Source organism: Chiloscyllium plagiosum, unplaced genomic scaffold (genome assembly GCF_037043375.1).
Source record: "Chiloscyllium plagiosum isolate Xiang-an unplaced genomic scaffold, Cpla_swu_hap1 HiC_scaffold_11, whole genome shotgun sequence".
Classification (NCBI taxonomy): Eukaryota; Metazoa; Chordata; class Chondrichthyes; order Orectolobiformes; family Hemiscylliidae; genus Chiloscyllium; species Chiloscyllium plagiosum.
Window position 1 is genome coordinate 75,688,498 of NW_028270149.1, and position 133,874 is coordinate 75,822,371.

General features: G+C 42.8%; 1 protein-coding gene across 1 annotated transcript; it reads left to right on the top strand.

The window, feature by feature from the left end:
• Positions 1-29,286: 29,286 nt before the first annotated feature.
• On the top strand, positions 29,287-110,921 carry LOC122557109 (adapter SH3BGRL). The gene is made up of 4 exons (XM_043704427.2): positions 29,287-29,446; positions 79,508-79,693; positions 89,733-89,813; positions 107,739-110,921. The coding sequence occupies exons 1-4, from the start codon at positions 29,402-29,404 to the stop codon at positions 107,769-107,771; spliced, it is 345 nt and encodes a 114-aa protein (XP_043560362.1). The 5' UTR covers positions 29,287-29,401; the 3' UTR covers positions 107,772-110,921.
• Positions 110,922-133,874: the final 22,953 nt, after the last annotated feature.

A 133,874-nucleotide genomic window follows, 5' to 3' on the forward strand; every position in this document is an offset into this window, starting at 1 on the left:
GGGGGTTGAAACTTTATTGCTGGAACAGCACAGCAGGTCAGGCAGCATCCAGGGAACAGGAGATTCGACGTTTCGGGCACAGGCCCTTCTTCAGGGCCTGTGCCCGAAACGTCGAATCTCCTGTTCCCTGGATGCTGCCTGACCTGCTGTGCTGTTCCAGCAATAAAGTTTCAACTTTGATCTCCAGCATCTGCAGACCTCACTTTCTCCTGATGGGGATGGGGGTCAGGGCAGCCAGGTCGGATGAGGAATGGGGGTGCGGTCAGGTCAGGTGGATGGTAGGTAGGACAAGTCGTGGGGACAGTGCTGAGCTGGAAGTTGGAACTAGGGTGAGGTGGGGGAAGGGGAAATGAGGAAACTGTTGAAGTCCACATTGATGCCCTGGGGTTGAAGTGTTCCGAGGCGGAAGATGAGGCGTTCTTCCTCCAGGCGTCGGGTGGTAAGGGAGCGGCGGTGAAGGAGGCCCAGGACATCCATGTCCTCGGCAGAGTGGGAGGGGGAGTTGAAATGTTGGGCCACAGGGCGGTGTGGTTGATTTGTGCGGGTGTCCCGGAGATGTTCCCTAAAGCGCTCTGCTAGGAGGTGTCCAGTCTCCCCAATGTAGAGGAAACCGCAGCGGGAGCAACGGATACAATAAATGATATTGGTGGATGTGCAGGTAAAACTTTGATGGATGTGGAAGGCTCCTTTAGGGCCTTGGATGGAGGTGAGGGAGGAAGTGTGGGCGCAGGTTTTGCAATTCCTGCGGTGGCAGGGGAAGGTGCCAGTATGGGAGGGTGAGTTATTGGGGGGCGTGGACTTGACCAGGTAGTCACGGAGGGAATGGTCGTTGTGGAAGGCGGAAAAGGGTGGGTTGGGAAATATATCCCTAGTGGTGGGGTCCGTTTGGAGGTGGCGGAAATGTCGACGGATGATTTGGTTTATGCGATGGTTGGTAGGGTGGAAGGTGAGCACCAGGGGGGTTCTGTCCTTGTTACGGTTGGAGGGGTGGGGTCTGAGGGCGGAGGTGCAGTATGTGGATGAGATACATTGGAGGGCATCTTTAACCACGTGAGAAGGGAAATTGCAGTCTCTAACGAAGGAGGCCATCTGGTGTGTTCTGTGGTGGAACTGGTCCTCCTGGGAGCAGATATGGCGGAGGCGGAGGAATTGGGAATACGGGATGGCATTTTTGCAGGAGGTAGGGTGGGAAGAGGTGTAATCAGGTAGCTGTGGGAGTCCGTGAGTTTGTAAAAAATGTCTGTGTCAAGTCGGTCGTCATTAATGGAGATGGAGAGGTCCAGGAAGGGGAGGGAGGCGTCGGAGATGGTCCAGGTAAATTTAAGGTCAGGGTGGAATGTGTTGGTGAAGTTGATGAATTGCTCAACCTCCTCGCGGGAGCATGAGGTGGCGCCAATGCAGTCATCAATGTAGAGGAGGAAGATGTGGGGAGTGGTGCCGGTGTAATTACGGAAGACGGACTGTTCTACATAGCCAACAAAGAGACAGGCATAGCTGGGGCCCATGCGGGTGCCCATGGCTACCCCTTTGGTCTGGAGGAAGTGGGAGGATTCGAAGGAGAAATTGTTAAGGGTGAGGACCAGTTCCACCAAACGAATGAGAGTGTCGGTGGAAGAGTACTGGTGGGAACGTTGGGAGAGGGAAAATGGGGGGGGGGGGCTTGGAGGCCCTGATCATGGCAGATGAAGGTGTAGAGGGATTGGATATCCATGGTGAAGATGAGGATTTGGGGGCCGGGGAAATAGAAGTCTTGGACGAGGTGGAGAGCATGGGTGGTGTTTCGAACATATGTGGGGAGTTCCTGGACTAGGTGGGATAGGACAGTGTTGAGGTAGGTGGAGATGAGTTCAGTGGGGCAGGAGCATGCTGAGACAATGGGTCGGCCAGGGTGGTCAGGCTTGTGGATCTTGGGAAGGAGGTAGAACCAGTCAGTGCGGGGTTCCCGGACTATGAAGTTGGAAGCTGTGGGTGGGAGATCTCCTGAGGTGATGAGGTTCTGTATGGTCTGGGAGATGATGGTTTGGTGGTGGGGGTTGGGGTCATGGTCGAGGGGGCAGTAGGAAGAGGTGTCCTCAAGTTGGTGTTTGGCTTCAGCAGTGTAGAGGTCAGTGCGCCAGACTACCACGGCACACCCTTTATCTGCTGGCTTGATGGTGAGGTCGGGATTGGAGCAACGGGAGTGGAGGGCAGCGCGTTGTGAGGGTGACAGGTTGGAGTGGGGGAGGGGGTTAGACAGGTTGAGGCGGTTAATGTCCCGGCGGCAGTTGGAAATGAAGAGGTTGAGGGCAGGTAATAGGCCAGGGCGGGGTGTCCAGATGGATGGAGTGTGTTGGAGACGGGCGACTCCACCTTCCTCTCTGACCTATCACCTTCATCCCACCCCCATCCACCATTGTCCTCTTTGCTACCTTCCCCCACCTTCCTCCCTGACCTATCACCTCCATCCCCTCCCCCACTCAACTATTGTACTCTATGCTACTTTCTCCCCACTCCCACCTTCCTCTCATTTATCTCTCCACCCTTCAGGCACTCTGCCTGTATTCCTGATGAAGGGCTTTTGCCCAAAACGTTGATTTTACTGCTCCTCGGATGCTGCCTGAACTGCTGTGCTTTTCCAGCACCACTAATCCAGAACACAAGTACCTGAGCTGTTGCCTGTGCACGTGAGATCAGGTGACAGTGTTTGCTCTTCCTCAGTCTGTTTTTTTCTCTGGGTGTTCATTTTTAGGCACTGCTGGGTGCCCAGGGAGCAGTTTCCGGGCTTCTAAAAGCATAAAGACACAGACAGAGAGAGAGAGAGAGAAAGAGAGAGAATTGGATTAAGGAAATTGGAGGAAATTGGGAAAAGCACATGATGCAAAGTCATCTGCAGCTTGCAGATTGGTGGATGAAGGTAATGGGAGAAGCACAAATCTATACAGGGTGGCTTCAGTGATGAAAAGTGTGGTGCTGGAAAAGCACAGCCAGTCAGGCAGCTTCCGAGGAGCAGGAGAGTCGATGTTTCAAGCATCAGCTCTTCATCAGAAATGAGGGGGTGGCCCAAGGGAGCTGAGAGATTACTTGGGCACAGGAGGGCTGGGCCTGAGGTAAGGTAGCTGGGAATGCAATAGGTAGATGGAGGTGGAGGGTGACGGAGTGGAGGGTGGAGCAGATAGGTGGGAAGGAAGATGAACAGGTAGGATAGTTCAAGAGGGCGGTGCCAAGTTAGAAGGTTGGATCTATGATGAGGTGGGGGAAGGGAGATGAGGAAACTGGTGAAATCAACGTTGATCCCGTGTAGTCAGAGGGTCCCAAGGCGGATGATGAGGCATTCTTCCTCCAGGCGTCGGGTGACTAGAGTTTGGTGGTGGAGGAGGCCCAGGACTTGCATGTCCTTGGTGGAGTGGGAGGGGAAGTTAAAGTATTCAGCCACAGGGTGGTGGGGTAGTTTAGCGCGTGTGTCCCAGAGATATTCTCTGAAATTGACATCCTATCTCCCCAACGTAGAGGAGACAACATCGAGAGCAACGGACACAGTAGATGACATGTCTGGATGTACAGGCAAATATCTATCGTACGTGGAAGGATATTTTGGGGCCTTGGACGTAGGTGATGGGGGGAGGTGTGAGCATAGATTTTGCACTTCTTATGGTGGCAAGGGAAGGTGCCGAGAGTGGAGGGCGCGTTGTTGGGGGGCATGGACCTAACAAGGGAGTCGCGGAGGGAATGGTCACCACAGATAGGGGTGGGGAGGGAAACATATGCCTGGTGGTGGCATCTGTTTGTAGGTGGTGGAAATGGTGGAAGATGATGCAATTATCTAGAGGTTGATGGGGTGGAAGGTTGTGTTTGGAAGGGTAGGGTTCAAGGGCAGAGGTGCGGGAAGTGGAAGAGATGCACTGGAGGGCATCGTCAACCACATGGGAGGGGAAATTGTGGTCCTTGCAGAAAAAGGCCATCTGGGATGTTTTATGATGGAATTAGTCCTCCTGGGAGCAGATGCAGTGGAGGCGAAGGAATTGGGAATAAGGGATAGCATTTTTACAGGAGGCAGCATGAGAGAAGGTGTAGTCTAAGTAGCTGTGGAAGTTGGTGGGTTTGAAGTAGATGTCCGTTTTGAGTCGATCGCTGGAAATGGAGATGGAGAGGTCCAGGAAGGGGATGCAGCTGTCCAAGATGGACTTGAGGTCAGCTGGAAGATGTTCATGAAGTTAACGAACTGTTCAACCACCTCATGGGAGCATGAGGTGGCGCCGACACAGTCATCGATGTAGTGAAGGAAAAAGTGGGGAATAGTGCTGGTGTAGCTCAGGAAGATGGACTGTTTCACGTACCCAACAAAGAGGCAAGCATAGCTGGGGCCCATACAGGTGCCCATACAGGTACCCCTTTGGTCTGGAGGAAGTGGGAGGATTCGACGAAGAAATTGTTGAGGGTGAGGACCAGTTCAGCCAATCGAATGAGTGTGTCAGTGAAGGGGTACTGGTTGGGTCACCAGGAGAGGAAGAAACGGAGGACTTGGAGGCTTTTGTCATGGTGGATGGATGTGTACAGGGACTGGATGTCAATGGTGAAGATGAGACATCAGGGGCCGGGGAAACGAAAGTCATGGAGGTGGTGGAAGGCGTGGGTGCTGTCCTGAATGTATGTGGGGAGATTCTGGATGCCAGTTGCCACAGTCTGAATGTCAGCTGCACCAAGAGTGTTGTGTACCGCCTTCTTCAAAATGGTGAGGCGATGCCTATGAGTTTGTCACTGCTCCTTCCTGCTTTCTGCCAGCTAGTCCTGCTAGATGGAAGAAAGAGTATCAGTGAACATTTTGCGAAGTGTTTGAGTGATATACCTTTCATAGTTATAGAGCTGGAAGTATGTGGAAGATGAGATGTAGCTGTGAGGCTTGCAGCAGTGGTAAGTGGACTGCAGCAATTCAAAATGGCAGCTCACTGCCATCTTTTCAAAGGAAAGGAGGGATGGGCAATAAATGCTGGCCCAGCTAGAGATGCCGACATCTCTAAAGTGAATAAACTAAAGTGTGTAAGGGTATAGTTGAGAGTATTAATGTTAGGATTATTAGAGATTATAGAATCCCTACAGTGTGGAATCAAGCCCTTCAGTCCAACAGGTCCACACTGACCCTCTGAAGAGTAACACACCCTACCCTATATTTACCTCCTATGGACCCTACATGTCCCTGAACAGTCTGGGCAATTTAGCATGGCCAATCCACCTGACCTGCACATCTTTGGATTGTGGGAAAAAACCGGAGCACCCGGAGGAAACCCACGCAGACATGGGGAGAATGCGCAATCTCCTCAGACAGTCGCCCGAGGTTGGAATTGAACCTGGGCCCCTGCTGCGAGACAGTAGTGCTAACCATCGAGTCACCATGCCACCCCAATTATTAATGAGTTAATGATTGGATGTGTCACATGGAGCAGCCTGTGAGGTTTGGTCGTGCAGATACTGAGCTAGGATATGGTTGTTGGTGTTCCATTCATTGACATGACTGTTTCCGTAGGCTCATTGGATTTCTTCTGCTTCAAGATCCTCAGACCTAGACTACTGGTACTGAGTTCCAGGGTGGCCTGTTGCCATTCCTTCCCCTTGTCTGTCTGAAGGGCTGACTGACTCCAACTGGGCACTCCAAAATCCAAGTTAAGTCCCGTGTTCCAACTTCCAATGAGAAAATTGTGACAAGTTTTTGATTTTCAATATCGCTTGATTAAAACGTCCACTATGTGGTACCTTCCCATTAGAAGTGAAAGTTAAAGTCAGGCAACAGTGTGCTGTGCTGCAAAAGAAAGCCTTTAAAGGTACAAAGTCATTTGTTTAAATAAAGCATTTTTTTTGTAGATGTGAAATTGTTGTCCAATTATCATATGTTTAAGGAGAAGGTTTATAAAGCAACGTGGAACAGTGGGAACCAGCCATCACATCACCGACTATATACACAAGGCCCAGTTCCTACTTAACAATGTTTAGGGGGATCTCGCTACCCGTGGTCTAAGTTAGCACAGAGGCACTTACTCTAAGCAATCTTGGAGGCAGCTGCAGAGTGTTAGTCAAGTGTTTATGACTGGCACAATTCCAGTGAGTTGAATGGTTTCCATCTGTACTGTAAAATTCTATGACTTTATGGAAACTGTTTTTGAATTAAGACCACCTCTTCTCTCTGCTGCTATGGTCTTGCCTCTTTCCAGGCTAGTATATGAGTCATCTGCATTATCAACAGCATTGTTTGTGAATGTTTTATCAAATCACACTGACTTTCATTCACATGTAACTGCTCATATACTATGAAGGTGATTTTTTTTTAATGGGTAGACCACGACCCTGTTCCCAAAATCACAATAAGCCTTGGTACAACAAATGTTGCAATCCAGTATGTAATGTACCACATGATAAGAATATCAGAAGTATGAGTTTGAACAATACAAGTAGAGTAACTGGGGTTCACACAGGCAAAACTTTAGAACAAGAAAGTGCCTTTTGACAGGTGCTGCGATGTCAGTAAGGGTTGAATCAGGTCTCAGGCACAGCAATGGGACTCACCTATTTTGGAGTCAGAGTTCAGTTCTTCAGAGGGACAACACCGACAAACTGTACTCTACAGGCACACAACGTGTATTTGTATTGCATCTTTAACATAGTAAAATGTTCCAAGATTGTTCACATTGACCCATACCAGGTGATGTTAGCACAGATGACCAAACACGTGTCAAGGATGCGGGTTTAGAGGAACATATTAAAGGCAGAAAAGTAGAATTGAAGTTTGCAAGAGGAATTCTAAGAGTTGACAGTAGAGATACAGATGATGGAGTAATTAAAATTAAAAATTGTACAAGAGGCCAGAATTAACAGTCAAGTATTTTGGAGGGCTGGGTGCCTGGAAAAGATTGTAAGGAGTGATCAAACGACTGAGAGGTCTGAAATCAAAAGTGAGAATTTTCAAGTTGTGGTGTTCCGGATCAGGAGTTTATACTGTTCAGTGAACACAGGGCTATTGGGTGAATGAGATTTGCCAGAGTTAGAAAACAGATAGCAGTTTTGAAGTGATTGAGGATGGTAGTTGCTGGGAATAAATTGGAATAGTCAAAGCTAGAGATGACCACAGCATGAGTTAGGATTTCAACAATCAATGGACTAGGGCAGATAATGATGATGGAGTGGATTAGTGGTAGGTATGTCTTCTAAGGGTCAGGGTTATGGCTAGGCTGGTTCAGTCTCTCTCAGACATTTGTAACTGATATGGACCAGGCAGAAACCCAAAGGCAGGCTGGGGCGGTTCTGGGAGCAACTATATTCCGGCATTCCCTGCCTGCATTGGTACAGATGGTAGGTGTTACTGGAAGTTGTCCTGTAAGGGATTTCTACCAACCCGGTGACCTGGCTGCTCTTCCTGATTTTAATTTAAAAATTCTAAAAGGTTGATGAAGGAGTACCTCAAATCACATTAAAGTATCAATATGTCAGTTCCTCACCCTGTACCACCATCTGCTGTTCCAGAGGCTTCTAAGGGAACAGTCTCTATGTTCAAGGACATAATTCCAAAGGATGACAATCCAGGGCTTGGGTTTATGACATGTGAACCATCCTGACTCCTACCTCCAGGCCCCAAAGTGAGAGTTCAGATTTAGGGGTCCCAGCAGTGTTGGGTACAGGAACAGAAAGACACACACATGCATACTCACACCCAGACACATGGGTAAAAATACCCACACAGAAACATACACACATGTTCTCCACACTTGTGTACATTCACTAAAACTCCTCTCACCCAGAAAATACAAGCTTGATACAACCACACACACACATACTCACTCTCATGTTGGACTGATTGACGCACATTTATAGAGACAAGGCCCTTTAAAGAACACACACATACAAACTCCATTACGCATGTATCACACAACCCTGAATGCAAACATGCATCAGGTTCACATGTTCATTCCCACATGCATTGTTGCTCATACACTCATTCACATGTACATGTGCCATCATAAACACAATCCTACACACACATATATACACAGCCCACATAAATATGCAGCTGTTACACACACTCACATGTAAGCAGCACTTATATACATGCACATGTTTTTTGGTTTCACCTTTTCCAAGGATCAAGAGACGAAGCTATGCTCATTAATTTTATTACTAACTCCAGTCAGCAGAGGGTGATAGAGTGCCTGATCTTAAATTAAGTGCCAGACTAAGAACTGGGTGGCAACAAAAGACAGTGAACTTTGCTTGAATCGATCAACCAAGCATTTAACAGGAGAGTTTTGCAGGGCACTCTTTGACTTACTTTCTTGCTTTTGTAATTATCACTGTATGTTGGCCCCTGCACAACAGCAAGTGACAAGTAGACTTGCAGCTGTCTAAGCTGGAGCAAGAGTAACAATTTTTTTTAAGTGCTTCTTTCAGCTTTGAATACTCTTTGTCTCCTTCCTCTTCAGACATTGTTGAAGTTGCAAGCTGTGCAGGGTTCTGATTTTAGGACCCTGTATTCAATGTGATTTAGGTGCATAATACAATGCATTCAGTGACTGAGCCATTGGGTAAAATGCTGACTGTTCAGGGGAGGAAAGGACAGATGCCCAGTGTCAGCCACAGTCTGTGATTCAATCTGGGCACTGAATCTAGACCTTGTGGGTTATTTGTTGTTTTCTCTCCCCTATTGCTCAAAGGCTGCTGTTGGTTTACCATTCTTTTGCAGACTCTGGTGTCTGTTGCACTCTAAGCTGCTGGTAACTCTTGTCTCCTACTTGCAAAGTTACCATGCAAGTGTGAGGAAAACATTTTGAGGATTCGCTGAATTTTAGGGCCTTTGTTAAAATGGCCATTTCAAAGCAATTTGTTTTAGAGAATCCATGTTAGTTGTTTGGGCTTGTCAGGTGATCACGGCAGCCATTTTAGGTCAGCAATGTCCATGTTTTTTAAAACCACTTTTAGTCCTTGAAAGTCTCAGGTCTGAAAGTCAAATGATCAAAGTTGAACATTATCTAAGTGTACCAAAAAGTGAAGTTTACTCATAGGCCCTGAAAAGACCCAGACAAACCTGAATGGACCTAGAATGGTCCATTGACCTAGGGTAGAGGGGGTGGGGTGGCCATGTTGGTAAGGGATGATATTCAGTCCCTTGCGTGGGGGGACCTAGAATCAGGGGATATAGAGTCAGTATGGATAGAGCTGAGAAATTCTAAGGCTAAAAAGACCCTCTTGGAGTTATCTACAGGCCCCCAAACAGTAGTCTGGATGTCGGATGTAAGTTGAATCAGGAGCTGAAATTGGCCTGTCGCAAAGATGTTACTACAGTTGTTATGGGGGATTTCAGCATGCAGGTAGACTGGAAGAATCAGGATGGTATTGGACCTCAAGAAAGAGACTTTGTGGAGTGTTTCCGAGATGGATTCTTAGAACAGCTGGTGCTGGAGTCTACTAGGGAGAAGGCAATTCTGGATCTGGTATTGTGCAACGAACCAGAATTGATCAGGGACCTCGAAGTGAAGGAGCCATTGGGAAGTAGTGACCACAATACAATAAGCTTCAATCTGCAATTTGAGAGGGAGAGGGTACAATCGGAAGTGACAATATTTCTGTTGAATAAAGGGAACTATGGAGCTATGAGGGAGGAGCTGGCCAAAGTTCAGTAGTGCAATACCTTAGCAGGGATGACAGTGGAGGAACAATGGCAGATATTTCTGTGTATAATGCAGAAGATGCAGGATCAGTTCATTCCAAAAAGGAAGAAAGATCCTAGGAGGAGGCAGGGGTGGCCATGGCTGACGAGAGAAGTTTAGATTAGATTAGATTACTTACAGTGCGGAAACAGGCCCTTCGGCCCAACAAGTCCACACCGCCCCGCCGAAGCGCAACCCACCCATACCCCTACATTTACCCGTTACCTAACACTACAGGCAATTTAGCATGGCCAATTCACCTGACCCTGCACATCTTTGGACTGTGGGAGGAAACTGGAGCACCCGGAGGAAACCCACGCAGACACGGGGAGAACGTGCAAACTCCACACAGTCAGTCGCCTGAGGCGGGAATTGAACCCGGGTCTCTGGCACTGTGAGGCAGCAGTGCTAACCACTGTGCCACCGTGCCGCCCACAAAGTTAAGAAACATATAAAGTTAAAAGAGAAAAAGTATAACATAGCAAAGATAAGTGGGAAAATGGAGGACGAGGAAGCTTTTAAAGAACAACAGAGGATTACTAAGGAGGAAATACGCAGAGAAAAAATGAGTTACGAAGGTAAACTGGCCAAAAATATAAAGGAGGATAGTAAAAGCTTTTTTAGGTATGTGAAAGGCAAAAAAATGGTTAAGACTAAAATTGGGCCCTTGAAGACAGAAACAGGGGAATATATTACGGGGAACAAAGAAATGGCAGAAGAATTGAATTGGTACTTCAGATCTGTATTCACTGGGGAAGACACAAGCAATCTCCCTGAGGTAACAGTGGCTGAAGGACCTGAACTTAAGGGAATTTATATTTGCCAGGAATTGGTGTTGGAGAGACTGTTAGGTCTGAAGGTTGATAAGTCCCCGGGGCGTGATGGTCTACATCCCAGGGTACTGAAGGAGGTGGCTCGAGAAATCGTGGATGCGTTGGTGATTATTTTCCAGAGTTCGATAGATTTGGGATCAGTCCCTGCGGATTGGAGGGTGGCTAATGTTGTACCACTTTTTAAGACAGGTGGGAGAGAGAAAGCAGGAAATTATAGACCAGTTAGTCTGACCTCAGTGGTGGGAAAGATGCTGGAGTCTATTATAAAGGATGAAATTACGACCCATCTGGATAGTAGTAACAGGATAGGTCAGAGTCAGCATGGATTTATGAAGGGAAAATCATGCTTGACTAATCTTCTGGAATTTTTTGAGGATGTAACTCTGAAGATGGACGAGGGAGATCCAGTAGATGTAGTATACCTGGACTTTCAGAAAGCTTTTGATAAAGGCCCACATAGGAGGTTAGTGAGCAAAATTAGGGCGCATGGCATTGGGGGTAAAGTACTAACTTGGATTGAAAGTTGGTTGGCTGACAGGAAACAGAGTAGTAATAAACGGCTCCATTTCGGAATGGCAGGCAGTGACTGGTGGGGTACCTGGTCTTCATAACAAGAGGGATTGAGTATAGAAGCAAAGAGGTTCTTCTGCAGCTGTACAGGGAGCTGGTAAGTGGAGCTGAAATGCGCATCAGCCATGATTGAATGGCGGAGTGGACTCGATGGGCCAAATGGCCTTACTTCCACTCCTATGTCTTATGGTCTTATGGTCTTAGGGCCCTGGTGAGACCACACCTGGAGTATTGTGTACAGCTCTGGTCTCCAAATTTGAGGAAAGACATTCTGGCTATTGAGGGAGTGCAGCGTAGGTTCACGAGGTCAATTCCTGGAATGGTGGGCCTACCTTACACTGAAAGACTGGAGCGACTGGGCTTGTATACCCTTGAGTTTAGAAGACTGAGAGGGGATCTGATTGAGACATATAAGATTATTAAAGGATTGGACACTCTCGAGGCAGGAAACATGTTTCCGCTGATGGGTGAGTGCCGAACCAGAGGACACAGCTTAAAAACTTCTTCACCCAGAGAGTGGTGGCTGTGTGGAATGCTCTGCCCTTGAGGGCAGTGGAGCACCAGTCTCTGGATTCATTTAAGAAAGGGTTGGATAGAGCTCTCAAGAATAGTGGAATCAAGGGTTGTGGAGATAAGGCAGGAACAGGATACTGATTAAGGATGATCAGCCATGATCATATTGAATGGTGGTGCAGGCTTGAAGGGCAGAATGGCCTACTCCTGCACCTATTGTCTATTGTCTATTGATCCTCACAACAGTGGGGTTTTTGTAGAATGACAGGGCTTTTGGGAGCACCTCTCCCTCTCCACAGTGGGTAAAAACCTGACGATCAGGTGTGAGGCTCTGTCTGTTGTTGTACGTGGTGCAGGACTGGCCAATCCCCCAAATTTACGCTGTTTCAATCACCCGAGCCATCTTCCACTTCAACTGGAAGCCTAAGATAGACAAGTCTGCAAGGACAGCACGTACAAAACTCTAGATAAGAGGGGGAAGAATGTACGCAACGTCGCTCTCGCCCTGATGGCTACCTTTGCATCAAGCTGTGTACCCTCGGTACACAAACACCAAATGTCACTACGTACTGAGGTTCTACCTGTCATTAATGTTGCGAAAAATGGCTCTGGCCTCACTGCCATGGAACACCCCTCAAGTAGTTGGAACGTTCTGTGTCACCTGTCCTTCGAGGAATTTGCAAAGAGAAGCACCTTTAACCACCAGTCCATCAGGAAGTGGTCAGTACACAGCGTCTTCGAGATCCTGCGGGGAAAAGGGAGAGTGGATCCTATTGGGTTGTTCCCTGAGCAGACCGTCAAAGTCATTTGGCAGAATACCTCAATACTAGAACTTTTCAACAAGCACCAAGACATCACTTGGCCAGTGGTAAGAAGGGCCTGTGAGATCCTTCATGTACACCTGGTCAGTCTGCGCCACAGCACACTGCCCACGATGTGGCTCCAGAAGGTGGAGACTGTCACAAATCTCCTGCAGGAATGTGCCTTTGCAAAAGACATTTGGAGGAAAATGCAATGGTTTGTGTTGAGGGTTGTCCCGAGCAACTCCGTGACGCAGGACTCTGTGCTCTTTGGTCTGTTCTCCAGGACACACACCAAGACAAACATCAATTTGGAGGACCATCAACTCGGTGATAGGCACTCTTTGGTCTACCCAAAACTTGTTGGTCTTCCAGAACAAGCGGTTAACCCCAAACAAGTGTTGCAGACTGGCACATTCCAAGGTCTAGGACTACGTGCTGAGAGATGCACTAAAGCTTGGGGCAGCTGCCACCAAGGCACAATGGGGAAAGACCACTGTCTGAGGTCTTCCTGTTGAAGGTAAATGGGGGTCCATTCAGTTATTGGACCTTCCTAGTGCCTCAAACAAATGTAAATATTGGTATTGTATATGTAAGGGGGTATTTGGTTTTTTTGGATAGAGTCAAAGTCCAATGTCTTGTTTATTAACTTGATATGCAACTGTACAGAAACAAGCTGCTTTTGTGACAATGTATATATACAAAGAGACTTTTTATGAATAAAGTATATTTTTGAAATAAAAAAAGAGGTATTTGTCGAATGACCCTGGAATTGGCATCTTGAACGGTTGGCCTCAGATTGTACAATCACAGAATGGACCAGGCTGCCTGAAAGAACATGGAGGTCTGGCAGTGGTGACAGAATAAATACTGTTATCCTGAGGGAGGATAGCAGGGCTGATGCTCTACAGTCACTGCCACTTCCCCCAGGCAGTGTGATTGCAATGTGTTGGTGCACAGGTTGTTGTGGGGAGAGGCTGCAAGCCTGATTGAGCATCGCTATCTGTGGACGGAATGGTGGTAGGAATCTGAGCTCCAGTGACTGCACTATCTGAGCTCCCACTGCAGCTTTGAGATGTTGTATGGCTTCTATTTGTGTTGCATTGTCATCAGCATGATCAGGTCTGCAAGCCTGTTGATGAGACTTGCACGACTTTCACTCAAACCAAGGATGTACTCCTTGCTTGGCTGAAAACCCTTGTGCCTACTTGATGCTAGACTTTTCCCTATTCCTTGTTGTTGACCACAGTCTTTCACACAGACTTTTAATGCAGCAACTAACTTCTGTGCACACCTGTCAACCCTCTTTTGAACATCACTCTTTTAAATTCCTCATCTGCGTCTGTGGTAGCAGAAATCCTGGATGGCTTCATCCTCTGAGAGGCTGGTAGCCACCTTATCCTTCCCCTCTTCTTTGCCTGCACGTCACTGCAGAGCTGGTGACTCAGAGCATGTGGGTCCTGCTGCCTCCAGGCTGTGTGTGGTGTATGTGAGCTGGTGGTTGGGAATGGGAAAGCAACAGCGATTCTCCACCCCCTGCATGAGCTTCCCACTGCCTGGCCAGATTGCAGTTCTCAGGTGCCTGGAGAGAGAAAGGAAGAGGGCTAAATCGGTGTGAGGGACGTGAAGTTCCGGAGAAGGGTGAGGGAGCAGCGACAGTACGAAGTGCGACCCTCATTAGCTGCAGTGTATAAGATGAAATTGTGAGGCGATAGGCAAGTGAGAAGGATCTTGGATGAACAGATTGCAATGTTCAATGGTTTCAGCCTCACCTTGGGCACGGCCTCAACCACAGGCATGCTGATGATGGCAAGCTTCCTCCCTGGGGTATATGAGAGGCAGCCATGCCTGCCCCCTGCAAGTCAGCTCCTGCTGCCAATGGAAGACAGACATGTGTCAGTGAGTGTGGTGCAATGTGTTGGTTCGATATGGCTATCACAACAGGCCTGTGTGAGAGATTTGGCTGGGAAGCTTAGAGCAGTGTTAGGTGTGTGTGAAGGTGAGATGGAGTTCTGAAAGTTCTGGATAAGCCATAATTGCATGCCATACATGATGCTGAAGGCACAGTTCATAGAATCGTAGAATCACTACAGGAAGCAGACAACTTGGCCCACTGAGTCCACACTGACCCTCCAAAGAGCATTCCACTCTGGCCCACTTCTCTAGTCTACCTCTGTGACCCTACAATGCCCATGGCCAATTCACCTGACCTTCACATCTTTGGATTGTGGGAGGAAACCGGAGCACCCGGAGGAAACCCACACAGACACGGGGAGAATGTGCAAACTCCACACAATCACCTGAGGTTGGAATTGAACCTGGGTCCTAACCACTGAGCCAACATGCTACCTTCTATTGGTGGCACAGGGTGTTTGAAGATGCATTCACTTACCTTGACTACCTGTGTGTGGACTTTGAACTTTCAACAACACCATCCAGCACCTCAGCCTGTATTCTGGCACAGTACATGACAGTTATCTATACCCGCTGTCTTTTGATTGCCTGGATGGTTTCTTCAAGTCTTACAGGAAGATAACCTCTCTTCTCCTTGGCACCTTCAAATCCAAGGCTTCCAAAGCAACATTGGAATATCCTGGGAGCCTACTGTTAACACTGGTTCCATAATTCAGTTTACTAAGTTCCAACATCTGCTGCAGCCACAATGCACATCCCCTTTAAGAGGTGCAGGATGACTTTAAGCAGTGGAAGTTAGTTTTATCACTTACTAACCTGTGCAGAAATGCACTTTTAGAGCTGGGTGTGCTTTATGATAATTTAAGTGAACATTCCACACAAAGCTGCCTCCATCAGATGTAGTGAGTGTGAATTAATCAGCATTACCAACCCCACGGCTGAATTGGGATCTCATTGAATTTCACAGTGGTGTGGTTCTGTAATCCTATACTACAATGACCTCCATTCCTTTGCTTCCCAAATTGCACAAAATGTTTGCTGTTTAATCATGCATGATAATATCGAGGAATGTTTCCACTCAGCAAATGTTTACAATGCCCCATGGAGTTCTAGTGGCTGGCACAAAAGGTGCAGTGTCAGGCGATATAGCTGTAGCCTGCAGTGAAAGGTTTCAGAATACCACATTCACAAAGCAGTGCGCAATTCCAGGACAGCCTGACTCACGTCTCAACATCTTGGTGCTACTTCCAACTGACTGATCTCGATGTTTTCATTTGGGTGTAACTTACAATAAGTACTTTTTTTCCCTCATCAATCCACCTCCTATTTTGCAGGCGCACTGACATGATCAATCCCTTGTTAGTTCAATTTTCTCTCCCTGCTAGGCTGAATTTTGTTTAATAATCTTTTGGACGTGTCAGCTAGCAGCCAGTAATGGAGGACCCGACACTAGTGGGAACCCATGCAAAGGATTGTTCAAAATACTTGGTTCTTTCTGTTTCCGAAGAAGAGTCACAGGACTCAGAAGGTTCATAAAACCATAAGACAGAGGAGCAGAAATGAGGCCATTTGGCCCATCGAGTCTGCTCCACCTGTTGATCATGGCTGATTGGTTTTTCAACCCCATTTTCCCACTTTGTCCTTGTAACCTTTGATCCCCTTGGCAATCAAAAACCTATCTATTTCTGGTTTAAGTATATTCAATGACCTGGCCTCCACAATCTTCTGTAGCAATGAATTCCACAGATTCACCACTCTCTAGCTAAGGAAGTTTCTCCTTATCTCCGTTCTAAATGGTCTTCCCTTTACTCTAAGGCTGTGCCCTCGGGTTCTCATCTGTCCTGCCAATGGAATCATCTTACCAACGCCCACTGTGTCCAGGCCATTCAGTATTCTGTGAGTTTCAATCAGATTCATTCTGTTTCTCTATCTGTCAAACATGCTGAGTTTCTCCAGTAATTTCTGTTTTTGTTTGCTTCAGACCTCCTGCATCTGCGGCTCTTTGTTAGAATTTAGAATTTTACAGTACCAGAAACAGACCATTCGATCCATCTTGACTGTACCATCTCCTGAAAGAATTACCCAGCTTGTCCCATTCTCCAGCCCTATCTTTGTAGCCCTCTAACTGCACCACTTCCAAACGTATATCCATCTGTCTTGAAACCTGCTATGGAATCCACCACCCTCCTGGCAGCACATTCCAAATCCCAATAACTCTAAGAGAAACGGCATTTCTTCTCATCTTACTCCTAGCTCTCTCGCTGACAAGCCTGAAATTCTGATGCCCTGCTACTGACATAAGAACTAGTAGAAACAGAATATTTTTCTTTACTCTGTCAAAATTGTTCACACCTCAATACAGTCACACTTTAATCTTCCCTACTCCAAAGAGAATAAACCCAATCTCTCTAATCTTTCCTTGTGTCTAAAATCCATCATTCCTGATACCATTCTAACAAATCTCCTTTGTACTCTCTCGAAGGTTTTAACATCCTTCCTTAAATAAGGTGCCCAGTATGCTCCAAATGTCATTTGACCAATGATGTACAGAGGTGTAGCATCACTACCCTGCTTTTAGACTCTATGCCTTTACTCATAAACTTAAGGATCCTATTAGCCTTTTAGTGAGTTGTGAAGCATGTGAACTCTCAGGTCTCCTTGCTCTTCTACGTCCCTAAAGTTGTACTAAAGAGCTTGGATTGTCTCTCATGTTTTCTCTAACAAAATGCATCACTCTGTGCGGAAGCTCATTTGCCATTTGGGAACAAATAAAACAAAGACAAAACAAATTCATTTATTTTATTTGAATCTTTGATGCTGAGATGGTATAATAGTCATTCTCTCAGCAAGGTGCAAAATGGCTAGAGACAAAAAAACTGCAGATGCTGGAATCCAAGGTAGACAAGCAGGAGGCTGGAAGAGCACAGCAAGCCAAGCAGCATCAGGAGGTGGAGAAATCGACGTTAATACATAAGGTGCAAAATGGCAGCTCAATTTAGCTTAGGATGCACTTCGAACTGATCTATTCTACATGAAACATTTAAGAATATCCCAACAATAGGGTGTCAAATGAACCAAAAAGCCCTCTGGTAAGGATTGGGATTGTAAGCCTCTATCTGTCTCAAGTTTCAATTGGAATAAAGGAGATAAGGGTTGTGAAAGCTTGATATTGGCGTCTTCAGACAGATAGACTGGTTAGAGTCTACTAAAGTATGGCTACAGATCTCTATCCAATTTTACAGAATTGGTTGAAAGGTGATGGAATTTCCATTCAGGTTCTCTAATCATTTGGCACTCCACCTTAGTGTGCAAGATTGGTGGGAACTATTTTGCTGCTTCACTGATATTTCAGACAAACTTGTGCTGAAATTGAGACAACTCCTATTGAATTTCCAGTACCACTTTGAAATGATATGGTACCTGTTCACTTTAGCAAACTATACTGCAATGCTCAATAAGCATATTTGTAAATACCTCATCCAAAAGAAATTAGTTGAAACAGCTAGTGTTTGGAAAGTGGCAAAGTGACAGCCCAAATTTCCAAGGCTTTGCAAGGCTGGTTCTGAGTGTCATTATTTATGATGGACTCTGATTTTTTTTACACTTAGAGTCATAGAGTCATACAGATGTACAGCATGGAAACAAACCCTTCGGTCCAACTCATCCATGCCGACCAGATATCCCAACCCAATCTAGTCCCACTTGCCAGCACCCGGCCCATATCCCTCCAAACCCTTCCTATTCATATACCAATCCAGATGCCTTTTAAATGTTGCAATTGTACCAGCCTCCACCACTTCCTCTGACAGCTCATTCCAAAACACGTACCACCCTCTGCGTGAAACAGTTGCCCCTTAGGTCTCTTTTATATCTTTCCCCTCTCACCCTAAACCTATACCCTCTAGTTCTGCACTCTCCCACCCCAGGGAAAAGACTTAATTAGCTTTCTAATTAATATATCTATCTACTTGTCAACGGTACATTTATTTTGAGACAAATCACTATTTTATTTCAACCAACTACCATTTTTGACTCAGTGATGCCAAGTATCTCAGACTTTCATTTGCTGGTACAGAGCCATTTATCCCAATCTTGCTCATGGGGTAATAAATCAATAAGGATGTTTATGCTACCACCTACTTTGAGAACATCTGGAACATGCCATTATTAATCCTTTTAATATTTACAGTAACTGGGTTGTTTCTTATTAGACAGAAGATAAGGCATCTTAATGGACCGTTGCTTCAAAATGCAAATGCATCACTGCGACAGCTATAAATGCCAACTCACTTTAGCACAGATGCAGAGAAAACTTTGGGCACTTCACAAAAATTGAGATTATTTCGGGCATCCTTAATCATTATAAAATTCTAGGTTTGCGTTTAAAGGACCGCACATTAAACTTTGGACAGTGCAATCTGTTAATAAATGTACAGGTTTTCACAAATTTTATGACTTATGGGAGCACTGTGCTGCATCCTGGTTTGCTCACAACATTACAGTTAAGCTTAAAAATACAAACAAGTGGAAGGAGAGCCTTCAAGCATTTTTGACACATTGTCCGGTCAATCACTTAACGTCAAAAAATACCAAGAAAAGAAAAATTAGGATACATTTCTGAGGAAGTTAAAGGAAATGAATCAGCTCCTTTTTACGACAGCTCCTAAACAAGGCACCTGTCTTCCAATTTAACTTTTCATTACAGAGTAAAAAGTCTCTATATAAAGAACCTCAAGGGGACAATTAAAAGAAATGATAATTGCTATCTTAAGATTCTTCAGGAAATAAAGATATTCTGTTGGAGGTTTGAAGCTGAGTGTGCTTAAATATCTTTTTGCTGGTCTCTACTAACCAAAGGTAACATGCTGAGGCTTTGATGTGGCTATTTGTTTCTCCCAGATCAGAAAATATATGCATGAGTTAGTCACAATCAGGTAAACAATGGCCCATTTTTGTGCCAGAGTAGATGGGGGTATCGCATGGGGATCCTGTTTAATTTTCATCACAGGATTGACTGGGAAAGTGAAGATTCTGCTGAGCGTTTCCCCTGCATCCAAATGTCTCCACTTCAATTGGGGAGTTTGGAGGTACCAATGAAATTAAGTAAATAGTTACTCAGGAAACGTTGACTATTAAATACGTAGTCTAACTCTGAGTAACTATCTAACTGACCGCATACTAACCTCTCACATCCCCATCTACTCATTCCCAAACCATATATACATCACAGACTTTGACCTTACATTCCTGGAACTCGACAAGTCTACCTTGCTGTGGACCTGCTCCCCCACTTCACCCACTCTTGGGCACTTCCCCCTTCACATGCTCTGGACCCAAATGCCAGCCTCCCCCCCCACCTCCCCATCACCACTACCACCAGTGATGTCCACATCCTTTTGAGTGAATTAATAAAAACAAAATGCCGAGTCAAGCTTATGAATTTGAATATGCCATTAATATTGCAGCAGTCACTTTCACTCTAAGATACACGAAAGAATTCTCCATCAATATTAACTCAGAAAAGCATACCCTGCTGAACATTTGGTATCACTGTTATGGTTCCTAAATTCTTCATAAATTAGTTGAGTGACACTAAACTCACCTTCCATCTTATGAGCTAACCTTTCGATAGCATAAGATAAAATCCCTACAGCATGGAAAGAGGCCATTTGGCCCATTGAGTCCACACTGACCGTCCAAAGAGCATCTGACACAAACCCACCACCTACCCTAATAATCGTGTATTTCCCATGGCTAACCCACCTAGCCTGCACATCCCTGAGTACTACAGGACAATTTCACATGGCCAATCCTCCTGGCCTGCACCTCTTTGGAATTTGTGGGAGGAAACCAGAACACTCAGAGGAAACCCATCCAGGCACAGGAAGAATGCGCAAACTCCACACAGACAGTCACCTAAGGGTAGAATTGAACCTGGGTCCCTGGCGCTGTGAGGCAGCAGTGCTATCCACTGAGTCCTGTGTTTTTTTTACAGATGGTGCTGAAAATGTACAAATTGAAGATGAATGAAAATGAAAAAGAAAGAGATTCTAAGGCCTGTGGTAAAAATGGTGAGAGATTACTTCCAAAGGTCTTTTAATGAGTCCCTCTTTCTTGGGTGATTGTGTCAAAGGCAGTGGCACTACAGTTGATATTATCTTTCGCAACGAGGCACTGTTTATCATCTGGAGCTGGTAAACATATTGTTCAGGAGATTGATACTTCAATCCACCAAATCATTTCTCAAAAAGATGTTTTGCAACATTGTAGCTCCTATATATAGTACTATACATGTGTGTCTTTTTTTTTGTATTGCTATAGTTCTGGTAGTGTTCAGAGTTCTGGATGAAGATTGAAATTCTGTGCCTTGATTGTCAATAGTAACATTTTGTTAAAGATGTGAATAATTGCAATGTTTTTGTCACTGCAGATATGACTCCACAGTGACATACGTACATTTCCTCAGACAGATGATATGAAAAGAGTGTAACAATTTATGTAATCGAGTCTATTTCAAGAATATGGTTGCTAATATACTACAACTTACTGTCACCGAGATTTAAGGAAATGAAAAAGGCCATTTGGCCCATTGTGTTCATGTTGGTCAGAAACAACCACCTAACTATTGTAGTCCCATTTTCCAGGATCCGGCCCATACACTTGTGTGTCTTGGGATTGCAAGTGTACATCCAAATACTTGTTAAACATTATGAGGTTGTCTGTTTCTATCTTCCTTACCAGGCAGATGGTTCCAGATTCTCACCACTCTCTAGGGGAAAGAGATTTTCTTCCCTCGGTGATAGAAATAACTTTTCATATATTATCAATTCTGATAGATTTCCAATATCTAATTCTTCCAGATATTCATGTTGGCTTCATATTTATTGTTGAAACGAACTTCCTCCAAAACTGTGAACCAATCAACCTATTCTCACTGGAGTAAGATTTGGAAATTATGAATCCAAAATTGAAGTATTCCTGTATGGATTTGGAAATGAAGTGTGGAAATTGTCCAATGGAAGGGTTTTAGGAAATTGAGGTAGGAAAAAGTTTGCTTGTTTACATTTTGTTGCTGTGTGAATTCTCCAGCATATGCAGCAATGCAGACTATAGTCAGATCTAATGGATTTCACTAATGTGACGTTTTTGTTAACCGAGCATAGCAATAGACCAGGTTGTCAAGACCTCAGTAGATAGCTGTTAAGCCTGCAAGGATCAATGCATGTTAATGCATTTCCTAGATAACTCATTTAAGAAAACTGAGTGAGCAAGACTACAGCAAATGGAATGCAATATGAGCAAGTGTCAGCTGGGTCTAGCTTGCACCCAAGAAAAATAAATCAGAAATTTGTAAATGGTGAAAAACTAAGAATAGTGGATGAACAAAGAGATTTGGACAAAATAAAAGCCGGAATTGCTGGAGAAACTCAGCATCTGGTGGAAGAGCTACTGTTTTGAGTCCAGTGACCCTTCTTCAGAACAGTGCTACCAGACCTGCTGGAGCTTCTTTGTTAATATTACAGGTTTGGGAGTCTGCATTTACCAATAATCAGACTCATAGCAGACCTCAATTGGTGCAACTGCCAAGAAAGTTTAAATAAACCCAGGCAGCAGAAAAACAGTGAGAAGGACCTCATTTAGAGTCATAGTGTCATGGAGATGTACAGCACGGAACAGACCCTTCGGTCCAACTCGTCCATGCCGACCAGATATCCCAACCCAATCTAGTCCCACCTGCCAGCATCCAGCCCATATCTGTCCAAACCCTTCCTGTTCATATACCCATCCAAATGCCTTTTAAACATTGCAATTGTACTAACCTCCACCACTTCCTCTGGCAGCCCATTCCATTACACATACCGCCCTCTGCCCCTTAGGTCTCATTTATATCTTTCCCCTCTCACCCTAAACCTATGCCCTTTAGTTCTGGACTCCCCTATCCCAGGGAAAAGACTTTGTCTATTTATCCTATCTATGCCCCTCATGATTTTATAAACCTCCATAAGGTCACCCCTCAGCCTCTGATGCTCCAGGGAAAACAGCCCTAGCCTATTCAATCTCTCCCTATAGCTCAAATCTTCCAACCCTGGCAACTACCTTGTAAATCTTTTCTGAACCCTTTCAAGTTTCACAACATTTTTCTGATAGGAAGGAGACTAGAATTGCATGCAATATTCCAACAGTGGTCTAACCAATGTCCTGTACAGCTGCAACATGACCTCCCAACTCCTGTACTCAATACTCTGACCAATAAAAGAAAGCATACCAAATGCCTTCTTCACTATCCTATCTACCTGCGACTCCACTTTCAAGGAGCAATGAACCTGCACTCTAAGGTCTTTAGATAGATCTTTAAAACTGCTAAGGGCTTGGAGGATTCAATTTGAGACCAGGTTGCACAAACTTGTTTTATATTCTCTTGAAGATAAATGACTGAGTGGCGATATGTTTAGGAAGTTTAACATATTCAGCCGTTTTAATAGGGTAGACATGTTGATATTATTCTATTGATAGGACAATCAAGAACAAGGAAGAATTGAGATAGGACATTCAGCAGTGGAATCGGGCAACATGTTGACACGGAAAGAATATGAGAAATCTATAAGTCTCTCTTGCAAAAGGCTGTGGATGTTGGGCCAATTGCATTGATTTTTCTACGGTAAGGGTTTCATGGTTAAGGAGGAAATGGGGTGATTTGGGTTGGAATACATAACCGTTATGATCTAATTGAATAGCAGAAGAGGTTTGAGGGATAGAATGGCCTACTCATGTTTTTATGTTCTTCAACACATCACCTGGTCCAAAAGCGATAGAAAACTTAGTGCATTATCCAAGGACACATGTCATCGATTGTGCTGCATGACCACCAGGCATGTTTCCGGTCTGGTCAGTGAACTTTGAATCGATATAACTTCAAAGAATCCCTACAGTGTGGAAACAGGCTCTTTGGCCCAACAAGCCACACTGATCCTCTGAACAGTAACCCACCCAGACCCATTCCTGTATCCCACTATCTTATATTTGAACAGTGCACCTAGCCTACATACACCTGATCACTATGGGCAATTTCGCATGGCCAATTCACATAACCTGCACATCTTTGGATCTTGACAGGAAACCACAGCACCTGGAGGAAACCCACGCAGACAGAGGGAGAATGTGCAAACTCCACACAGACAGTCGCCCAAGGCTGGAATCAAACCCGGGTCCCTGGCGCTGTGAGGTATCAGTGCTAACCACTGAGCCACTGTGTCACCCAACTTATTTGGGCCCTTCCTTTAATTCGCATGATTCAGTTAAAGTAGCCATCAAGTTTTTGTTTGAACTGGACAAAGGTTAGTTCATTACAAACTGTTGGTGGAAGCTTTTGAGAATAAAGAGATAAAGTTTTAAAACTAAAAGGTTCTACAGACCAAGATTAAGACAAATACAGATAAGACAAAAGAATGCTTTAAAGAAAGCCTCAATTGGCTCCTACTGTTGGGGTTCATTGCTTGAGTTCCTTTCACCGAAGTGAAAAGCTTAGCACTTGAAATCACAGCTAGCAACTGTGAAGTCTTCTGCATTTAAAATGTTGGTGCGTCTTGTACGGGTGGATTCAGCAGGTCAGGTTTTGTGGGGGTGAGGACGTTTTTGGTTCTTCACGAATTACGGATAGGAGAGGATTATCTGCAAGATTCTAAGATTTGATGATTTGAGGTTTCTAAGATTAGAAGGATGAACCCCCCGCGCCCCCCCTCACCTTCCCGGTCTCCACCCCGATTAAGTCCTTGGCCTGTGGATGTCCTTCCAGTCCTGCCACCAGTAGAGGATCATCAGTGATATCAACCCAGCAGCCTTCCATGTGAGCAAGATGATGAATAAAGCAGTCTGGGGTTGCTTGCAGACCTCCAGGTAGAGGTAGGGTAGTCTGGGTCACTCCATCAAAGAAACTCAGAGCCTGACTGAGGAAACCAGCATTGGAAGGTGGATCATTCCTTGCTGTGCCAAACCCTACCACCCTTCTCCTCATGGATTTCCTTCTACCATCACTCAGCTGTGACCTGGGAATGATGATCTCAGCACCGGGGATTGGTTGTCTCACTGGCAGCAGCCACTGTCTCCCTGGTGATGCTGCCATTCAATAGCCCTGCCAGCCTCTAATTAGCTGGAAACTCTGTGCAAGTTTTGTGACCCTTGATCTGAGGGAAGACAATTACTCTTCAGTTACAAACCCCAGTGGCACATAGTTTGGTGGGCCTTCCTTAAAGGAGGTGGCAATGTACTCCCATCATCACTCTCATGCTGGAGTGAGTGACTCTTGTCACCTCCATTAAATACAGCCCTTTTTTGCAGTCTTCTCAGGCTGCGGAAGATACCATTTCAGTCAGGTAACAGTAGTACAAATAGAGTAGGTACATTTACACTGACATTTAGCCTATAACACTGATTTGATTCTAACACTGCCATTTCGAACCCAAACACTCACTCTTACATGTCTATACATGAGTTTAACCAGAGGAAGAACCCTTTCCCAAGCTGCACTCTGTAAAGGAACACGAGGCCATGTAAAGGAATGCAGATGGTCAACACCAATGGGAATGCACAGGGCTGATTCATTTGCTTTTTGGTGAGAAATTGGATGGTTTTGATTGAGAAAGTTGATTTGGAATGTTTCTTTTATAATGGCCTCTATTTCAGAATTGTGGCCGTGAGGGCTAACCAGTGATGGAGCTGTAGGACTGGTCGTGACAGAGGAATCAGTGTTCCATGTACTGACCAGTTGAGCTAATCATGAACAGTCCAGCGGACAATGTGATATGTTGATCACCTCCTCATTTTCCACTAGATTCTGTCCTTCTTCCTCAGCTGTTTGCCATGTGCCTGGCGTTAAGAATTAGGGACTCTTTAAACCTATGTGAACTCTGCATTCCATACTTGGTATTTCCTGTGTAACAGGAGGCATCATCTAACTGTGTCACATTAATAACTAACTTGCTGCATACAGAAATAAATCTCAATTTGGAAACAAAGGAGTGGCCATCAGAATCATCAAGGCCATTGGCCAAGCGGGGTTAGACTGGTGATTGTCACATCATCAATGGTCAGATCCCAAAATAAGGAACATTAAAAGGCATAGGGGGAGAGGAAGAAGCAAGAATCCAGGGAGATGAGCCACATCATTCCCTTGGGTGAAGACCAGGAGTTCCCTTCCATCAGCCTGAGGGAAGAGCAAAAACTGTTGTCACCAAGACCACTGCAGAATATCAAAAACCAGCACAAAATGGTATAAGACTAGTGGGACATGGGAGTATGCTGCCTCTACTCCATTCTACAGAGTGGCTCTGGGACTGGTAGAGCATTCGCATCCTTCATGAGTTGCGTACTTCCTTTTTTCATCTAATTAACTAATGTACCTTATCTAAACTGCTGCTGCTCAATAAAGTATCAGAAAATTGATATACATTATTGGCTGCCCATCGTTGATCACAAATTCCTGACCCTTAAAGGTTTTTAACAAATATTTTTAACTTTTACTCCAGAATTTGTTTTTTCAGGAAGACACCTACATAAAAAAACAAAAATGGATTCATTTGCTGGTCTGGTCAAGTCCTGTGTGGGACCCATGGAATGCCACACCTGCAGAATGTCAGGGAAACATCAAACAGTAACACAGACATAATGAGAAGAGGTAACAATGGGCCTGGCTATCTTGCCTCCTTCAGTAAGAGCCATGTTTTGCAGACCCTTTTTGTCCTGCCCTTCCAGAGAAAAAGATTAAAAGCTGACTGCGACCCTGTTCTAGTGGAAATAGGTGTGCTTATGGGAAGAGGTGTGTTAGTGAACACAGGCAGCTGTGTGCACTAGCCTGGGTCTGCCTGCTAGTATGTTGTGAAGGTCACAGCTGAAGAACCACCTATGAGAAGCCTCTCTATCTCAGGTGAAAGGACTCCCTCACTCTGAGTGCTAGAGCAAAATAGCTCGCAAACCAGTCAGAAGGAAACAGTACAACAAGGGCTGTCTCATTCTGAGAACGATTTGCCAACCATTGACAAAGTAAAACAAGACAAAAAGATTTCAATCTCCAAAAGTCAAGATACCACAAATCACTTGTTCCTTTATCGACTTGTTCACAAACTATTCAGAGAGTTGGATTGGTATATATTTTAGCTTTTTCTGGACCAATTACTTACTTGCACTCACTATTTATATGAATGATTCATTTAAATTGTCTGTGCCTGGGTCCTCCCTCCATGTTTAGAGTCATAGAGTCATAGAGATGTACAGCATGGAAACAGACCGTTCGGTCCAACCCGTCCATGCCGACCAGATATCCAAACCCAATCTAGTCCCACCTGCCAGCACCCGGCCCATATCCCTCCAAACCCTTCCTATTCATATACCCATCCAAATGCCTCTTAAATGTTGCAATTGTACCAGCCTCCACCACATCCTTTGGCAGCTCACTCCATACACATACCATCCTCTGTGTGAAAAAGTTGCCCTTTAGGTCTCTTTTATACCTTTCCCCTCTCACCCTAAACCTATGCCCTCTAGTTCTGGACTTCCTGATCCCAGGGAAAAGACTTTGTCTATTTATCCTAACCATGCCCCTCATAATTTGTAAACCTCTATAAGGTCATCCCTCAGCCTCCGACGCTCCAGGGAAAACAGCCCCAGCCTGTTCAGCCTCTCCCTGTAGCTCAGATCCTCCAACCCTGGCAACATCCTTGTAAATCTTTTCTGAACCATTTCAAGTTTCACAACATCTTTCCGATAGGAAGGAGACCAGAATTGCACGCAATATTCCAACAGTGGCCTGTACAGCCGCAACATGACCTCCCAACTCCTGTACTCAATACTCTGACCAATGAAGGAAAGCATACTAAATGCCTTCTTCACTATCCTATCTACCTGCGACTCCACTTTCAAGGAGCTATGAACGTGCACTCCAAGGTCTCTTTGTTCAGCAACACTCCCTAGGACCTTACCATTAAGTGTAAAAGTCCTGCTAAAATTTGCTTTCCCAAAATGCAGCATCTCACATTTATCTGAATTAAACTCCATCCGCCACTTCTCAGCTCATTGGCCCATCTGGTCCAGATCCTGTTGTAATCTGAGGTAACCCTCTTCACTGTCCACTACACCTCCAATTTTGGTGTCATCTGCAAACTTACTAACTGTACCTCTTATGCTCGCATCCAAATCATTTATGTAAATGTCAAAAAGTAGAGGACCCAGCCCCGATCCTTGTGGCACTCCACTGGTCACAAGCCTCCAGTCTGAAAAACAACCCTCCACCACCACCCTCTGTCTTCTACCTTTGAGCCAGTTCTGTATCCAAATGGCTAGTTCTCCCTGTATTCTATGAGATCTAACCTTGCTAATCAGTCTCCCATGGGGAACCTTGTCGAACGCCTTACTGAAGTCCATACAGATCACATCTACTGCTCTGCCCTCATCAATCTTCTTTGTTACTTCTTCAAAAAACTCAATCAAGTTTGTGAGACATGATTTCCCACGCACAAAGCCATGTTGACTATTCCTAATCAGTCCTTGCCTTTCCGAATACATGTACATCCTGTCCCTCAGGATTCCCTCCAACAACTTGCCCACCACCAAGGTCAGGCTCACCGGTCTATAGTTCCCTGGCTTGTCTTTACCGCCCTTCTTAAACAGTGGCACCATGTTTGCCAACCTCCAGTCTTCCGGCACCTCACCTGTGACTATCAATGATACAAGTAAGTTTAGCTCTGTATGTTTGATACAGAACATTAGCTCTGGACTGGAGCTCAAAAATGACAATGTAGATTTTGTGCTGCTTGGTGTCATGATCTGCTATTCTCTATCCATCTGGTGCCCATCATCTATGTGAGCATTAATACCTGAACGAAGGTGACATTGCTTGTATCAGAAGTATGCATACAATATGGAAATGTCAATTTTAAAAGTGCACAGTGTATGGGTGCTATGGAATTGAATTTTACAACTTATAATTGTTAGTCTATGATTAGGGTAGCACGGTGGCTTAGTGATGGGAATCCGAGTTCAATTCCAGCCTTGGGCAACTGTCTGTGTGATGTTTGCACATTCTCCCCGCGTCTACATGGGTTTTCTCTGGGTGCTTCAGTTTTCCCCTACAGTCCAAAGATGTGCAGGTCAGGGTGGATTAGCAATGCCAAATTGCCCATAGTGTCCAGGGATGTGCAGGCTAGGTGTATTAGTGATGGGAAGTGCAACGTGACAGGGTAGGAAGGTTGGTCTGTGTGGGATGGTCTGAGAGTCGGTGTGAACTCAATGGGTCGAATGCCCTGCTCCAACATTGTAGAGATTCTGCGATTGTTTAATTCTAAGTACTATAATTTTAAGATTTTTAGAATTATGAAACAAGCTGACTCTCAGATTCCATAATGTCAGAGCTATGATTCTAAGCTTCTACATGTCCTTAAATCTGAACCTCTATGATTGTATCATTCCCCAAAGCTAAAAGTATGTGATTATGAAGTGCTAGCAGATATAGGTTCAAGTCCCATCTACTCCAGAGTGTTTAAGATTTTGAGATTTTACTGTCACATGTACTCAAGTGCAGAAGTACAGTGAAAAGTGTACAATGTCATCACACTTGGTGCCATTTTAGATAAGGGACCTAGGCTCAAAAAAAGCTTAGGTACAACGTAGTAACAGAAACAAGAGTTTAAAAGTTAAGCATTACTTCATAGACTATTAGAAAAATGAAGAAATAGGTAATACTTTATACTAAAGTCATAATTTAAACTTGGAAAACAAGAATAAAAAGTTAAAAAATAACAACGCCCAACAAGTTGATTAGAAAACACCTATATTTGAAGATAATGATTCTAAGGCTGCTAATATTCTATCATTTTCCACAAAGCGTAATTCTAAAACTCTACAATCCAAAATTCTGAACGAATACTTCTAAGATTGTCGGCGCTGTTTCCCCCCCTATGATCTCGCGTGGTTACCCGGGATTTGAGTATTTAATGCTGGGGGAAATATTGCTTGAACGTTCGCTTTTCTGCACACTGAGCAGCCGTGTTCAGACTGTGTACTCTCTGCCTGGCAGCTGCTACATACCTGGCGTTCCACCGTCACACATACAGCTTACAGCATGGTGATTAAAGTGTTCATCGCATCCTCCTCCGGTTCCAAAGTGGTAAGAATATACTCCTGAGTCAGAATTTACACAATATTCTTTATATGATGCAGGAAGACGAAAACAGAAACGTGTAAGAGTTAAAAGAAATTGTTTTCCCCAAGAAGTTGTTAAACATTTGCAAGTGATTTATTCAGTGATTGTTAAAGCATTGGGGCATTGTTAAATATTTCGGGATTTGAGATTGTTGTGACTACTTCTCTGTTAAAACATTTCCTTTTAAGATGGCAGTTTCTTGAACACACTCTAATTTCCCTGAATGGCTTCGATTTTTCGCAAAAGCGACATTACATTTGCAAGTCATGGAATTTAACTCTGTAGCTGAAAATGTGTTGCTGGAAAAGCGCAGCAGGTCAGGCAGCATCCAGGGAGCAGGAGAATCGACGTTTCGGGCATGAGCCTTTCTTCAGGAATTTAAATCTGTATACAGGTACAGTATGTAGAGAGAGAGAGAGAGAGTTCATTGCAGCGTCTGGCAGTCTGAGGGTTACATCAGCTGGCCGGAGGAATGGGGAATTTCAATGAGCCTGATGGGGGTTTGCTCTGCTGTTATTTCAAAACGGGCTGAACAGGATGCAGCGCGTCGTGGAAGATCTCCCAAAAATCCAGTGTTTAAGCAACCTGGTGGAAATGGACTTCGCAAAATGCAACAGGAGCCTTAAGACAAGACAGAAACTGACTCCGAACCATCAATCCTCTGGAGAAAATGGTCTGAATTAAGTCTTTGTTTATACATTTTGTTTTTCTTGATGTATCCAGTCATTGCCTGATTTGGAATGCCCACTGAGGAGTTGAACACATGAGAAGTTCTAAGGTTTTGCAGACTTGAGCAGTTTAGTGGGGAGTCATGAGTTTTTTTTAATGCAGGTTAGTTTAGTCAGGCAGTGGAGTCCTTGCCCTGAGCAGATCAAATGGCTTTGTTGCCCGAGTTTTCTTGATATGCCTGTTTGGAGCTCCTGTCTTGCTTCCACTGTTTTGAGCTGTCAGCTTGATTTTCAATAAAGTTGATGTAAAGCACCAGCAACTAATTAAAAAAAGACCTAATCTCTGGTTGAAGGAAAACATATAACTTCTCACGGTCTGCGAAAGCATAAATTTGATGAATTAATCAATTGAGTGTTCTACAAAAAACATGGAACAGCCAGTTACCAAAGCGTTACCTTCAGATCAGATAGATAGATATATAGCTAGTAAGGGGTAAAGGTAATGTCACCTAGTCTTCACATAGGGCAGAGTCTAGATTAGAGTGATGCTAGAAAAGCACAGCATGTCAGGCAGCATCCGAGGAGCATGAAAATTGACGTTTCAGGCAAAAGCCCTTCACCAGGAATTAAGGCAAGGAGCCTCCGGCGTGGAGAGATAAATGGGAGGGTGGGGAGAAGGCAGCCAAGAGTACAATAGGTGGATGGAGGTAGGGATGATAGGTCAAAGAGGAGGGTGGAGTGGATAGGTGGGAAGGAAAATTGGCAGGTAGGACAGGTCATGAGGATAGTGCTGAGCTGGCAGGTTGGAACTGGGGTAAGATGGGGGGAGGAGAAATGAGGAAACTGGTGAAGTCCACATTGATGCCCTGGGGTTGAAGTGTTCTGAGGTGGAAGATGAGGCATTCTTCCTCCAGGCGTCCGGCAGTGTGGGAGTGGCGGTGGAGGAGGCCCAGGACCTGAATGTCCTCGGCAGAGTGGGAGGGGGAGCTGATGCTGATTTCCAGCATCTGCAGTACCCACTTCTGTCTAGTTCACATAGGGCAGCCCTGTCATTCGAGAGAGATGATTGGTAATGGTTACCACACCTCAGGCGAGGGAAGAGGCTGAACACGAGAATCCTTCATGGTAACCTCAGCTGGTTTGGGAATAGAACTCACTCTCTTGGGTCAACAGACTGAGCTTTCCATAACCCCTTGCATAACCAGGATGTGAGCTGCAATAAAGGTACACTCCCTTCCTCTTGTATTTTTACAGGTCTCTCGGTTTCAGTCTTTCACCAGTCACAGCTCAGACACTTCTATGTATAGTACTGTAGTACCTTTTAATATCTCTTTGAGATTGCAGGGTTTGCGTGCTATTCACCAGTACTAGTTGCAGGTAGTTTGACAGTCCACATAGGAGGCTTTTGCTCATTGGGATTTTGCAATTGTCCATTTATGGAGGTTAGGAATTCTGCATCTATTCATCCTTATATGTAATTCTTCGCCCCCGTGATTTAACCATCAAGCATTCTGTGGCAGGCTTACAGGTAACCTGTTCATTTCATGTTATCCTGATTTAAACTTCCCTGTTGAGTTTTAAAGCAGCATTTTAGTTTTGTCACAATGGAAAAGAAAACAACCTGCATTTATATAGCATTTCTCACAACCTCATAAAAATGTATTGCAGCCACTGAAGCACTTTTGAAGGGTAGTCGCTATTGCAATGCAGGGAAACACCAATTTGCAGGTGGTCTTCATCCATAAGGTGAATAAGTGAAACCAGAAATCGCTGGAAAAGCTCAGCAGGTCTGGCAACATTTGTAGAGCGAAATCAATGTTTCCGGTTCAGTTAACTCTGATTTCTCTCCACAGGTTCATAATTCCAAGAAAGTGGAGTCACAGGTAGATGGGATAGTCAGGAAGGCATTTGGCAGGCTTTCCTTTATTGTCAGAGCATTGAGTATAGGAGTTGGGAGGTCATGTTGTGGCTGTACAGGACATTGGTTAGGCCGCTTTTGGAATACTCGTGCAATTCTGGTCTCCTGCTCTTGGAAGGATGATTGTGAAACTTGAAAGGGTTCAGAAAAGATTTACAAGGATGTTGCCAGGGTTTGAAGGTTTGAGCTATAGGGAGAGGCTGAATAGACTGGAGCTGTTTCCCTGGAGCATCGGAGGCTGAGGGGTGACCTTATAGATGTTTATGAAATCATGAGGGGTATGGATAGAATAAATAGACAAAGTCTTTTCCCTGGGATGGGAAAATCCAGTACTAGAAGGCATAGGTTTAGGGTGAGAGGGGAAAGATTTAAAAGGGACCTAACGGGCAACCTTTTCACACCGAGAGTGGTTCGTGTATAGAATGAGGTGCCAGAGGAAATGGTGGAGGCTGGTACAATTACAGCATTTAAAAGGCATTTTGTTGGGTATATGAATAGGAAGGGCATAGAGCGATATGCGCCAAGCGCTGGCAAATGGGACTAGATTAGTTTAGGATATCTGGTCAGCATGGACGAGTTGGACCAAAGGGTCTTTTTCCATGCTGTACATCTCTGAGTCTATGCTGCCAGACCTGCTGAGCTTTTCCAGCAATTTCTATTTTTGTTTCTGATTTCCAGCATGTGCAGTTCTTCTGTTTTTTTTATGATGGTGAATAACTAGGTAATCTGTTTTAATGATGTTAGTTCAAGAATGGCTATTGGTCAGATCTTCTCTGCCCTTCTTTGAATCTATAGAATCTTTCATCAATCGACTGAAAGGTCTGACAGCACTTTGGCTGAAGATCTCATCAGAACATTAATATTTCCTAACAATATAGCGCTGCTTCGTCCTGCTTGAGGGTGTCAGCGTTTAATTATGTGCTCAGGTTTTTTGGATTGGGGCTTCTACCTGTCATTTTTGACTGTCAAAAGCCAACTAATACTGGTAAATATTAGTAATCCCTGCAATCTCCGATCCATTTTAAAAGATGCCACAGCACCATCCAAAGAAGGACAGGATCAATACTTTTGACATCCTGACCAATAGTTATTCTATTACAGTGATGTTATTCAAGAGTATCTGGGTATTCAGTTCAATGTTGTTTGTAAAACCTAACTGTGTTTAAGTTGTTTCCATGCTCTACAATGGTGACCATACATGAAAAGTACCAATAGCTATATAATTCCTCTTTCACCCCTATCACTTTGATACCCCCCCTCCCAACTGTGGTCTGGTGTTCTATTGTATTATTTTACTTAAAGATCGAAGTAAGTTGGAGAGGGTCCATTCATGTCGAGGTACCCTCTCTGTTTCTTAACTTGCTTCAACGACTGCTGCTGTTCCCAACTGGTAGGCCTCTGTTTGGCCCTCCAGCTTTGAGAGTCTTCCCATCATCTTTACTTGAACAGGAGCCTGTTACCATGCCAACTAAGGGCCACTCCCAGCCAAAATCAATTACGCAAGTGATTGTTTCTTCCTGGGCATGGGTTTGAGATTGGGCACCAGATGATTCCTGTTTCCCATTCCCCAGGTGAAAATACAGCCTGTGAAGCAGTGATAGTGTCTCTATCTTTGGACCATGAGACTTGAGTTCAAGTTCCACACACACAGGGGGTGTGTAATAACATCTGCGAACGGGTTAGTTAAAAAAAAATGAAAATCCAGTCTGTAGAGGGACATAGGCAAGTAAATGGGGAAAACCTGCCTGATAGAGTACAATATATGTTGCTGAGAGGTTGTCCAGTTTGTAATAAGGACAGAAAAACGCAATATTATTTAAACGGTGAGAGATGCCAAAATGCTGCAATACAGAAGGATACAAGTGTCCTTGTACATGAATCACAAAATGTCAGCTTACAAGTACAGCAAGTAACTAGGAAGGCAAATAGGATGTTGCCTTTTATTGCAAATGGAATGGAATGTAAACGTACCAATGTCTTGCTGTAATTATATAGGGCACTATTGAGACTACATCTGCAGCACTGTGTGCGGCTTTGGTCTCCTTACTGAAGGAGAAAGTGAGGTCTGCAGATGCTGGAGATCAGAGCTGGAAATGTGTTGCTGGAAAAGCGCAGCAGGTCAGGCAGCATCCAGGGAACAGGAGAATCGACGTTTCGGGCATAAGCCCTTCTTCAGGAAGGCTTCTTCCTGAAGAAGGGCTTATGCCCGAAACGTCGATTCTCCTGTTCCCTGGATGCTGCCTGACCTGCTGCGCTTTTCCAGCAACACATTTCCAGCTCTCCTTACTGAAGGCAGGATTCAACTGCATTGGAAGCAGTTCAGAGAAGGTTCGCTGGGTTGATTCCTGCAGCAAAGGGATTATCTTCTGAAGGAAGGTTGAACAAAAATGAGAGGTGATCATATGTTTCCAGGTGGACTTGACAAGGTAGATGTTGAGAGGATTGTTTTCTCTCAAGGGGGAATCTAGAACTCGGAGGCAGATGGTCAGGATAAGGGGTTGCTCACATGATAGAGATGAGGACAAATTCTGTTTTTGCCAATGTTATGAATCTTTGGTGTACTCTATCCCAGAGAGTTAGGTGGAGAATGGGAAGCTTAATATGTTCACACTTAGGATAGAGTGAGAGGGAGACAGAGAGAGAGAGAGAGAGAGAGAGAGAGAGAGAGGAGGAGAGATTCCTGAGGGGAGTCCAGGATTATAGGGAACAAACAGGCATATAGAATTGAAACCAGCTCTGGTGAAGTGTCAACTAGACTTGAAACATTAGCTTGTTCTCTCTCGACAGATGCTGCCTGATCCATTGTGATTTTCAGCAGGTTGAAAATTGAAATCACGATCATATTGAAAGGCAGAGCAGGTTTGATCGGCTGCATGGCCCATTCTTGCTTCTATTTCTTTTGTTCTTATGTTCTTGTGAAGAAAATATTTCAATGTGCCTCCCATTGGAGGAACTTAGAGGAATAGGAGATGATCAGGGTGTGTTATGAGTATGAGCTTTCTCACAATTTGTTTCAAAATACATTCCCAACAAGTGAAATCACTTAGTTTGGGATGAAGTAGCAGATTGTGGTGCTGTTAACTAATGCAAATTTCTTCTGTGCAAACAATATGGTTAATGTGCTGATATAATTGCACGTTACGTGTCAGTTGTTTCCAAACATGAATCACTCATGGGCCACTTATTCACCCAAATGACATGGAACTTTTCAAGGATGAATGCAGTTGAAAGATTCTGGTGTTTTCAGACCATGAGGATTAAAACACCAATGGAGTATAATGCTAAGCTAAATGAACAATGAATTAACTGTCATTTAAGCAATATCTTCATGTCTAAAGTATGGAACAAACTGTCATTGAGTTTGGCGATTATTAGAAAGGAACTTTACAGAGAGGAGCCAAATTAAAGCAAGAGAGAAGAATTAAAAATTAGGAAGCAAGTGTAAAAGGTTTACGATAAGAGTTCCAGAGTCAGGGGCAAGGTAACTAGGAATATAAAATTACGTAAAAATGGCAAACAGGAAAGGATTAGCCACTTTGAGACAGTCCTATACTGTTGTAATTCTGTACCCCAAACCCCAAAACCTCCACTCTTTAGCTACCTTGAAATAGCCTGGAAAAGGCAAACAAATGCTTACATCAAGAATTTGGGAAGTTCATCTCTAACCCCTTGTAATGCATTAAATCAAGTGGCAGAAGATAACGATGACTCACTAGTTTTTGTGCCATAATGTGGAAAAAGGAGAAAGGATGAACATAACAGACAAATAGCAATGTTGGAATATGATCTTGACACAAAAATAGAAGAGAAGCAAAGATTCTTGTAGATCCTGAAATAAAAAATTAAGGATTGAAATATGCTGGTTGATGTTGATGAGAAATGAGACACGATGTTAAAGCTTTTCACCTTGAATTCATCATCACAGCCACACAAATGCCAAATTTCAAATGGTCACAGCAACTTATAATGCACAAGAAAATGTGCTGATCAGTTGAGGCACTGCAATGGACAATGCACCAAGAAGTTATAGATTCCTCCACACCAGGGTTTTGTGTAATTAAGAAAAGGTGCAATGCCCAGACATGTTCCTTTTACTTGCAGAGGGCCGGAATCTGGATGTGAAGCTTACTTATGAACAAGACAATCAGTGGCTGAAGTAGACCATTTGGCTCCATCATTCATTAAGATCATGAGTGGCCTGATTACATCATATTCTTACTGACTCCTGATAATCTTTCACCCCCCTTTCTTATCAATAATTTATTCACCTCTGCCTTAAATATTTTAAAGATTCTGCTTCCATTGCCTTTCAAGGAAAAGAGTTCCAAAACCCCTCAGCCTTTCCTGAGGAACTGTTTCTCCTCATCTCTATCCTGAGTGGGTGACCTCTGATTTTTAAACTGTGGCATTCAATTTTAAATTCTCCATAAATGGAAACATACTTTCCATATCTACTCTGTCAAGATCGCTCAGGATCTTGCATGTTTCAATCAAATGACAATAAAGCTACTTCAATTCGACATGTTGCTGTTTTGAAGTGCACTGGATGTGGACGTCTAAGAGCCTTCTTCATAAGAAAAATGGTTCACTCCAAGAAATAGTCTAGGCAACCTTTTGTGAACTGTTTTGAATATATGTACACCCTTCCTGAAATAAAGAGATGAATCCTGTACACAGCGTAGCAAATGCGGTCTCACCAGTGTCTTGTATAACTGAAGCATGACCTTACGACTTTTGTGTTCAATTCCCCTTGCAATAAACAATAATATTATATGAGCTTTTTTAATTGCTTGCTGTATCTGTATCCTAACCTTTTGTGATTCATGCATGACCACACACACATTCCTCTTAATCTCAGAGCTCTGCATTCTTTCACCATTTACATAATATGTCTTTTTATTCTTCCTGTCAAAGTAAGAAATTTCACATTTTCCCATATTAAAATCCATTTGCCAGATTTTTCTTTCCACTTACTTATCCTATTTATATACCTTTATACCTCTCTTTATTTTCTTTGTAACTTACTTTCCCACCTATTTTGACAGCCATACCTTTGTTCCCGTCATCCAAGTTATTTACATAACTTGATATAAACTGAGCCCCAATGCTGATCCCAAAAACTTTGTATCTTGCCAACCAGAAAATGCCTCATTAATACCTGCACTTCGCTTCACGTTACCTCAATTTTCCATCCATCTCAATTCAGATGTTGTATGTATCCTACACCATGACCTATCATCAGGATTTAACTAAATGACCTGCTTTGATATTTTTTATAATAGTTTCCCACATCTTCCCTATGACAAATATTAACTGGCTTGTAGTTTCATGCTTTTTGTCTTGCTCCATTGTTTGAAATAAAGGAGTTACATTTGCTAATTTTCAGTCTAATCAAATCGAGGAAATGTTGGAAAATTAAATGTAATGAATCAGCTATTGCACGAGCCCTTTTTTTGGTTGAAGATGCTGGGATGAACACAGCTCTGACAATTCACCAAGCATCAGTTCTGTGGTGATTCTCATTTTCTTGAGTTCCTCCTTCCCACTTCCAGTTATTTCTGGGATGTTACGTAAAACCTTTGATAGCATGGGAAAATGAACCATATTATGAATCTAACTGGTAACTGATTGTTAATATAATTGTTAGCATACTCAGGATTGTTTGCAGGCACTGTCTATCGACAGAGCCATATTTAACGTTAGATGTTATGCTCTGAGTTTTGAAAGTATGGGCTTGTTTAGTATGGTCACTATCTGCTTATTCAAGGCAGTCAAAGGGATTGCTGTTGATTGGATCTATCAGTCATTGGGAAATGCAGCCTGTGTAACAGCACTGAAATTCATGGACACAACTTGTGGTGGGTAGAATGTCTTTGCAGCTTGATAGCATCCTGTTCATTGCGAAAACTAGTTCTGTCGCTGCTGCACACTCGCGGCGTGAAGCAGCTAAGTTCACCTGGTGCTCAGTTTTTGAGATACCTCGGGCTCTCTCTTCAGGCCTGAAAGTGGCGTCCTCAGACCCATTCATGAGAATGTGCTATCCACAGCCACCAATGAAATGGTTGTGACAGCCATCATTCCGCAGGGGTAGCTTTAATGTTCCCTACTTTGACATCAAACTCGGTGAACTGAATTTTTTTTTTTGTTGCCGGTCTTTATTTTTGTAAAAAAAGTTTCAGTTAGATGTGTTGCTTTTAATACCAATCGCTAGAATTGAATAGCTCCAGATCCACATGCTTTGTAGTGTAGAATTGATGGGTGCAGTGACAATAAGCTCAGCTCAAAAGTATATCCAACAAGAGGAGGAAAAAGTGTTTCTACATGTTTCCACCCATCCTTTCTTCCTTTTTCTATTCTTTCTTCTTTTCTGTCCATCCTTCTTTTCAGTCCTTGGTTGTCCTTCTTCACTCCACAGCACTCCAGACCTATGTTCTTGGCCAGCCCAATGCAAGGGACAGATAATTTCTTGTCCTATCTGGTTAGTGAGCTGGCCTCTTCAACTATTATAATGTGTTGGCCATTTATTAATGAGGGTTGGTCATCAGGATGGTTTAAGGCCACCTCCTGCTGTTTTGGGCAGGGCAAGATGCCATCACAGACAATGTCTGACTCTAGTAATGCAGCAGGCAATTAACATGACCCCCCCCCCTCCCCCTCAGGGTTTTAAACAGAAACAAAAACAGAAGTTGCTAGAAAAACTCAGCAGGTCTGGCAGCATCTGTGAAGAGAAATCAGAATTAACGTTTTGGATCTGGTGACCCCAGTAAGCCCTGGAAGTTAGAATTTGGTTTTCATATTGAATTCAATACCCACTAGCATATTTTTTCAGAAATTAGAATGGACATTTGTGGAAACGAAAGAGAGATCTTCATTTATTGAGAATCTTTTACAACCTCAGGATGTGCCTAAAGCCTCTCACAGTCACAGAAGTGTTTGCAGTGTGGACATAGTTGTGCCATACCAAACAATAGTCAGTGTGTCTACAGCACCCTTCCAAAAGCAGCAATACAATAATAACTAGGTAGTCTGCTTTTCTTTTTGAGTGCTATGGGATCTTTTACATCCACTGCAGATTATAGATGAGATGTCAGATTAATACCGCATTCAAAAGACAGCACCATCAACACTGCAGCATCCTTCCAATACTGCACTGAAATTCCAGCGTTTCCAGTGAGTTGTTTACTCAGGAAAGAAAGCCACTGGATTAATTCAGGCTGTTAAAAATGTGACTGATCTGATATCAAAGAGTTAAAGTTAACACAGAATTGTGGCTTTTAAGAAGTTGGAAGTATTCCAATGCGCAAATCCATAACATTTGGTAGACTGCAGGGGAGTCAGTCTTTTTCTTTATAAACAGGTTTTTCACATCAACATTCATGTTCCACGCTGCACTGTCATGAGACAGGTCATGAAGTGGTCACTGCTGGAGTGAGCTGAACCAAAGCACCAGAACCACTCTGGAATGGCTGTCTGGCCCACTCCTACCAATCGCACCCCTTGGATAATTAATGGTGACAGTGGTGGGTTCTTGCAGCGAGAGAAGGACGATCATAATTCACTGATGCCCCACACACACACATTCCAATGGATCTTATGTGACTTAACTATGAGTGGATTTGGCTTTAAATCTGCAGCATGCTTGGAAAGGCACTGGCTTTCTAACTGTACTGATAAGTGGGAACAGCAGACTTATATTGACAGAACTGGGATAATAGGAGCGGAAAGAGTAGCTTTTGATTATAAACAATCTCTCTTCATCGGTGGACTTGTCTCTTGTGATTTAGTTTATTGCCATGTTTACCAGTTAGAGACGTTCGAAGAACCAAACTTCTGAAAAGCAGTAATAAACATGTAGCTCCACAATGTTCAGACCTGAAGTGCTGATGGGAGAATTGATTACTTTTGGACAGTGTTAAGTTGCTTACTTATACATCTAGCTTATTGAGTTGGGAAAATAGCTGACATTTAGCAGTTCTCATTTTATGTTTACATTTGTTTGAAAGCCAAGAGGCAATGTGGAAAGGCTTTGAAAGGAAATGATGGATGGAAGTGTTTCTGAAGCTTTTATATCTACATTACAAGACTTTGCTGTATGGATGGTTTCATTTCTAATGAAGCTTTGTATATGGCTTAATGAATTTTAAGTTAAATAATAGAACCTGTGGCCATGCTTTGTATAATATCTTACATTCCATAATGAAGATTTGTTCTACACTAGATCCTTCAGCTATAATTGATCTGTGCTGTTACTCTTTGTTAGAAAACTTAACATGAATCGAGATTGCTTCTGCTAACAAAACCTTAATCTGGAAAACTGGGGACCTGGGATATAGGTTGAACAGTTTAAATGTATTGTGCGATTGTTGTCTTATGGCCTTGTAATATCCAAGATCTTTTTGATCACTGAAAATTATGCATTTAAAGTAATCATGCAGAACATGACCCAACTCCTGCAGATTCCTCGCTCTGTGCTAATTGAGGTCACTGACAAAAGTTCTGATTCCACATTAGGACTTTCCAAAGTAGTCCGTGGGTCCCGTTTGAAAAGTACAGATGTAGATCAGACTTGTTAGTGCAGTTCTTTTCAATAATGGCTCATGAAAAGCCCCAGGATAAGCATCTGGCCGGTAGTGATTCCTCAACCAACATCTCCAGAAGAAAAACTGTCCAGCTGCGCTCAAAATACACATTGGGCTACAGGCAGATTTCACCCTAAAACTGCCAAATTGCCCACAAAAACTCACTTCAGGGGGCAACCAGTCCGAGCAAAGTCACCAGTGTAAATGGCATTGGAGGAAATGGTGAGGAGCTACTGCTCCAATCGCGGTACGGCTGTCTTCCACATTTGCTGCTGATAGGTTCAGAGTGGGGCCATCAGTAGCAAATACAGAAGAGGACCAAGACTGTGGTTGGTAATAATGAGGTGGTTGACAGCAGTCAGCAAGAGACAAGATGGGTGACACCAAATAGCTGCAAAGGACGAGTGAGGTGCTGGACAGGGACAGAGGTAAGCAAAGCGGAGTGAGAGTTTGTAGAGTGGGGGTATGTGTAATGGATGTAGTGAACACTATTTTCATGATTCACTGAGATAGCATGTTGGAACTGAAGCCCCACCATTCCTGCAGAGATGTTCTGGAGCTGAGAAGACTGACCTCCAAAACCACAACCATCCATCCCATTAGCCAGATATGATTTCAACCATTGGAGAGATTACCTCTTGGTTTCCAGTATCTCCAGTTTGCTAGAGTTCCTCAATGCCACATTTAGTAAAACGTGGACTTGACATTAAGGGCTGTCACTCTCCCCTCAACTCTGGAATACAGTTCTTATATCAATGTGTGAACCAAGACTGTGATGAAGTCAGGAGCTGAGTGGCCCTGGCAGAACCTAAACTGGGCGTCGCTGAGCAGGTGCTGCTTGATACCACTGCTGATGGCACTTTCCATCACTTTACTGATGATCGGAATAGTATGATAGAATGGTAATTGGGCGGGCTGATTTGTCTGCTTTTTATGTATAGGAAATACCTCGACAACTTTCCCACATTGTTTGTTGGATGCCAGTGTTATAACTGTACTGGAACCATCTGACTGGGGGAGTGGCAAGTTCTGGAACACAAGCCTTCAATACTATTACAGGAATGTTGTCAGGGCCCATAGCCTTTTCAGTATCCAGTGTTGCCAACTGCTTGATATCATGTGGAGTGAATCGAATTGCCTGAAGACTGGTATCTGTAATGCTGGGAACCACTGGAGGAGGCCAAGATGGATCGTCCATCTTGTCTGCTCCAAGTGTTGCTCAACATGGAGTGCTGAGTCATCAGCTGTGAGAGGTGTGGTATGTAGTAGCCAGCAAGAGGTTTCCTTGCCAAAGTTTGATCTGTTGCTATGAGACTTCATGAGATCTAGGGTCAATGCTGAAGATTCCCAGAGCAACTCCCTCCTGAAAGTATATCACTGTGCTGCCACCTCTGCTGGGCCTGTTCTACAAGTAGGACCAGACTGCCCAGGGATGGTGATGGTGGTGTCTGGGCCATTGTCATACTCATGAAACCATGTCATGCAGACTGCTCCTGTTATTATCAAGGTGATTGCTTGATTAGGCTGTGGTAGACTGCACTCAATTTTGTCACTGGTCCACAGAGATTAGTAAGTAGGACTTTGCCGGATCATCAGGATAGAGTTTGCTGTTGTTGCTTCCAGTGCTGTGATCGATGCCATGGCACACATCTTTAGAACGTTCCCCAACAAGGTCTAGGTGATGTAGATCTCCCAATGTTATCTTCAGTTTTAACAGAAAGAGTTGCAACAATGTGCATTTGCTTCTTTCAGCTTCTGGATGTAGTCCTTTGTCTTCAGCCTGCTATACCACTGAACTCATCAACCTCTGCTGAGCTCTGTTGTCTCTGTCTCCTTCTGAGTCATTTCATTCAGACACCTTTTTAGTTCTAATCTCGGTTCTCTCAGAAACTGGGAGAGTCAGTTTCTTATCTCAATTTCCCTTCAGTTTCCCTTTTTTTAAAAATTAGAATTTGTCTCAATGAAATAAAAGCCACGTCCAGAAATTCCATCACCATTGCCTTGGGATATCTCAAGGCTGTGCAAGATACCTGATAAAGATGGTGAACAAGTCTGATCTTTATTCCTCGCTCACATTCTGCAGAAAAGTTCCTGGATAACATGCTCATTTGTTGACAATGCCATAGCCACAACATGTTTGAGATTGGGCTTCAAAACTTTTGTTTTCATTTGGTCTGATCTTTGAGCACCTTTTTATTTCTGGCTATAGTTTCATGTTATGCTTCTCCCGCCAACATTAACCAACAGGAACTTTAGGAAGTCAGGCATAGCACTGAGTTCATTTTTAAAGTTAATTTACACACTGATTGCTTTAATTTGTGGTGCATTTTTCCAACAAATGGTGTAGGAGCTATTATTTGGAAATTGACATAGTTTGAATGTGTTTGATTGTACAGTCAGTGGCTAATGGGGTTATATAATTAGGTGTGGAATGATTTCCCTTTCTTTTCACCCTTCTTTTGACTGTAACAATTTCTTTATAATATGAATCTGCTTGCGAGTTCAATGTCTGTTTAAGTGATGCGAGTTCTAAACAGCCCACAGAAATTTTCCTGCAAGTTTCATTCCAAACAAAAAGGGAAATAATATTAATTTTGCTTATCACACAATCTAAATTAAACAATAAAGCTTTGATTTGCCCTCACACATTCATTCAAGTGTTCCCACACCTTCAGGAGCTCACACTGTTGAATTTATTTACTACATTTGTGGGACGTGGGGGTCGCTGGCTGGGCCAGCATTGATTGTCCATCCCTACTTGCCCTTGAGAAGATGGTGGTGAGCTGCCTTCTTGAACCGCTGCAGTCCACCTGCAGTGGGTTGGCTCTCAATGCTGGTAGGGAGGAGAATTTCAGGACTTTGACCCAACCGACTGTGAAGGAACAGCAGTATATTTCCAAGTCAGGATAGGGAATGGCTTGGAGGGGAACTTGCAGGTAGTGGTGTTCCCAAGTTTCTGCTGCCTTTGTCCTTCTAGATGGAAGTGGTTGTGGGTTTGGAAGGTGCTGTCTAAGGATCTTTGATGAATTTCTGCAGTGCATCTTGTAGATAATAGTACAGACTGCTGTTACTGAGCGCTGGGGTGGAGGGATTGAACGTTTGGTGCCATTCACGTGGGTTGCTTTGTCCCGGATGGTGAGGAGCTTCTTGAGTGTTGTTGGAGCTGCACCCATCCAGGTAAGTTATAATGATTGTCAGTAGTTCAGAATATATCTTCAGTATACATTTACCATGTTTCACAAACCCTGTCCAGAAGGTGCCATTGTTGGTCTCGTTGTATTTATCTCTGCTCTTGCCCAACATATTAATTACAATTATAGGGGCAGCTTCCATATAAATCCTGATAACAGTCAGCTTTGAGTCAGACATTGCTCTTGATACCACAGTTCATTTTTGTATCAGGCAACCTGCCTTCTATTCTTGGGTTAAGTTAAAATGTCCTTCAATTCAACACCAGCAAAATCAGAAATTTATTTTACCTCCCATGGAATGTCCCACAGTGATTTACATCTGATGATTGTTTTACTAAGTATAGTCATTAATATGTAGGAAATTGTGGCAAGTACAGTTGCAATTGCTTGACTCTCTAACCGTAAATCAGGTGAACAAATTATTCTGTTTTGAGTGACATTGTTGACCAGGACAAGACTTTACTTACCTTTAAACTTGCTTCCAGCCGAGATTGTAGTTAAGCAGCTCATTTGAACAATAGCACCTCTGCCAAAGTTGCACCCCCGCAAACTTGCATTCAAATGTCTTCTTCAGTTGTGTGCTTAAGCTGACAGTGTTGGGGCTTTACAATTTTAATGTTTTGCTTGTTACCTTCTGGCCTCTCATCCTCCATAAACTTGAGCTTATCCAAAATATTGCTGCGCAAATTTTAAGCTTAAAATATTTCAGAAAACTCGGTGCTCTTCCATATTTAGCCTATTTTGCTCCCTTGTCTTGTGCTGTAGCATCGGTAGTTATGCTTTCAGTTACACAGATACTCAACCCTTTACCCTACTCTAGGATCATAAATTGCCATTTCTGCCATCTCCAACAGGTTGCCACCACCAGACGAATATTCCCCTCCCCTTCCTTGTCCACCTTCCAGATTACACTGGTTCACTTCCCCATTCCCAACACCTCCCCACAGCCCCACTGCACCTTCACCTACAATCGCAGAACATGTAACACTTGCCCATTTGCTTCCTCAGTATCCAAGGGCCCAAACACATTTTGGGGGTGAAGGTGTGCACAATCTACTCTACTGCATTCGCTGCTCACAATGTGGTTGCCTCTACATTGCGGAAATGAAGCATAGACTAGGTGACCACTTTTACAGAACACCTACGTCCTGACCACAAAAAAGACCCTGCGTTTCCTGTTGCCTGCCACTTCAACACACTGCCCTGTTCCCTGGCCAACATTTCTGTCATGGGCTTGCTGCAGTTCTCCAGTGAAGCTTAGCGCAAGCTGGAAGACCGGCATCCCATTTCAGCTTGGGGAGCCTGCAGCCTTCAGTACTCGATATTGACTTCAAAAACTTTAAGGCCTGACCACCTTTTCCCATGACCTTCTCCCACCTGCACACTCCACGCCCTCTTATGACATGGGCTGCTTTCATCACAGCTAATCTATTGTCAGCCCCTACTATCAGCTTTTCTTCTCCCTCAGCTCAGCATTATCCATTCCACTATCTGCCCAAGCACTGTTCTCTCTCCTTCTCCAGGCTCCATCTTCACAGATTGTTTGCTTCTCCCCCTCCCTCCCCATCACTAGTCTTCAGCATTTATGCCAACAGTTTCCTAACTATAATCAGTTCTGACAAAGGGTCACTGGACCCAAAATGTTAACTTTGCTTTCTTTCTACAGATGCTGTAAGACCTGCTGAGTTTCTCCAGTTATTTCTATTTTTGTTTCTGATTTCCAGCATCTGCACTTCTTTGTTTTTCTCTTTACCCTCTGCCTCACTGATTTTCTTTTCAAAGATGCTCCTTTAAACCTCTTAACCAAACTTTTCATCACTTTTGCTTGTGTCCTCCCTTAGCCTGGTGTCAGTTTTGTTTTTGATTGAGTATACACTTGAGAAATGCTTTGTTAAAGATGTGTTACAGATGTAAGTTGCTATTGTTGAGTACCCACTCAGCACCAAACATGTCATTGACATGAATTGTCCATTTGATATTTTCCGATGCATTATTGCATCTGGCTTTGATTCCCTTTTGGGTACAGTATTGTTCAGCCTGCCTTACTCTGAGTTTAGCTTCATAGCCTAGATTTATCCCATCACAGGATTTCAATATTTTTCCTCTGTAACATATACCTTCTCATGCCTTTTTCTAACTTCCAGATCTGAAATTTAAATCCAAGTCAGCAAATTGACTTCACAAAACATTCCCTCTCTGAAGCCCCAGTCTCCAACCTTCAAGATGTTTAATATTGGTCCTTTTCCACACTCAAGAAGCTTTATTGTTAGCCAAGAGCAAGTCATCTGCTTGGCAGGCACTCCATGCTCCATGTTAAAGGTTCTGCCCCAATGCCACTGGTGCGCAATGGCTGTGGGATTTACCATCTCCAACAGGGGCTGTCCAACCTCGAGTGGCCAGATTTGAATATTCTTTTCACTTGGGGTTGGTGAGCCAATTTCAGAATAAGATTTGTCATATCCTGGAGTACCATATTACAGTAACCTCACCATATGGACTGCAGTTTTTGAAGGAGGAATGGGGGCTAAGGGATATAGGTCCATCATTTTCTTCAGGAGAACCAGGGATGGGCAATAGATTCTGGCCTTGACATCACGGTCTACACACTGTAACAGTGTAAAAAGACAAGAATATCCCAGCATACCCTGTTTGTCTATCTCTCTTCCTGTTTTTGGAAAGCCCCTTATCACCTGTACTCCAGTGAATCTGGTCTGTGTCAGAACTGCCCATGCCCTGGACTGCTGTCTCTAGCCACATATCTCTTTTATCCCTCTGCATCGTAAATTGGGGATTAATTCCTGTTTCCTTTCATCTCTCATTAGCACCATCACTCAGTCAGTTACTGCACCCTGACCTTTTGGAATTCTTCTCCCTAACCTTTTCACTGCATCTTCTGGTCTACTTCCCACTGATAATATCCTTTTCTCTGCTTGGTTTTGACCTTATGAAGGACTCTGCATAATGTGGGTTTTATAATCCAAGTCGTGGTCATCCTTCCGTCTACACAAAAATATTTAAGCTTATCTTCCAATAACTTTTTAGTCTGAATCTAAATCCTTTTTATTGAATCTGGATTCTTTGTACAGACTCTCATTATTTCTCACTGTTCTTTAGCAATAATCCTCTAATTTTGGCACAGTACAAACAGATTACATTCTCTGCTATGTATCTGGCTTTTATGAATCTCAATTTTCTGACTTTGAGTTTATGTTAGCTCTCCATCCGCCCTCCTCCTCACCACACAAAACATTACTTGACTGCTATCTTGTTGTTCACATTTGTATTTAGTTCTGTTTAAATTCAGAAACCAGATTCAAGTGCCTTAGAAGTAGAGAAAGAAGGACCTTGTGTTGTATAGCACCAGTAACAAGGTGTAGAAATAGGGTCGCAAATTATATTGTTGGAATAGCGAACATGTGCACAGCAAGATCCGATAAACAGCTGCAATGTCGTGGACTAGGCAGGTGACCATTTCCTGATGCTGCTCGAGAAAGAAATGTGTATAAAGATTTCTGTTGCACGAGGAGACCAGTCATTCTGTCATTTCTATGCCAGCTGGAAAAGAGCAATCAAATCTCCTCCTATTGTCCACGGTTTTCGTAGATTGGAGCATTTCAAGAGCATATCCAAATATGTTTCTAATGTGAGGAGGATTTCTACCTCACCCTATTCTCCTCCACCCCCGACAAGGCAGAGAGTCCCAGACCCCCATCAAACTCGTGGAGAAAAATATTCTCATTGACCTCCCTCTACTTGTTCCTCCCAATTACTTTTAAATCCATCTTCTCTGGTTATTGACCAATCTACTAAGGGAATTCAATCATTCTTACTCACTCTAGGTCTTATATTTTATGTGGTCTTCAATTAAATCTCCCCTTAGCCTCCTCTGTTCCAAAGAAATCAACCCTAGCCTATCCAATATATTCTCTTAGCGAGAATTCCTAAAATCCTCGTGAATCACCTCTGTACCCTCTCCAGTGCAATCACATCCTTCCTGTGATGTGGTGACCAGTGTTGTATGCAATTGTCCAGCTGTGGTTTAAACAATATTCTATACGGTTAGTGCATAGACTCTTTGTTCTTAATGTTGAGAGCTTGCCCTAGCAGGGGAAACATCCTATATGTCCTTGACCACCGTATCTTGCTAACTTGAAGAATTTGTAGAGATGAATTCCAATGTCTCTCTTTTTTGCTCTATCTACATTTTATGGAATCCTACCATTTATTACTCATTTTCTTACCTTTATTTGTCTTCCACACAACTTGAGACTTTTCCACTTTCCTGCCTACCTGTCTAATCCATTGATAATTCCTTGCTTTCTCATCATCATTCACATACCCAACATCTGTATGATCTGAAAATTCTTCAACAGACCTTCCACTTATTGGTCTAATTCATTGATACTTAGCACAAACAGCAAGGGACTCACTACCAAATCCCACAGAATGTTGAAGGAAATAATCCTGTAGTCTCAAACCCCTGTCAATTGTAGCTCTTTCCCTCTGCTGTTGAGCCAATTTTGCCTCAAACTTGTCAGTTGAATTCAATTGATTTTAATTTTTTGACCAGTCTGCCATGTGGGTCCATAACAAGGATCTTGCAAAATTCAACACAGACTTCAAATGTGCTACACACATCTACTGTCCTATTTAAAAGATTAATTCAAGTTCTTTAGACCGGACCTACCAGTAACAAACTGACCTTTGAATAATCCATGTCTCTGTAAATGCCAATGTATAATGTCTTCCAGAAGTTTTTCCCAAAAATTTGCATACTACCAAACTCTGGTGTATAATCACTCTGGATCTCCCTTCTGCCCTTTGAAAAGAAAAGTAACTTGTTAGCAATTCTCCAATCTACTGTCACTTTCGTAAAATCAGAGAGGATTGGAAATAGATAGTCAGAACCTATGCTATTTCACCCCTTGCTTTGTTTAGCAGCCTGGAATACAATTAATCAATCCATTATCCATTTTCAAGTATGATAAATATGTTAATATTTCCTTCTTCACTATGCTTATTTCATCCAGTATTCACCATTCCTCCTTAATTGCAGCCTTTGCTTGGTCTCTTATTTGTGAAAATAGACACAAACTATTCATTAGGAACAATGCCAACATCTTACATATCTGCAGACAAATTATCCTGGTGGTCTCTAATAGACCCTTCTTCTTCCTCAAAATAAGAAAAAAAATCATAAATTTTGTCATCTGGAGAGCTCCTCTGCTTTCTTTTAACTTGTGCCCTGGGTCATTTATGTCCATCTGAAACAGGAGAGTAGGTCTCAGGTTAATGCATCACCCACATTATAGTGAATCTGCAATACAGCAGTCCCTTGGTGTTGTAATCCAGGCTGGTGCTCTATACATGTTCAAATCTCTAAATTAGGACTTGAGAACAAAAACAATTACCTTTTAAGTAGCCACAATGTAATGGTTACTTCAAGCCACTTGATAATAAAAACTGTCAAACAGAATTTGGCATTTAGATGCATAAGGCCAGATCTTGGTCAAAACAGTAAGTTTCAAGGAGTGCCTCAGGAGGTGAGAGACATAGAGAGGGAAAAGCTTGTGGGGCACAATCTTAGAGACCAGCTGGAAGTTCTAATGAAGTGAAGAAAACTGGGAATATCCAAGGGATCAGGATGAGATGCTTGTGAAGTTTTCAGAGGATTGGAGTTTGGAGGGCTAGGAATAGTGAGCATTTTAAAATTGAGGCATTGCCAGAGTGAGAGTCAATTCAGTGACTAAAGAATTGTGGGTGAAGAGGGCAACAATCTTCTCTCTCAGAATTTGAAGTGTTAACATCTGGTGAAAGCCCGGTTACTCTGTACTTCTTGTTTGTTCATGGACAATGGGTTGTACCTACAATGTTTCTGTTGTTGTTTCTGTAAACTACAGGTTTCAGTCCAACGAGCCATCTTGAACAGAATTCACGTGGTAATGACCTACAGTGCAAAAATGTCTACGGCTGTATAATATAAAACAAAAGTTGTCTGCAGATTTCAAACTGTTTCCTGGCGGTTATCCAGAAGCGTCATTCTCTTTGTCCTGTTTTCCTCCTTATTAAGGGGTGGGTAGTTTCTTCTATGGATGTAGTTTGCCAGGATGTCAAAATCTAGAAAATTTCAAACATTCCACAGGAGCTTGAGTCATGTCGAACTCTGGGGTTTGTTTCAGAGGCAGGTTGAGCCATCCATTGGCAAAATTAAGGCACTGCAGTTTTTCATGCTTCTTTCCAGATCTAGCAGGTTTAATATGGGTCATTCCAACAAGGACAGTCTGCATTAGGGGATTAATATTTTGTGTTGTGTATAATGGCCCATGATTTAAAATTATGCTCATTTTTTTTGCTTTTTAAAAACATTTCTTAAGTATGCTGTCCTTCTTGGAATCTGGACAGAACAAATCCTATGCTGTCCTGATTTTTATTTTTCTTATTCATTTATGGGCTGTTGCTGTAGGCCAGTATCTTTGCCCATCGCTAACAGTGGTTAAGATTTGTAGTTTTAAATATGCTGCTGCCCCCATGAAGTGCAGACGTGTGAAATGGCTCCATCTGTGTTCTCCACTGCACCCCACCATCACCACCACCACCCCCTGGATAGTATGTCAGGTTGGAAACTCCAGTGCTATTTTGCTCAGTGCAGGGCCCATCTATCTCTGCGAAAATGCAGGCCAAGCTGAGAAAACCCCATCACTGGTGGAGTGCTTCGAGAACCATGCATTGATTCCATCCAAACATGTTGCATCTTCCATGTTTTAACAGTTGCTGGAAGTGAGAGACTGACAAATTTAGAATCTGACAAGGTTGAGTGGGAAAGTTACCTGCTTTCTGCTATTGTGGGTGGACACAAACAAAATGGTTAACTACAGGGTGCTGTGTTTACTGAGGCAGTGAGCATATTAGCACCAGTTTACTGTGACATATCTTTATGGTTAGCCTGGTTTTAGATGGTGACGCCACAGTGTTTGATTATGAAAGGGAGGTGGGAGCTGGGGAGTGGTTCTGAGGTTAAGGACCGTTTTGGTTCTGGGTATTGAGGACAAGGAGTCAACAGAGGTGATTTCAAATTCAAAAGTACTGTATCCTGTTTTTGTGGATGGTACAAAACTACTCCTAATACCACAGTGTATTGTGAATTCGCTGTATTGCGAATTTCAAAACTAGTATCTGAAATTCAATTTCCTTTCGGGTTGGAATTTACAGGCCCTATTTTGTCTAGTATGGTAAAAAAAAAATTACTAGGCCATCTAACAACAAGAGGTTTTTATCTTTAACGAAGATATAGTGAACTGTGTGATATCAATAGATACAAGTTTGCATTGGTATGACATTCAATACATTATTAAATTATCTGTCAGGGCAGCATGGTGTCTCAGTGGTTAAGACTACTGCCTTACAGCGCCAAGGACCCGGGTTAAATTCCGCTCTTGTGTGACTGTGTGGAATTTGTACATTCTCCCCATGTCTGCCTGGGTTTCCTTCAAGTCATCTGGTTTTCTCCCACAGTCCAAAGATGTGCAGGTTAAGTGAATAGGCCATGCTAAATTGCCCAGAATGTCCAGGGATGCCTAAGTTCGGTGGATTAGCCATGGGAAATGCAGAATTACAGGTGTAGGTTAGGGGGGATGAGTTTGAGTGGGATGCTCTTCAGAGAATTGGTGTGGACTTGTTGGAGCTGAAACTTTATTGCTGGAACAGCACAGCAGGTCAGGCAGCATCTAGGGAACAGAAGATTCGACGTTTCGGGCACATGCCCTTCTTCAGGAATGAGCAGAGAGTGTTCAGCAGGAGAAGATAAAAGGTAGGGAGGAGGGACTTGGAGGAGGGGCGTTGGAAATGTGATAGGTGGAAAGAGGTCAAGGTGAAGGTGATAGGTCGGAGTAGGGTGGAGGCGGAGAGGTCAAGAAGAAGACTGCAGGTCAGGAAGGCGGTGCCGGGCTGGAGGGATTCAGCTGAGACAAGGTGGGGGGAGGGGGGATGAAGAAACTGGTGAAGTCCAAGTTCATCCCCTGTGGTTGGAGGGTTCCCAGTCGGAAGATGAGACGCTCCTCCTCCGACCGTCGCGTTGTTGTGGTTTGGCGGTGGATGAGTCCAATGACCTGCATATCCTCGGTGGAGTGGGAGGGGGAGTTGAAATGCTGTGCTACAGGGTGATTGGGTTGGTTCGTCCGGGTGGCCCAGAGGTGCTCTCTGAATCGCTCCGCAAGTAGGCGGCCTGTCTCCCCAATATAGAGGAGGCCACACCGGCTGCAGCGGATGCAGTAGATAATGTGGGTGGAGGTGCAGGTGAATCTGTGGCGGATATGGAAGTTTCCTTTGGGGCCTTGGAGAGAAGTGAGGGGGGAGGTGTGGGCGCAAGTGTTGCACCTCCTGCGGTTGCAAGGGAAGGTGCCGGGAGTGGAGGTTGGGTTGGTGGGGGGTATGGATCTGACAAGGGAGTCGCGGAGGGAGTGGTCTCTACGGAAAGCTGATAGAGGAGGGGAGGGAAATATATCCTTGGTGGTGGGGTCCGTTTGGAGGTGGCGGAAGTGACGGCGGATGATGCGCTGTACATGGAGATTGGTGGGGTGGTAGGTGAGGACCAGTGGGGTTCTGTCCTGGATGTAAGGGATGTAAGGGAGAGGAGGAAGGGATCAGAAAACCCTTTCTCCGCTAATTAAGCTTCTTTAAGAGATAGTTCATGGTTGGGGAAGCTGGCCATGGTAGTGAGGTCAGGAGTAGGGCATTAGTGGTAAGCAGCCCACCCCCATGTCAATGAACATAACAGCCCCTTATTAACTCATAGAACATAGAACATAGAAGAATACAGCGCAGTACAGGCCCTTTGGCCCTCGATGTTGCGCCGATCCAAGCCCACCTAACCTATACTAACCCACTATCCTCCATATACCTATCCAATGCCCGCTTAAATGCCCATAAAGAGGGAGAGTCCACCACTGCTACTGGCAGGGCATTCCATGAACTTACGACTCGCTGAGTGAAGAACCTACCTCTAACTTCAGTCCTATATCTACCCCCCCTTAATTTAAAGCTATGCCCCCTTGTAATACCCGACTCCATACGCGGGAAAAGGTTCACACTGTCAACCCTATCTAACCCCCTAATCATCTTGTACACCTCAATCAAGTCACCCCTAAACCTTCTTTTCTCTAATGAAAACAGCCCCAAGTGTCTTTCCTCATACGATCTTCCTTCCATACCAGGCAACATCCTGGTAAACCTCCTCTACACCCGTTCCAGTGCCTCCACATCCTTCCTATAGTATGGCGACCAAAACTGCACACAATATTCCAGATGCGGCCGCACCAGAGTCTTATACAACTGCATCATGACCTCAGGACTCCGGAACTCAATTCCTCTACCAATAAAAGCCAATACGCCATATGCCTTCCTCACCGCACTATTTACCTGGGTGGCAACTTTCAGAGATCTGTGTACATGGACACCAAGATCCCTCTGCTCATCCACTCTACCAAGTATCCGACCATTAGCCCAGTACCCCATCTTTTTGTTAGTCTTCCCAAAGTGAATCACCTCACACTTAGCTACATTGAATTCCATTTGCCACCTTTCTGCCCAGCTCTGCAGCTTCTCTATATCCTGCTGTAACCTATCACATCCTTCCTCACTGTCAACAACTCCTCCGACTTTCGTATCATCCGCAAACTTGCTCACCCAACCTTCTAACTCCTCTTCCAGGTCATTTATAAAAATGACAAACAGCAATGGTCCCAAAACAGATCCTTGCGGAACACCGCTAGTGACGGCACTCCATGAAGAAACTTTGCCATGAACTACTACCCTCTGTCTTCTTCCATCCAGCCAATTCCTAATCCAAACCTCCAACTCACCCTCAATGCCATATCTCCGTATTTTCTGCAGTAGCCTACCATGGGGAACCTTATCAAACGCCTTACTAAAATCCATATATACCACATCTACCGCTTTCCCCTCATCAACCTCCTTCGTCACCTTTTCAAAGAATTCAATAAGGTTTGTGAGGCACGACCTGCCCTTCACAAAACCATGCTGACTATCCTTGATCACATTATTCCTATCCAGATGTGCATAAATCCTATCCCTTACAATTCTCTCTAAGACTTTGCCCACAACAGAAGTGAGACTCACCGGCCTATAGTTACTAGGGTTATCCCTACTCCCCTTTTTGAACAAGGGAACCACATTTGCTATCCTCCAGTCTTCTGGCACTACTCCTGTAGACAAAGAGGACATAAAAATCAAGGCAAATGGCTCTGCAATCTCCTCCCTTGCTTCCCAGAGAATCCTAGGATAAATGCCATCAGGCCCAGGGGACTTATCTATTTTCACCTTTTCCAGGATTTCCAACACCTCTTCTCTACATACCTCAAAGCCATCCATTCTACTTATTTGTGACTCAGTATTCACATCGACGACAATGCCCTGTTCCTGAGTAAATACTGAAGAAAAGTATTCATTCAGTGTCTCCCCAATCTCTTCCGCCTCCACACGCAACTTCCCACTACTATCCTTGACTGGACCTATTCCTACCCTAGTCATTCTTTTATTCCTAACATACCTATAGAAAGCCTTAGGGTTTTCCCTAATCCTACCGACTAAGGACCTTTCATGTCCCCTCCTTGCTGCTCTTAGCTCTCTCTTCAGGTCCTTCCTGGCTACCCTATAACTCTCAATCGCCCCAATTGAACCTTCACGTCTCATCTTGAGATAGGCCGCCCTCTTCCATTTAACAAGGGATTCCAATTCCTTATTAAACCACGGCTCCCTCGCACGACCCTTTCCTCCCTGCCTGACAGGTACATAATTATCAAGGACACTCAATAGTTGCTCCTTGAACAAGCTCCACATATCATTTACACTCTTGCCTTGGAGTCTACTTTTCCAAGCCACACATCCTAAGTCATGCCTCACCGCATCATAATTTCCCTGACCCCAGCTATAACTCTTGCCCTGTAGTACACACTTATCCCTCTCCATCACGAGAGTAAAAATCACCGAATTATGGTCACTCCTCACGCTATATACAAAAGATGGAAGGAGAGGATCTTCCTGAAACCCTACGTATTCATGCCCTGGTTTCATGAGAGTGCACATCATTAACCCATAAAAGCAAAATATTGCAGACGCTGGAAATTTGATCTAAAAGCATGAAGTACTGGAGAAACACAGCAGGTCTGGTGAGAGAGAAAAACACAACTAATTGTTGAGTCCAATATGCCTGTTCTTCAGAGCCTGCAAGGGGTGAGAATTTATTTTTGTGTGTAATAGAGCAATGGAGGAGCGAGAGTGAGAGTGCCCAGAGCAAAAGATGAAGGGAGTACTAATGGTGATGAAGGAATGATAGAGATACAAAATAGGTGTGAAAAGGAAGAAAATGGATCCATTCTACAGAGAATAAAGTCAACAAGACATGGTGGGGGATGAGGTGGGAGGACATGTACAAGTAAAATGGAGGACAGAAGTCATACTCTGAAGTTTTAGAAGTCAGTGTTGAGTCCTAAGGGCTTTAAAGTGCCTAAGCAGAAAACAAAGTCTTATTAATTCAGATGATGTTGAGCTTCACTGGAACACTGTAGCAAGCCTAGGATGGAATTGTTAGCACGGAAACGAGATGGTTTCTAGAAATGGCAAGCAACTGAAAGGTCAGGCTCATTTCCACGGACAGGTCGGAGATGTTGCACAAAGTGGTCACCTAGTCTGCGTTTGGTCTCACTAATGTGTCACTGTGTCAGACCTTGTTACGTATATGCTCAAGGACGATTCATAGAGTAAAGGTATAATTAACCCTTTACTGAAGTTGTTAATGATACTGGAGTGAGCATAAACAATCTGTGCGTGTTGGTGCCCAGCTTTCGTGTTGTTTCAGGGAAACAAAAGCCATTATAAACATGTCCTCAGTTTGACCCAGACTCCCTCCATCCCTTGCTTTATACTGGCCCTTTTGAGGAACAGCCTGCTCCGTGAAGAAAGGCAGCAATGTTGCCCAACATGGCTGCTGCCTGCCTTTGAAGCAGGTTCTAGGCAGGCAACTCCTACCTTCAGGCCAATTAAAACTTAAACTGTTAAAAATAGAGCAGTTTGAGCACTGCAGTTGAGGAGTGGTTTGCAGAATTCATCTGGGAGTCAGTTTTCTTATCCAGATTCAAGATCCAACCCAGAAAGTTGAATTCTCACTCTAGAGCCTTGAACACAAAATTGATGCTGACATACCAGTGCAGATCCAAGGATGTGGCTGAAGGTGCCAGATGATAGGTTGAGGCAAGGTCCTGTTCACACTCTCTCAGTTGGACAAAAGAGATCCCATGACATTATTTTGAAGAAAAGCATAAGATTTCTTCCCTGAAGTTCTGACTAGTTTTTGACCCACAACCAACATCACTCAAAAAATGTTGTTTGTGGAACTTACTTACAAAATGGAAGCTCTTTCTCGGCAATATATATCTTAAAACATTAATGATTTTATTGGAATTGTGAAAAGTTGTGAAAGATGTTGTATGTTTACTCCTTACCACTGCTGATCATGTGAACGCACTAACTGGACTCGTGAACTCCAGAAGATAGATTTGGTGCCACTACCCTCCTTTTGAGATTTGGATTTACAGGACCTATTCTATGAGCCTGCTGGAGGAAATCCACTTGGTACTCCAATGCCAAGCAGCTCTTGTCTTAAACAAAATGTAGTTTGTTGTATGATTGCAAGCAAACAGAAGTAACATTGGTATGATAAATATTGTTAATACTGTATAAGGGTAACCCTAGATGGTAGGTCTGCCTCTTTGAGATCCAGAGATATCCTCTCCACCCAAATCCATCACATTTGAAGCAGTCCTCAGCATTAACACTTTCAGAATCAAACATCTTTTACAAAACCAGATGCTATATAAAGGGAAGTTAGAACCATAGAATCCCTACAGTGTGGAAGCAAGTCATTTGGCCCTTCTATTCCACACCAATCCTGGGGATGCCATGGTGTTAACAGTTTAGATGGAGAGGAACTTGTTAAGTGTGTACAAGAAAATTTTCTGATTTAGTATGTGGATGTACCAACCAGAGAAGGTGCAAAACCTGACTTCCTCTTGGCAAATAAGTCAGTGCAAGTGACTGAGGTGTCAGTGGGGGAGCACTTTGGGGCCAGCGACCATAATTCTATTAGTTTTAAAATAGTGATGGAAAAGGATAGTCTGGATCAAAAAGTTGAGATTCTAAATTGAGGAAGGTCAGTTTTGATGGTTTTGGGCAAGAACTTTCAAAAGCTGATGGGGGCAGATGTTCGAAGGTAAAGGGACCACTGGAAAATGGGAAGCCCTCAGAAATGAGATAACGAGAGTCCAGAGACAGTATATTCCTGTTAGGGTGAAAGGAAAGGCTGGTAGGTGTAGGGAATGCCAGATAACTAGAGAAATTGAGGGTTTGGTTAAGAAAAAGAAAGCATGTGTCAAGTATAGCCAGCAGAGATTGAGTGAATCCTGAGAAGAGTTTAAAAGCAGTAGGAGTATACTTAAGGGGGAAATCAGGAGGGCAAAAAACGGACATGAAATAGCTTTGGCAAATATGGAGAATCCAAAGAGAATTTATAAATTATATTAAGGACAAAAAGGGTAACTATGGATAGAATAGGGTCCTTCAATGATCAGCAAGGCAGCTTATGTGTGGAGCTGCAGGAAATGGGAGAGATACTAAAGGAGTATTTTGCATCTATGTTTACTGTGGAGAAGAACATAGAAGATAGAGAATGTGGGGAAATAGATGGTGACATCTTGAAAAATATCCATATTACAGAGGAGCAGGTGCTGGTCTTAAAACGCATAAAAGTGGACAAATTCCCAGGGCCTGATCGAGTGTACTCTAGATCTCTGTGGGAAGCTAGAGAAGTGATTGCTGGGCCCTATGCTAAGATATTTGTATCATCAATAGTCACAAGTGAGGTGCTGGGAGACTGGTGATTGGCTAACGTGGTGCCAGTATTTAAGAAAGGTGGCAAGGAAAAGCCAGGGAACTATACACCTCATTTCAGTGGTGGGCAAGTTGTTGGAGGGAATCCTGAGTGACAGGATGTACATGTATTTGGAAAGGCAAGGACTGATTAGGCATAATCAGCATGGCTTTGTGTGTGGGAAATCATGTCTCACAAACTTGATTTGAGTTTTTTGAAGAAGGGGCATAGATAGGGTAAATAGACAAGGTCTTTTCCCTGGGGTGGGCGAGTCCAGAACCAGAGGGCAGTGGTTAAGGGTGAGAGGGGCAAGATTGAAAAAGAGACCCATGGGGCAACTTTTTCATGCAGAGGATGGTGCGTGCATGGAATGAGCTGCCAGAGGGCATCGTGGAGGATGGTACAGTTACACCATTTAAAAGGCATCCGAATGGGTGTATGAATAGGAAGGGTTTATAGAGGGATATGGGCCAAGTACTGGAAAATGGGACTAGATTAATTTAGGATATGTGTTGGAGCCAAGGATCTGTTTCTGTGCTGTACATCTCTTATGACTCTATAACTTCTGAAGTGCATCCCACCCAGACCTGCCCCCCCTACCCTGTAACTCTGCATTCCCCATGCTAATCCATTTAGCCTGCCCATACCTGGAGACTATGAGCAAGTTAGCATGGCCAATTCACCTAACCTGCACATCTTTGGGCTATGGGGGGAAGCTGAAGCAGCTGAAGGAAATCACTGCTGACACTGGGAGAATGTACAAATTCCACACAGACAGTAGTCCGAGGCTGGAATTGAACCTGGGTCCCTGGTACTGTGAGGTAGCAGTGCTAACCGCTGAGCCACTGTGTTGCCCCCATTTTTTTTTTCCTTTCCTTTTAACATAGTTTCATATATGGGGAGTGTATTTAATTACAGGAGGAAGAAAGAATAAGAAACTCTTAAATTGAAGGGAATAAATGCTACATTTCTATAATACAACCTCAAAATTTAACCATTTAAATTCCTCTATCATTTTGATAAATATGCACTCCACTCCATCTGAGGATAATCTATCCTTCCTGAGGTCTGGAACTCAAAGCAAAGCACCTAATACTCTGTAAATATGAGATTTTGAGATTAAAACATTTAACTTGAAGAAGGTTACAGAGATCACAAAGAGATTTAAGAAAAGAATGAAAGTTTTTGGAATAATATTCTCATTCTCCTTTTGTTAATCCGTGATCATGAATTATAGTCACTAACTGTCAGAAGGAGAGTTTGAATAGTCCTCATGATATCGAGTATTTAAGACACACTGAATATTTGGAATACTGGGAATATGAAGAATTACTGAGTTGTTGCTGGCTCAGTTTCTGACAGCAATGGGACAGCATGTGTTTACGTTTTGTGTATCAAACTGCGGGCATATTAAAACAGAAATTATGTTAGTTATGCTGAAATAATGCTTGCTTAAAGCTCAAATTAGATTGACAGACAGCTGTGGTTTTGAGTGGTTCTTTGCTGGTAAATCTACCAGTGTAATGATTTGATTGTTGTGTCCAGTGTAATGTAAAACCAGGGCAGACAAACTGTGACTGTCAAATCAGTGTGGCTGATCAATTCACTTGGCGGTTCCGGCATTTATACAATACCTCCTCTGTTTCCCCCAGTAAAAGTAATTGGTCTGCTTCAGTTTTGTAAAGTATACAGCCCAGAGATGGAGGAACACCAAAAGCTGATCAGGAAGCATAACATTTTTTAAAAACTCAGCACACCAGAGTACCTGCCAGTCTGGATAACTGTTGAAGCAAACTCTGGTGTCCTTCAAGGATAATAAAACTTCATTTTTCAGGATATGGACATTACTGGGCTCACTGCGTGTATTGCAATTCCTCAGTTAATATTGAGAAGTTGCAGTCTGTGTGGCTAGGATACTCCCACAGTTGTGTTAAGGAATGAATTTCAGAATTTTGACCTAGTAACAATTGAGGAATAGGTGATATAAGTCAGGTTCTTGTGAGACTGGGAGATGATGATGAGACCTGTCTCTCTTATCGTGTTTCCCACATTGGAAAAAAAACTTGCAAGAATCCTGCTGATACTATCATATTTGATATCTGCATGTTTAGAGCTTTAAAACTTAGGAAGACATTTTCCAAAGAAGCGTGACTTAATATCGAAGAATCTGACTCAAGATTTAAAAAAAATTAACCTTGGCTCAGTCAGGGAGATAAATTGATTTGTTTTGATTTGATTTATTGTAGTCACATGTACCTAAGTACAGTGAAAAGGTTTGTTCTGTGAGCAGTGCAGATTGTAGCAAACAAGGACATACAGATCAGACAGAGTGAGGCATACAAGGCTACAGCTGTACAAAGCAAGATCAACATGATTTGAAGTTCGAGAGGTCCATTTGGCAGTCTAATAACAGCAGGGAAGAAGCTGTCCTTGAACCGATTGGTGCATGTGTACAAGCTTCTGTATCTTCTGCCTCATGGACGTGGTTGGAAAAGGGCATTACTGGGATGGGAGGGGTCTTTGATGATGTTGGCAGCCTTTCTATGGCAACGAGAAATGTAAACAGAGTCCACGGATGGCAGGTCGGCTTCTGTGATTGTCTGGGCTGTGATCACAACATTGTGTAGTTTCTTACAGTCCTGGGCAAAGCAGTTGCTATACTAGGCCATTACGCACCTGGATAGTATGCTTTCAGTGGTGCGTCTGTTAAAGTTGGTGAGGGTCCTAATGGACAGGCTGAATTTCCTAAGCCGCCTGAGAAAGAAGAGTTGTCGTTGTGCTGTATTGACTTTCGCATCCACGTGGGAGGTGTAGGACAGGTTGTCACTTATTGTCACTCCAAGCAACTTTACACTCTTGACCTTCTCCACTTCAGCTCCATTGATGTAGACGGGGGCATGTCCTCCTTGCATCCCAAAGTCAATAATTAGTTGTTTTGCTTTGCCGACATTGAGAGAGAGGTTGTTCTCATTGCACCACAATACTAAGCCCTCTATTTCCTTACTGTATTCTGACTCGTCATTGTTAGTTATCTGTCCTACCATGGTGTGTCATCAGCAAACTTGTAGATGGTTGTTTATTCAGAATTTGGTTACACAGTTGTGGCTGTAGAGGGAGTACAGAAAGGGCTGAGGACACATTCTTGAGGGGGGTGGGGGTGGCTCCAGTGTTGAGGGTTATTATGGGGGAGGTGCAGTCCATCTTAACTGATTTTGGTCTATGGGTCAGGAAGCTGAGGATCCAGTTGCAGAGAGTGCAGCTGAGACCTAGGTTCTGGAGTTTTGTGATCAGTCTGGAGGGGATAATGGTGTTGATGGCGGAGCTGTACTCAGTGAGCAGGAGCCTAAAGTAGGTGTCCTTGTCCCGATGTTCCAGGGATGAGTACAGGGTGAGGGAAACGTCATTCAATGTGGACCTGTTACGCCAGTGGGCAAGTTGTAGGGATCGAGGGAGGCTAGAGTTGATGTCAGCCATGACCAGCCTCTTGAGGCACTTCATGATTATGGAGGTCAGAGCCACTGGGCAGTGGTCATTAAGGCACGTTGCATGTGCTTTCTGGGTACGGGGATGATGGTGGCCTTCTTGAAGCAGTTGGGGACTTCAGCTTATAGGAGGGAGAGGTTGAAGATGTCACTGAATGCCTCCGTCAGCTGGTCTGCACAGGATCTAAGTGCGTGGTCGGGACCCATTGCTTTCCTTGTGTTGACCTCCAGGAAGACTGATCTGCAGCGGTGATCCAGAGCTGTCAGTACAACTGGCGTTCTGCTTGAACCGAGCATAGAAAACATTGGCCACATCGGGGAGGGATGTGTTTTCGTCCACTATCTTGCTCTGCTTCATTTTGCATCCTGTTATGTTGTGTCGGCATGATCTGAGCACTTTGAAATAAAGAGGAGAAAATTCCCAACTGAAGATTCTGTTTTTGGTCATTGTACAGAAATATACCTTTCTATGTTGTACATGTACATCTGTATGTACATGTGACTGCATATGTGTACCGTTCATCTGTTGTGCCCATGAGTGTTTGCTTTGTGAATCCCTCCATGCTTTTCAATAAATTATTCTGCTGAAAGTTCATGTCCAACAGCATCAACCAAAAACATAGAAACATAGGAGCAGGAGTAGATTATTTAACCCCTTGAGCCTACTCTGTTATTCATTATGATCATGGCTGATCATCAAACTCAATACCCTAATCCTTCACCCCCTCCAGCCACTTCTCCCTTCCCTTTAGCCACAAGAGCTATATCTACCTACTTATTGCAAGCATAGAATAGTTTGGCCTCAACCACTTTCCATGGTAGTGAATTCCACAGAATAACCACTCCTCTGGGTGAAGAAATTGCTCCTCATTTCGGTCCAAAAAGATTTATCCCTTACCTTTAAACTATGGCGCTGGTTAAGCACTCCCCCATCATTGGGAACATCCTTCCTGCATCCAATCTGTCCAGTCACGGCAGAATTACTTAGGATTCAGTGAACTTCCCCCCCCAATTCTTCTAAACTCCACTGAATACAATCCTAACCAACTCAATATCTCCGCCTTTGTCAGTACTGTTATCCCAGGAAGCAGCCTGGTAAACATTTGCTTCACTCCCTGTATACCAAGAAAATCCTTCCTCAGATAAGGAGACCAAAACTACACACAGTATTTCTGGTGTGAACATACCAATGTCCTATATAACTGTAGCAAGATATTCTTGTTCCTGTACTCAAACTCGATTTTAAGACATCTTTGCTGTCTGACTGAAAGAACAAAGAATGTATCTCTGTATTCTGGGCTGGATTAGTGCCCTTGTCTTGAGATTCTGGATTAGAGTGGTGCTAGAAAAGCATAGCAGTTCAGGCAAAATCCGAGGAGCAGGAAAATCGACGTTTTGGGCAAAAGCCCTTCATCAGGAATACAGGCAGGGTGCCTCTATTCCTGATGAAGGGCTTTTGCCCAAAATGTCAATTTTCCTGTTCCCTTGGATGCTGCCTGAACTGCTGTGCTTTTCCAGCACCACTCTAATCCAGAATTTGGTTTCCAGTATCTGCAGTCATTGTTTTTGCCCTTGTCTTGTGACACCAATGTCTAACCAACGAGACATTGTGCATGACTATATTGTGTATAGCTCTAGTCACCACACTCCACATCCTTCTGGTAAACTTTGGCGAGAGTACAGAAACATTTTACCGGGATGTTGCCTGATTTGGAGGGTATTAGCTACAGGGCAAGATTAGACAAACTCTGTTTGTTTTCACTTGAACGTTGGAGGCTGAGGGGTGACCTGATAGAAGTTTACAAAATTATGAGAGGCATGGGATAGAATGGATAATTGGAGTCTTTTTCTGAGGGTAGAAATGTCAATCACTAGGAGACTTAGGTTCAAGGTAAAAGGGGAAAGTTTAAAGAAGATGTGAGAGGCAGGTTTTCTTATGCAGAGGGTGGTAAATGCCAGGAATGCACTTGCAGAGGAGGTGGTGGAAGGGGAGATAATAGCAATGTTTAAGAGGCATTTTGTCAGCTTTGTGAATAGGCAGGGAATTGAAGTTACGGACTGAGTAGAGGCAAAGGATTTTTAGTTGAGAAAGAAGTATGTGACGGCACAGTCTTGGTGGGCTGAAGGGCCTGCACCTGTGCTACACTGTTCTTTTGTTCTCAGTTGTACGTGTGATATTGAGTCCTCAATTAGCATTATTAAAAGAGATATTCCTGAAGAAGGATCACTGGTCGTAAACTATAACTCAGTTCTTTCTCCACAGATGCTGCCAGACCCATTGTGTTTCTCCAGTAATTTTGATTTTTGTTTCAGATTTCCAGTATGTCCAGTTTTTTGTTTTATATTATTGCCAAAAGAAATGATCTGGCCATTATCTCATTGCTGTGTGTGAGAACTTAATTTGTCTGTTATGTTTCCCACATTACAACATTGGGTACGTTCAAAAATACTGCATTGGCTGGAAACTGTCTGTGAACGTTCTTTGATTAGGACAACCACAAGTTAAGTGGAAACTTTCTAATTTCTTCCTGTCATATTGTCGACTGTGCATCTATTTTTGGCTCGGTGTAAGCATTGAGGTGTATCTGTAAGCATTAATGTACTGAAGATTTTTAAAGATGGTTTTAACAAAAATGTTACTGATCAATGATTTCAAATGCAGGTTAAGCCTTGTTAAGAGATTTGCTCCTTAGTGTGATAACCTGTGTGCTTAAAAAGTATACAGGTCATAGTCATAGACATGCATAGCACAGAAACAGACTCTTTGGTCCAACTCGTCCATGCTGACCAGATATCCTAAATTAATCTAGTCCCATTTGCCAGAACTTGGCCCATTTCCCTCTAAACCTTTACTATTCATGTGGCCATCCAGATGCCTTTTAAATGTTGTAACTGTACCAGCCTCCACCACTTCCTCCAGCAGCTCATTCCATACAAGCACCAGTCTCTGTGTGAAAATGTTACCCCTTAGGTCCCTTTTAACTTTTTCCCCTCTCACCTTAAACCTATGCCCTCTAGATTTGGACTCTCCCACTCCAGGGAAAAGACTTTGTCTATTCACCCTACCCATGCCCCTCATGGTTTTATAAACCTCTATAAGGTCACCCATCAACCTCCGACGCTCCACAGAAAAAGTCCCAGCCTATTCAGCCTTTCCCTATAAATCAAACCCTCCAACCCTGGCAACATCCTTGTAAATCTTTTCTGAACCCTTTCAAGTTTCACAACATCCTTCCGATAGGAATATCAACAGAGTTGCACACAAATAAAGCAAGATATTGACTTTTCAATTGTCAAGACCTCTGGTGTTTAAGCAGTTGATTAATTTGACAATTAATAACTAACTTTCACTACAAAAGAGTAGAGCAGCAAGAAGGTCACCAGGAATCTATGTTAAGTGACAAGAGAGTGGAGTCGCAGGTAGATAGGATAATGAAGATGGCGTTTGGTAATTTTCCTTTATTGGTCAGAGTATTGAGTACAGGAGTTGGGAGGTCATGTTGCGGCTGTACAGGATATTGGTTAGGCCACTGTTGGAATATTGCGTACAATTCTGGACTCCTTCCTATCGGAAAGATGTTGTGAAACTTGAAAGGACTCAGAAAAGATTTACAAGGGTGTTGCCAGGGTTGGAGGATTTGAGCTTTAGGGAGAGGCTGAATAGGCAGGGACTGTTTTGCCTGGAGCGTCGGAGGCTGAGGGATGACCTTATAGAGGTTTATAAAATCATGAGGGGCATGGATAGGATAAATAGACAAAGTCTTTTCCCTGGGGTGGGGGAGTCCAGAACTAGAGGGCATAGGTTTAGGGTGAGAGGGGAAAGATATAAATGAGACCTAAGGGGCAACTCTTTCTCTCATTGAATGAGCTGCCAGAGGAAGTGGTGGAGGCTGGTACAATTGCAACATTTAAGAGGCATTTGGATGGGTATATGAATAGGAAGGGTTTGGTGGGATATGGGCCAGGTGCTGGCAGGTGGGACTAGATTGGGTTGGGAAATCTGATCGGCATGGACGGGTTGGACCGAAGTTTCCGTGCTGTGCATCTCTATGACTCTATCTACATCACAGAGGATTTTATGAGAAAGCAATTGTTATTTGAAGTTGTTTCTGCATATTAAATCCTGAATCCAGATTCTTGGTGTACAAAGAGTAGCCAACACCAGATGTTGATTTCCTCAATTAAGTCTAAAACCTTCTTTTGTTGACAGAAAATTTCCAGTAAATGTGCCCAAATGTCACCCTGCTATTTTTCAGTGCTGGCAAGTTCAGACTGACAATTAATCTTAATGCTGGCTGATTTTTCTCGATTTGAATTCTGAACTCTGTGGAAGATGGCTGTTGTCCAATCTAAATAACGTTATCTCAGACAGTCCTTGGATTCTCAATAGATGCTGCAGAATTTGCTAACTGGAAAATTCTGCAGCAGAGATTTGCAAACCTCTCATTTCCTTGATCACAGAGAGAATTACGATTTGGGTTTTGTCATAGAATCCCTACAGTGTGGAAACAGGCCCTTCGGCCCAACAAGTCCACACCGACCCTCTGAAGAGTCTCGCACCCAGACTCATTCCCCTCTGACTAATGCACCGAACACTACGGGCAATTTAGTATGACCAATTCGTCTAACTTGCACATCTTTGGACTGTGGGAGGAAACCGGAGCACCTGGAGGAAACGCACGCAGACACGGGGTGGGGGAGAACGTGCAAACTCCACACAGTCACCTGATGCTGGAATTGAACCTGGGTCCCTTGTGCTGTGAGGCAGCGGTGCTAACCACTGAGCCACAGTGCTGCCCATTCTCTCTGACACCATGCAGCATTACATTATATAATTTAGAGTATCAACCATTTTGTTTAAAACTGCTTTATTTTTGATCATCTATTAATATCCATCAGTGTGAAATTTTCGAACTGTTTCTTTCTTCCTATATTTAATTTCTGTCTTTTTTGTGACTTTCAGCTGAGTCATTGACCTGATATGTAGGGATAAGCTTGAAGGGGAGATTTGGGAGAATTTCAGAGGCTAGGGGTCAAGAGTCACAGGACCAGTAATCCACAAATCCCAGGAAAGTTCTGCAGCCATAGTTTTAAAACTTACCAGGCCAATGGTGAAGTTTGAATTAAATTCAACATCTGGAATAAAAAAACACTAGCAGAATGATGACCATGTAAACTCTACTGATTGTTGTGTAACCCATCTGCTTCACTAATGTCTTTTAGTGAAGGAAATCTGTCATCCCTACCTGGTCTGGCCTACATGTGACTCCAGATCCACAACAATGTCATTCACTCTTAACTGCCCTCTGGGCAATTAGGGATGGGTGATAAATGCCAGCCTAGCCAGTGGGGCACACATCCATGAGTTAATACTTTAAAAAAGTATACTGGTGTCTGGAAGCCATTTACAGTGGGAAATATCAAGTCTCCTTTCACATGTCACTGACTCCATGGGACTGACCATCTTAATAATGAGTTTTCCCCCCCTATGGGGGTCACAGCTCTGGGTAAAGGCTTTTTGTTAAACAAAATCCAAATTTCTCCAGAGAGCACCTCTATCTAGATTGACCTTTTGAAGTGTTCAATATCCGACAGTGGCAGTGCCTACCTCTGGCTATGGGGCCACCATTCCTCCAGTGCTACAGACCATCGGCATCTGTCCTGTCTGGTTATGAATGATCCAGACTGACTAACATCTCCTGAGCCCTGAAGGTTCTGCCTGCTGACCTTACTTCTCATACTACAGAGACTGCCGAATCTACTGAGCACTTCCAGCAATTTCTGCCTTCATTTCTAATTTCTGGAATCCACAATATTCTGATCTCCCTCAGCTTGGGCCATACTTTCCTTTTGTGTAGGAGTGGTGGAATAGGGCTCCATGCCAGGATTCCCGTCTCCATTCCTGGTGGATGGTAATTGTTAGTGGTGCAGCATAAGGATGTGGCTGGTGAGCCTAGACACGGCACCCTGACTTGTGTGGTTGGGGTTGCATTGGGATGTTGGCATTTTAGAGCCCCTGCATCTTCCATGGAGTTGGCTCTGCTTTTGGTTTGGGATGTATTTCACAACAATGTTCAGGGGTTTTGACCATTGTGGATATTGGGTGAGTGGACATGGGGAATGGGTTTATTGGGCAGATAAGGTGTACAAAAGGGATATGGGTGGCATATGATGGATATGGAGGGGCCATAAGGGATTTTTGGAGGAGGCAAGGGACATGTGTAAAAGTGATGGTGCCTAAGACCCATTTACTGCACTGGGCTGACATTCCAGGGAAGCAAAGTGCACTTTTAGCCTGCACCGCCACTGGCATTCACCTGCCAATGTTCCCACGTTTTACTGTGCTTCAACAACAGCCTTACCTCCTCCCACTACTGTCACCCCTTGACATAAATAGCAGGGGCTGCTACTGGGCACGGAATTGGGTCAACAACATCAGGAAATGTCCTGACTTATGATTCTCATCTCAAAGTCTAAGTCTCATCCAAGTCTAACATTAGTTCTCCTTCGTGAACCTCCATCCAGCCACATTTCCCCATTTTGAACTGTTCTGATCTGTGCCTAGTAGTGTTACGGAATAATGGGAAAAACTTAGCTATCAACCCATTTTCTTTATTGTTGTTTCTCCCCACTTTCCATCCCATTGACGGATTGTTTCACCTTTGCTTCCCTCTATTGGGAGGTAATCTTGAGGACTTTATGGGGAGCCTGAATCTTGTCAGTCAATGCACATTGCATTGACACCCCAGCATTGGGGTGTCGTTATCTTCTCCAAGTTTATATTGTTTATCGAAAGTTTACTGCGACCTGTCTTTCATTCAGCTGGCCTGAGGATAGTGTCTCCTGAGTGAAATTTGAGTTTGGCCCTTCCAATCAGAGATAATTTTATATATATACTATATATAGCTAAAATCAATTTAATGTTTATTTATGACACACAAAGGGAAGAATAATGGTGCCATGGCATAGAGCTTCATTGTTGTGCAATGGGCAACACTGGAATGAAGTGATTATCACTGACTCAGAAAGTGCAGTTACTGCAATCTGCTTAACTTCCCTTCCCAGGTGGAATCTCTTTCCTTGTAGTTAATTGCACTCCAACTACTGCCATATGCCAACTCCATTTATCTTTCTGACCTCTGTATGACCTTCACCGCATTTAACTGAGTCAATAGTCCTCCTTCATCTCCTTTGCAGCACCTTCAGTTCAAATATTCAATATATCGACTAGCTAGTTGAAATTCAGTCTAAAACTGCATAATTGTATTTTTTTGTGTGTGAAAGATTAATATTTCACCCTAGTGATAGGAAGAATGCAGCATAATAATACTACATTTAGCAGATCACATTAGAGAATTGATCAGATCTGCTTCATTACTCCAGTTAACCCTTTCCAATCTACTCAAAGCTGCTGAACAACTCTTCAGCTGTAATCCGGATTATCTCAGGGCGAGAGAGGGCAATGAGTTTTCCATATTTGTTGTCCAGCCCTTTAGAAAATGTGTACGGTAAATGATTTTTCAGTACTTGAGACATCTTAGTTGGTTGCTCTAAGAAAATACTACTGTTTTATTATTGAGAGTTCCCCTCCATGATTGATATCAGGTAACATTTTGTTACCTCTCAACAACAGTCTTGATTTAATTTATACCTAAAATTACTTTTAAAAACTACTTAAACCCTGGTTTTTGAGAGGATCACAAGTTACTATTATTCATGGTTACAGTTTGTCTTTGCTGGTTCAGATGCCTATATCCTTCCTATATAATGGGGCCCAAAATTTTGTCCGATTTTTGCTGTGGTGGGAGTTGAACTCATTGTTGAGTGTGCTAAATGATCCTGCACTGGTGTAATGCACTTAAGAATTATAAATATATGTTAGAATAAGGAGGTAGAAATACAGGAAAGGAGTAGGCTATTAACCCTTTGGACTGCATTAGTGCAGTCCTGAGATAATGCTGCATTGTTGGAGGTGTCATCTTTCAGATGAGCCATTAAACAAAGGCCCTGACTCTTATAGATCTCATGAATTTTTCTTAAATGAGTAAAACACCATTTCTCGGTGTCCTTGTCAACGTTTGTCCCTCAACAAATGTCACTAAAACTATCATTGGCGCATTGCTGTTTGTGACACTTTGCTTTGGACCATTTTCCTGTCGCTTTTCCTGCATTTCAAAAGAACACGGTTGGCTGCAAATGTCCTGAAGTCAAGAAAGGTGTGATGTAAAAGAGAAGTTCTTCCTCCTTTTATCCTGCCCAACTACAGGATAGGTTGTTCTGAAGTTATGTGCTTCTGAAGCTGAACCCAGTTTATCGGCAGCCGGCCACTGCTGAATACTTCAATGCATTCACACAAAACCATGAGGGGTCATGCACTGTCTATTGCAGCATTGGATTATTGCTGTCCATAGGATAATCAGGCACAATAAAATCTGTCATCTAACTGTACGGAAAGCAATGTGACAGGCAACACTTTTACGTAGTGAATTGTTTGGATCTGGAGCACAGAGTGTGGGGGAGACAGATTTAAAGATAGCTTCCAAAAATGAATTGAATAATCAGCTGACGAAGGAGAATTTGCAAAGGCTACAGGTGAAAGTGTCAGGGAATCGGGCAGGCTGAATTGGTTTTGAAGAAAACTGGTGTGAGCACGATTGCCAAAAGACCTCCATCTGCTGTCATCATTCATAGTCCTGACATAGAGTATCAAAAGGGATTTGGGAATGAACAATGCAGTTGAGACTTTTATTCCTGTTGTGTGCAAAGTAGATGTTCAGAGACCTGTGCCACATGCAACGTCTAAATTCAGTGGTTTGTGGCTAGGTCAAAATCTTGACACTCCCGAGTTAACAGCATTGTGGTTGCACCTACACCACACGGATTGCAACAGTTCAAGATACGTAGGCACCTTCCCAATGGCAATTAGACACAGAGCCCTCAACCTGCAGATGAGAAACTTGGAAAGATTGTGTATGTCTCAATTTGTCCACTAATTATGATGAATCCTAAAAAGACACTTCCGAAAAATCCAGGTTCATAAAGTAGGAAATGTAACCACATATGGAGCCAAGTTGGCAGAGCTTGGCTTCCATGTGACCCTGAGGTACACTCGAAAATAGCTGCTGCAGCATTTGCAAGACCTTGTGTGGAGATCTCTGTTTGACTTTAAAGGCATGACTTTAGAATGGAAGTTGAAGAGTCCGTTCCAACCCATTTTATGCCAAAAACCCATGAGTTGAATCCCCATGCTGGTGGGCACACTTTGAAGAGTTCCTTTGAGTAGCTGTTAACGTGTTTAAGGTTTTGAGTCTGAATGCTGGTATCTTGGCTGCCTTTGCAGACCTTGAGTCGTGCTTGAATTTGAAATCAGGCAGCCTCTTATTGCTACCAAATTTGGCCATCAACTGCTGGGCAGCAGCTCAGTTCAGAGTCAGTTTGTTTTTACTTTCCCATAAATGGGAAGGTCGTCATTGCTGTTTTGGTATGGATTACATTAATATCCAGGCAACAGTTGCATTATAACCTAAGCATACTTTATTGATAAATGAAGTTCGTATTGGGAGTGGTAATTCCATGGTAAAATTCACCCTACAAAATTTCACCAGGCTTCAGATACAAATGAGAGACATAAGGGGTTGCATTGTATTACTGTTACATTCTATTTGCTTCAGATTAGTGGCACAGTCCATGATACACTTGCAGCTCAGCACTGTATGAACCATACATGCTATTTTTGATTCCTTGTTAACGGTTGCTTTTTTTTTGTTTTGGCATTCTGGGATAGTCTGTGGACTGTGTTTAGACTGACCTGGCAGGCACTCATGTTGCAGTGGCCCACTGGACCTTATCTTGTGCAGCCAATGTTAACATTAAAACAATGGCACTGTGCCATTATTCTCAAAGCAAGTGACCCCTCAGTCATCCCTGATGGCATTAGCAGCAGAAATATTTAGCCTCTTGTTTTGCTTTTGTTCCTGTTTCACAAATGATTTCATGAAGCAAAACAAGTCTTTTTTTTTAATCTGCTCAGAAGACTTGCTGTTTGGGGGCAGTTTGTTTATTTGGCTTCTTTCCTGTTTCTACAGAAAACAAAGCAGACTTAAGTGGTTTCGTTTGCAATATTTTGTAAGTTCCTAGCCCTGCAAGTAGTTTTGTTTTGTGTTATCTTGACAAAATCATTTAAAGTTTTGGAATATTTGTTGCAAATTTTGTTGCAGTCTTGGCAAAATAAACATTTTCCTCCTTTTTTATACATTTACCAGATTAAGGTATCGGTTGGTGGAATGCAATGAAGCCTTGTTTTCATTGCCACAGTTATGTACCCAATATCAACCCAGAGCATTCCTCACTACAGCTCTACAACTGTGATATTGTGCTGACTGACATCAACCATTTTGTGACCTCCCTGAATTATGAAACTGTTACTCTCCGTAGCTGAGCTATATCAATCAACAAAATCCCAGTTTAGGACTTTGTCTACTCTCACTTCTTCCAAATCCTAAAAGTCGTAATTAAAGTCTTAACCTTTAATTTCCGATGTTGCAGGGACTCTAACTATCTCCAAATGATGGCACATAAATGGTGCTAACTCTATGTCTTCAGATTTCCATATTGTACAGCATAGATGAAAGTTTTGTGGTCCAATTTACTCCCCCATTCCACCTCATTGTTTAGCAGTGTAGATTCTACAATCAAGTTCATTCTATTCCTGACTAGCTTGACAACATTCAGGCCACTGCGATACAAGGTACAAATGCAAGATCCATTTAGCCACTGTAAGCAGCTTAATGTTTGCAACAAGAAGGGTGAAATTTCGATTCCTGTAATTCCAATCACAGTGAGAGCTTAGAACCATGTTACAATCATACTTGTATGGATCTTTTCATCAATGGCGAAGCAGAGATGTATATTGCTAATGGGGTGTGAAACTATGGCTTAGGTTTTCCAGTGGTCTGGCAGTTATTCTAGAGTAGTTGGGAGTGTGGGATATAGGTAAAGTAGTGTTACTTCTGCAATCATAATTACTTATGCAAGGTAAATGCACTCACACCAGTGTATAATTGTTTCACCCCAAGAGCTGAGTCAACAAGAATGAAAACTATGTGGAGGAAATATATAATTGTTTTTGTATTAGCTAAAATGTGAATGCAAGAATGAAACGTGCCTGCTAACAATGGTAGACAAATAGATAAGGTGCTGTGGGGATGTAGGTTAGGCCAGATATGCTTGTGCAAGCAGTAGTTATAAGCATCTGTTTCCCACTTTTGCAAAAACACAAAAACAAACCCCAATTAAAAGGTCATAAGGATCAATACGGTTAGGGAAAGGGAGGAAATATGGAGGAAGTAAATAATCATGAAGAAGGATATACCTAACAATGGGCCACAGCAGGATGTGGTGAAATAGCCGAGTAAAGCTTGTACTTTGTTATGCACAAGGCTGGATACGGCAAGAGATAAACAATAGTAATGGGCACCGGGTTTGGAGTAGTGAATCCTATATAAGATATGTACTTGCTAAACTCTGTGTGTCTATTTTAGGCACCAGGCTTGCAAACGTACAATAAACACGCTGATTGCTTCAGATCTTGTCTCGGACTGAAATTATTGAAGTGAGTGAGCTTTGTTTCTAACAGGAGCTTTGCATGGAGACCCTGTGATCCAACAATTCCCTCAATCCCCCCTTCCACCTACTCTCAGACCCCAACGACCTTCACTAATTCACCTGACACCAAACCCTCTGTGCACGACACTTGGCAAATGCCCCCTACGCCACTCACCATCCCTTTGTATTCAACCTCCCTTTCCTTGCTGTCGGACCCTACATTCTCCAACCCCATAGCACCTGAATTTCCCATTCCTCTGCCTTTGGCCGGACCTTTCTTCACCCACTGCGGACCCAGCACATTTGCTCCTGCTGTTGCATCCAATCATTCCCCTGATCCAGATCCAAAACCCCCTCCTCGTCCCCTCCCTCCAAAAGGACCTGACATGTCCACCATCACCACCAATTCCCCACCCCTTCACTAGACTCAATACGTCTCAACCCTAAACACTCCAAAACGTCCCTGGCCACATTGCACCTTGGCACCTAACCAACTTGGCAGTGTACTCCTACCCACCTGGCACTATACCCCCTGGTAATCTACTACCTACTGACTTGGCATCCTACCCTGAAGAAGGGCTTGTGCCCGAAACGTCGATTCTCCTGTTCCTTGGATGCTGCCTGACCTGCTACGCTTTTCCAGCAACACATTTTCAGCTCTGATCTCCAGCATCTGCAGCCCTCACTTTACCCTCTCAGCATCCTAACTTCACATTTTTATGTTAAATGTTTACTCTTTGGCAGTCACTATCAAAGTGGCGATCTGTGACTCTGGACTTTTAAACTTTAGAGTATGACCACTAACTGCTCATTAAAGTTTGCCTTCCTCTGGCAGCTCTGCTCAATTAGGGGACTGTCAAAATGGAATCTCCTCTGAGAATTACAGACCTCATTCACAGCAAAAATTGAAGAGTGGTGTGGCAGTCTGTGAGGGATTGCTACTCCTTGGACAATCTGGCCCTCAAGTGCTTATAGGCCACAGTTGCGATCAACCTTCCAGGCCTACAGAGCTTTCTGGGTAGCCAGTTTTGAGTCACTGGATGTATTTGAGACTGTTCCAGTTAATGTGGTGAGGTACCAGCCAACACGGTGGAGAATTTCCCCGCACGTGAAGATAGAACATTGTTTCTTTAAGGTCTGACCAACACGATTACAGACAAATGCATCTGCTACAGGTAGTTTGGCAAGGGAGGTTTCATGTACCTTTTGCCTCCTTGTTGGTGCCCTCTCCACTCATTACAGATCAATCTGGCAACTTTGGAACTCAACCAGCTTGGTAGCTTTGTGCCCCTGTCACGTTCAGTGCTTCTTTCAACTAGTATTTAACGCGAAGGAGTACTGACCCATCAACTGCTGGGGATGAGGGGATGATTAGCAGTACATAGTAATCAGGAGGAGATTCCTTGCCCATGTTTGACCTGATGTACCTACACTACCCGGGGTCTGGATTGAATGTGGAGGGCTCCCAATGCAACTTCTTCTGATGGGTCTGGCCTGTTGGTGAGACAGGACATTTCGAGGACTGGTGAAGGTGGCACCTGGGACGTTGTCTGTCAGTAAGATATGAGCGTAACTATGGCAAGCTAGTGCTTGAGGGACAACTTTCCCAAATTTGGCACAAGCCCTCCTGAGGTTAATAAGGGTGACTCTGCATTTGTCGATTCTGTGTTATACATCTTTTCTTTAGATTTTGTCATGGTAAATTACAGCTGACTGGCTTGCATGACCATTTCACAGGGTAACTAAGGGTGAAGCACATTGTTATATGTTTTGAGTCACATGTGAACCAGGTAAGGATGGCTGATTACCTTCCATAAAGGGCATAAGATGAGTTTTTTTTAATGGTAAGTGACAACCCTTATTTTTTGATTTGAAATTTGATTTATTATTGTCACGTACCGAGATACAGTGAAAACTATTGTTCCAGATTTTATTAGTAGATTTAAAATTAAAATCTGCCTTGGAAGGATGTGAACCAATAAGCTGGGGCTCTGGATCGTTACTCTGGAACATTAGCACCATCCCACTGAATATCTGTCAGCTAAGATGGAGCTTATCTCCATTTTGTTCAAGCAAATTTTTTATTCTCAATTTGCTGATCTATCTGTGTTGAAGTAGAAAGCTGTCCTAGAATACTTCTAGGATAAAGGCTGACAGAGTTAAAACAGAGATGAGGAGGAATTATTTCGAGTCATAGAGTCATACAGTGTAGAAACAGATCCTTTGATCCAACTCGTTTGCGCTGACCATACATCCCAACCTGACCTAATCCTGTTTGTCAGTGTTTGGCCCATATTTCTTCACCCACTGCGGGCCCAGCACATTTGCTCCTGCTGTTGCATCCAATCATTCCACTGATCCAGATCCAAAACCCCCTCCTTGTCCCCTCCCTCCAAAAGGACCTGACATGTCCACCATCACCACCAATTCCCCACCCCTTCACTAGACTCAATACGTCTCAACCCTAAACACTATTCATGTACCCATCCAGATGCCTTTTGTTGTAATTGTACCTGCATCCACCACTTCCTCTGGCAGCTCATTTCATACACGCACAACCCTTTGTATGAAAATTGTGCCCCTCAGGTCCTTTTTAAATTTTTCCCTTCTCACCTTAAACCTATGCCCTCCAGTTTTGGACTCCCCCACCCCATCAAAAAGACCTTGGTTATTCACTCTATCCATGTCCCTCATGATTTTATAAACCTTGATAAGGTCACCTCACTCGAAGTTCATGAATCTGTGGAATTCACTACCCTATAGTGAATTGTATGTCAAGACACTGAATAAATGTAAGGAGGAGATAGACAAATTTTTATTTCTTAGTGTGTTAAAGGGTTATGGAGAGCTGCAGGAAAGTGAAAACGTGGCCCAGTTGAGATCAGCCATGATTATATTAAATGATGGAGCAAGCTCAAAGGGTTGAATTGCCCTCTCCTCCGCTTAGAGTCATAGAGATGTACAGTACGGAAACAGACCCTTCGGTCCAACTCGTCCATTCCAACCAGATATCCCAATCCGATCTAGTCCCACCTGCCAGCACCCATCCAAATGCCTCTTAAATGTTGCAATTGTACCAGCCTCCACCACTTCCTCTAGCAACTCATTCCATACACGTACCACCCTCTGCGTGGAAAGGTTTTCTATTAGGTCTCTTTTATATCTTTCCCCTCTGACCCTAAACCTATGCCCTCTAGTTCTGGACTCCCCCACCCCAGGGAAAAGACTTTGCCTATTTGCCCTATCCATGCCCCTCATAATTTTATAAACCTGTATAAGGTCACCCCTCAGCCTCCGATGCTCCAGGGAAAACAGCCCCAGCCTGTTCAGCCTCTCTCTATAGCTCAAATCCTCCAACCCTGGCAACATCCTTGTAAATCTTTTCTGAATTCTTTCAAGTTTCACAACATCCCTCCAAAGGAAGGAGTCCAAAATTGCACACAATATTCCAACAGTGGCCTAAACAATGTCCCGTACAGCCGCAACATGACCTCCCAACTCCTGTACGCAGTACTCTGAACAATAAAGGAAAGCATACCAAACACCTTCTTCACTATCCTATCTACCTGCAACTCCACTTTCAAGGAGCAATGAACCTGCACTCCATTAAGTTTACCTTACCATTAAGTGTACAAGTCCTGCTAAGATTTGCTTTCCCAAAATGCAGCACCTCACATTTATCTGATTTAAACTCCATCTGTCACTTCTCAGCCCATTGGCCCAACTGGTTAAGATCCTGTTGTAATCTGAGGTAACCCTCTTCGCTGTCCACTACACCTCCAATTTTGGTGTCATCTGCAAACTTGCTAACTGTACCTTTTATGCTCGCATCCAAATCATTTATGTAAATATCAGGACGTTGGTCAGACCACTGTTGGAATATTGCGTGCAATTTTGGACTTCTTCCTATTGGAAGGATGTTGTGAAACTTGAAAGGGTTCAGAAAAGATTTACAAGGATGTTACCAGAGTTGGAGGATTTGAGCTATGGGAGAGGCTTAACAGGCTGGGGCTGTTTTCCCTAGAGCACCGGAGACTGAGGGATGACCTTATAGAGGTTTACAAAATTATGAGGAGCATGGATAGGGTAAGTAGGCAAAGTCTTTTCCCTGAGGTCGGGGAGTCCAGAACTAGAGGGCATAGGTTTAGGGTTTGAGGGGAAAGATATAAAAGAGACCTAACAGGCAACTTTTTCACACAGAGGATGGTACTGGTATGGAATGAGTTGCCAGAGGGAGTGGTGGAGGTTGGTACAGTTGCAACATTTAAGAGGCTTTTGGATGGGTATATGAATAGGAAGGGTTTGGAGGGATATGGGCCGGGTGCTGGCAGGTGGGACAAGATTGGGTTGGGATATCTGGTCGGCATGGATGGGTTGGACCGAAGGTTCTGTTTCCATGCTGTACACCTCTATGACTTGATCAAGTCCTGTGGATTTTTCCACCTTTATGCATTTCAAGGCATCCAGCACTTCCTCCTCTGTAATATGGACATTTTTCAGCTCCTACATTCCTTATTACAACTTGTTGATTGGGTTAGACATGTACACTTGCCACCTGCAGTTAACTTATGGGGAGTTAGATATTTCCAGATGCTCAGTTGTGTTACTAGAGGGCTGCTGCCTAATTTAGCATAATGGTTATCATTGGTGCTGATAATTCTTCCTTTGGAAGCAAACTGTTGAACATTTGCTTTTGAACTTGGGTGAGGTCATCATCTGGTAACAAAATCAAATCTGGTTTGTCAGTTGATTGACAGTTTGGGGCTGCTTTGCTGACTGCACAACTTCAGCTAAAGATTTGTCAGCCCATTCTTGTGCTCAGTATCTGCTTTTTCTCATAAACCTTGTTGATTTTTGTCTTCAGACCTATGTTCAGTGAAGGTTGTCACTGGTGAAGAACATTTTCACCAGTCATAGAGTCAGACCTACACAGCACAGAAACAGATCCTTCAGTCCAACCAGTTCATGCCAAACATAATCCCAAACTTCTGTGAGGCCTGTATTATGGACCAGACCAAGCCCCCTCAAAATATGTTAAGATGATAGCCTGGACCCTAACTTATTTTCAAGGCAAGTGCCAGATGTTGTATTCTGGGTGCAAATTGATTGGTCAAACTACCAGGCTTGAAGCAAAATACAACAAAAGAGAAAAAAAAAAAATTGGCTTAGCTGTAACTCTTTCAAAAGACTTAACAAAATATTAGACATAGTAGCTATTACTAATTAACTCTTACAATATAGTAGCATCTCACAAACATACCCTTGGCAAAAGTAAATTCAGTAAAATATATTGTCTCCCATCCAATTCTCCAGTCCAGGAAGAAAAGCATCAAGAGAAAACTCTGTGTTGGGGAGAGAGAGAGAGAGGAGTAGGCAGAGGTGTAGGCAGAGGTGTACTGCAACTTCAAAACCCAGCAACTGCTACTATTGAAAAACTGAAACTAAAAATCTTGCTTTTGTGGGAGCTTGCTCATCTCTTTCAGGCTGCTTCTATTGTTTCAACTTGGAACACAAACCCAAGGTCTCAAAAGCTGTTTAAGTTATGGGCTTTCAATCGACAGCTCTGTACCTCTGACTTAAAACCTCTCTTCAAAACAAAACACAGCAAAATGCACCTTTCTAAAGCCCGAGTATCAACACAGCTGCCTTCAGTTCAGTGATGGTTAAGTGTTTTAACTGATTGTCAATTATTTTAATTTCACCTACTTTTAAGTGCAGCTCTCCCCCTAGCAGTAACCTCTCATTCCTGCATTCCACTGCAGCCCAGTAGTGGCAAGCAGTAGGAGGAGGGTGTGGAGCCATGGATTCTGTAGGGAGGGGTTAGTGGAGAGTGGGAGAAGACAGGATGGGTAACTCTGGTGCTCCTAAACTGCAAGCACAGGTCAAACAAAGCCATCTTCGATGATAGCTTTCCATAGAACAGTGATTGTACTAGAATAGTCAGTGGTTTGGTGCAGCAATCTTGGGATGTCCTGAGGATCTGAGACAGCCAGTCATAATTTGCTGCAAGTTTTTTTTTGAGGGTAAGAAAACTCTCCAGAATTTATGGAATTGTTGTGACCCTCAATCTAGCTGTGAACCTCTCAGCGTTTATAACTGCTCTGGACACAAAATCAGGGCTAATTTGATACAGTGCAGTTTGTGTTGTTGGTTACACATTGATTGCTTTGTGAATGTTTCCTTATTTCAAAAAAAGCACATTCCAGGGGATGTGCTGTGAACATTGCAGAAAATGGGAATGAGAAAAAGTCAGGAGAACTCAATGATTACATGATGGATTGATAGGGAGTGAGCTGCATTGACGTTATCTTAAAGTAGAGAGGAAGGCAAATTTGAAACATGCTGGTGCCTGAATTAATGTTAAGGTTTGACTGTTGCCTATGCCTCCACTTTCAGGAATGCAGAACTCTTGTTAATTCATGACCACATTTTGGATCATTCTCTGATAAACATGCAACACTAGTATGTTTATATAGAACTGGAATGCATCTTTAGAATGATAACTGACAAAGGAGGAGCACTATATATATATATTTAGTCTATAATTTTACAATGTGCCTGATTTTGTACTAGCATCTCAAGTATAGGAAACACCTTTCATAGGTTCCTGCATTGAGTAATCATTGTATTGGTTTCATTTCTAGATTAAGAAGCAGCAACAGGAGGTATTGGACTACCTACAGGCAAACAAAATTGAGTTTGAAAGATGTGACATTGCAATCAGTGATGAAAGCAAAATGTTTATGAGGGAGAATGTTCCAGAGAACTGCCGACCTGTAGGTGGAAACCCACTTCCACCTCAGATCTTCAATAATGACCATTACTGTGGGGTAAGGCAAACTTTCACAAAGAATATTGCTCAATTGCTAACGTGAACTTATTCTTGAAAATGAAGTACAGTAAGTCAGTCAAGTAAAGTTATGTGCAAAGCTTTTAATAGACTTAGCAGTGAATGTTGATGATATAAATGGGTGAACGACATGATGCACATCACTGTATATTAGTAGTCTGCCTTGTTAGGATTCCAATAAATGTCCTGCACTGCTTTAAAACTGCTCTCCTCCCTTTTCCTCACTGGTGGCCACTTTGCTCCTGTCATCCAGAACTTACACCTCATTCTTTCCAAATTACCACCTGCCTATATACTTCCAACAACCTTCTCTTGGTCATACAATATAACCCCAATGTTGTCCACTCTCCTCCCATACAATGTCCACTCTTTAACTGAAGCCTTTTGAGGTGTTGCCCTGAGTATGTGAACAATGTATTTGATCTGCAGCTTGCTGTGTGCTATTCTCTTTGACCACTCTTTGAGTGGCGTCATGAACCTTCTTGCATCAGGTTAAAATGACTGTAGAGGAATATATGAACACACTCTGGCTTTCATCCACTAATGGTGCCAAGAGTAATCTCTAACTGATGACATCCCTCTTCCCTGTTAACTTTGAGTTATAATGTCACCTTACTTGTTGAAATTGCTCAAATAACATCAAATTGTAAAAGCTTATTACATTTATTTCTTTTAACAACACATTTACACCAGAAATCAATGCTTTGGAATTAATGTGTTTCCGATTAGCAAAGGGCTCTTGCATTGCTGAAAAAGGTGTCAGTGTGTATTGATCAGTGGCTGGTGATTCTAATCTTGGCAGGTTCTGGTAATGAACATGCAAAGTTATTTGTTCGGTTTATGCACATTTGATGAAGAATCTTTTATTACGCTTCCTCACCACTGACACGAAATGACCGAAATAGTCTTGGAGGCTGAATTAAACAGCTGTTGAATTAAAAATGAAACTAATTAGTTACTGGGAGAATTGGGAGATATAATATGAATATTTGTTAGAGCAGCTGAGTGGATCCAAAGTGAATAAACCTGTGGGATTTTGACCATGCAATGAAGGCTGACGTCTTCAAAATAAACCTTTGCCTAATGTGTTTGAAATGTAGCACTGATTTTCAACTTTGAAGGTTACTGAGAATGTGTTAGAATTCATTAGTGCAGGCAGTAACCATTTATCAAAGTGGAGTTCAGTGACATAGCATGAGCTTAATATGGTTTGAAACTAATTCCCAAGACTTTATGGGGATTTTGCTTTTTTGGAGACAAGAAGTTTGCAAACTCCTGTGCTGGGCCATCTGACAATGTTGATAGGTTCAAGATTAGAGTAGTGCTGGAAAAACACAGCAGGTCAGGCAGCATCTGAGGAGCAGGAAAATCGACGTTTTGGGCAAAAGCCTAATGTTTCTTGATGAGGGGCTTTGGCCCGAAACATTGATTTTTTTTTTTTCCCTGCTCCTCGGATGCTGCTTGACCTGCTGTGCTTTTCCAGCACTACTCTAATCTTGACTCTGATCTTCAGCATCTGCAGTCCTCACTTTTGCCCAATATTGATAGTTTTCCCTGAAAGTATCAACACACTCAGTCTTATATTCCATATAGACCTGAATCAAATCTTGACACACTTTTCTAAGCTTCTCATTTACTGAGATGCATCTACTCCAAACGTTATAGACTGCTCCTATTTGTAGAATTTAAGTGAATCCCCTGATAGTATCCCCTACCTGCATACAATTAAACACAATTGGGTGGCACAGTGGTTAGCACTGCTGCCTCATAGCATGAGAGACCTGGGTCAATTCCTGCCTCAGGCAACTGTCTGTGTGGAGTTTGCACATTCTCCCCGTGTCTGCGTGGGTTTCCTCCGTGTGCTCTGGTTTCCTCCCACAGGCCAAAATGTACAGGTTAGGTGAATTGGCCATGCTAAATTGCCCGTAGTATTAGGTGAAGGGTAAATGTAGAGGAATGGGTCTGGGTGGGTTGCTCTTCAGAGGGTCGGTATGGACTTGTTGGGCCGAGGGGGCCTGTTTCTACACTAAGTAATCTAATGAACATATTCCCCTTCATTTAAATAAAATTAAGTTTTTTTTTTTTGTACAAGCAAAATTTTAAAATAGGTTAAATCACGCACAGGATATTCTGTAAACAGCACTCTATCATTGGACACTTCTCATCTAGGGCCATGAATAATTTCTTCATAACTGCATTTTTTTCACAATCTGACAGTTATGACTTGCATCCACATATTTAACTTTAGACATTTCCTTTCCCTCCAAATTGTGACATGAGGTTTTATCTGGACCACTTTGACAGAAGACAAATTCATCGAACTGTAAACTGTCATTGCTTATTTAATGACTCCTCATTTCAGCAACTTTTCATGGAATTACAATCTTTTTTTGGTGATTACAAAATACTGTCATCACTAACCTTAAAGCAAGTAATTCCTTTTATATTCCTCAATGTGTTTTGAGAAGATTTGTAGCTCAGGTTGAGGTTCGGGGTGTAGGTTTGCTCGCTGAGTTAGAAGGTTCATTTCCAGATATTTCGTCACCCAAAGAAACCCAAACATATAAATAGAAAGCAGGAATTATCAGCAGTGCTTCGCCCGGAGACCCAGTAGGGAGATGAACCTTGCAGCTTAGTGAGCAAACCTACATCCATATTCCTCAATCTTGCATCAATCCTCAAAATTAATGAATCAAGATCATATTTTATTCAATGTGTCCCACATACTATCAAAGCACAGTTACTGTTCAGTGCTGCACAGTTAAAGGAGTCTGTGGCTATCACATTCATTGCAGGACTACATTACCTTGTGATCGGTATAAGTTTGGGTTTCTTCATCATTTTCATTCTCCTCTTCCTCCGAATTCTCATGCACAGGTCATTTAGAGGACCACATCTCTCAACTTAAGGCTTGGTGATACTTTTGAGTACCAATCCATTTAATTGACAACTTAATTTAAATGAATCTTTCATACTAACTTATAAAGTTGATGATCCGGATTCATTGGAACCATTTAAATAACTTCAGGATTTCAAAGTTACACATTTGTTGTGGTTCTGTTCGCCGAGCTGGGAATTTGTTGCAGACGTTTTGTCCCCTGTCTAGGGGACATCCTCAGTGCTTGGGAGCCTCCTGTGAAGCACTTCTGTGATCTTTCCTCCGGCATTTGTAGTAGTTTGAATCTGCCGCTTCAGGTTGTCAGTTCCATTTGTCCACTGCAGTGGCCGGTATTTTGGGTCCAGGTCGATGTGCTTGTTGATTGAGTCTGTGGATGAGTGCCATGCCTCTAGGAATTCCCTGGCTGTTCTGTTTGGCTTGTCATATAATAGTAGTGTTGTCTCAGTCAAACTCATAGACAGGGGACAAAACGTCTGCAACACAAATTCCCAGCTCAGCAAACAGAACCACAACAATGAGCACCCGAGCTACAAATCTTCGCACAATCTTTGACACATTTGTGTTGTCCACTAGAAATATTGAAATGTGATGAGGATGTTAGGAGATTACAGGGTGACCTGGACAAGTTAGGTGAGTGGGCAGATGCATGGCAGATGCAGTTTAATGTGGATAAATGTATGGTTATCCACTTTGGTAGCAAGAACAGGAAGGCAGACTACTACCTCAATGGAATCAATTTATGTAAAGGGGCAGTACAGAGAGATCTGGGTGTTCTTGTACACCAGTCAATGAAGGCAAGCATGCAGGTACAGCAGGTAGTGAAGAAGGCTAATAGCATGCTGGCCTTCATAACAAGAGGAATTGAGTATAGAAGCAAAGAGGTGCTTCTGCAGCTGTACAGGGCCCTGGTGAGACCACACCTGGAGTACTGTGTGCAGTTCTGGTCTCCAAATTTGAGAAAAGACATTCTGGCTATTGAGGGAGTGCAGCGTAGGTTCACGAGGTCAATTCCTGGAATGGCAGGATTACCTTACACTGAAAGACTGAAGCGACTGGGCTTGTATACCCTTGAGTTTCGAAGATTGAGAGGGGATCTGATTGAGACGTATAAGATTATGAAAGGATTGGACACTCTGGCAGTAGGAAACATATTTCCACTGATGGGTGAGTGCCGAACCAGAGGACACAGCTTAAAAATACGGGTTAGACCATTTAGGACAGAGATGAGGAGAAACTTCTTCACCCAGAGAGTGGTGGCTGTGTGGAATGCTCTGCCCCAGAGGGCAGTGGAGGCCCACACTCTGGATTCATTTAAGAAAGAGTTGGATAGAGCTCTCAAAGATAGTGGAATCAAGGGTTATGGAGATAAGGCAGGAACAGGATACTGATTAGGAATGATCAGCCATGATTATATTGAATGGCGGTGCAGGCTCAGAGGGCTGAATGGCCTACTCCTGCACCTATTGTCTATTGATGCATTCCTTACATTCCTGTAAACATCCATAGATCCATGGAGATTCTTTGGAATAATTTTAAGCTCCAGGGATCAGTAGAATGGTTGTTTCATTCCAGAGTCTTGTTGGAATCATTAACCCATTCCCAAGGATGTTGTCCAAATATAGGTGCTGAGTTTGACATTTAATTGTTCCTAATGGCAATGTGGTTCTGACAAAGTGCATAAGGGTGTTTCTTAAGTGTTGCCATTGGAATTTTTGCTGTTTTTTGACCTGTGCTCATTATATGGGGGGCTTGGGTGTAGAGTACTTAAATTTGACAATGATGCAAAACTCAGGTTGTGAAAAGCGAAGGTGATAGTAGCAGACTTCAAGAAGATGCTGACAGGCTGGTGAAATGGCCAGGCACGTGGCAGATGAAAGTTTACTGAGAAGATGGTTTTTCCGTTTCAAAATGTTAGATCCATAAATGGCTGCATAAACAGGTGCAGTGTGTGCAAAATTAGGAAAGTTGTACTAAAGCTTTACAAATGACTGGTTAGGCTCCAGCAAGAATATTGTTTGATACAAGCTTAAATTTAAGAAAAATAAGAAAGATGCAAGGGGGGATTCACTAGAACGGTGCTAGGGATGAAAAAGTTCAATAATGCAGAAACTAGAGAAACTGAGGCTATTCTCCTTTGATCGAAGGGGCGAAGAGAAGACGCAAAAGAAGTTTACAATTATGACTAGTTTTGAAAGAATAAATAAAGAGAGATTTCTTCCAGTGATGAAGCATGTCTGATTCCAGTTGGTGACAGCTAAACATTTGTTGGTACAAAGATGAACATAGTACAGTGTATAGACAGTAATTTCCAATTTCAAACAGATCATAAATCACTCGTGAGCTTACTGAACAGGAGAGGTTTGTTACCTTGTTTTGCTTGTTTAGTTTCTCTGGTGTGTTAGCTTCCAGCCCCCATGACTGCTCACGCATGCTAAGGTGATACCTCCTTGGCTTCTCTTCCTGCTTTACTTTCAAGAGGTTTACCTGATCAGTGTCTGGAATGAGCAGGTTGTTTTATGAGGAAAGCCTGGACAGACTACACCTGTACTGTCTGGAGTTTAGAATAGTCAGAGGCAGCTGAATTAAGACTAAAAAGATCGTGAAGTGATTTGACCAAGTGGTGTGGGAAGTATGTTTTCTCTTGAAATTGGCAGGTACAATGCTTTTGGCATCACGGAGACTTAGCTACAAGGGTATCAGAGTTGGGAGTGTGTTGCTGGAAAAGCACAGCAGGTCAGGCAGCAACCGAAGTGCAGGAAAATCGACATTTTGGGTCGGAGCCCTTCATAATTTCCAGTAATGCACTCTCAACTCTGATCTCCAGCATCGGTAGTCCTCACTGTCTCCTACAAGGATATCAGAGCTGGCAGGGCTTATGCCCAAAATGTCGATTCTCCTGTTCCTTGGATGCTGCCTGACCTGCTGTGCTTTTCCAGCAACACATTTTCAGCTCTGGCAACTAAATATCCAAGGATTTGTTTCCTATCGTGAGGACGGGCAGTTGAATAGAGGGGGTGGGGCTGCCTTGTTTGTAAGAAATGAAATTAAATCGATAGTAAGAAATGATATAGTGTTGGAAGGTGTAGAATCTGTGTGGGCAGAGTTGAGGACTCTCAAAGGATAAAGATCCTGTAGGGAGTTACACGCAGTAGTCAGGATGTGGAGTAGTCAATAAATTAGGAGGTAGAAAAGGCATGTAAGAAAGACACCATTATAATAAGCATGGGGGTCTTCAATAGGCAGGTGAATGGGGAGTATCATGTTGGCAGCGAATTTTAAAAAAAAGGAATTTATAAAATGTCCACGGCATGGTTTCTGTTTTTGGAGCAAATTGTGTTAGAGCACATCAGGGAGCAGGCAATTCTGGATTTGGTGGTGTGTAATCAGGCAGACTTGATTAAGGAGCTTAAGGTGAAGGAGCCCCTCGGGGGCCAGTGACTGTAATATGATGGAATTCACCCTGTAATTTGAGAGGGAGAAGCTGGAATCAGATGTAACAGAATTATCATTGAGTAAAATTAACTACAAAGACTTGAAGGAGGAGCTGGCTAGATTTGATTGGAAGGGGAGCCTTGCAGGGAAAATAGTGGAGTAACAAAGGCAGGAATTTCTCAAGGTTATTCGGGAGGCACAGCAGAAATTCATCCCAAGGAAGAAGAAACACACTGAGAGGATGAGTCAACCATGCCTGACAACGGAAGTGAGGGACAGCAAAAAGAAGAAAAGTTTACAATGTGGTGAAGATTATTGGAAAACCAAGCCTTTAAGAACCAGCTGAGGACAACTATAAAAGTAACAAAAGGGCAGAAGATGAAATATGAGAATATGCTAGGTAGTAATATTAAAGAAGATTGGAAGAGTTGTTGTAGATATATTAAAGGTAAGAGAGAAGCAAGACTGGACACTAGACCACTTGAAAATGAGGCTGGAGAAGTCATAGTTGGGAGCAAAGAAATAACAGAGGAACTGAATAGGTACTTTGCATCAGTGTTCACTGGTGAAAGCTTCGAGGAGAAAGTGAGGTCTGCAGATGCTGGAGATCAAAGTTGAAACTTTATTGCTGGAACAGCACAGCAGGTCAGGCAGCATCCAGGGAACAGGAGATTCGACGTTTCGGGCACAGGCCCTTCTTCAGGAATGAGCCAATTCCTGAAGAAGGGCCTGTGCCCGAAACGTCGAATCTCCTGTTCCCTGGATGCTGCCTGACCTGCTGTGCTGTTCCAGCAATAAAGTTTCAACTTCACTGGTGAAAGGCACCATTAGCATGCCAGAACCTCAAGAGTCAAGGGGCAGAAGTGGGTGTAGTGGCCATCACTGAGGAAAAGCTGCTGGGGAAGCTGGAAGGTGGATAATTCAGCCAGACCAGATGGACCACACCTCAGGGTTCTGAAGGAGATAGCTGTAGAGGCATTGGTGGTGATCTTTCAGGAATCACTGCAGTCAGGGACGGTGCCAGAGGAAAATGGCTAATTTAACCCCCTGTTTAAGATGGGAAGGAGGCCGAAAACAGGACACTATTGGCTGGTTAGCCTGACCTCCATTGTTTGTAAGATTTGAGAGTCCATTGTTAAGGATGAGATTGAGGAGGACTTGGAAATGTATGGTAACATAGGGTTGAGTCAGCACAGCTTCATCAAGGGGTGTCACACATGATAAACCAGTGAGAGTTCTTTGAGGAGGTAATGAGAAAGTTAGACAAAGGAGAGCCAGTGGACATGATCAATTTGGATTTTGAGAAGACCTTTGACAAAGTACCACACAGAAGCCTGCTAAAATTAATGGTGTTTGGGGCAAGATACTGGCATGGATAGAGGATTGGCTGATTGGGAATAAAGGTTTTTTTTCCTAGATGGCAGCTGGTGACTAGTGGAGTTCCACAGGGGTCAGAACCGGACCACAACTGTTCACATTAGATTAGATTACTTAGTGTGGAAACAGGCCCTTCAGCCCAACTAGTCCACACCGACCCTCCGAAGAGCAAGCCACCCAGACCAATTCCCCTATATTTACCCCTTCACCTAACACTATGGGCAATTTAGCACGGCCAATTCACCTAACCTGCACATTTTTGGACTGTGGGAGGAAACTGGAGCACCCGGAGGAAACCCATGCAGACACTGGGAGAATGTGTAGAGTTTGCACAGACAGTTGCCTGAGGCAGGAATTGAACCCAGGTCTCTGGCGTGTGAGGCAGCAGTGCTAACCACTGTGCCACAGTGCCACCCACATTATGCACGAACAATCTGGATGAATGAACTGAAGACATTGTTGCTAAGTTTGTAAATGACATAAAGATAGGTGGAGGGACAGGCAGTGTTGAGGAGCACAGGCTAGAAAAATGGTAAAGAAGTGGCAGATGGCATACAATGTGAGAAAATGTGAGGTTATACACTTCGGTAGGAAGAACAGAGGCAATACTATTTTTTGGACAGGGAAAGACTTCATAAATCTGAAGCAGAAAGATAGTGCTAATTGAGGATTCTCTTAAAGTTAACATGCAGGTTCAGTTGGTAGTTAGAAAGGCAAATGCAGTGTTGGCATTCATTTCTAGAGGACTGGAATACAAGGGCAGAGATGTAGTGCTGAAGCTGTATAAGTCTCTGGTCAGCCCATATTTACAATATTGTGAGTAGTTTTGGGCTCTGTACCTCAGGAAGGATGTGCTTGGAGCATGTCCAGAAGAGGTTTACAAGAATGATCCCAGGAATAGAGTTGTCGTATAAGGACTAATTGAAGGCTCTGGGACTATGTTCACTGGAGTGAACATAGAGGCCTGGATAGAGTGGACATGGAGGAGATCTTTCCACTATTAAGAGAGTCAAGGACCCAAGGACACTGCCTCAGAGTGAAGGGATGATCCTTTAGAACTGAGATGAGGAGGAATTTCTTCAGCCATAGGGTGGTGAATCTGTGGAACTCATTGCCATAAAAGGCTGTGAAAGCCAAGTCAGTAAGTGTATTTAAAACAGGGGTTCTTGATTGGTAAGGGGGTCAATGGCTATGGGGAGATGACAGGAGAATGGAGTTGAGAAACATATCAGCCATGATTGAATAGTGGAACGGACTCAATGGATCAGATACCCTAACTTTTCTCTTATCTTATGGTCTCTCTTGGAAGAGTATTGAACTGGAAGTCATAGTTTAAAGATAAGGGGGTCATGCATTTAAAATCAAGATGAGAAGTTTTTTTTTCTCTCGGAGGGTTGTGAGTCTTTATTCCTTTCCTGAAAAGGCAGTGGGTGAAGAATCTTTCAATATTTTTCAGGCAGAAGTAGATAGAATTTTGGTAACCAAGGGGGATGAAAGATTTTCAGTAGTGTGCAGGAATAGACAGTTGGGGTAAAAATCAGATCAGATCAGAACTGACTGAAGGGTGGAGTAGGCTAGAGGGCCAAGTTGTTCCCTACTCATGTGTCAAAACCCTTCTTTATGCCCTGAAATGCCCATCATCTGATACAATATGAACAGTCATTTTTGTCCACACCAGCTCTGATTAGCTCAGTTTTATATTGGCAATTTCTAACGATATGTAAAAATGTTTTGGTTTTTCCTGTCCATTTCTGAACTGCATCAAGAATCACATCGGGACATTTATTGCTGATCTGTTACAGATAATAGTAAATGCTGATGCTGCTAATCTTAATTTATCCTTTCCTGCATAATGTAATTATCCTTTCTTTACATATCAATAAATAAATCAGTGAAATAATTATTAGTAATTTAATTTAATTATGATGACCTTATTCAATATTTTAAGGAAAATACAACTCCTATCACATCAGATGACATTAATTTTACACTTGTTATTTGCAAGAAATGCAGATTCTCCAATACACATTTCCTTGTATGCCTTTACTATGTCATTTTACATTTCATACTTCCTTTTGCATCGCACTGTTCATCCAGAAATTACTGAAAGATAAAAGAGAAAGTCAGTAACCAGATTGAAGGGAATGGTTTCTATTTTTGGGGTATTTATAGAAATATCTGCGGGACTTGGAGAGAAAGAACATGCGACTGGAACAATGTAGACAATGCTCTCAAAGAGCTAACACCGGTATAATGGGCCTAATGCCCTCTGTGCATTGTGTCATTCTATAATTCTATCTTCTCTGTTTAGAACTTTGAAGCATTTTTCGATGCCAGAGAGAACAATGCAGTCTATGCATTTCTAGGCCTGACCGCTCCACCTGGATCAAAGGTTAGAATAAAAACAAACCAAGACTTTTCATTAATTCTGTTTATGGATGTGGGTAATTGTGCTTGGGCTCCAATTCACAATGTGGAAATTACATTCATGAAAGCATTTTAATATTGTCAAACAATTTTCACTGAAACATTAACCAAACATATTAGAAACAGAAATTTCATATGAATCTATCTGTACAAATATTAACCTAACCAACGTTATTAACAGTACTTCCAGCGTTGAGATTTGGAGTATATACCGTCTACAAGATGCACTACATAAACTCGTGAAGGCTTCTCTGACAACACTTTCCAAAACCCAGACTTTCTACTATCTAGAAGGACAGGGACAGCAGATGGCTGACTATTGTAGCATTTACAAGTTCCCCTCCAAATCACGCCCCATCCTAACTTACTGAAACCATACTGCTGTCATTGGGTAAAAGTCTTTGAATTCTCTCCCTAATGGGTGTTCATCAGATGAACGGCAGCAGTTTAAGAAAGCAGCTCTCCAGTACCTTCTCAAGGGCAACTAGGGATGTGACAGTGGTAAACACATCCCAAGATCAAATGATAAAACACATTAAATTCCTTTCAGATGCAAGAGTGTACAAGCTTGTACAGTGCACTGTTACGTAGTATGTGTAAACACTGAAGTTAAAGGCACCAATTTACCATTATATTGTGTTGAAACATGTTTTTTTTTAAGTGGGCTTCACAAACCAATTAAACAAAGCTAACATATATATATATTGTGCTTTTCCAAATGTCCCATTTTTGCTGTGATACTGGTGTTGAAGCTCCACTTCAGATGAGTCAAGTCTTCCACAGAAATAGTAGGAGATTTTTCAATAATGTTGACATCTTAAGTGTAATGCCATGGTTCATTTATTCAGTACTATTGTCCAAATTTGTTTACCCTGGAATTCATGATGCAAGTGCACTCTCAAATTATGGGCCCTGGCTTCTGCAATCCTCTTATTGATTAGATTTATGATTTTTTATCGCTCTCATTTGTAGTGTGTTAATAAAAAAAAGTTTTGTCTACGCTGCCTCAACATTGAAGGTATTTACTTGCATTTGACCTGGTGGTCTTGCCTAAAATGATTACGAACCGAAGGAGACTATTTGACTCGGTGTAACTCTGATAGTTCTCACATTCTGTCTCCAACAGCTGTGCGAATGTTTCTGTTTCATGTGTTTACCCAATTAGTATTTTTTGAAATTCTTCATTGAATCCTTTTTCAGGCAGTGCATTCCAGACTGTAACAAGTGTGAGGCTGAGCACAGGGTTGGGTTTGCTGTGAGTTTTACTGTTGAACAGTTGGTGGCATTGACAGCTTCAGCCTCTACAGGTATAGTTATCATGTCACTGAAGTACATAAGGGCCCTAATTGCTTGGAAGTGGACCTTTTCAGCTTTGCAGGAGAAGGGGTCAGAGTTGAAAAGGTGGGGTAAGAGGGAGGATGAGATTTCTTTTAACCAAAAATCAAAATTTACTTCATTGTAAAATTCAGACTGTTGATTACACCCACAAAGGAGCCACAATAAGGACTGCTTGCAAACCATGATTATTGGTCAGGTCGATAAGCATGTCAAGAGTTTATATGCCATTGAAACTTGCTTGGATGTACAACTTGAGCCCTTGATGTGGTTTCTGACACAGCTCAGCAATAATTGGTCACAACAACAATCTCTGACCAATGTGTTTATAGAACACCTTCAGGATAGTTAAAAGGTTCCAAAGTATTTCTCAGGAGCTTTGAGACTGAGCTGTATAAGGAGATATAAGCATAACTAAAAGCTTGGATGGAGAGTTACCACACCACTGTGCATAATCATCTCCTCAAGATGACAGTTGAAACTTTATTGCTGGAACAGCACAGCAGGTCAGGCAGCATCCAGGGAACAGGAGATTCGACGTTTCGGGCACAGGCCCTTCTTCAGGCCTGTGCCCGAAACGTCGAATCTCCTGTTCCCTGGATGCTGCCTGACCTGCTGTGCTGTTCCAGCAATAAAGTTTCAACTTTGATCTCCAGCATCTGCAGACCTCACTTTCTCCTCCAAGATGACACCATTGTTTGCCATCCTCAAATGCATGCTTTTGCTGATATGCTGTGTATAAGCCAACACACTCTCTTATTTCAACTAATATTTGCATGTTTTGGACTTTACTAACCCAATGAGTTGATTTATGGGAATAAGGTAGCAAGAGGAACCATATTGTAAAGGAGATTCACAGACTTTTAAAACGCGTTTATTGAAAAGAGAATGCAGATGATGGCTGACGAACAGAAAATGGGTCCTCTGTGAAAAGAATGAAATACGAAGCTGGTTACCAACAAAGTCATAACGCCTGCAAACCGATCAAGTAATGAGACTGGACTGCGAAAATTTGATGTAAGTGAAAACATGGCACAGAAATGGAAGAAGGAATCTGCCTTGAAGATAATCTTATGGAGAGAGAGTTCTCAAACTGAAGGCTACAAATCTGATCCCATGTAGAATCCTCATGGTGATTCAGAATAAATTGGACAAACATTTTGCAGGGTATTCCAAAAATGATGAACTTGAAAATGTTATAGGTAGAGTCTTACAGGGGCCTGAATAACATGGGCTATGGCAAGGAATGTTGCTGAACCACATGGAAAGTCCAATGAGGCTTGTCACGACATTGGGAGGAACTCACTGCATCTTTTAACTGAGTTCTGAGCATCGAGGTGAGATTCCCACCAGGGAATGGTGAGTTGCCTGTTATTGGGGGGATTATTCCCTGTTAAATACACATTTCTCCTCATTAAAATGCAACCACAAGCAAACTGAAGACCAAGAGTTCTCAACGTGGCGGTCAAAGTAGGTACTTGGAGACTGCAGCTTGCTACCAGTTACCATATCTTCTACAGGGACCCAAGGCACCCCAATCTTTGAGTCTTGCTGCTGTCAGCACTAGACACATGCTCGCCAAATCCACGAACATTGGCATCTGACATATGCCCGTCTCTAAGATCCCTCACGAAGCATCTCTGATCCATTTACAGTATGTTTCTGCAATTCAATGCTGCACCAGTAGCTCTTATTGTAATGCAGCAGCAAGCATACTGTACACTCAGGGACACCAACCCAGCTCATGGACTGGATCCGGCTCCACCTCTGGACTGTTTACTTATTCTCTTCGCACTCACTCACTTAGAACAATACAGTGCAGAACAGGCCCTTCGGCCTCAATGTTGCGCCAACCTGTGAACTATTCTCAGCTCATCCCCCTACACTATCCCATCATCATCCAAACATTTTATATATAGTCAGCTGTCTTTATTCAAGTTGGTGCTTAGATGTCCCAGCACAAAGTAAGAAAGGGCAACCTCCAACACTAGCTCAGGGGCTTGGACATGGTCAGAACACCCCTTGGGGTGGTTACAGTCAGTGTCCACTATCCATCTTGACTCTTTGTCTGCCCTTTTCCCCTGGAATGAGACAGGTATCAAGGGAGATGAAGTGGATGGCACAACTATTACTTTCAGGAGCAGGTGCCCTGAGTGAGTGAGCAGACGGTACAGAGGGCAGGAATGGTTCATGGTAGCATGGATTGGGATAGCAGAGGTCAAGTGGGAAAGGTGCTGCAGGCAATAATATGAGTAGTAGAGTGTTGGGGCTGCCTGTGGCTGAAGCAGTATAAAATGGCTGAAAGTAGTTTTCAGTCGACATAAAATGGCTGAAGATTTTTAGCCGTGAGCAGCCACTGCATCTGTTTCTGTGTAACAGAACCCATTGTATACACTTCAGAAGACCCTTTGTGTGTAATGTTTTATCTAGTTATTGTAGATTTACTCCCTGTATAAAGGCATCTAATTTACTATTTGATCATTGATGACAAGTGGATACAGTGACACAAGAGTAAATGTAAGGAAACTAGTGGTACTTGCATTGAGTGGAGAATGTCATAGAACTTCCTACTTGCTGGGCATTTCACCAGATGACTAAGACTGCACTAATCCAGGGGCCATGGTCTGCTGATATCACCTCCTCCGGTCCTGAGGTAAGATGGCATTCTCCACCTGCACCCACCTACCCACCAGGACTTCCAGGAGCCTGCCCACAAAGCAGGGCACCAATTTTCCTCTTCCCTGCCCGGGGCAAATGTCAGGAGTCGTGTAGGGCAGCACCAGGTTGACAGTACTCGTTCAGGTTCACCATTCAATTTTAATGATGGCATCAGTGCCAGGGATGCTGGTGAATTCTGGGATATCCTGGCAGTAGTGAGTTGTTCTATGTATGTAGAGTGGTGGAATGGGGCTAGTATCAGGCCAGCAGTGTGGTGTAGGGATGGAATAGGTCATTAATGATATGTTTGGTGAGAAAACGTGTCACGCCTCACAGCAAGAAATCCTCCTTTGAAACCTTATGGACTAGATGTCTTGGTTTAAAAAGTTAAGACTCACCTCTATGATTGTGTCTCAAACTATCCTTGTAGAATTATTTCTTGAAATAAAATGTGATATATTGGTTTAATTTGGTGTTAAAACTATTTTTCACATTATGAAATGTTGACTGCCTATACATATCAATACCTGCTTTTTGTACTTAAGATGGTGCTGTGTGTGACGACATTGTACACTCTTCACTGTACTCCTGTTCTTTTGTAACTTGAGTACACAGGACTAAACATAATTTCAATTCTACTGTTTGACCTTTAAACTTGGCATATAAAGGGAACTTTTTGTGAAAGATTTCTCGAGGCTTCAAAGATAAATGTTTAACTTTTCAAAGGTAAATGTAATCTATAGTAGATTTTAAGGAGGACATTTGAAAGGGGAGTGGGTGGGGTTTTCTCTCTAACATTCCCCTCCAAACTACATACCATCCTGACATGGGCCTGTGTATCTTTGATTCTTCATTGTCACTGGGTCAGAATCCTGGAATTCCATTCTGAATGGCACTATGGCTGTACCTACATCAAGTGGACTGCAATTGTTCATCATGCCACCAACCCACCCACCAAATCAAGACATTTGTCATTCTGATACAAAGGGAGCAGCAAGCCCTCATCTCTGAATTGCATTGCTCTTTCAGTTACCAGGAGAATTATTGTTCGGCCTGAGATTTTGAGGAGTGGCTATGTCACACAGGATGTCACTCTGCCTTTTCCTTGTTCACACTTCTACATTTCTGGAAAGGTGATTCCAATCTGGGCTCCCTCAGAAATGAGGAGCCATACTTGCATTCTGACAGCTCTCTCATAGCACCGAGGCAAACTGCGGTCCCGTTTCTCAGCTGTCAGCTGCCATATTCTGGCATTGAAAGGTCCACATCAGCCGCCGTGGAAAGCAGCTCATCACCACCTCTCAAGATCAGTTGGGGATGGGCAATAAATTCTGGCCAGTGTTGTCTGCGTCCCAGACAGGATTACAGAGAAAAGGCAGAGATTGGTTCTGAGTTAAAATGATTTTAACTTGTTACTGTTCTTATTCATTGAGTGAGGGAAGTAATTATAACTTGAGGTTTAGTGTTAACAATCCAGTCACCTTAATACAGTCTGAATGGTAGTAATGTCACTGGGAACGGACCTGTCGAAGGAAGAGTTTTTAGTGTAAGGGCCATTGTCTTGTTTGGCCACAGTATTCATTTGAGCTGGTCCTCATGGTGCATTTGTGGTCCACTAGAGGCAGTGTCATAGTGGTATAAGGTCAGGAGGGAATTGTACTGGGAGTCCTTGACATTGAATCCTGACTCTCTGAAATGTCAGAATATCAGATCGAACACAGGCAAGGAAACTTCCTGCTGATTACCACCCTACATAGCTGACATGCTACCCATCTGGCACACTATTCCCTCCAAAGCTAATCTTCCTCTTAGTTGGCAGCCAACCCACTTGACTCCAAAATTAGCTGGCATCATCTCCCCCTTTGTCCACTGGCATGCCACCCTTCCAGCGCCCTTACATTCCTCTGTATGTAGTTGCTCTATAGCAGCTGTCACAGTGGCTGATGTAGACCTTTCAATGCCAGAATATGGCAGCTGACAGCTCAGAAACGGGACCGCAGTTTGCCTCAGTGCTATGAGAGAGCTGTCAGAATGCAAGTATGGCTCCTCATTTCTGAGGGAGCCCAGATTGGAATCACCTTTCCAGAAATGTAGAAGTGTGAACAAGGAAAAGGCAGAGTGGCATCCCATGTGACATAGCCACTCCTCAAAAACTCAGGCCGAACAATAATTCTCCTGGTAACTGAAAGAGCAATGCAATTCAGAGATGAGGGCTTGCTGCTGCCTTTGTATCAGAATGACAAATGTCTTGATTTGGTGGGTGGGTTGGTGGCATGATGAGTGGGCCTGCTTCTCTCATTGACCCAGGGTGTCCAATCTGTAAGGTCCCTCCAACCACCGTCTCTTCCCGCCCCCCCCCACCCCCCCCCCCCCCCACCCACCCATCACCAAGCCCATAGAGAGACTATCAGATGGCCAAAGGTCTTCAATTCACCCACTACCCACCTCACTGGATCTGTCATAGTTCACTCATTTCGACTGAACTGTTAAGTCAACTGTGTCTTGTATGACAAGTCAGTCTAATACTTACTTAAACGTGGCACCAAAAAGCTGAGTGGCCTTATCTCTAATGGCTGGGGCTCATGAGATTCCAGTGATGTCCCCCTGTCTCATGAAACACAAGGTTAGAATGCTGGTGCAGCATGTATTCAAGAAGGCAAGTGGCACTTTGATCTTTTTGTTGCAAGGAGGTTGTAGTTTAGAAGTGGGAAAGTCTTGTGACAACTGTGCAGGGTATTGGTGAGGCTGTATCTGGAATACTATGTACGGTTTTGGTCCCTGTAATTAAAAGCAAAGCTGTATCCTGGTAATGGATGCTATGCAAAAGAGATTCATGAGACTGGTTCCTGGGATGAAGGCATGCACTCATTATCATACCTGCTCAATGTAATTGGTTGGGACAATGATTAATCTCATTCAGGGATGTTTGGATTAAAATGTCCCCAACATGTCTTGGTTTGTCGTTTATTACTGGATCATTGTCAGCAAAGTCCAGCTTCTCGTGTTTGATTAAAATGTTACAAAGAAATACCAGCACAATGTGTAATGGCAGGACAGTTTCACTTGATTCATTCACTATGACCTTGAAATTACTTTGCTTGATACATTGAATATGATACCATTATTGTAATATAAAATGGCTTAACCCATAATTTACATTTCATACATATTAAATATACACAATATATGATACATATTTATTTATATTTCTACATTAATAAAGTAGTGTAGTTTGTATAGGGACTACCTGAAAATATAGAGAATTCACAATTCTGAGTTCAGCTCTTCCAGTGAGAAGCCAATCTGGGTTCCTGTCATCAATACTTCCTTGCTTCTACAATAACTGTAGGTATCTAATAGAGAATCTGTATTAAAAACATTGATGCTTGCATGGCAAGACATGAGTATCAAACCGTCTCATTATAAAATTGGTAACTGCTTTTCCTAAGTCAGCAAATTAATTTTAAAAATGCATTAAGCTTTTGTAGTCTTTGCATAATTTCAAAAGTACATCTGTTTTTTTTTCCCCAATTCATCATACCTTTCTAAATCATTGATCACCATCATGGATGGTACAGCATTTCAATCCTACTCTCCTGTATGGTGGATCCTATCACCATTAACTCCTTCACGACTGATGTGGCACTGCCCACCTACTATACAACTTCTTAATCTTTATAAGGATTATGTTCCAAATAGCATAGCCTCACGTTTTCTCCCAACAAATTTGGAGGATAGAACTTGCCTCTTCATGGAAAACTGGGGAAGCAGAGCTCCTGGCACTCGCTGTACTGAATGGTACATGGAGGAGTGTGTCTTGGATATTGTGTCAACGTAAACAGTGCTCCCCAAGCCTTTAGCCTCTGTGACCCCATCACAAGGTGTGAAAAATGTCATGGCCCCACAGTGAGAGACAGTTGGGATTGGGCAGTGGTAGTGTGATGGAGTGGAGAGGAATTGGTGGTTGGAGAGGAATTGGTGGTTGGAGAGGAATTGGTGGTTGGGGAGAGGTGTGGATGGGTGCACAGAGCTGTGAAGGGGGAGGCAAAGTGTTTGATCTTTAGAGATTTTTAAAAAGTCTATCTTTTCATTTTTATGTAACACTAAATGTCTGTTTGTCTCTGCTAATTAATTATCACTGCTCAGTCACCAAAGCCAATTCCAGTTGTATCAAGAAAAGTTTTTTAAAATTGTTTATGGGATTTGGAAATTGCTAGAAATAACAATTTATTTCTCCTCCCTAACTGCCCTGGCGAAAGCATTGGTGAGGTACCATCTCAAACCCTTACTCTTGTGTGGTGTCAGTATTCATATTGGTAGGGAGAGAGGTTCAGGGTTTTGATCCAGTGACAATGAAGGAATATTTCCAATGTTAATAATATTTCCAAGATGTTCAACATATAGATAAAATTAACAAGATACGCCCCAATAGGATAGTTCTAGCTTAAAATCTGCCAAACCCTTTCTGATGTAATCACCGATTCAGTTACAGTTTAATAATTGCACTGTCCTATCTGCTCCTGTTTAGACTTATATACTCATTGTAATGTTGGTTTGCATCAGAGTTCTCTGAACCTTTTGGGGAATAATTTTAACTGTTAGTGACAGTACCAAGTATCTCCTGTAGCAGGCTGGTTAACCAATTTCAGCAATAGATCCCTTTTCCAAAATGTTTAATAACTAGATCTCCTTCATTGGATATCTTGAGTCCACAGTGTGTGGAAATCTCTTCCCTTCACACTGGGGAAAAAAAAATCATCTAACACCATTTACACTTAATAAAATACTTTAGAATGTAGTCCCTAGTCTGGCATACAAAATACTTTGCACACAGTTCCCATAACAGCGAAGTGTTAATGACAAAGTAATCTGTTTGAGGAAGACATATTGGGCAGAACAAGGAGTGCTCTCCTACCTTTCTTTGAAATAGCTGTCTGGTACCTTTTTTTTTGTCCATTTTAAGAGGGAGATGGGGTATTGGTTCAATGTCTCAACTGAAAGATGACACCTGTGGCGTTGCAGTTGTTCCTCAGTGTCTCACTAAGGTATTAGCCTCGATCCTGTGTTTAAGTATCCTGAGCAATGCTTCAATCTACGGTCTCAGATGAAATTGCTGTCACTGAATGAAGGCTGATACAATAGCATTTTAGTTTAGAACATAGCAGATAGTAACAGTAATAGGCTATTTGACTCTTTGGACTGCAATGCCATCCAATTTGGCTGCTTATCTCACTTGGCAATACTTTCCCACTCTATTGTCACATGCCTTAGTTCCATAAGTCTCCATAATCTACAAGTCCTCTGACTTCAATATACCCACTGACTAAGCTACCACACCTTTTCATTGTAGAAAGTTACTAAGGTTCTCAATGTTTTTTCATATGAATGTATTTCTCCTTTATCTCAATCCTAAATGCCTGTTCCCATGTGGTGACACTGTGAGCCCCGAGACTACACAGTATTGTAACTTCTAGTCTTTATAGAACAATCTAATCATTCCAGGGATCAGGTAGACAAGCAAAACCTCATTGAAGTCCATCTCTGGGCAGTATACCCCTCCTTAAGTAAGAGACCAAGACTGTACACAGAACTCCAGATATGGTCTCATTAAGGTCTTCAAACTTTTATCACCTAATCCTTTGTAATAACATACTAATTTCTTTCCCAATTGCTTCCCTTACCTGCACAATAACTTTGTGATTCCTATGCGTGGGCACACTGTTTTTGATCAGTAAACATCTTGGGTTTATCACTTTTATAATAAAAAATTCTGCTTTTCCACTTTTTTCAGCAAAGTGGATAATTTCACTTCACTTTCTCCGCATTATATTCCATTGGGGACACTTTTGCTGACTTAACTCGTGTCTCTAATTCCTTTTGTAGCCTCTTTGCATTCTTCTCAGAGCTTACTTTCGCATCTTGTTACTAAACTTTGATGCAGCGCCCTTATTTACCTTGTCTAAATTATAGATGGAAATGACAACTATCTGAGGTCAGCACACTGAAACTTTCAGTACCCCACTCATTCTGGCCCATTAATTCCTTTTCTTACAGAATATTAGTTCCAGCTACAAAGTCAGATCATGACAAACAGCTACAAAAAGTGAATTTTTTTATTAACTCAGCTGTTTATAGGAAGCAGAGGTGATTCACATTCTTATTCATGAGTTTCTTCATTTGCATTATTGAAAGAGTTCATCCACCAGTTTACTTTAAGTTCTCCATCAATTGATCTTGCAACTAGCTGAAATTCTCCCAGGGATTGTGTCAAATATAGCTCAGTCAAGATTAATCTAGTAGGGTATAGCAAAGTAGTTATCACTGGAACAGAAGTATGTTTTATGGGGGAATAGTTTCCAGTCTTCAACATACTAACCAATATAATTTATTATGAAAATAATTTAAATTACTGAAATGCTTTTTCTCTATTATTGTAAATCTTAGCAGTGATGCATTTGCACATACTATGCACTCATAAATATGACGTAATTTTTTTCTGTCATTTTCAATTGACAATGGAGTCAAAGGGTGGAGTGGAGGGGTATAGACAAGAAAGTGAAATTGACGCCACACTATTATTGAAAACCAGAACAGGCTGAGTGAAGGGTCACAGCCCGAAACGTTGACTTTCCTGCTTGTCCAATGCTGACCAACCTGCTGTGTTTCTCCAGCTCCACATCTATTATTGTGGGTGGCACGGTGGCTCAGTGGTTAGCACTGCTGTCTCCGTGCCAGGGACCCAGTTCGATTCCAGCCTCGGGTGACTGTCTGTGTGGAGTTTGCACATTCTCCCTGTGTCTGTGTGGGTTTCCTCCAGGTGCTCCAGTTTCCTCCCACAATCCAGAGATGTGCAGATTAGGTGAATTGGCCATGCTAAATTGCCCATAGCATAGTTTATTAGTCAGGGATAAATATAGGTTAGGGGAATGGATCTGGGTGGGTTGCTCTTCGAAGGGTCAGTGTGGGCTTGTTGGGTAGAAAGGCCTGTTTCCACACTGTAGGAATTCTAATTCTAATCTATGGACTCTGGCTTTCAGCATCTGCAGTCCTTACTGTCACTGAGTGGCCTATTCTCATTCCTCATTCATATGTTTGAGATTGATTGAATGTAAAATGTGAAGCATGTAAATGTTGCATATGGTTCAGGAGCTTAATGATATCAAAAGGATTAAACATTCAAAAGTATAAGTACAGTGTGTTTGGGTACTGATATAATGTGCTAAAGAATGACAGGACATATATTCTCTCTAATGTGGTCACCAGTGAGTCTAGCTGTTTCTGAAGGAGGTTTGAAAAATTCTATATGCAGTGTGGTGAAGTTACAGAGCATCTCTCCTGATCGGAGAACATCCCATGGAGTTTCAAAACAACAAACTACTTTGGAATTGTAGTCACTATTGTAAGAGAGAGCGAGTGCTCTCTCACATGAGTGACAGAGACAGTTAATCTCTTCCACATTTAATGATCACATCCCAACAATTGATACCCAGTGTAAGGTGAATTAAGTCAGAATGATGAATATCTCTGCTTGAGTTGAACAGTTTCTTTTTTCTCTGTAAGAGGTACTGATGACAGTGTGAGGTAACAAATTTCTTTACAAACTCTTACTTGGAAATGCTTATGTGGAGGATACAGTATATAACATTTTCATATTTAATTTTTTTTAATATATTCACTCATGGGATGAGGGCCTCACTGGCTCGGCCAGCATTTATTGCCCATCCCTAATTGCCCAGAGAGCCATTAAGAGTCAACTATATTGCTCTGGGTCTGTTGAAGTCACATGTAGGTAAGACCAGATAAGGAAGGCAGTTTCCTTCCCTAAAGGCATGAGCGACCCAGATGTTTTTATTTCTAACAATCGACAATGGATTCATGGTCATAGAGTCATAGAGACATACAGCACAGAAACAGACCCTTAAGTCCAACTCGTCCATGCCGACCAGATATCCTAACCCAATCTAGTCCCACCTGTCAGCACTGGCCCTATTCCTCCAAACCCTTCCTATTCATATATCATTCAGCTGCCTTTTAAATGTTGCAATTGTATTAGCCTCCACCACTTCCTCTGGTAGCTCATTCTGCACACCACCCTCTGCATGAAAAAGTTGCCCCTTAGGTGCCTTTAGGTCTCACCCTAAGCCTATGTTCTGGACTCTCCCAACCCAGGGAAAAGACCTTGTCTATTTACTCTATCCATGCCCCTCATGATTTTATAAACTCTATAAGGTCACCCCTCAGCCTCTGACACTCCATGGAAAACAGCCCTAGCCTATCAGCCTCTCACAATAGCTCAAACCCTCCAACCGTGGCAACATCCTTGGAAATCCTTTCTGAACCTTTTCAAGTTTCACAACATCCTTTTGATAGGAAGGAGACCAGAATTGCATGCAATATTCCAAAAATGGCCTAACCAATGTCCTGTACAGCCGCAGCATGACCTCCCAACTCCTGTGTCAATACTCTGACCAATAAAGTCATCTTTAGATTCTTAATTCCAGTTTTGTATTGAATTCAAATTCCACCACCTGCCGTGGCCAGATTTGAACCTAGGTCCCCAGAACATTACTGGGGTCTCTGGATTAATAGTCTAGTGATAATACCACAAGGCCATCACTTCTCCATAAATTCCCTAATAATGAAGATGTATTGTGTAAAAGAGACATGATAGGGTTACTAGGTATGTCTTTTTCTGATACTTTGCCCTCCTTTTTTCAAAAGTACATAAGCAAATAATATGGTTATAGATTGTAATGGAATCACTCCAGTGTTTTACATAGGCATCACGTTAGTACGACAAGGGAGTTAGAGGCACTGTTTGTTTGAAGGGAGAAGGATTGTAGCTTCTAACTCGAGTTTCTAGCTTTTTGGTCAAGTTCAGCTCGAGATGTGAAGCTGATTGACTTTATTCATCTGGGCAATGGTCATGTTTACCTGGTTCCCCATTTATAAAACAGTAGCGGTGATTTTACCTGATCCTGGAGAATGAGAGAGACAGAAAGGAGGAGGAACTCACCGGGACGACTAGTCCATTTCGCTGACCTAACCTGCGTGCACAAAGTGGCCACCTTGCTGCAGTTTGTCCCTTCTAGGAAGGCAGGTAATCTTGTGGATATACAGTCAGATCAGCAGAGGCCTCAATCTCATGGGCCCAGGAGTAATCTGCTCACATGTCCCCATCAGAAAAACAGTATGTTTCCTGTGTCCTTCTGTGGACTGCCTACAATGCACCTTTCTCATGATAGCTCCTCAACACCTGCTACAAATGGGGTTTGTTGCATCTAATTTGCATCTTGAATTTGAAACTGGAGGGTTTCTTTCTGTATGCCATAGCAGCCTGACTTGTGGAATCCAATGAAACTCTGAGTTAGTTCTGATGGCAACAAAGGCCCCAGACAAAGATGATAAATACCTGGGATGGGATGAGAGTGGCCAATTTCTGTGGCCATTCCCACTTGGAGAACTGAATCAAAATCACTTCCAGCCTTAACAGAATGAAACAAATTAAACTCTTGCACCTTGGCATAAAAATCGAGTGACCAACCATTCGGAAAAGATCTGTTCTATTTGCTGTAATGTCACCAGGAGAAAATGAGCCCTGCAGATCCTGGAGAGTCTGAGTCAGAAAGTATGTGGTGCTGGAAAAGCACAGCAGGTCAGGCAGTATCCAAGGAGTAGGAGGGTTGACATTTCAGACATAAGCCCTTCATGTACCAGTTATGGTAATGTACTTACACAACTTGACTGTCAAGGTAGAAGACCACATTTGGTCTTAAAAGGCTTTGATTCTGGATGTGTAAAATTCTGAGTTACAATTTCTAATGCATAGGTTTTATAATTAGATGTGAGAGCTTTCCTCCCTTGGGCCTATATTTCACTGTGCACTTCCAATGATTTATTTAGGCTGATCTTGGAGGACTATTTTAACTAGAATACCCAATTATTCTAAAATGACCATTTCTCATTACATATCATTTTGGTGCCCTACAGTGACTCAGATTTAATCATGCCATTTGTATGATAATCCATATATGGAGTTAGTCACAACACTCCTTTTATGGGATAGGCATCAAACATTATGAAAGGGGAAAATAATCAATTGTAATATTCACAAGGCAGATTAAGAACTCTGATTGTATGGTGATATGCTGAAACAACATTTTTGCATTGGTTAATCAGGTAGTTAGTATCTTTTAAATCAGATTATAATAGAAATCATTTGGATTTTGAAGTAAATTGGATGAATCCAGCCATTTTTTGCAGGGTGTTTTTTTTAAATCTGATTTAGACTTGCATTCCCAGACTTAGGAGTTGGGAACTTACTAATTCCTGCCAATGGGCAGATGCACTCCTTTTTCCTGCACTCCTCAAAAGAAATGTCCTTAGGCTGGTCCCAGTCAAACAGTACGCCTAACAAGTTAACTCAGTTGTGTTTGGAGTAAAAGTGGAGGGCCCAACCTCCAATGACCTGTGACCAACTTGTTGAAACTCTATGGATTGAATCTTGGTTTTTCTTTTTGTTAAGTCTAAGTTGCATGGAGCTTTTTGGAGGGTTTCTCACCAAGAGGCCTAGCAAGTATCTCGGTGTCTCTTGCCAAAATGGCCTCATTCATTACCTCCCCAACCCCAGTGATATCACTTGCACCTGATTTCCGTCCCATTTTACCACACACCATTCCTGGAACAACTCTGCACTCATTGTGTATCCCAGAATTCATTAGTATGTATGGCACTGGCGCCATCTTTACAGTGTGGCTGTGCACCAAGGCAATCATTCTCAGTCCGGGTCTGCCTTGCACAGTTCCTGCACGTTTGCCCCAGATATGGCAGACTGTGGATATCCATACCCCGCTTTGCTGACAGGGACCTTGAAAGTCCTGCTGGACAGATGGAACTTGCTCTTTCCCCCAGAGCAGCAGTGAAGGTCTCCAGACCCTCCCAGCCTGGTCCAAAGTTGCCACCTGGGCTAACATATCCTGACATGTGGAGGAATGCTCAGTAAGAAGGTCAATGTACTTTTCCACTGTGCCAATGTAAGTACCGCCATCTTCTCTCCAATACCTCGCACTCACTATATCCCTGCACTGTACCCACTTCGCAGCAAGGCTAATGCTCTACCACTGTCACTATTGCCTACAACATCCTCCCTCCCTCCCTCCCTCCTTCACTCTCACCCACCCACATTGTATTAACAAGCATTTGTCCTCATCAGATGGCATCTCGCCGTTGCCCAGCAAGAATCTCACCACGCTGCTTGTGAAAAGCATGGGAAATGGAGCAAGATGATCTCAATGGTGACATGGGCCTCAGTGGACTTTTCTCTCAGTGCACAGCTCACCATAACACAGGCCACTCCATACAATTCTGCTATATAATGTTGCACAACCTGGGAGTCGAAGAGGTGTTTGATGTTCTCTAAATCTCTGGCTGAACTCGCTTGACATTTTCCAGATCTTCATCTGATTTTTTTCCTCTCGTGATTATAGAGTCATAGAGATGTACAGCAAGGAAATGGGTTGTTCCATCCCACTCGTCTGCACTGACCAGGCATCCCAATCTGACCTAGTCCCATTTGCCAGCATGTGATCCATATCTCTTTAATACTTTACTATTCGTATAGCCTTCCTATTCATATACCCATCCAGATGCCTTTTAAATGTTATAATTGTACCAGCCTCCACCACTTTTTCCATACATGCTCTTTCCATATATGTACCGTGGGTTACCTCCAGTACGGGTTCTAAATTGCCACGATGGCTGTTAGCAGAAGGAAGTGGTGACTGCTCGTTAATTATCTAGATGAGGGAGTGCATCAGCAGGGGATACAGAGTCAGTGAGGTGGGAACCGTTATACATCCATTGTAATGGAGGTCAATGACACAGCCATTGTGTTTAGCCCACTGTACGACCCATCCAGCAGGACCTTCAGATCCCTTATCCACAAACTGGGGCAGAATTCAAGAACCACACAGGGCAGCTTTGAACTGACAGTGCTGGTCTGGCTGTCAATTTGCAGGTAGCACCAGCACAAGGGATTCCAATCTTTTAGTGGATCTGGCCTGGATGGTGAGCTCTTCTGGGAATGGCACACGATATGTTGGGGCTAGAATCAGATATTATGGCTGTCGTTAGGACAGGGTGAGTAGTTAATGTGCGTTTGGCAAGACACAGCGACACATCTCAATTAGCCTTGTGGCAAAAAAAAACTTATTGGAGCAGTTTAAAATAATAAAGGGGCTCGGTGTCGTAGAGAGGAGAAGCTGTTTCCTGTGTCGTTAAGATGAATAACCAGAGAACAAAATATTTTAATTGACCAATGAGGATTTTTTTTTCTAATGCAATGTTGCAACCTGGAATGCACTGACTGGAAAGAGTGTTGGAAGCAGAAGTGACAGTAGCTTTTAACATTGGATACACCCACGTGTAAATGAAGAATTATAAGGGCTAAGCTGTAAGTAGAATCTTTTAAAGAATTAAAAAAAAACATGAAAGACTATGTGGCCTCTTCCTGAGTCATAGTGATACAACACGGAAACAGACCCTTCGGTCCAACCAGTCCATGCCGAACATAATCCCAAACTAAGCTAGTCCCACTTGCCTGCTCCTGGCCCATATCCCTCCAAACCTTTCATATTGTAATTGCACCCACATTGATCACTTCCTGTAGAAGTTCATTCCACACACAAACCACCCTCTGTGGGGAAAAAAAAAGTTTCTCTTCATATCTTTTTCTAAATCTCCTCTCACCTTAAAAATGTGCCCCCCAGTCTTGAAATTCCCCATCCGAGACACCTACCAGTAATCCTATCAATACCCCTCATGATCCTAGATAAGGTCACCTCTCAATCTCCTATACTCCACCCTTCAAGCATTCTGCCTGTATTCCTGATGAAGGGTTTTTGCCCGAAATGTCGATTTTCCTGCTCCTCGGATGCTGCCTGAACTGCTGTGCTTTTCCAGCACCACTCTACTCCAGAGTCTGGTTTCCAGTATCTGCAGTCATTGTTTTTACCTTTTTATCCAGTGAAAAAGGTCACAGCCTACCCAGCCTCTTCTTATACCTCAAACCCTCAATTCCATCTTGGTAAATCTCTTCTCAACCCTCTCCACCTTATTAAAACCTTCCTATAACTGGGCGGCCAAAAATGGAAACAGTACTCCAAAGAGGCTTCACCAATGTTCTGTACAACCTCAACATGTCTTCCGAACTTCTGTAAATTACGTAAAACATCTGCAATTTGTGATAAATGCAATTTGTGATATATGGAAGCATTGATAAAATGAGATGTGTGTTCCCAATGCAGGAAACAGGTACCATTAGTTACAGGTGCTATCATCCAATGTGCATGTTGTATCTAAGGCTTTACATCATTAGTGTAAAGGCTGTGTTTAAACACCCATTCTGTATGGTGTTTGCCTAATGTAAAGTGAGAATGGATGAAAGTAGTGGCTGCAACAATCACTTTCTAACAACAATTGTTTACAACAGTTAAGGGTTTGCTATCACCAATTTCCGGTGTGAAACGCTGCAGAAAACAAACATTGTTTTTAAGGTGCTTGACTACAGGAAAGCAAAAACGTTACGTTTATTCCAAGTGTTCTGGAACCATTCCTTCTGGTGTTAGTTGTGTTCCTCTGGCCCTGATAGCCTTATTTACATTAATTTATAGTTTGCCAAGGGTGTGAGTTTAAGAGCAGTGCTCTGATTTGTGTGCATGTGTGTGCAGTGCTCCTGGCAGTAGTGTTGGCCATAAACATAGCCTTGATTTAAACTTTGTGGTTGGTCTGGGGTGTTCCCACTCTTGGCGCTTAAGGAAAACAAATGATTGACCAGTCTTGTTGTGGGATGCTTTTATTTTATGATATATAATATTTATTCATGTTTTTGCCTTTTCAGGAAGCTGAAGCCCTTGCAAAACAAGAATCTTGAACTCCAATTTCATTACAACAAATATTATCGGCTAACCAGATTATTCTAGTGTGAGCAAAGTACGATTTAGGATTGTGTACAATTTATTGGAGAGGACCATGTGAGATATAAAGAAGCCTCTCTCACTTAGTTAAAACACCCAGTAGATTTTATTAATAACTAGTAACTGGGTGACAGTGGACCACCAGGTTTATATGAAGTGTGTATTGAATACAATTGCTTTTTTAATAGTTTATTTGAGCTTATTTTTCTACTTGGTCATCTGATTTAAGCAGACACCCAACATATTACCAAAAGAAAAAAGTTGCAGTAAAACATTTCTTTACCTAGCATTTTTGTGTTCTTTCTAAATTTTATGGTTGTAATTCTGACAATCCTGCAAAACAAGCTCTCTTGAGGCTGAAGAGTGAGCATTGAGTTAATTTCACTGCTAATTCTACAGTTCCACACTCTCTCTCTTCTGGTCTCTTATCTGCTTCAACTCTTTATTTCACATATAGGGAGCTTGTTTTGCTCTGTTATCTTGTGCTGGTCTCCTTGGAATCCAATTCCTGAACCAAAGGACAAATAAGATAAATGTGCCATGTTACCTGATTCATTTAATGGATATTGTAATGTTGTTTCAGGTTTTTAACATGATCAAATAGAAGCGGCTGGAGAAAAGTCAAGTTCTGGTCTTTAATAATGCTAGATTAAGCACAGTTAAACTGCATCCCCTTGTTTTCAGCACATTTATTCTACTCTAATATAAAAGCTTGCTTTATTTTTACAGAGCAGCATTGCCTCTGAGTCTGATTTTAGATGCAACCTGATGACACGGGCTTTATCTAATCTTTTTTTAAAAAATCCTCATTCTTTTGCATTTAAAATATTTCAATAACCAAGTAAATTTAAACTGCATTTTGAAACAACAGCAAATGTGTTTTGTCCTGTTTGGTTAATGTGATGTCTGAACTGATTAATAGAATGTTTAAGAAGAAAATTCTCTTCCCAAACTACCTGATGTACAATGTAAGCTTTCTCCAGTCAACATAAGCATCCTCTTGCCATTTTCCGAGCTGTTTGACAGCTAACAACATGCAGACTCACACTTTGATATTGGAAATTATTTTGGAGAGGTTTTAATACATTGAAATGTCTTTTAAAAATCACTGAGAAGGGTGAAACAATATTTAACAATTACTCATGCTTCTTCCCAGCATAGTAACAGGTTATTTTTGCAGCATCTCTGATCTCAGATTCTAAATTATCTTCAGTTACATCTTGAGGTCAAGCAGCCTTTTACAATAACTTGCTTTATTTCGACCGGAAAGATGCAGCAAATTCCTCATCCTAATACAGTCCCCACCACATATAGCAGGTACTTTTTTTTGTCAACAACACCATTTGCTCAGTGTAATACTCATGCTAACTGGACACCCAAAATGTCAGAAGAAGCTAGAATTTGCTGCCCCCTGTGGTCCAAGTGAAAGCTGCACCTAATTGGGAGATCTTTGTCTCTACAGCCTGATCTAACATAAGATAATTGACCCATTTTCTTCAAATATTTCTGTATACTCGCTAACTGTCCCCAGAAATAATCCCATTAATGGTAATATCTGTGTTGCTCCTGTAAGAATGGTGCTAAACACAGTCATAATTTTCCTCAGAAACAAAATGCTTATCATAGAGCCGCTACAGTGTGGAAGCAGGGCATTTGACCCATCAAGTCCACATCAACCTTCCAAGGAGTATCCCAGCCTGATCCAACCCTATTCCTGCATTTCCCATGGTTAATCCATCAAGACTGCACATTATGGGCAACTTAGCATGATCAATCCACCTAACTTGCATTACGTTGCCCTGTGAGAGTAAATTTGAGCTCCTGACACAAACCCACGCAGACTCAGCGAGAATGTGCAAACTCCACACAGACAGTCACCCAAGGGTGGAATTGAACTCCGGTCCCTAGTGCTGTGAGGTAGCAGTGCTAGCCACTGACCCACCTTGCAACCTCACTTATAACCAGTCATTTTGCTGCACAAAATAAGCTTAGAATTAGATAGAACACATACCACTTAAGACAACAGAAATACCGTATATACTCAAGTTGTGGTCACATTTTTTTGACTACTTTTTAAGGTTACATTTTATAGGGTAAACTATTACATGGTTACTACTTTTGAGGGGCTGAAATTCACGCCCATCAAAATTCATGCCATATCATTAGCAGAAGCCCAACTGATCTCTAAACGAATGAAGGAAAAACAAATGAGTTAGAGTAATTTTGAGAACCCAGAGCGGAGCACAACAACCAGTGGACTGGAAGACCGGGGGCGGAGCAGAACAACGACACACTGGAAAGCTGGAGCAGCAAATGAAGGCTGCCATACTGACTCAAAAACATTGATCTGTTACCGGTGGAAAACTAGGGTCGACCTTTACACGAGATATATGGAAAATTCCAGATTATTTGGGCAAAAATAGGGGGTCAACTTTTACATGAGATCGACTATTACTCGAATATATGTGGTAAGCATTCAGTGCAACATGTCTATACCAATGTTTATGCTTTATACTGTCACCTTGTGTCATAACATCTTGTTGATATATCCTTTCTTTTCATCATCCAGTTAGTTTCTCCTTCAATTCAAATATGCTATTCTGCTTCTCCTTAGTTCCATCGTCTAAGCATTCAGTGAAAAAAATACTAGAGTATTGGAAACACTGTGAAAAACAACTTTGAAAGTGATAAAAACACCTGTTATAGATAATGGCTACACTTTGATGGCCAATCTAACTGATTGTCAGTTTTAAAAATGAAATTTTTAAGGGTGGGGCTTTAAGGTAGGTGAAGAATGGAAATCACACACATGTTCTGCACTTGCAAACTTGACCTGGGGGATGTTCTTAAATCCCCCTTATCTGGGAAGTGGCTGCAGGTTTCAATGGCTCTATGACTGCAGAAGAGCCATCATGGCATTCTATTCCAGTTTTGATGAAACCTTTGGAAAATACCAATGTTGTCACTGTGGACTTTACAATGATTTGTGGGATATCTTGCAGTTTGTGTTTGAGAAATCTTTTAAAAACCAGAACATGTCTTTTGATTTGTTGCATTTGCTGTTAAGATGTATATTAAGAAAATAAAAGTGAAATTAATAAATATTACATTTGTTGCAGCGTGGTGCCTTTTCTCCAAGTGACCGTGATTTTTTTATTTTTGCTGTAGTCGTGGCTATATTTGTGTTTTTGCCTTTTCTATCTCTCCCTGGTTCACACTCAAACACAGCTTTACACAAGCCCTCAAACCTACTGTGACTCCAGCCATTTCACATTGTCCTGTCTTCCTACATTCTCCTAACACAGAATCCCAGATGTAATGGTTACAAGAGCAGACCTTGGATGCATGTTCTTCCCAATAGCTTTAACTTTTACATAGAGGGTGTGGTCTCAAGATACTTGGTGGGGCAGTGGGATAGTGAATGGATTGTGTAGGAGCGAGACAGAAGAAAAGGATCATTGCTTTGGAAGAAGGAAACTAAGTGACAGCACTGATGTTGTGAGGTCCAACGAGCAGTGACTGACAACAGGTGGCATGGACAGAAGGAATTGGGGGTGGGGGGGGGGGGAGAATTAACATCAAAGAAAAAAGGAGGATGATTTCACTGGTTCAGGTGTCTGTCTGAAATTTAAATCTGGTTCTGTATGAAATTGGCAAGATAGCGGTGGGGAAGCATTTCTGGGTGCAGAGTTTACATAGGATGGAGCAAGATGGACAATTCCAGTTATAAACTATTTCCACTGATTGGAGATGATAGTCTGAGAATTACACCATACTATTCAGGAGAGATGTTAGGAAACATTTCTACACATGTAGGGTGGTAGGTGTTTGGAACTCTCTTTCACAAACATCAGTGGGTGCTGGAACAATTAAGTCTAAACCTGAGATAGATAAGCGAAGGGTCTGGACCAAATGCAGATCACAGATCAGTCATGGACAATGTGTTGCTGCCTCAACTCTTTTTAAACTGAAAGTAAAGTATGCTGTACTCTTTTAAATTAAAAATAAATGAAAATTAAGCTTCCTTGACACTATTCCCATTAAACACTCCCAGGGCCCCTCGACACTGGCTCCATCAAATCTGCCTGTACAGTCATGATTCGGAGATGCCGGTGTTGGACTGGGGTGTGCTAAGTTTAAAAATAGCACAACACCAGGTTATAGTCCATCAGGTTTAATTGGAAGCACTAGCTTTCAGAGCACCGTTCCTTCATCAGGTGGTTGTGGAGGGCCCAATTGTAATTCACAGAATTCATAGCAAAAGTTTACACAGTGTGATGTAACTGAAATTATACATTGAAAAATACCTTGATTGTCTATTGAGTTTTTCATCTGTTCGAATACCATGATAGTTTCACTTCTTTCATATGTAAATCACAAAACATTTTTTTAAAAGTTGTATTCTCAGGTTAACTGTAACAATTGGTGTTAGCCAGACAATATGTTGAAGATGTTACCCCCACTGTGTTCTCTGTCTGTGCCATGATGTTTAAATTGATTCTAATCTAAAAAGTGAGATAACAAAGTTTCACATGAATTCATGCAGTTTTTGAGCAAAGTACAATGTAACTCTGCAAGTACAAATTCACCCCACAAACATATATGTATGTATGTGCATGTGGCTCTGTGTGTGAAAGAAGTGAAACTATCATGGTATTCGAACAGATGAAAGACTCAGCAGACAATCAAGGTATTTTTCAATGTATAATTTCAGTTACATCACACTGTGTAAACTTTTGCTATAAATTCTGTGTCTAACAATTGTGTCCTCCACAACCACCTGATGAAGGAGCAGCGCTCCGAAAGCTAGTGCTTCCAATTAAACCTGATGATTAGATTAGATTCTCTACAGTGTGGAAACAGGCCCTTCGGCCCAACAAGTCCACACCGCCCCTCTGAAGAGAAACCACCCAAATCCATTCCCCTACCCTATATTTACCCCTGCCGAACGCACCTAACACTATGGGCAATTTAGCATGGCCAATTCACCTGACATGCACATCTTTGGACTGTGGGAGGAAACCCACGCAGACACGGAGAATGTGCAAACTCCACACAGACAGGTGGGAATCGAACCCAGGACCCTGGCGCTGTGAGGCAGCAGTGTTAACTATTGGACTATAAGCTGGTGTTGTGTGATTTTTAACTTTGCCTGTACCGTGACCGCAGGGGCAGAATAAAGCACTCTCCATCCATTTAAAACCGAAAGTTAAGCTCTTTCTACATTGTCCTCATCAAACACTCCAGGCAGGTACAGTATGGGGTTAGATGCAGCACAAATCTTGATCTCCTCTTTTAAACTCAAAGGAAAGATCTCCCTTTTTAACAAAACTAAATGTAAAGCCCCCTCAATGATGTCCTGACTAGTCACAATAGAAAGACACCATTTGGCTTGTCATCTTTGGGTGAGGAAAGTTAAATATATGCACTGCCAGTTGAGCCAGAGATCTTTAGATCTTCAGTCTAATGCTTGCCCAACTGAGATATATCACCATAGGCTGATAAAGGATTTTGTTTTAGGGATAGAGTAAGTGCAGAAGTGGATGATAATTTAGATAATGGATCAGTTGGAGGGAAGGAAAAGGAACCAGGATTTGAACCTGGTTTTGTTTTTACCTGTAGTAGTAACTGAGGAGGTAAAATTAGTTTGTAGTATTTGGCAGGGGGTCACCTGCTAAATAATATGGCCTTAGGTTTGCCCAGACTTCGGTACAATACGTAGGGAGTAAAATGATTATCTGTTGATTAGCGCTATGGGAAGGATGGGGGAAATGATCTGGGGGGCAACTCATTGATTTGAATCGCTCTATTATAACGCACTGCTATTTGTGTGGCCTTGCTCTAGCTGTCATGTTTCTCTCATTGCAACAGTAACTATACTTCATAACTACTGCTTTAGGGTTACCTGAGCTTGTGATAGGGGATATTGTAAAGATTGCATCTTTTTATTTTACTTGATTGTGGACTGAAATGGGAAAAGGACTGAGGACAGAATTGCTGCATCTTTACAAAGCAAGTTACTGGATCAAAATTGTGAGTTGTGTTTACTCTGTTGCGAAGGTCTTAAATAGATGTCACAGTGTCAGGGCCTATGTACAAAGAGAGATTTTTAAACAATAAGAAAATCCAGGGTTATAGGGGAGAGGCAGGAAAGTGAGGATTAGCAGATCAGCCATGATCTTGTATTGTGTAAAAGTCTGCCAAGGCATATCTTGATGGCGAGAGCAACTCGCTGTGTCATTTACATATCTGCCCAGTGGTGTGGTTATTCCTACTAGGCAGTGGTGATTAAGGGGGATTATAGTTTGTTAAATACATGTATTAACAGCTCCCATTAATATTCAACTTCCTGTCTGACTTGCCAAACAAGCCAAACATTGAGCATTCTTAATGTCACAGTCTGAGCGGGTGCTCGCTGCTGTCTGCAAAGAGTCACCATGTTGGTCACCATCCCAAGACATGAACCATGGGCACTACAGAAAGCCTCTTATTCATGGATATTGCCACTTAACAATTGCCAACCCTTCAGGATCCTCCTGGCACCTCTCTGATCCACAGGCAAGATGCTTAGGAAGTACAGACCTGCATTGTAGCACGTACTGACAGCTAGCACTGGGAAGTTACTCCAAGGAGTCTTTGAGAACAGAGCAACTTGTGCACACTGCTCATGGATTGACCAAGCTGCTGGCTGTCTCCCTCACTGTTCATTTACTGAGCACCTGCCCAGATGCTCACAGCATCCCTGCCTTACCTTGCTGTGCCTGTTAGTGTGCTGCTGAACGAGACAGAATCTAAAGGCTGTCAGTCCTGTCATATTAATGTGCCCCTTTGTGCACATACCTAGACAGACTATTTGTCAGGCAGGATCTGTCCAGCAGAGCAGGGAGAGGGAGATGTATTGTTATAGAACATAGAACAGTACAGCATAGAACAGGCCCTTCAGCCCACGATGTTGTGCCGACCATTGATCCTCATGTATGCACCCTCAAATTTCTGTGACCATATGCATGTCCAGCAGTCTCTTAAATGTCCCCAATGACCTTGCTTCCACAACTGCTGCTGGCAACGCACTCCATGCTCTCACAACTCTCTGTGTAAAGAACCCGCCTCTGACATCCCCTCTATACTTTCCTCCAACCAGCTTAAAACTATGACCCCTCGTGTTAGCCATTTCTGCCCTGAGAAATAGTCTCTGGCTATCGACTCTATCTATGCCTGTCATTATTTTGTATATCTCAATTAGGTCCCCTCTCCTCCTCCTTTTCTCCAATGAAAAAAGTCCGAGCTCAGTCAACCTCTCTTCATAAGATAAGCCCTCCAGTCCAGGCAGCATCCTAGTAAACCTCCTCTGAACCCTCTCCAAAGCATCCACATCTTTCCTATAATAGGACAACCAGAACTGGATGCAGTATTCCAAGTGCGGTCTAACTAAAGTTTTATAGAGCTGCAACAAGATCTCATGACTCTTCAACTCAATACCCCTGTTAATGAAAGCCAAAACACCATATGCTTTCTTAACAACCCTGTCCACTTGGGTGGCCATTTTAAGGGATCTATGTACCTGCACACCAAGATCCCTCTGTTCCTCCACACTGCTAAGAATCCTATCCTTAATCCTGTACTCAGCTTTCAAATTCGACCTTCCAAAATGCATCACCTCGCATTTATCCAGGTTGAACTCCATCTGCCACCTCTCAGTCCATCTCTGCATCCTGTCAATGTCCTGCTGCAGCCTACAACAGCCCTCTATACTATCAACGACACCTCCAACCTTTGTGTCATCTGCAAACTTGCTGACCCATCCTTCAATCCCCTCATCCAAGTCATTAATAACAATTATAAACAGTAGAGGCCCAAGAACAGAGCCCTGTGGAACACCACTCACCACAGACTTCCAGGCAGAATATTTTCCTTCTACTACCACTCGCTATCTTCTGTTGGCCAGCCAATTCTGTATCCAGACAGCTAAGTTCCCCTGTATCCCATTCCTCCTGACCTTCTGAATGAGCCTACCATAGGAAACCTTATCAAATGCCTTACTGAAGTCCAAATACACCACATCCACAGCTTGACCCTCATCAACATTTCTAGTCACACCCTCAAAGAATTCGGTAAGGTTTGTGGGGCATGACCTGCCCCTCACAAAGCCGTGCTGACTGCATTTAATCAGGCCATCATAAATCCTATCCCTCAGAATCCTTTCTAACACCTTGCAGACGACAGACGTGAGACTGACTGGTCTGTAATTGCTGGGGATTTCCCTATTTCCTTTCTTGAAGAGAGGAATTACATTTGCCTCTCTCCAGTCCTCAGGTACGACTCCAGTGGAGAGTGAGGATGCAAAGATCTTCATAAGTGGCGAAGCAATGGCATTTCTCGTTTCCCAAAGCAGTCGAGGACAAATCTGGTCCGGGCCTGGTGACCTGTCAAATCTTAATTTTGACAAAATTTTCAGCACATCAGCTTCCTCTATCTCTATCCATTCCAACGTGCACACCTGCTCTTCAAAGGTTTCAATCACTACAAAGTTAGTTTATTTCGTAAAGACAGAAGCAACAAACTCATTTAGGGCTTCCCCTACCTCCTCAGACTCCACACACAAGTTCCCTATACTATCCCTGATCGGCCCTACTCCTTCTTTGACCATTCTCTTATTCCTCACATAAGTGTAAAATGCCTTTGTGTTCTCCCTAATCCGTTCTGCCAAGCCTTTCTCGTGCCCCCTCCTGGCTCTCCTCAGACCATTTTTGAGCTTCTTCCTTACCTGTCTGTAATCCTCCAGAGCTGAGCTTGACCCTACCTTCCTCCACCTTATGTAAGCTACCTTCTTCCTTTTGACGAGAAGCTCCACTGCTCTCGTCATCCAAGATTCCTTTATCTTATCACTTCTTGCCTGTCTCAGAGGGACATATTTATTCATCACTCGCAACAACTGTTCCTTAAGCAGTCTCCACATGTCTATAGTGCCTTTACCATGGAACAATTGCTCACAGTCCATGCTTCCTAACTCATGTCTAATTGCATCATAGTTTCCTCTTCCCCAATTAAATATCCTCCCATTTTGCCTAATCCTCTCCTTCTCCATAGCTATGTAGAATGTGAGGCAGTTGTGGTCACTATCACCAAAATGCTCTCCCACCACAAGATCTGATACCTGCCTTGGCTCGTTTCCGAGCACCAAGTCTAGATTGGCCTCTCCCCTCGTCAGCCTGTCAACGTACTGAGTTAGGAAACCCTCCTGAACACATCTTACAAAAACAGCTCCATTCAAATCTTCTGCTCGTAGGAGGTTCCAATCAATATTGGGAAAGTTAAAGTCACCCATTACAACAACCCTACCACGTCCACATTTTTCCAAAATCTGCTGACCTATGCTTTCTTCATTCTCTCTGCTGCTACTGGGGGGCCTGTAGTAAACCCCTATGTGGACACTAAGACATCAATCTAACTCCTACAGTATATGGCAGTTGCCTATGAGGCACACACACTGTTTATACAAGCAGATGGTCACCTCAGAAAATATGTTGGAGGTAGTCCTCTGTCGAACCAGGAAGGAGGGGTCCTGGTATCATCAGCCATGGGCACAGTCTGCATCCAGTCCACAGGTTTGGCCAAGGTCATTCACCCACTCAAGCCAGGCACTGTGAGGGGTTCTGTCTGACTACATTCTGGGGAGAAAGTAATGGTCAATTGTAAAGGTTAAGCACCAGCAGATACCATCAGTCAGGGCTGCTGCAAGGATGGTGGTCAGGGGCTTGGTCAGGATTAGAGTAATGCTGGAAATTCACACAGGTCAGGAAGAATCCGAGGAGCGGGAAAATCACTATTTTGGGCAGGAACCCTTCATCAGGATATCAGGGGCTTGTTCAGCCATGTCTAATGGAAATACAGTTGGGGTTCATTGAAGAGGGTGCGAGGAGATCCATAGGCGCAGTGGTGATGACCATTGCCAAAAGGGTTGGGGGAGTTGTGGCTTGGAAGGGAGTAAGATATTTCTGAAGATGGGGACAAGGGCAATGATGGGGATACTCAGTCTTCATTGGAGCTGCATGATCAGTACTGGAGGGCATGATAAGCTACCAGGAGGGTAGGCTATTGGCAGTGACCATCTCTTTTGGCCTCCACAGATAGGTGGGGGATAGACGACCGAGGTGGACATCATTAAGGTGCATTGGAGCTCAAGGAGCAGCATACCGGGAGGCAATGTGTAAAGTGAAGGCCTCCATGTGAAGGGGGATGGGTAGGAATGGAGGCATGGAGGTACAGGGAAGGTCTACTGCAATGCTGCCAGGGTTCGAGAATAATAGCTACCAGGAGAGATCGGAAAGGTTGGGGTTGTTTTCCTTGGAATTGAGAAGGCTTGGGGTGGGGGGGACATGATTGAGGTCCACAAAGCTATATGGTATAGTAGACAGGAGGAACTGGTTTTCCTTGGCAGAAAGTTCAAAAACCAGGGGTCACAGATTCAAGCTGAGTGACAGAAGGATTAGAGGGGATGCGAGGATAATCTTTTTTTATCAGAAAATAGTGTGTGTCTGGAATTTTGCTGCCTGAGTTGGCGGTGGATACAGAGACCATAAAATCTTTTTAAAACTATCTGGATATGAAGCTGTAAGCTATGGGCCGTGTGCAGGAAGATGGGATTGAAAGGGCATCTGAGGTGTCTTTGGGTCAGCATGGACAAGTTAGGCCCTTCTGTACTTGTATTATTTCTATAGTTCTGTGGAGAATTTGGTTTGGGGGTGAGGATGGAAGAGAGGTGTGGAGTGGGATGCTTGGGGATGAGGGATACTTATTGATGAGGCAGAGTTGGGTGCTGCCCCTGTCTACTACAGAGCTGCACTCTTTGTCATCTCCTGCCATTCTCTCAATGCAAAATGCAAGGCTTGGACCAATGCTGGGAGAATTAGTACCAATCTGAAGGGCGAAAGTGCTGGCCAAGGGGGCATTGAATGGGCAAATTTACAAAGTGTGTGTTTGCACACTCTAGTTACACTTCATTTTCAATAATTTCAATGGTCATTTGCATTGCTCGCAGCATGAACTTGCTTAGGGTTCAAATGCTGAGCAAAGATGATTTGCATCCTGTCATTGGTGTCTCAATGATGAATAGGTTAGCAGCAAAGACTTAAAAAGGCAAACGCTGGAAAAAACATCCCATCATTTGTGAAACTTTGGAGATGAGGGGAACATTGCTTCATCATATAACATGTAAGTTTGACGATGTACTCTGCTGAATTCAGTGATGAGATGGATGATTGATGGGGTCAGATTCCAGTAGGCATTCCCTTTTTGATGTTAGGTGATGTTCAGTCAGACACTTGGCACCTTCGCTAGGTCTGTGCCCATGCTGCAACCGGGGCCATGGTAGAGCTGATGGTCGAGGTTGCTAATGATGCAGTTCCGCTGTGTGGACCGATGCCGGGATTGGTGATTGCCATCTGATCCTCTTTTATGAAAGAAGAGAACTCCACACTTCTGAGAGGACATTCTGCTCAGGGCTCCATTTGACAGCCTTTTCGTAGCTGAGAGCTGTAGTCAAAGGGTAAGTACGTGAAGTCATTGTAATGTTGTGGTACCGGGAGGAGAAGGGGCTAGATGGGAATTGGGCCATGTGAAGGTTAGTAAAGTGCCTGGTAAACAATGTGCCAGCTGGGTAGGAGGTGATGTGCCAGGTGAATAGGGTACAATCCGAGTAAGGGATTGGGTACCAGGTGGTAAGGGTTTTTTTTTAGATTACTTACAGTGTGGAAACAGGCCCTTCGGCCCAACAAGTCCACACCACCCCGCCAAAGCGCAACCCACCCATACCCCTAACCTAACACTACGGGCAATTTAGCAAGGCCAATTCACCTGACCTGCACATCTTTGGACTGTGGGGGGAAACCGGAGCACCCGGAGGAAACCCACGCAGACACGGGGAGAACGTGCAAACTCCACTCAGTCAGTCGCCTGAGGCGGGAATTGAACCCGGGTCTCTGGCGCTGTGAGGCAGCAGTGCTAACCACTGTGCCACCGTGCCGCCCACAAGGGTGTTGGACACCAAGTGAGTGGAGTTGAAAAATGTGACGCCGGAAAAGCACAGCAGGTCAGGCACATCCGAGGAGCAGGAGAGTCAATCTTTTGTGCATACGCCTTTCATAAGGAAGGGTTTATGCCCGAAACATCAACTCCTGCTCCTTGGATGCTGCCTGAGCTGCAGTGCTTTTCCAGCGCCACAATCTTTGATTCTGATTCTCCAGCACCTGCAGTCCTCACTTTCTCCTAGTCAAGTGAGTGGAGTGCCAGGGTACAAGTGGCAAGGGGTACAGGTAAGTGATCCCATGTTTAGTGTTGGTCAATATGGGTCAGTTCAGGCAGCATCCCTGGAGAGTGAGAAAGCTAACGTTTCGAGTCTAGATGACTCGTCATCAGCTCTGATGACGAGTCATCCAGACTCAAAATGTCAGCTTGTTCTGTCTCCACGGGTGCTGCCTGATCTGCTGTGATTCCAGCATTTTTTGTTTTCAGTACAGATTCCAGCCTCTGCAGTGATTTGCTCTGACTGGGTCAGTTCTGACGTGGGGGTCAGAGCCAGTGGCCGAATGGGTAGTGATGAATTCAGGATGTCAGGGGGCGTGGGGCATGCGGAGGTGGGGGGATTCAGCTGTCAGGTCATGTGTTGGTGGGGTGGTGGGGTCAGGTGTGGAATGGGACAGGAGGTGTCAGGCCAGTGTATCCAGGGTGTAAACAGTTTGGGGAAGGTGCAGTTTGGATTAAAGATTTACCAGGATGCTGTTGAGACTGGAGGGTTTGTGTTATAAGAAGATGACGGATAGGCTGGGACCTTTTTCCGTGGAGCGTCAGAGGCTGAGGGGTGACGTTATCGAGGTTTATAAAATCATGAGAGGCATGGACAGGGTGAGTAGCCAAGGTCTTTTTCCCAGGGTAGGGGAGTCCAAAACTAAATGGCATGGGTTTAAGGTGAGTAGGGAAAGATTTAAAAGGGACACTAAGGGCAATGTTTTCACATAGAAGGAAGTGATAAAGCAATTGCAACATTTAAAAGACACTTGGACAGGTACATGGATAGGAAACGTCTAGAGGGATATGGGCCAAGTGCAGGCAAATGGGTATACTTCAGTTTCAAAAACCTGGTCAGTATGGATGAGTTGAGCTTAAGGGCCTGTTTCAAGGCTGTATGACTCCATGACGCTCTGGTAGTTAGGCAATTAATTCAAGGGTTTGAGCTTTCTGAGTAACAATTTAATTGGATCACTGAATTGTTCAATTTAAATGGAGACTTCTGGAAGGTAGTGGGGAAGTTGCCAAGTGGAACCTTCAATTTCTTGGGTTATTACTCAAGAGATTTGCAGGGATTCCATTCACAATTCCCTGGATTATTTCTGGAATATTGACTGATTGGCCAACAGAGTATCTGAGCCATTATCATTGTAAAGTTGTTTCAAATCTGAAGTAACTCAAATCTGCTGTCTTCAAGCTTATATGCTGGTATTAAATTAAAGATGTTCTCAAACTTGTTGTTGTCAAATTGTTTCAATATTTTAAACTTTGGTTTATAGTAACTCAATTATATTCTCATAAAATCTCATAAAACCCCAGTCAACTAGAGTTGCTGTATTCTGACACTTCTTTCCTGTTTCAAGCCTTGTTAAGGAGCAATGCTGTGTCTCTGTACTGCTTGATGGGTATTTCCCCATATTTTAGTAAAAATCAAAATGGCGGTTTCCACCTTCTGAAGGAGTTTCCCACCTTTTGCAACCAAGATGGAGGTTTTCTGCTTTTCTCCAGGTGAAATGAAAGCTTTCCAGTCTTTCTCCTCCTTACATGAGGCACATCCATCTGTTCAATTTTTAAATAAAGTTCCTTGGCTGCAGCTTTAATAATTTTTTGTGCAGAAATTACCATTTAAATCCCAAGTGTCCAGATCTTCTAAAAGATGTTGCAATTCTTCCAACTTTGTTCTTCTGTGACTCTCTTCCATCAATCTTTTCAGTTTTTTTTCCTTTTATCCCCTTAAGTACAGCTGTGAACTTTTCCCTACAGTGGCCCCAGTATAAATTATTTTTCTGTCCCTTGTCTGCTTGCATGGCCCAGCTTATTTTCAATACTTATTCTGAGAGGTGAGAGTGGTATTTCAATCTCCTCCCTTCACTGTGAGTATTTTGCACTGCTTTTGTAAAGTTTTCTCCCCCCCCACTTCCCTTTCGAGATCATCAACCTTCCTTTTGGAGCCTCTGATTGGCTGACAGAATTTTGCAAGACAGAATTTCTGTATCAAAGTCTGTCATTCGTTAAAAAAAATCTGGCATTAAGCTTTCAACTGCCCAATTAGAGCTTGATCTGGAATCCATTCTCATTAGTGGGGATAGAGACACAGTCACCACTGAATGCATCCATTCTCACACTTTGTGCTTTGAGCATTAAAATCAAGCATGTCTAAGATCAACCTTGCAACAATCTAGCCAATCAAAATGTCCCTTTCACTATGTAGACAAGAGTCTCTACAGCATTAATGAATGTACAGCACCCATTGTTGTGAACCCATGGACTCCAACATCTCTTCCTTATTGATAGAGCCACACCATAGCTGTTTGAATTATGCACCATGACTGTTCATGGCAACCTGGATTATTAATGATATTCTATTCAGTGCTTTATTTTGGCAGCCCAATTGCAAACATTATTCTTGGGAGAGTAACAAACCATACTGTTAGATTATAATCTCTCCTCTTAGGTAGCTTTCCTTTTGGGGAGGCAATGGCCTAGTAGTTATGTAACTGGACGAGCAATCCAGATCCCAGGCCAAACATTCTGAGGGCATGGGTTTGAACCCCACCATGGAAAATGTGAACTATAAATTCAACAAAATCGGCAGTAATGACCTGGCCGAATGGTGGCGTAACCGTTATCGATTGTTGTTAAAACCAGTCTGGTTTGCTAATGTCTTTTAGAGAAAGAAATCTGTTGTCCTTACCTGGTTTGGCCTACATATGACTCTTGACCCACATAGAAATATGGTTGACTCCATTCTGTCCTTTGGAAAATTAGGAATGGGTAAGAAGTACTAGTCTCACCCCAGTGGTACCTGCATTCTGTGAGTGAATAAAAATAACTCAGTTTTATGGATCCATTACAGCATTGTCCCATTATTCCTAATGTAACATAATCAGATTAAAGTACTTTATAATACAATCCCAGAAGAGCATGATCATGTCAACGTACAGACCCATTAAAATATTGTCCTTGTATAACACAATCACATTAACATGTATGTTCATTACAAAATAGTCCCAGTATTACATAGTCATGTTAAAATGCAGTCTCATTATAACATAGTCTCAGTATTACATGGTCATATTAAAATACAATCCCATTATAACATAGTTCCAGTATTGCATAGTCATGCTAAAATACAGTCTCATTATAACATTGTCCCAGTATTACATAGTCATGTTAAAATACAGTCCCACTATAACATTGTCCCAGTATAACACAGTCACATTAAATGTACAATCCCATTAAGCACATTTAGTTATACAGTCTTTATAATATTGTCCCATTTGAAACATGGGGCTAAATTTTAGGCCCCTTCCCAACAGTTAGTTTGCAGAGGTAGGAGACATTAACTGCCTCAGTGCTCTGTTCACTTTCCCCTGTCCCAGTTGCAATTCAACATGCAGAGGTGGGAGGCATCAGTACACCTGCCTGATTGCCCATACATATCATCTTACTGCCACCGAACCCAGCAGATCACATGGGCAGATGACGGGCAAGGGGAGGGTGCCTCCTCAACATGTTCCCAAGACTCATTGGAACACCCCTTCCCTCCCCTCCCCCTGGCTTCCTCACCCTACCCGAAGGTAGCCGACCTCGACGGTTGCCTTTACCCTGAACTGTGAACTCCAGCCCCACGTCATCCCCACTCATCAAGGACTATCTTCAAAGACAGGCACAGAACTCGACCTGATTGTGGAGCTGGAAGGACCAAGAGCAGTTCTGTAAATTCCACTGAAAACTGCCAGCCGCTGCTGATGTCCATTGCTTTACTTACCCACCGACTCAATGTAGTTTCATCACCAGCCTTCCAATTGGCTACCTTTCACCTTGGTGCTCAGTTGGTGCACTGCCTTTATTACAGGGCCCATTATCTTGATCAAGGCAGACAACCAGTTATGTGTGGTGTTACTGCCCACCGATCTTGACAAAACAATTTGTGCCTATTACCAAGTTGGCATCAATCAGATTGACTCGTAAATCAGTCTTTGGCCCTTGTGTTTTTACTTTGGAGTGCAAGCTTTTTTTGTAAATCTTAATATTAATTTGCACAAATTCTCTGAATAATTGAACCCTCGAGGGAAAAATAAATCTTCCATGCACTGTCTAATACATCTCCCAATAACTGAAAGCATTCATTTCAAATGTAAAGTTTGTCTTCTTCTCGACATCACAGTTGCTGAGTTTAAATAGAGACAATGCACCAGTTAATTTATTTTCAAATATCTTGGCTGTAGAGGTAAAAGATTAACTCTGGAATTTTTGAGCTACACTTGTTCTCAAAAACATTTCTGGTTTGTTAAACATTGGCGCTGTTCCCAACTAAGGCAGCATCTGAGGAGCAGGAAAATCGGCGTATCGGGCAAAAATCCTTCATCAGGAATTCCTGATGAAAGGCTTTTGCCAGAAACGTCAATTTTCCTGCTCCACGGATGCTGCCTGACCTGCTGTGCTTTTCTAGCACCACTCTGATCTAAATTCTGGTTTCCAGCATCTACAGTCCTCACTTTTGTCCACTGTTCCCAACTAACACTGGTGTAAGTCACAGAGTCTATCTGAAGGAATCAACAAAAGAGGAAAAGGACCTTACTCTGCATCATTGTAATGTTTCAAAACAATTCAAAGTCCTGATTTTTGAACAAATATCTTTGTTTTGATACATTCTGGAAAAAGTTAAGTCTGAGCGACATAACATTAACAGTCTGCCTGCAGACTAACCAGAAGACTTTTGGCATAATATACAGTCTTGAAATGAACTTGTTCAATCTATCAAACAGATATTGTGATGCCCTTTGACCCAGAAGCTGTGCTGAAAGGAAAATTTGTAATTTATTAAAAGTAAGCATAGAATCATAATTGTTTTAATGATGCTTTAAAAGGTCTTCTAAGAGCTTGTAACAATTATAAAGAGATCAATTGTGTATTTCTTGGAAATTAAAACAAAAACTTACAACTGTTGGCCTGGAAGCAGTACCAATAGGAAAGAATTTAAGATACAAAACTCATGACCAGACCTAGAAATGAGAGGCAAAGAAGCTAATGTCATAAAGAAAGCAACAGATCATCTCAGAAGCATTGTGAGCCTTGGCTAACAAGGTCCAAAACCTGGAAAGCTAATTTGAATAGCTCAGAGGCACCAACACACTGTGCTTTTTTTAGACAGATGGGAAAAAAATGTGAATTGGGTTGATGTCGGTTGGTTTGATGAAAAGTTATTCTGAAAAGCTATACCATCAGTACTGTCATGGCTGGAAGGAGAGAGGACATAGATGGGTGTGATTTGCTGATGATCATTATACCCATGAAATTATGAGATAGAAATTGTGGTTACACAGGACTTTGGACCTACTCTGCATGAATAATTACTTATTAAGGATATGCATAGTTATGCATTGGCATATTCCTGCAGGAAGTTATATGAATACTTCGATTATACGTGACATTGACTATTTAAAATAAAATTTATGTTTTATCTGAAGTATTGTTTGCCTGTTCATTAATGATTAATTTCCATTGATTGTGTTAATGAAGCTTCACTAAGAAATCAAACTATTGTAGCATCTTTGGCCCTTCGTGTTGGACAACAATCACCGGCAATCTCAGGGCACGTTCCAAGGGTGACTATACACACCAGACAACACCCCCCCATAACCCTTCTGAGGAGGTAGAGGTCAGACACACCAGCATCACTGCATCAGTATTGCACACTCTGATCCTTTTACACTGCAGTTCACCACATCAATACTGCAAATTGGAATGCACTGGTATCCTACTACGTAATGATGTTGCCTGGACACTTTGCAGGGAACACACACTCACCTCATGGATTGGACCAAGGTGCACCTCAAGGCTCCTTGCTGCACTCACTCAGCTAGGTGGTCACAACATCTTTGTTGCCTTGACTTTTTGTGTTTTGTTGCTTCGTTCAGAATGTAAAGGCACACAGTACTTCTGTCCAGCCTTGCTGTTTAGCATCAGCTTGTCATGATGGACAGCACTCCACAGTCAAGGGGTGGGATGGATGGATGGATTTAGGAACAGATTGATGTATGGGACAGATGGATTTACAGATGTATTCATGAATGGATCTTAGGATTTATGGAATGATCAATAGACTCATGGACAGATTTCCAAGGCACAGGATGGAAGGATTCATGAATGGATTCATGGATGGCCAACTGACGGTATTCACAGAAGGAATCATGTATTTTTGGAAAGATGGTCAGAAGGAGTAATGGAAGAATTCAAGGATAGGTTCATGGATGGAAAGAATGACAGATTCACAGATTGTCAGATTCATAGATGGATAATCAGATTCACAGATGCAGTGATAGATTTATTGACGCATATTTTTTGATAGACAGACAGATGAAATCGTGGACAAATGGGTGAATTCACTGATGAACGGATGGACAGATTCATGAATTGAATTACAAACAATTGGCTTCCAGGACGGACAGACAGATTCATACACTCAGTTATGGACAGAATCACAGATGGTCAGATCCATGGACTGATGGACAGATTCATGGATCGGTAGTCAGATTCAGAAACAGATGGACAGATTCACAGATGGACACTCCGATTCATAAACAGATAGTTGAGTTCAAGGATGGAGGGAGAGAATCACTGACAGGCAGACAAGTTCATGGATGGATGATCAGATCCACAGATGGGCTGACAAATTTACAGTTGGATGGACAGATTTGCATCTTGATGGATGGGTACATAGATAGAGGGACAGTTTCACGGATAAGTGCAATCATGGATGGATTTATGGATGGACAGAAAGATTAATGGACAGACAGATAGATTCAAGGATGGATAGACATACACATGGACAACCAGATTGCCACTGGAGTGCATCTGATTCAAATGGTGGATGGACGATTTCTTGGATGGTCAGATCATGGATAGATTAATAAATGAATTCACAGATGGATGCAAGGACAAATTCATGGACGCATTCACAGACGGACGATAGGATTCATGAATGGACAATGGATGGAGGAACTCATGAGTGGAGAGAGATGGGGCAATGCATTCTCAGATAAATGGATGGATTCATAAATGGATGGATTTATGGGTGGATTATGGACGGACAGTTTTATCGAAAGACAGACAGTTTTATAGACAGATGAACTCACGGAGAGACAAATTTACAGATGGAAGATGAATGGATTCATGAAGAGAAGGATGGAACAAATACCAGATGGAGAGATGTACAGATTCAGATTCATGGACACACTGATGGATGGATTCACAAACATATCACGGATGAACAGCCAGCTGGAATCAGAGTCATGCTAATTCATGGATGGATGCGCAGATGAAGGGATGAAAAAATCGATGGGCAGTCAAATAGATTCCTGGATAGACAGACTCCTGAACAGACTACCTTTCAGAATTATAGCTGGGCTCATGGACAGGTTGATTGAAGGAAAGACACGGACAGATGGATTTACAGATTCACAAATCTCATGGACAGACATATTCATGAACAGGGTAATGGATGGATTATAGGGTGGATTCTTTTTGTTTCTTCTTTTAGAAAGGAAACACTCGAGTGGCCAGTGATGCTCCTGGTTTTTTTACATTCTTCTTTCCTTTTTTTTTTCTCTTTTTTGTAAACCCCCGGACTACTGCCTAACAGCGGTAGTGCTTATTTTTCCCCAGCACCCATGCATGTGTGTGCAGGTGTAGGACACAGTGAAAAAACAATGAGCGCGGAAAACTTTACTCACATTCCGCCACCAGGAAGAAAGGAAAAACCCAAGTGGCCAGTGACAAGCAGTGTCCTTCTCAACAAAAGGAGAAAGCAGCTCTACAATTTCCTGTGCCTCAATTAATCTCTTCAGAGGCTAAAACCACCGGGTCTGGTAGATTTGTTCAGCTTCACTGGTTGCTTGGATTTTCATTGCAAATATTATTTCATGTCCTTTTCTTCCCCACCTGTTATCATTGTCTTTCTCTCCCTTTATTGTTTTTAAAGCTCTTCCAGTCTATTGCTTGCACTTCTCCTCACATTTGCCGAAGTCTTTGATCTTCTTCCCTCATTTATTCAGCACTGTCGTTGTAGAATTCTTGTCGTAATGGTGATTGTTCTGACTGGTGCTGGAACAAACGTTTCCTTCAAAACATCTCAGTATTGGGCCGTCAGTCCCCATGATCATTTCAGACCAGTTTATTGTGGCATGTTTTATTCTCATTTAATCAGCATTCATACTTAAATTTCAAACTTTGATTGTGACTTTTGCTCATCCCTCTCATGCATCATACTAAATAAAATTACCTCCATACATTTTACTCATCTCCTTACACGATTCTAACTGATATTGCAACTCAGTGACCCTGATCCAGAGTGAGTGAGACAGTGGCATTTCCTTCAGAGGTGGTCAGTCTGGACAGTCTCCATGGAGACTGATTGTAGCAAAACATGATCTATGTGTATCAGCTGAATCCATGTCAAGAATTTATTTAAAATCACTAATTTCTAAACTGATCTCCTATCCTCCCTTTATTTAAAGGTGTGGGATTCCTGTGGTTCTTCTAATTACATTTGTTCATAGTTCCTATAGCTCCATCATCAGCTATAGTCTGTACCATCTATTTGTGTTCTTCAAACACCCCTGCTGTGGGCAGACTGTTCAGTTGGTGGGGAGCAGATGAGACCTGCAGCAGAACTCCCAAAGTTACAGTGCTCATTTTTTTGGAGAAAGTGTACACACCGACTGTACATTATTCATTCTGTCAGTGCGAGTGAGGGAGAGAAATGGACAATCCAGTCAATGACCATCCTCATTGTGACCACACATCAGAAAGACTTGGATGCAAAGCAGTAGCATTGGGATTGATGATAATGTTACAATCGCATTTTGTTGATGAGAAAAATCTTTAAAGAAAACTGTAAGTATTGGTGGAGTTGTACTCATCCAGATATCTCCTAGTTGTGTCTTGAAGATCAGGGAAAGACTGTGGAGTCAGGATGTGAGTCACAACATTCTAAACCTTACGATCTGATCATATAGCCGAAACAATTAGATTTCTGATTAACATAGTCCTCAGGCTGATGACAGTAGGAGATCCAGCGTTGGTAATGTTGTTGAATGTCCAGGGGAAACATTTAATTCCTGACTTGTTGGAGATGGTCATTGTCTGCATGACAACCCCAGTGGAGATGAATCGACAGGTATCAATGGAATCAACTGAAGAACAAGATTTCAAATCTTAAGATTTACTATAACAAACAAACCAAAATCAACATAGACTAAACATTACTCAAAAGGCCATTAATTCAGATGGTTATGTCCTGTCTCACCAGCATACAGAGGTGACAGCACAGTGATATACAGTTTGGAAGGAGTTCTTCTGGGAGTCCTCAATGTTGACTGAGGGCAACATGAAGTCTCATGGCATCAGGTCAAACATGGGTGAGGGAACCTCTTGCTGATTATCACGCTCTATCCTCCTTTGGATGATGAATTATTCTTTCTCCATCATTTGAAGGGAGCACTGACGGAGCAAGAGTATTGAATGTATCCTGGGTGGACAATAGTTTCAGTGGCCATCTTCATTGCAACCATACAGCAAAACATAGTGTGATTAAAGGCAGTCAGCATGGTTTTGTGAGGGGCAGGCCATGCCTCACAAATCTTAGTGAGTTCTTTGAGGAGGTATCAAGACAGGTCGACGAAGATCGGGCAGTGGATGTGGTGTATGTGGACTTCAGCAAGGCATTTAATAGGGCTCCCCATGGTAGGCTCATTCATATCATCAGGAAGTATGGGATACAAGGAGATCTGGCTATCTGGATTCAGAATTGGTTGGCTGACAGAAGGCAGAGAGTGGTTGTAGTTGGAAAGTATTCTGCCTGGAGGTTAGTGGTGAGTGGGATCCTGCAGGGCTCTGTTCTTGGACCTCTGCTCTTTGTAGTTTTTATAAAAGACTTTGATGAGGAGGTTGAGGGGTGGGTTAATAAATTTGCAGATGACACAAGGGCTACTGCAGGCTGCAGTGCAACATAGACAGGATGCAGAGCTGAGAAATGGCAGATGGAGTTCAACCTGGATAAATGCGAAGTGATGCATTTTGGAAGGTTGAACTTGAATGCTGAATATAGGATTAAAGACAGGATTCTTGGCAGTGTGGTGGAACAGAGGGATCTTGGTGTTCAAGTACATAGATGCCTCCAAGTTGCCACCCAAGTGGATAGGATTGTTAAGAAAACATAAGGTGTTTTGGTTTTCATTAACAGGGAGATCAAGTTTAAGAGCCGTGAGGTTTTGCTACAGCTCTACATGTCCTGGTGAGAGCACACTTGGAATATTGTGTCCAGTTCTGGTCACCCTACTATAGGAAAGATACAGAGGCTATGGAGAGGATGCAAAGAAGGTTTACCAGGATGCTGCCTGGACTGGAGGGCTTGCCTTATGAAGAGAGGTTGAATAAGCTTGGACTTTTCTCTCTGAAGAGAAGGAGAAAGAGACATGACCTGATCGAGGTATACAAGATAATGGGAGGAATAGATAGAGTCAATAGCCAGAGACTTTTCTCCAGGGCAGGATTGACTGGCACGAGGAGTCATAGTTTGAAGATATTAGGAGGAAGCTATAAAGAAGGCTTCAGGGGTAGGTTCTTTACGCAGAGTTGTGAATGCATGGAATGCGTTGCCAGCTGTGGTGGTGGAAGCAGAGTCACTGGGGACATTTAACCGACTGCTGGACATGCACATGGATAGCAGTGAGTTGAGGGGTACTTAGGTTAAGTTGTTATATTTTACATTAGGATTAATCCTCGGCACAAAATTCGTGGGTCAAATTCTGTGCTGTACTTTTCTATGTCCTATGTCCTAATGTGGTACCCATTAGGAGGAAGTGATGGCCTAGTGGCGTTATCACTGGACTCTTAATCCAGACACCCAGGCAATGTTCTGAGGACCCTGGTTTGAATCCATTGTCAATCGTCAGAAAGACTCATCTGGTTCACTAATGTCCTATAGAGCAGCAAACTGCTGTCCTTACCTGGTCTGGTATCCATGTGACATAGGACAATTAGGGATGAGTAATAAATAAATAAATAAATAATGCCTGGCCAGCGAAACCCTCATCCCACAAATGAATAATAATTGTAAGCAATACTCCAGCTGAGGTCTAACAAGAGTCTTGTCCAAGTTCAACATTACCTCTTGGCTCTTGTACTCTGTGAATGCGGTAATTTGCTGCAGGGATAATATTAAAGAGAACAACCCATCATCCACAGAGTCATTGAGAAAATGAAAAGATAAGTATCTTTCTAGTTTACCACTCAGCTGTTGTATAATTTATTGTGCTAATTTTGTTTTGTTCATTGTATGTGCTGTAATCTGGATCTTCTATGAATGAGGTTTTTTTTTTAAGGGATTGTATGGTCTAGTGTGCGTGAGGGGAGCTGACTTCTGATACAATGAATAGAATCTTGTAGAATGGTTAGATTTTCAGAGAATTAGAAGTCTCATGCAGATTGTGACACTGACCCTTTTTCTTTTCCGCATTTCTGAGAGGAAATTCTGATCAGGACTGCCTCAACATTTCAGAGCCATACTTCCATTCTAACAGTTCTCTTGTAGCAGATAATTGTCAGAGGAAGCCAAACTGCTCCCCATTTTCACAGCAGTCACCAAATGGATTCTGACATTTAAAGATGCATTCAGCCACTTTGACATCCGCTGTCAAACTGTAAGTAAGTGAGATGTAAGGATGGTGGTATGAAAGGGTGCTAAGAGGGTTGTGGGTGGGGTGGGGGAGCAAGAAGGGTAACAGGATGCCAGGTAAGCAGAATGCCAGTTAGGTATAGTCACTGCTGTACAGTGGGAAAGGTTCCATGGGGAGGCAGTCAGATGATAATGGGGTACGGTGACAAGGGAGAACGGAGAGATGAAGGTTGAAAGGGCGTCTAATTGAGGATTTCCAAATAATGAGTGGACTAAATGACGTAAATAGGAAGAAGATGTTCCCAACTTGTAGATGGAACAGGAAAGAGATGGAACAGGTATAAATTGATTCACAAATAAGACAAGGGTGACATGAGAGAAAAAAAAATCTTTGTCATTCAGGGACTATTTTGAATACAGACTGCACTCCCTGTAGTGTGGAGGGGCCAGGTTGAATGGGGGCATTGGACTATGGTTTGAATAATAATAAGGCGAAAGAATATGAGGAGAAAGCAGAGGAATGGCAGGAGCTAATGGTTCTGTCGATTTGAAGAACTGGTGTAGGCAGGACAAATCAAATGGTCTGTTTTGGAACTATAAGACCTCTGTGATTCTTCTGTGATTCAGATGCCAACTCTTTTTTTAATGTCGCAAACAGATACAAGCTTATTGGACATCTTGTTCCCCACACTCATATTCATAGCTGTGCACGTAACTCTCATGAAATGTAAATGTGGATATTGGGGTGCTGCTGGCATTTATACCGGTCATCCACAAGAATTACAAAATGGAAAGTTTAGGTACATGTATTTTCTAATGACCAGATGATACCTGTGAATCATGTACTATATATGGCTCATTGGCTGAGCTTGGTAAATATGTTAGCAGGAGTTTTAGCATTAGTGCGCTATAGGTTAAAGTTTTGTAGAAATATTTATAACCTATATTGTCTTATTTTATACCCTGAATATTCCCACAATAATAATCATTCATTGAAGGGGCAGTTTGTACTTTTTGTCTTACTTTGATTTCATGATTGCTCCCCAAAGTATCGGTGACATACAGCATGCAGCAGAGCTCAATACAAGTGGAGTTGATCAACAGTACCTCTGTGTTCTGACCCATTTATAACCTCATCTATGAAATAAAAGGTATTAGACTGACTGGATCAACTGACATTTTGCTCAATTTATTTAACTGGTATTATGTATACACTGGAACTTGTCTGTTATGTCACTCTGTTAACAGCCATAAATTCATAACTTGACTGTATTATCAATGAAGTCAGGTAATGTCACATCACATATGACTGGGACCGGAGGGAAGAGGATTCTCCTCAAATTCTGCTGAGCCACATCTCTGTACATAGTTCATAAATGTTTGCTATTTGTTTGTATTCTTTTCAGTTCTCTTCTTTTGAAAGTACCCAGAACTCAGTCCTGATATTTATACAGAAATGATACCATTATTTCCAATGAACTGAGTTTCTAGAACACATTCCACATTTTTTAGATCCGTTCTACAATCTCACTCTGGATGATGGATATTTTGAAATTGTTAATACAACATGGCTGCAGGCAAACAACAAAACTTGTCCCGATGGATCAGAAATTTCCATTCCTTACCAGGGTCCAAGTGAGCAATACTGGGAGTAAGTATATTGCTGGAGAGAGCAGCACCTATAACCTGCACAGCTGGGCCAGTAACCCCTCTTCAGAAGGTCAGTTGGTGAATGTCCTGTTTAATGAGAGAGAACTGTTTGATTTCAACAGAGATATTATTTATGTCATACACCTGTTACAAAATAACACCACACAGGGAACCTTTCATGAATTAACAGCTAACACATCAGGTTTACTTCAACAATATTTAAGCAGCAGACATTTCTTGATCTTTTTTTTCATTTTATGTTTCTCAAGAAAACATTCATCCCTAGAGTTCCTAAACATTAAAAATGTTTTATAATATCTGAGACTGATCTCCTTATCTCAGTGTTTTTAACCAAATACAGAATTATGTCTAACAAATAGATCTGGGAAGTAAATTGAAAGAAACTGGGAAGAGGTACCATTTTCAAAAATCTGAACATTCTGAA

Coding starts and splice junctions, on each gene's coding strand:
- LOC122557109 (XM_043704427.2), top strand. CDS start 29,402: ATGGTGATTAAAGTGTTCATCGCATCCTCCTCCGGTTCCAAAGTG. Junction 79,694..89,732: donor ATAATGACCATTACTGTGGG/GTAAGGCAAACT, acceptor TTCTCTGTTTAG/AACTTTGAAGCATTTTTCGA. Junction 89,814..107,738: donor CCGCTCCACCTGGATCAAAG/GTTAGAATAAAA, acceptor TTGCCTTTTCAG/GAAGCTGAAGCCCTTGCAAA.